Genomic DNA, 129458 nt, shown 5'->3' with positions numbered 1-129458 from the left:
AAGGTAAAGAGCTTGCCCAAAGTCTCACAGAAGATACGTAGCAGAGTCAGGACTGGAACCCAGGTTCTCTGACTCCCAGACCCGTGCTCTTTCCACTAAGCCATGGTGGCTCTCATAAGGCAAACATGTGTGCTGATTACCAAAGTTCTTGCAGGGGTATATGGTGGGGATGTGATTCTATAAAGATGACCTTACATTACTTGGAACAGCCCCTGTTAAAGTCTGTCCTGTGCAGATCGGAACCAAAAGAGGTAGTTTAAAAATAACGGCTATCCACTCCATGCAGACTTGAGTCTAGAAATGCTTAAAATGAGTTGCTTGACCTTGCCTCAAGCTCTGAATAATAAATAGAGGCTTTTTTTTTTTTAACTCCTAGCAAGAGAAAGATGACTATAGGCTGTAAGGCGTTAAGTCATAGAACACAAAACTAGCTAACCAGAGACCTCCCTTCTGGTTCAAAGTCTGCTCCAGACTTCGTGGGTATCAAATGAAGCAATGAGGCATAGTGGAAAGAACAGGGCCTGGTAGCCAGAGGTCCTAGGTTCTAATCCCAGCTCCACCAAATCCCTGCCGGGTGACCTTGGGCTAGTTACTTAACTCCTCTGTGTCTCAGTTCCCTCATATGCAAATAGGGATTCAATACCTGTTCTCCCTCCTTTTTAGACTGTAAGCCTTATGTGGGAAATGATGGTCTTATTTCTATCCCAGCACTTAGTACAGTGCTTGGCACCTAGTAAGCCCTTAACAAATGCCACTATTAAAGTCGCTATCATTCCCAATGGTACTTACTGAGCACCAAACATTTAATACAGCAGGAACAGAAGACGTACTATTAATCACTCCCCTCCAGAAGTTTAAAATCTAATGTGGTAGAGAGAGAAATTGGATATAAAAATGGGAACAGGAGGGTGAATAAGGATATGAGGAAATACTACATATGCATCGGGATGAATGTGCAAATTCAAGTGCTAAGGGTGACAGAGCGACACGGCAGTGATATTATGTATTATTGTTTTACATTTAAGTATTTACTGTGTGTTTTAAGCATTTTTCTAAGCACTGGGGTAGAATCAAAGTACATCGGGTTTTACAGAGTCCCTGTCCCACATGGGGCTCCCGGTCTAAGGAGAAGGGAGAATTAACCAGGTATGGCTTCTTGGAGGAGGTGAGATTGTAAAATGGATTTGAAGAGGAGAGAACTGGGATTGGGCAAATTGGGGGCAGAGGTAGAGGGAGAGGAAAGTAATTCAGCATCTGATCAAGGAGCCTGTGAGCTAAACTGTACTTCTTGCACTTAAGTGAAGGTTTGGGAGTGCTCACTCTTATACCGTCTTCTAGTCAATACACACAGGATGAGCTCTGACATCCTGTCCCATTGAGTGCATGTAGACTGACTAGGACAGTTTGTGCCAAGATTTGATGCCCACTCAAAGTCAAGAATCTGATTCAAATTCAGACATCAGTCTGTGGGTTATGTCCTTTGGGAGGTAAATTTTGAAGAATTTATCAAATGGCTTCTCAGGGGGCAACTGAAAGAGGACATAACAGTTGCTTGGAAGAAAGAGAGACAGTGTACCTGAGGGGCTGTGTGGGAAAAAGAAAAACTAGAAGCTATTTGGCCATTGAAATTGATATCCCCATTCAAAAAGAAACCACAGAAGATATGCTTCTGGGTACCCAATGGTACAAAACCCTGAGGAGACAGAAAATAAATTTAAACTTGAACTACAGGGAAAAAAAACCCTCCAACCAAGATTCCTCAACTGATGAGATTTAAGTGAGGAAAAATTGGAAGGGCGGCATTTTCAATAAACAGATGAAAAACTGTGAGACTCCAAGAGGAAGTGAGAAATCACATTAAGCCAAAGTGGGAAGATTGATGGAGGCATCAAATCCAAGGTCCTAAGAATATGAATGATGGAGGAAGAAGTTAAAAGAGGTCACTGAACATTGGCACTTTGGAACATTGAACATTGGAACATTGGAGAAGCAGCGTGGCTCAGTGGAAAGAGCACGGGCTTTGGAGTCAGGGCTCATGAGTTCGAATCCCAGCTCTGCCACTTGTCAGCTGTGTGACTGTGGGCAAGTCACTTCACTTCTCTGGGCCTCAGTTCCCTCGTCTGTAAAATGGGGATGAAGACTGTGAGCCCCACGTGGGACAACCTGATTCCCCTGTGTCTCCCCCAGCGCTTAGAACAGTGCTCGGCACATAGTAAGCGCTTAACAAATACCAACTTTATTTATTCACTCCTGATTTAAAGTTGTATTGCTTAGGGCTGTTCAAGCTAGTGAAGTCCTTGGACTCTTGCCTATTGTAAACTAAGTTCCAGGTTTTGGAGAGAAGGAGGCTAATGGAGTACTGAGTAATGAGGAAAAAGCCAAGAGATGTCAGAGGCCAAAGCAAATGAGGATGCCGACCCCAAATGTGGCTTAAAAACCCTCGCACTGGAGCAGGCAAGGTACATAAATCATCAAGTGATTTGCTGGCTAAACAGATGCTCTGCCAACACCACATAACCCTGTAAAATCTTATTTTCCTATGGCACCTTTTCCGCAGTCAGCTGTCTTTTCTCTAGGATGAAAGAGGCTGTGATCTGACTTAGCTTCCAGGTTGGCAGCAGCAGGGAATAGTTGATCCTGTCCAGGTGCTTCGGGAAACCTCAAATATGTTTTCACTAGGAGCAGATAATGGCCAGAGCAGTCCTGTGGTTTGGGAAAAGGAATCTGAAGCCTAATGGGTAATATAACTTAGAAGCAGCCATGGCCAAAAGTCATGGTCTCAGTCTGATTTCCTGGGACTCTGGAGGAGAGGTTCTAGATCAGAGCGGATCTTGGGAAACTGCTCCTATCCATAAGAATGCAACCCAGGACAAGATCACCCTCAGCCCAAATGAATGCTGACAATCGGAATCAATTCGGGGGCTGGAGGGAGAAAGACGGTTGGAACTGAGGTCTCACTAAATCAGACCTCAAACTCAGTCCTGAACCTGTGCCCGGTTCTTTGGAATGAGAGAAACCTGCACCCTTTTAGTCTGGTGCAGCAGCAGCAGCACTGGGACCAGTCCAGAACTAAATCAGCTACTGGGGCCGGGCAAACATTGAATTCTAATCCTTTGGTTCACAAGGGGAAAAAAAAGAGGCAGGGGTTTATATCCATGACAAGTTGTGCCGTTTCGAAATGGGAATGAAGAAATGCATGAAATCTTGAAAACTTCTTTCCCATGAGTACTAATTTGAAGGTGATGTGAAGCAGCCAAATGAGGACAACTTGAACATGATTTTTAGAAAAGAAGTCACAGTCAGAGACTTGCTCTTTGGCAATTTGGGTATTTGAATCTCTCTCTCTCTCTCTCTCTCTCTCTATATATATATATATATATATAATACCAAAACCATTATTTCCTAAGCTTATATGGCCAGGTTATTAATACATTTTTGGGTCCCTAGTGAGCACTTATGTTTCCTAAATACTCTGCTCAATATTAGCAGTCATTCTCCTTAGCTTGGAATCTGGGTAGTTCCCAAACTCCCTCTCTTCAGATCCAATGAAGAAGGAAAAAAGTTTTGTGTCTTTTACCCTGGTGGTCCTGGACCCAGAGTCCTAGGCTGGTGATTAGTGTCAGGGTTAATTTCATTGGCAAAACAGAGAAGGGTGTCCAGAGCTGCCAATTCCCCTGCCAAACCTAACTGCAGAAGGCATGCTTCCTTTCCTCTTTTTTTTTCCAGATGGTATTTGTTCAGCACTTACTATGTACCAAGCACTGTTCTAAGCACTGAGGTAGATACAGGTTGGGTACAGTCCCTGTCCCATTTGGGGTTTACAGTCTAAGTCGGAGGGAGGAGGATTTAATCTCCATTTTACAGATGAGGTACCTGAGGCACAGAGAACAAGTGACTTGCCCAAGGTCACAGAGCAGACAAGTGATGGAGCCAGGATTAGAACACAGTTCTTCTGACTCCTAGGTTCATGTTTTTTTCCGGTAGGCCATGCTATTTAACAGAGAGGGCATGGTGTCATGTGGAAGGAGTAGCAGGAGTTGTTACAACACAGAGTAAGACAGGCCCAGAGGCTAAGGATGACTGATAATAACAAGAGGTTGGACAACACCTACCTTCCCCTCTGCTATTATCTTTAATCGTGGAAACAGAAGAACATTAAGACTCACAAGGCATCAGCCATGGTTAGTTCCATTCCTGTCTCTCTTCTGGAAGGGCCAATCCTCTGCATTCCCTCGTCCCCAACAGTATTCATTGAGCACCTCCCGAGGGCAGAAGATGCATGAGCGGTATACAATAAAAGCAGACATTTAGGCAATGAAACTCACTGTGTTCAGAGCACTGTACTAAATGCAGGAAAAGAATGCATGGGAAGGAATTAGGCATAGTCCTTGACCCCCCAAGGGCCTATATAAATAATAGCAGCAGGGAAGCAGCATAGGCCTGGGGGTCAGAGGACTTGGGTTGTAATTCTGCCTCCAATGTTTGGTTGCTGTGTGACATTGGGCAAGTCCCTTCACTTCTCTGTTCCTCAGTTCCCTCATCAGCAAAATGGGGATTTAATATCTGTTCTGTGAGACCTGATTATCTTGTATCTCCCCCAGACCTTTGTATAGTGTTTAATACAAAGTGCTTAAATGTGATTATTATTATTATTACAATAGGAACAAGAGTAAAATCACATATACAATGAATAAAAATAGAAAATAAACATGAATACCTAAACAAATACATGGAATAAATGAACAGATCACTTCCCTCCTAGGGAGGCAAGTCAGTCTGCCTCTTCCAGGTGTTTATACCTCAAGAGTGGGTAACTGGATATCTGCCCCTTTGGGAAGGCTAGGCTGTCAGAGAACATATACAGTAATCCTCAATGCAATACAGCAAGCGAAGGATTACTTTCCTGTATCACAATCTGGTATTAAATAATTTTGCTACCTTATTTTTCTCTTTTTTTTTTTCAAACAAGGGTACTTTTAAATTATATGGTGTCAGCACAAGGTGAGAGATCTTAGAGAGGAATTTTTCCAAAGTAAATTTGGGATATTGTTCCCTAAATCTACATGGAGCAAGGCACATACTATGAGCTCACCTAATGATAGTGGAAATTGAATCATGCAGGCAAAACTAATGTCTTCCTTCCCTGCTTCATATCTGTCAGACCACCAGTTTCCCCATTTTAAAAACCCTACTAAAATAAATCTCCTCCAAGAAGCCTTCCCTGACTAATCTCTCATCTCCCCAACCCGTTTTCCTATCCTTCTGCATCACTTATGCACTTCTTAAGTACTTAGATATTCTCCCCACCTCCCACAGTCCCTAAGCGCATGCCCTTATTCTTGTTTGCCTCCCTTAGCTTTGTTTTTTAATGTCCATCTCCCCTGTTAGATTATAAAATCCTTAAGGGCATGGATCTTGTCTACTTACCCTATTGCACTCTGAGAAGGGTTTAGGCCTGGACTCTGTACACAGCAAGAGTTCAGCAAGTACCACTGATTGATTTTTGGTAATACATATCCAAGGGTGATTTTCGCTAATGTCCCACTGGTCACCAATCCCCAAATTTTTAATCTGGCTCTCCCTCTTCTGCAATCCCTACCATCAGGTTGACAGCTCACCCAGTCGCTCAGAATCACTCACTAGGCCAGAATAAGCATAGCCTAATGAATAGAATAAGGGCCTGGAAGTCAGAAAGCCCTGGGTTCTAATTCCGTCTCCACCGTTTGGCTGCTGTGTGACTTTGAGCAAGTCACTTCACTTCTCTGGGCCTCAGTTACCTCATCTGAAAATGGAGATTATGACTGGGAGCCCTATATGGGACAGAGACTGGGTCCAACCTAAGTATCTGCCCCAGCACTGAGTTCAGTGCCTAGCACCAAGTAAACATTTAAACACCATAAAAAAATCCTCTAGCTGGTGAAAAGTCTTGTTCTAAGGAGTCATTGACAGTTATAATTATTAATTTCCTGTCTCCTCCTGGCTAAAGACCTACTACCTTTTTCTTTCAGAAAATCACTCCCAACCCTATCACCCAGGGATCCTGACAATCAACACATCCAGCCGAGTGTCAGAAAGTAATACAGTATTTGACAAGCAGCATCGGCTGTCGGTCATTTGACAAGCAGCAGCAGCAGCAGCATCTGCAAACCTAGGCAAATCAGGAAGCAAGATAAGAAGCAATCCCAAGCCACTCCTCTAAGTCTTTGCAACCTAAATTAATATTTTACGGATCATGTTAGAGGTGTTGAGAAACTGGCGGACACCGTGAACATTTTAAACCTGGAGCCATGCTCATCTCCCGCCAACTCACACCAAATGGTGACTATGCTGGGGGATATCCTCCCCAGGACATACAGAATTTTGAATTCAAAGGCAGTAGTAACAGTATTCATCTTTTACCAACTGGATGCAATAAAGTAGACAAATTGTTCAGGAAAGTACAACCAAAGAAATTCACTTTCTCCCTTCCAAAAGAGATCTTTCACTCTAACAAGGGGGCCAGTCACAAAAAAATCTTTACAACTAGAGTCATCAAAATAAACACACAAGTACTGAGGATGGATGTAAAAAATACATGGGCCAGAAATGGTCAAGGTTTTGTTCATTTTGGAGTGCTCGGGATTAAACTGGGAAGGTTTGTTGAAAGAGGTGGTATTTTTTGGTGGGGGAGGGGGGTTGAATATGGGGAGAGTTGTGGTTGAATGTAGGAGGTGGAAGAGGACTGGGAAGAGGGAAGGACCCCCCTCTAGATGATAAGTAGTGTTTCCTAGTGGTTAGAGCATGGGCCTGGGAGTCAGAATGACCTGGTTTCTAATCCCAGCTCTGCCACATGTCTGCTGTGTGACCTTGGAAAAGTCACTAACTTATTCATGCCTCAATTACCTTACCTGTAAAATGGGGATTAAGACTGTGAGCCCCATTTGGGACATGGACTTTGTCCAACCAGGTTTGTTTTCAGTACACTAAGCACTTAAATACCATAAAAAGAAAGCTTCCTGTGGGCAGGGATCATGTCTACCAATTCTGCCATACTGTACTCTCCCAAGCACTTAGTAGAGTGCCCTACACATAGTAAGCGCTCAATAAATGTCATAAGTTCCATGTCAGGGGGTTAGCATGACCAAGGGGTAGAAGTTGGGAGAGTTAAATGTAATTTTAGGAGGAAAGAAGTGAGGAAACTGGAGAGCAGCAGGTAGAAAGCCAGCTACGTAAACTAGAAAGAGTAGATGGCAGCTTCGAAGCCAATCATGAGTTCAATCAATCAATCAATTAATCCATCGTATTTATTGAGAATTTACTGCGTTCAGGTCACTGTACTAAATGCTTGGGAAGAGTACAGCACAACAATGTAACAGACACATTCCCTTCCCACAGTGAGCTTACAGTCTAGGAGGGGAGACAGACATTAATATAAATTATGGATATGTACATAAGTGCTGAGGGGCAGGGGTGGTGAAAAAAGGGAGCAAGTCAGGGCGATACAGAAAAGGAGTGGGAAAAGAGGAAATGGGGATTTAGTCAGGGAAGGCCTCTTAGAGATGTGTCTTCAATAAGGCTTTGAAGGTGGGGTGAGTAATTGTCGGTTATGAAAAGTGAGGGTGTTCCAGGCCAGAGGCAGGAAGGGCGATAGGTAGGCGGTGAGATAGGCGAGATCGAGGTACGGTGAATTCGTTGGCATTAGAGGAGCAAAATGTGCAGGCATGGTTAGAGTAGGAGAGTGGCAAGATGAGAAAAAAGGGGGCAAGGTGATTGAGTGCTTTCAAGCCAATGATAAGGAATTTCTGTTTGATGCCAAAGTGGATGGGCAACTGCTAGAGGTTCTGGAGGACTGGGGAAAAGCATGGGCTGAACATTTTTGAAGAAAAATTATCCGGGCAGCAGAGTGGAGTATGGGCTGGAGAAGGGGTATTGATGCCTGTCTACTTGTTTTGTTTTACTGTCCGTCTCTCCCTTTTAGACTGTGAGCCCGTTGTTGGGCAGGGATTGTCTCTGAGGCCGAATTGTACATTCCAAGAGCTTAGTACAGTACTCTGCACACAGAAAGCACTCAATAAATACGATTGAATGAATGAATGAGAGACAGGAGACCAGGAGGTCAGCAAGGAGGCTGATACAATAATCAAGGTGGGGTAGAACAAATGCTTGGATTAACATGATAGGGGTGTGGATGGAGAGGAAAAGATGGATTTTAGTGATGTTGTGAAAGTTAAACTGACAGGATTTAGTGATCGAATATGAGGGCTGAGCAAGAGAGAGGAGTCGAGGATAATACCAAGGTGAAGGGCTTGTGAGACAGGAAAGTCAAGGGGAGGACGAGGGAGAGAGAGCAGGGCTGGAGATGCAGATTTAGGAACCATCCTTGGAAATGGCAATCGAAGCCATGGCAATGAACGAGTTCTCCAAGGGGAGTGACTGTAGATGGAGAAGAGAAAGGGATCCAGAAGTGAACCTTGAGGGACACCCACTGTTAAAGAGTGGGAGAGTTGAAGAAAGAGCAGGAGGCGGGAGGGAATAGAGAGGGAGCAGGGGAGATTTTAGGGAGATCAAGCCTGATAATTTCATATTCTTGTAAAGAAGTAGGTAGCCAGGTCATTAGGGTTACATTACAGTTCTTGTTTGAATCAATCAATTGTATTTCTTGAATGTTTACTATGTGCAGAGCACTGTACTAAGCCCTTGGGAGAGTGCAATACAACAGAATTAGCAGATATGTTCCCCGCTTATAATTAATTTACAGTCAAGAAGGAAGAAGCTATTGCAGGGGGTTTTGAAGATTAGAGGGCTGCTTCAGTAAGATAACCCGAGCAGTACTGGGTACTACCAAGAGGAGGGTAGAAGAGATTGGAGGCAGGAAAACCAGTGAGGAGATTTACCCTAAGAATACTTGCCCTGTCCTTTTCCTGCCAGGTATGTGCTGATGCACTTTCCCTTTCCCTGAACTTACGCATTCCCCTGGAAATTCCTCTGCTCTCCATCAAGCTTAATCAATGCCTAGCCAAACCTCATTTACCTCCAACCTCCGGGGGCCTGAGTCCAGAACTGTGAGTCTAAACTGGAAGAGCTCTGAGTTGCCTGGTCTGATTCCCAGGTGAGTAGCAACTGAGGGAGACAGCTGGTGGGTCATCCTAGGGCCTTAGAACCACAAGGAGGTAGGGGTTTTGGAAGTTTGGTCCGGTCTGGGACCCTTAAGGCCAACCTAGACCTGCCTTGGCATGAACTTGAAACCACCTGTCGCTGTTCCACCCATCCCCAAGCCTCCCAAGGCACTTCAAACAGGATTGACTTCTGGACAAAGACATTCCCTAGGTTCAATCTAATCCTCTGAGGCTTTTGGTCAGACAGTCAGACTCCACAGTCTCACGAGAAGCAGCATGGCCTAGTGGATAGAGCATGGTCCTGGGAGTCAGGTGGTCATGGGTTCTAATCTTCGCTCTGCCACTTGTCTGCTGTGTGAGCCTGGGCAAGTCTCTTCACTTCTCTGTGCCTCAATTACCTCGACTGTAAAATGGGGATTTAGACTGTGAGCCCTACATGGGAGAGGTTCTGTGTCCAACCCGATTTGCTTGCATCCACCCCAGCGCTTAGTACAGTGCCTGACACATCGTAAGTGCTTAAGAATTGCCACAACTAAGAAATAAATAATAAATAATTATGGCACTTGTTAAGCACTTCCTCCTCCCCTCCCCATTCCCCTTACTCCCTCCCTCTGCCTTACCCGCTTCCCCTCCCCACAGCACTGGTGTATATTTGTACGTATTATTTATTACTCTATTTTATTAACGATGGGTATACATCTATAATTCTATTTATCCATTTTGATGGTATCAATGCCTGCCTATTTGTTTTGTTTTGCTGTCTGTCTCCCCCTTTAGGACTGGGAGCCCGCTGTTGGGCAGAGATGGCCTCTGTGGTTAGCTCAGAGAAGCAGTGTGGCTCAGTGGCAAGAGCCCAGGCTTGGGAGTCAGAGGTCAGGGGTTCGGATCCCGGCTCTGCCGTTGCCAGCTGTGTGACTTTGAGCAAGTCACTTCACTTCTCTGTGCCTCAGTTACCTCATCCGGAAAATGGGGATTAAAAACTGTGAGCCCCACAGGGGACAATCTGATCACGTTGTATCCCCCCAGCGCTTAGAACAGTGCTTCGCACATAGTAAGCTCTTAACTAATACCACATTATTATTCCCAGGCTGAGCTCCCCTTTTCCCTCTGCTCCCCTCTACTCCCCCCCTTCACCTCTCCTCTTTTCCCCCCATTTCCATCTGCTCCTCCCCCTCTCCCTTCCCCTCCCCTCAGCACTGTAATCGTCCGCTCAACTGTGTATATTTTCATTACCCTATTTATTTTGTGAATGAGATGTACATCACCTTGATTCTATTTATTTGCTATTGTTTTAATGAGATGTTCATCCCCTTGATTCTATTTATTGCCCCGATTCTATTGTCTCCCCCGATTAATAATAGTGTTGGTATTTAATAATGTTGGTATTTGTTTAGCGCTTAACTATGTGCAGAGCACTGTTCTAAGCGCTGGGGTAGATCCAGGATAATCGGGTTGTCCCACGTGAGGCTCACAGTCTTAATCCCCATTTTACAGATGAGGGAACTGAGGCCCAGAGAAGTTAAGCGACTTGCCCACGGTCACACAGCAGACAAGTGGCAGAGGCGGGATTCGAACCCATGATTAGACTATAAGCCCGTCAAAGGGCAGGGACTGTCTCTATCTGTGGCCGATTTGTCCGTTCCAAGCGCCTAGTACATTGCTCTGCACATAGTAAGCGTTCCATAAATACTATCGAATGAATGAATTGTCCATTCGAAGCGCTTAGCACAGTGCTCTGCACACAGTAAACGCTCAATACCCCGCCCCCGGGAGGAGAAGCCACTCCCCTGGGAGGAGGAGCCCCGCCCTCCGCGGTTTCCATGGAGACGAGTCCAAGCTCCACCGTGACATCGTGGCTTCCAGGCTGGGGAGGCCCCCGGCGCCTGCCGATTTGTGGCTGCCCCCCTCCCTGCACTCTGGTGAGTGATTGTCCACCTCTTTAGTTTGGCTCTCTGTCTCCTCCTTTTAGACTGCGAGCCCGTCCTTGCACGGGGATTTGCCTCCTTGTCCATTCCAAGCGCTTAGTCCAGTGCTCTGCACAGTCAGCACTCACTAAATCCGATTGAATGAATGAATGACTGATGCCGTGAATGCTGGAGAAGCTGGAGTGGCTTGGGAAAGGCGGGGGCAGTGGCCCTCCTGCCTCCCTTAATAATAATGATGGCGTTTGTTAAGCGCTTACTATGGGCCAAGCACTGTTCTAAGCGCTGGGGTAGATGCAAGGTCATCAGGTTGGCCCACAGTCACAGTCTTCATCCCCATTTTCCAGATGAGGTAACTGAGGCCTAGAGAAGTGAAGTGGCTTGCCCAAGTAACGCCGCAGACAAGTGGGGGAGTCCCGAATTAGAACCCAGGTCCTCTGACGGCCAAGTCCGGGCTCTTGCCACTAAGGCACACCGAAGGCTATAGCCTCACTGGCTACTTTCTCAACTTTATCGAGGACTCCACAGGCATGGTGCTGCATAAATGCCGGATGTACCTTTGATGTCTGTCCTCCCCCCCCCCCCCCCCCCCCCCCCCCCCCCCCCCCCCGCCCAGACTCTAAGCCCATTGTGGACAGGGATTGTCTCTCTTTATTGGGGTATTGTACTTTACAAGGGGGTAGGACAGTGCTCTGCATAGAATAAGCACTCAATAAATACGATTGAATTAATGAATGAATGAATAGCTGGTTTGGCCTTTTCTACCTTACTTGCCTGGTCACCCCAGGTTTTGTCCCCGAATAATAATAAAAGTAGTGTTTGTTAAGCTCTTACTGTGTGCCAGGCACTGTACTAAGCGCTGGGGAGGATACAAGCTAATCAAGATGGACACAGTCCCTGTCCCACCTGGGGCTCACAGTCTTAATCCCCATTGTACAGATGAGGGAACTGAAGCACAGAGAAGCCAAGTGACTTGCCCAGCATCACACAGCAGACAAGTGGCAGAGCTGGGATTAGAACCCATGACCTTCTGACTCCCAGGCCCATACTCTATCCACTAGGCCATGCTGCTTCTCCCTGACTCATCACCCTCAGGGCTCAAAATTATACCAGGACCAGAAAATCCCCTTTATGCATAATTCTTCCATGGAGACCCTCAATCAATCAGTTGTATTCATTTAGCACTTACTATATGCAGGGCTCTGTACTAAGCACTTGGGAGAGTACAGTACAACATAATTGTAGACACATTCCTTGCCCAAGGAGCTCACAGTCTAGAGAGAGAGACAGATATTAATATAAATAAATAAATTATAGATTTGCACATAAGTGTTGTGGGGCTGAGGGAGGGGTGAATAAAGGAGCAAATCAGGGTGACAGAATGAAATTGGAAATGAGGAAATGAGGGCTTAGTCATGGAAGACCTCTTGGAGGAAACCCAGTGCTTAGAACAATGCTTGGCACATATTAAGCGCTCAACAAATACCATCATTATTATTGTTATTATTATGTGGCTTCAGCAAAACTTTGAATGTAGGAAGAGTAATTGTCAGATATGAAGAGGGTGGACTTCTTCGAGTTTAGGGAAAATGTGAGCATTTTTGAAGGCAGAAGGGAAAGAAATGGTGTCAAGGAGGAAAGAAGAGTGGTATTTATGAAATTTGTTGAGCACTTACTCTGTGCCAGGCACTGTATAAGCGCTTGGATAGGTACATGGACACAGTCCATGTCCCACCTGGGACTCCCAGTCTTAAGCCCCATTTTACAGAAAGGTAACTGAGGCACCGAGAAGTAACTTGTCCAAGGTCACATAGCAGACAAGTGGTGGAGCCAGGCTTAGTACCCAGCTTCTTCTCATTCCCAGGCCCATGCTCTATCCACTAAACCATCCTGCTTGTTTCTTATTGTTTTAAGAGGTAAAATGGGATGGGGTCAGAGGCACATTTTGAGGTAGACTTTGAAAGCGGGTGGGGGATCTCTGAGAGACGGCACGGAAGGGTGACAGAGGTTGTTGGGGAGGGAGACGATTGGAGAGATTTGGGTAAACTTATGCCTGATAGTTTTAATTTTGACAATAGAATAGTTGTTAAGGCTTTCAGGGGCAGGAGAGAAAAAGTAGTATCCATTTACCTTGAAGGGGACTGGGTTGGGTGAACTGCTCTTTGGAGTAGTTGTACTATTATTCCTACTGGTTATGAACAGGAATTAGCCAACTGGAGAGTGGTGAGATGTGTAAGGCATTCTTTAGATATGCCGAGGGCTTCCCTTTTGCCAAAAGACTTGAAATAAAATGTGTACATTTGAACCTGCAAATGTTCCCATTTCCTTAAAGGTGGAGCAATGCAGCTTCTGTTAAAAAAGAACTCCTCATTACCATTCATTTATTCATTTAATGGTATTTATTGATTGATGACTGTATGCAGAGCACTGTACTAAGCATCTAGGAGAGTACAATACCACAATAGATAGACACATTCCCTGCCCACGATGAGCTTACAATCTAGAGGGGGGCAGACAAAGAGTAATGCTAAAAAATAATAAATTACAAGAAATTGTACATGAGTGCTGTGGGGCTGGGAGGGGGGAAGAACAAAAGGAGCAAGTCAGGGTGTGGAAGAAAAGGAAAGGGAGGCTTAGTCAGTGAAGACCAACTGGAGGAGATGAGGCTTCAATAAGGTTTTGAAGGGGAAGAGAGTAATTGTCTGTCAGATATGAGGGAGGGCTTTCCAGGTCAGAGGCAGGACGTGGGCCAGGGGTTGGCAGCAAGTGAGAAGGTAAGCATCAGAAGAGCGAAGTATGTGGGCTGGGTTGTAGAAGGAGAGAAGTGAGGTGAGGTAGGAGGGAGCAAGGTGATAGAGTGCTTTAAAGCCAATACTGAGGAGTGTTCGTTTGATGCAGAGGTGGATGGGCTACCTCTGGAATCTTTTGAGGAGTGGAATAATGTCCTGAATGTTTTTGTAGAAAAATGATCCTGGCAGCAGAGTGAAGTATGAACTGGAATAGGGAGAGGCAGGAGGCTGGGAGGTCAGCAAGGAGGCTGATACAGTAATCCAGCCGAGATTGGATGAGTGATCATATTAAGGTGGAAGCAATTTGGATGGAGAGGAAAGGTTGGATTTTAGCAGTGTTGTTAAGTAGGACCAACAAGATTTAGTGATGGATTAATATATAGGTTGAATGAGGGAGAAAGGAGTCAAGGAGAACACCAAGGTTACAGGCTTGTGAAGCAGGAAGGATGGTGGTGCCATCTACAATGATGGGAAAGTCAGAGGGAGGACAGGGTTTAGGTGGGAAGATAAGGACCTCTGTTTTGAACTTGTTAAATTTGAGGTGAGGGGAGGACATCCAAGTAAGGATGTCTTGAAGGCAAGAGGAAATGTGAGACTGGAGAGAGGGAGAGATCAGGGCTGGAGATTTAGATTAGGGTATCATCCACATAGAGGTGGTAGTTAAAGCCATGGGAGCAAATGAGTTCTCCAAGGGCAGTGGGTGTAGAGGGAGAATAGAAGGGTACCAAGAACTGACCATTGAGGGACCCGTACAATTAGGGGATGGGAGGGGGAGGAGAAGCCCGTGAAAGAGACTGAGAATGAACGCCAGAGAGATGAGGAGAACCAAGAAAGGACAGAGCCAGTGAAGCCAAGGTTGGATAACTTTTCCAGGAGACGGGGGTAGTCCACAGTGTCAAAAGCAGCTGAGAGGTCGAGGAGGATTAGGATGGAGGCCTTTGGATTTGGCAAGAAGGAGATCATTGGTGACCTTTGGATGGGTGGTTTCTGCGGACTGACGGGGATGGAAGCCACGTCGGAGGGGATCAAGGATAGAATTGGAGGAGAGGAATTTGAGACAGCAGGTGTGGACCACTCACTAAAAGAGTTTGGAGCAAGTTTCCCCCCAACGCCCAATCTCTATAAATAATTACAAGCCCCTCACAAGTATAATGAATCTGTTAAATACAGTGGTACTGTATTTCAAACAAATCATTGGTAGTTTTTGAGCACCTACTAAGTGCTAAGAATTGAACTAAGAGGCACGGTAGAGTTTATCAGTAGCAATACACATGTTCCCTGCCCTCAAGGAATGTACACTCTAATAGGATTGAAAGTCAAAAATGACTTAGAGAAAATGAAAGCCAGAGGAAGAACAAGAATAAAACAGAAAGCAGTACAAGCACATCAAAGTGAAATAGCTGAACAAATAATTCAATGTAAAGATAATTATATAAATAATGAAAGTATACATATATACAAGTAGCAAGTATAGGATTAAAGGACCATAAGTTCCAATGGTGGTGTTGGTCTGACAACTCATTTCTCTTGATTTCATGCAATCATACGTATGGCCTTCCTCTTTCTTCTGAAAAAAATATTCAATTAAAAATATACTTTGATTAGATATTGGACTAAGGGTATTCAGGATAATGGAGATTGTTTAATTAGTAGCTATGTTGCTGATGCAATGTTTGGCACTTTTTGTTGCCTAGTAAAACTCCATTTCAACTATTTGTTGAACCCATTCAAATTGCCTCATACAATCCTTGTGGAAAGATATTATTTGAATTGTTCAGTAATGAGAATAATAATAGTGGTATTTGTATGTGCTTACTATGTGCCAGGCACTGTACTAAGCACGAGGCTAGGTACGAGGTAATCAAGTTAGACACAGACCCTGTCCCACAGGAGGCTCACTCTCTTTTACAGATGAGGTAACTGAGGCCCAGAGAAGTAAAGTGACTTGCCCAGGGTCACACAGCAGACAAGTGGTGAAACTGGGATTGGAACCCAGGTCCTTCTCACTCCCAGGCCTGGGCTCTATTCACTAGGCCATGCTGCTTCTCAGTTGCTTAACAAACTAAATATACTTTAAATCATCCAGGAGACTAAAGGTGATTGGTTCTATAGGAAAGATTTATTCCTTCCTGGTTATATTGGACCTGATCATTCTATAGCCCATTTTCTGTTCATTTCACAAAACCACAAACACATTTGAATCATGGTATTGGCCAAAGAAAGTGCATTTTAATAGCACTATTATTTTCCAGTGTTTTCCTGCAGAACATACTTTCTTTTACAATATTGCCTGTTTAACAAACATTTGTGAGTTTATTATACTTGATTAAAGACTTGTCTCTCCCTTTACAAAGATTAAAATTCAAATGTCCAATGTCACCAATGTATTATTATTTTAGAGAATGAAATTTCCTGGAATTCCTCTGTTATGTATAATAGCAGTAACTGAGGCCTGAGGATTGAAAAAAAAGTTACCACTGATTTCTTGCCATCTCTGTAAATGGTCATAGACTAGTCATTTATTCGTCTGTAGTTCTCAGAGTTTGGGGTAATTAGGGTTTATGTTGTGAGGCTAGTTTTTTTAAAGGGTGCAGATTCTCTTACTCTCCCTTTTCTTTCTCCCCATTAATACCAGCCAACAGTGATATTTCACCTCTTCTCCCATTTTGCACCCAAAGGGTCTTGTCTTATGCCGTTGAGTCGTCTCCGAACCATAGCGACGCTATGGACACACTTCCCCCAGAACTCCCCACCTCCATCTGCAATCGTTCTGGTAGTGTATCCGTAGAGTTTTCTTGGGAAAAATATGGAAGTGGTTTACCATAGCCTCCTTCAGCGCAGTAACCTTGAGTCTCCACCCTTGACTCTTTCCCATGCCGCTGCTGCCCAACACAGGTGAGTTTTGACCTGCAGCAGACTGCCTTCCACCCTCTAGCCATTGCCCACGCTAGGAATGGAATGGAATGGAATGGACAGGCCTCTGCTTGACTCTCCCTCCCGTAGTTGAGCCTGGTAGAATACTGGAAGCTCTCCATGTGCGACACTGAGAGGGGACCAAAAGGGCTTGTTGTTGTCTTATGCTGTCGAGTCTTGTCCAACCCATAGCGCCGCCGTGACCACATCTCTTCCAGAATCGCCTACCTCCACCTGCAATCATTCTGGTAGTGGATCCATAGAGTTTTCTCGGTAAAAATACGGAAGCGGTTTACCGTTGCCTCCTTCCGTGCAGTAAACCTGAGTCTTCTCCCTTGACTCTCTCCCATGCCGCTCTGCCCAACACAGGTGAGTTTTGATTTGTAGCAGATTGCCTTCCACTCGCTAGCCCCTGCCCAAGCCAGGAATAGAATACATATGTCTCTGCTTGACTCTACCTCCCATAGACGAGACTGGTAGAGTACTGGAAACTCTCCAGGTGCGACCCTGAGAGGTGACCTAAAAGGGTACTGAGTAATAATAATGATGGTATTTGTCAAGCGCTTACTATGTGTGAAGCACTGTTCTGAGTGCTGAGGGTTAAATGACTTACCCAAGGTCACATGGCAGGTATGAGGTGGAGTGGGGATTAGAACTCTTGTCCTCTGATTCCCAGGCCCAGACCCTTTCCACTGGGCTATGCTGCTTCCCACTGAGCCACCATCAGAGGAGTGACCAAGGTGCAGGGAGGGAAGGGAAAGAAAGTCCCCGGGAACAAGGGAGGATGAGATGGGGGTGGGGAAGAGATGGACGTGGGGGCTGGGGCGGGGGAGGTGCTGTGAAACGGGAGGAGGGAGGTGACTGAGAGGGATTTACAATGTGGCTTTGACTTATGTGCTGTGTTCAACATCACTCTGGGGTTGGTTCTGGAATGGATTCTAACTAACTACATGTAGGTCTACGGGCAAATGTCCTTCACGATAGAATTATTCACGAGCAGCCAGATTTTCAAAAAACATACAAAGGAACTCCTTATCTTCCCACTCAAACCTCTTTCCAACGTCCCTATCACTGTTGACAACACCACCATCTTCCCTGCCTCACAAGTCTACAACCTTGGCATTATTCTCTACTCATCTCTCTCATTCAACCCCCTCACTCAGTCATTGCCAAACCCTAATAATGTTGGTATTTGTTAAGCGCTTACTATGTGCCGAGCACAGTTCTAAGCGCTGGGGTAGACATAGGGGAATCAGGTTGTCCCACGTGGGGCTCACAATCTTAATCCCCATTTTACAGATGAGGGAACTGAGGCACAGAGAAGTTAAGTGTCTTGCCCACAGTCACACAGCCGACAAGTGGCAGAGCTGGGATTCGAACTCATGAGCCCTGACTCCAAAGCCCATGCTCTTTCCACTGAGCCACGCTGCTTCTCCAACCCTGTGAGTTCTACCTTCACAACATCTCTAGAATCTCCCCCCTTCCTCTCCAGCAGCGTGGCTTAGTGGAAAGAGCCCGGGCTTGGGAGTCAGAGGTCGTGGGTTCTAATCCCGACTCTTCCACTTGTCTGCTGTGTGACCTTTGCCAAGTCACTTAACTTCTCTGGGCCTCAGTTACCTCATCTGTAAAAATGGGGAGTAAAAAATGTGAGCCCCACGTGGGACAATCTGATTACCCTGTATCTACCCCAGCGCTTAGAACAGTGCTCTGCACATATTAAGTGCTTAACAATTACCATAATTCTGTTGCCAAACTTGTCCAATCATTTGTCATCTCTCGCCTCCACTACTGCATCAACCTCCTCCCTGACCTCTCTTGCCTCCATCTTTTCTCCTCTCTGGTTTGTACTTAACTCTGTGGCCTGAAATGTTTTTCTAAAGTATCATTCTGCACACATCTCCCTACGCCACAGAGAGTTTCTATGGTTGTCCATCCATCTCTGCCTTAAACAGAAATTCCTCACTATTGGCTTTAAGACACTCAAAAAGCTCCCTTATTGATTAAGATGCAATCAACAAGAGAAATGGAGAAGTAGCATGGTCTAGTGGATAGAGCGTGGGCCTAGGAGTCAGAATGACCTGGGTTCTAATCCCGGCTCCACAACTTGTCTGCTGTGTGACCTTGGGCAAGTCACTTCATTTTTCTGGGCCTCAGTTACCTCCTCTGTAAAATGGGGAAAAGACTGTGAGCCCCGTGTGAGACAGGGACTGTGTCCAACTTGATTACCTTGTATCTACCTCAACATTTAGTACAGTGCCTGGCACATAGCACTAAACAAATACCACAATTATTATGGACTGTAAGCTCATTATGGGCAGGGAATGTGCCTACTGATTGTTTAATTGCACTGTCCCAAGTGCTAAGTACAGAAGCCCCGTGACTCAGTGAAAAAAGCACGGGCTTGGGAGTCAGGGGTCGTGGGTTCTAATCCCAGATCCATCACTTGTCAGCTGTGTGATGTTGGGCAAATCACTAAACTTCTCTGTGCCTCAGTTACCTCATCTGCAAAATGGGGATTAAGACTCTGAGCCCCATGTGGGATAACCTGTTAACCTTGCATCTCCCCCAGTGCTTAGAACAGTGCTTGGCACTTACTAAGGGCTTAACAAATACCATCATTATTGTTATTATTACAGTGCTCTGTCCACAGTAAGTACTCAATAAGTACAATTGAATGAATTAATACAATTCAATAGAGTTGGTAGACACATTCCCTGCCCATAGACCTACAGTCTGGTGGGAGAGACAGACATTAAGATAAATTTAAAAAAGTAATATGTAACTAATAAATGTGTACATAAGTGCTGTGGGGCTGAGAGTGGGGCAAATATCAAATGCCTGAGGGTCACAGATGGGAGAGGGATCCAAGGAGAAGCCAGGGAAGGCCTCTTGGAGGAGATGTGACCTTAATGGGGCTTTGAAGGTAGGGGAGAGTGGAGGTCTTGTGTATATGGAAGAGGAGGGAATTCTCCAGAGGGAGGACATGGGCAAGGGGTCGGCAGCGAGATAGATGAGATTGGGTCACTGTGAGCAAGCTGGTGCTAGAGAAGCGAAGTGTGCGGGCTGGATGCTACTTTATCCCTCCAGCACTTGCATACATAGTCATATACTCTGTTCTTCCCCTGAATTTAATGTATTTTAATGTCTTTCTCCCCCACGAGACTATAAGTCTTGAGAGCAGGAATCATGTCTACCAACTCTCTTGTACTCTCCCACGTGCTTAGTATAGTTCTATGAACACAATGCTCAAAAAATACCAATGATTGATTGATTGATTGAGTTGTACTATGGAGAATTCTTCTATATAATTGCAATTTACCTCCCTAAGTTGACATTTTATAATTAAAAATGGATAGCTTTTCCATTAAGCATAATACTTGGTATAGTTTTCAATTGTAAGGACTGTGAAATATTTTTCATCATAATTAGGAAAGCAGAGTGTCTCAGAATTAAAAATTCACAGTGGCATCATTTTATATTTCTGAGCCATCCTGCGGAAAATTAATACCTGCCACAGACTTCTTCTTTGGCACCAGAAGTCACCATCAGTATCACCACTCCACCCACTCTCCCACCAGCAAAATTGTCAAAGGAATTTTTGGTTAATCACTATGGAAAAAAAATGAAGACTAAGAGGAATTTTATTAGATTCTTAAAAAGGCATGATACAGATTGTTCTTTTATCTGAAACTCACATTAAAATAAACTCCTGCTGTAATACTCTGCTTTTGCCCAGGCCAGCCCATGACCATGATTGTTTCTTTTGACTCCATACCGTGTTGTGTCCAGAAAGATGCACACTGAGGGAAGAATGTTCCCTAATTTTTCAGTAGCATTCTGATTACAACATAGAATGACAACACACATTAGAGAAGAACTAACTGTTTTGTCAGGTCTTTTCCATTAAAACCAAACAGAAGTTAGGGACAGTTGACGTGCTCAGGAGGTATGGCCTAAATAATCACTGTCTCAACCCTAAATCTCCCTGACTTTGTGGACGTGACTCTTGGGTGTTAAGCAAGATTATTGTAAATATGCTTGGAAAGGATACACATTTTATTTATATTTAGGCACATGCTGTGTATGGTCTCCTTGTTAATGGGATGTTCCTGGGTGATTTTTCATTCTACAAAATAATGCTGGAATAATGAAACAAACTACCATTATCTCCTCCCCTTTCTTCCCCCCCCCCCCCCCTCGACTAGACTGTCAGCTCGTTGTGATCAGGGAATGTCTCTGTTTATTGTTGTACTGTAGTCTCCCAAGTGCTTAGTACGGTGCTCTGCACGCAGTAAGCATGCAACAAATACAATTGAATGAATAACCCAATTACCTTTTGATGAAAACATTACAGGAAAAGCAGAGATCATGAAAGCCTTTTTAAAGAGCCCCGAAAGCATCTTTGTCCTGAGGAACATCACTACCATTGGAAGGCATGAAAACTCAGACCTTATTTTAAGGGTAAGAACAAAAGATCATTATTACTCAGTAATGACTCTAGATTAATTTAGGTGGTAAACCAGGAGCCAGCATCTATGTCTTCTTTGTGTTGTTCAGTCAGCTCTCAACCAGTAATGAACAACAGTGACTTTAATTTCTCAAGCAGCATGGCCTAGTGGATAGAGCATGGGCCTGGGAGTCAGAAGACCTGGGTTCCAATCCTGAGACCTTGGGCAAATCACTTAACTTCTCTGTGCCTCAGTTACCTCATCTGTAAAATGAGGATTAAGACTGTGAGCCCCACTTGGGATGTGGGCTGTATCCAACCTAACTAGCATTCAGTACAGTGCTCTACACACAGCAAGTGCTTAATAAATACAATTGAATGATTGTATCTACCCCAGTCCTTAATACAGTGTGTAGTAAGAACTTAACAAATAACATTAAAAAAATGAAATTCATCTGTTCCTAGTAACAGTGGCTTGTTTTCTGGTTTCTACTGATAGATATAGGAAAATAGGAGAGGAAGAGAGCAATAAAAATATTGGTAAAAGCCTCTTAGAAGAACATTAAGGAGAGGATGGAAATATTTGGAGTCAAAGTTAAAAAAGGAGATAGCATTAAATATCAATGTACCAATTAATGGTATTTACTCAGCATGTACTATGTACAGAACACTGTGCTAAGCACTTGGGAGAATAGAATACAACAAAATTCATAGTAAAAGGAACTTACAGCCTAGATGGGGAGAAAAACATTAAAATAAATTACACATATGTACATAAGTGCTGTGGGCCTGAGGATGGGGTGACTATCAAGTGCTTAAAGGAAAAAAAATTGACTAAATGTATTGAGTAAAGTGGAAAGTCTTTTCCCAGCAGGGTGATAGCTTCGTAGTAAGCAGCTATGAGGCCTAGAGGGTCTTCCTCTAAGCCCAAGCCACTTTTTAATACATAATATTAGTCAAACCTGTGGCTTGTGAAATGGAGACCTAGAAAGTAAGCTCTGAGGCATTCAGATATTAGCAAGCCATTTGGAAATTGTAGTTAATGTGAGAGTCATTAGCATTAGAGTGGTAGTCAGAAGGTGAGACCTATCCTTAGAATCTGAGTAGGTCAGACTGCATTTAAGCCCACAGGTTTTGTTATAAGGAATGAGAAACACTAGTCAGAAGAGAAATATTGACTCAAGATAAATCCATTTCATTCTTGGAAAGGAAACCTGTCACTTTCCTAGTTTCCCTCTGGGATTTATATGATATATTTTCCAAAGGTCCAAAAGGATAGACTATCAAAACATATTTTCCTCTGGACTAAGCTATTTTTCTGAGCTGTAAATAATGCAAGCCAATGAATATAGTCCAAATTGGAAAGCATAAAGATGGCAGGGTTAGGCTACTTTCACCTAGCAAGCTAGGCAAATTCCCAGGATTCCAGGCCCCCAGGGAGAGCTTCCAGGGACAAGGTTTCCATGACGTATGATGTCACCAGGGAGGCTATGCCAACCTTCTCACTGTACCTCGATCTTGTTTATCACACCACCGACCCCTCGCTCACGTCCTGCCTCTGGCCTGGAACTCCCTCCCTCCTCAAATTGAACACACAGTTACTCCCCCTGTTCAAAGCCATATTGAAGGCACATCTCCTCCAATAGGCCTTCCCTGATTAAGCTCCCCTTTCTTCTTCTCCCACTCCCTTCTGCATCGCCCTGACTTGCTCCCTTTGATCATCCCCCCTCCCAGCCCCACTGTGCTTGTGTACATATCTGTAATTTATTTATTTATATTATCTATCTCCCCCTGTAGGCTGTAAACTTGTTTTGGGCAGGAATTGTGTCTGATTTTTGTTATATTGTACTCTCCCAAGCATTTAGTACAGTGCTTTACACCCAATAAACACTCAGTAAATAGGATTGAATGAATGAATGAAGGCAGATCAATGAATGAAGGTTAGAGGCAGATCAGAGATGATGCTGTTCCCCTTTTGGAAAAGAGCAAAAAGCACAGCTAACTTCATCATCCACTGGGCACACAATTGGCAGATCTGAATTCTGCGGCCCAACTCAGCCTGCTCAAATCCAAGCCTGAAGAGAGTAGACAAACACATATCTTTCAGATGCCCGAGCCCATCTTGGCTATGCACAAAAGCAGCATGGCCTATTGGCCAAAGCATGGGCTTGGGAATCAGAGGGCGTGGGTTCTAATTCCAGTCCAGCCACTTATCTGCTGTGTGACCTTGGGCAAGTCACTTAACTTCTCTTTGCCTCAGTGACCTCATCTATAAACTGGGGATTAAGACTGTGAGCCCCACATGGGGCAGGGACTGTGTCCAACCTGTGTACCTTTTATATACCCCAGCACTTAGAACAGTGCTTGACATATAGTAAGCACTATGGTAATAAATACCATAATTATTATCATTATTATTATTATTATTATTTGACTTCCTGGTGGCAGGGGAGGAGTGGGAGGGGAGAACTCTGGAGATTTGAACATGCACAATGTTAACGTCATCATTTTATATTATCTAAAAGTGTTACCACTATCTGTCTCTTAAACCTGCTGAACTATCATATATAGAGTATCATTATTATTGACTCTGGCGATCGATAGTCCTTTATTATGAGGTTTACTTTATAATGAGGAGAGAGCCATTTATGCAAAGTTTTCCCCAGGGGCAAAAATATTGTTAAGATCTGTCTTGCCTCTTTATCTTCTGACATTTGTGCTAGAATTTAGGGTATTTCCATTTGGGTGGGGGAAGGTGGGGGGTCTATCTAATAGTTCAGTAAACTTTAACTGAAAAGTTAGTAGTGCCAGAGTCTTCCAAACTTGCCTCTACCCTGTGCTAACATTCTGCCCTCTGGGGAGGCTTCAGAATCAATTCAGATTTTAGCTGTCGGCTAAAACTGGAGCTGGAAACCTGCAGATCAGGCAAAAACAAAGAACAGAAATTGCAAGAAAATTTATTTTCCATCACCTCTTCTCATTTTGGGTTCAATTTAGCACTGTTCCTCCTGCCTTTCAGCTTTCTGCATCTTTCATTTATGCTACAGTCCTTTAGGTCATGCCATTCCTTCTTTCATAACACTGCTCATTTTCAGTGTTAGTTCTGTAACTTTCAATAGTGCATCATCTTTGGAGTACAAAATACAAGAGCCATCTTGAAGTGACATTAAATGTATTTTAATAAGCATTTTTCCCCCTTTTCCTGTGAATTGCTGGCTAACTCCATTATCCCAGGGCCCCTTGCTTACTAGCAATGTTCCCCATGATGAAGAAGACTATGCTGTGATTTCAAGTCAGTCACTGCTAACTTTGGAGGAGAATGAAGCTTGTTTCACTTGAAAAATAGCCCACATGAAGGACACCAAACTGGAAAGTTTTGTAAGAATCTTCTAAGTTATGCAGGATGCCCGCAGCTGAGAGAATATAGCATCTGGAATGTTAAAATGAAAAGCTAGCACTGTGCTTTTTCAAAGGATAAAGTTTTAATTTACATGACCTTTGGGAAAAAGTGTAATGGGGATATTAGGCTTTATGGGCCTTAGGCAGTGAGTTCAAAAAAGGAATATTACATCTATGGGAAACGAGGGGCATTAGAAGACAAGCTATGACTTTGCAGATAAACTTTTAAAAATGGCCAGGTTTCAGTTCGAATCACATTTCTCATAAGGAAATGATGAAGCCTTGTGTGTCTGAGTTTCTGAAAAGACTGGCACTTCTGCATTCCAAGAAGTCAGTGCTACTAAAAATGTAATCAGGATGTGTGGTGAGGCTGAAGTTCAGCACATTTAATTTCATACTAGTGCCAGACAGGAAAAATATAGTGCTAGTGCTCTGTAGGGTGAGGTTCTTCCATCCTACAGAACTTAAATATCTTCTATCTGAATTGCATCCCAATCAATCAAGCAATCTGTCATATTTATTGAACCCTTCGTGCAGAGAACTGTCCTGAGCTACTGGGAGAGTCCACTATAACAGAGTTGGTAGACTCATTCCCTGCCTACATGAGCCAACAACTTGGCACAAATGGGCACCCCCTGAGGAAATTCCCTCCTCCAATAGGCTGAGCAGAGCAGATTTATTATTGTGCCACTATAGTTACAGAGCTTATAGCTGTCTCTTAATTGACTAATTACAGCACGACGTAGTGGATAGAGGACAGGCCTGGGAGCCAAAAGGAGCTGGGTTCTAATCCCCACTCTGCCACTGGTCTGCTGTGTGACTTTGGGCAAGTCACTTCACTTCTCTGTGCCTCAGTTACCTCATCCATTTGGGAGAGGGACTGCTTCCAACCTGATAAACCTGTATCTATCCCAGCGCTTACAACAGAGCTTGGCACATAGTAAGTGTTTAACAAATACTATTATTATTATTATTATTATATAATTTTAAAATTGGTACCAACTCCTTGTATTTTCCCAAGCAGTTAGTACAGTGCTCTGCACCCATTAAGCATTCAGTAAGTGCCTGATTGACTGATTTGATGACCTTTGAAATTTACAAAGCTCAATGCCTCCCCTTCTTTCACCCCTTGCTTTCAACAGAGGAATTGATGATGCTGGTGGAAGTTGATTACACTAATTCCATCACAACACATCTTTCCAGAATTTCTGTAGCTAGTTTTTTAGATCATCTTCCACTTCAGCTTTTTTCTTATTACTCCAGATTTTCCTTTTAAATATTCTGTCTCCTATGTGACTATGCTACACCCACTCCTCGGCCAACCTCACTCCCAGACTACCATAATGGGAAATATAAACACATAGTAATAATAACAATAATTGTGACATTTGTTAAGCCCTTACCAAGTCCAAACACTGCACTGTGCACTGGGGTTGATCCCTGTCCCACATAAGGCTCATAAGTCTCCATCCCCAATTTTACAGATGAGGGAAATGAGGCACAGAGAAGTAAAGTGACTTGCCCAAGCTTATAAAGCAGGCAAGTGGCAGAGCTGGGATTAGAGCTCAGATCCTTTTTTACTTTGTTGCAACATGTGCATATATTTTGCAAGAGCATATTGAAACTGGAAAAAAAAATCAGTAAATGCTTCATGTTGAGCACTTACTATGTGCAGGGTACTGTACTAAGAATTTGGAAAAGTACAATATGATGGAGCTAGTTGACATCCCTGTCCACAAGGAGCTTGTGAAGATACCATATAGACGGCCATTAATATAAAAGTTTTTAGGATTGGGTTTCATGGGCTTATTTTGTTTTTTAACCTTGAAAAATTGCTGCCCACCCAAAATTCACCATTCCAGATGAAGGTCTGTAAGCTTATCAGGAAATCTGCCATTTGGTGGACATCTAAAACTAGTCCTTTTTAGTTTAATAGCACACAAGGTTGGAGGCATTAAAACCCCTCTGAGGACCCCCTGATGTCCTGGTGATTTTTCATGACCATTTTCAGCTTGGAGGCTGAAGCTAGTCCTTGTTTTGTGAAATGTTTTCTGTTGCCATTTTTCCTTTACTCTTCCAGGAAATTTGAAAGCAAATCTTGGTTTGATCACAGAAATTGACTTGAATCAATTACTCGGAAAGATATTTAATATAGGAGTTTTCCAATTCTATTTGCCTTCTTTCTGCCACATCTAGTAGTCTGTGCTCCGAGCAGTATTTATTACTCATCCCCCCTGGCACCATCTCTAAAAATCAGCTTTACTCCTTTGGGCTGGCTTCCCCTTCAGCACTTATTTCTAAACCTTGTTCCCGATTTTAGTCCCCAGGTATTGATGATCAACATGCTCTCATTGAATTTAACGACTCTGAGGGCAGCATTGTTCTTCAGGATTTCAACTCCCTCACTGGTACATTTGTCAATGACTGTCACATTCAGAATGCCGCAGTCAAGTTGGAACCCGGAGACGTTTTGCGCTTTGGAGCTCGAGGGCCAACCTTTGAGCTGGTGGTCGAAAACTCACCCCAGGTATTGTAATAGCTTCCTTGTTACATTTCCAATCCACTGAATTTTGATTTTCCTCACTTTATAGCTGTTCTGGGTAAATAGTGAAACATCATGCTTCCCCACGCTGTGGATAGAGCACAAGCCTGGGAGTCCGTGGACCTGTGTTCTAATCCCAGCTCTGCCACTTAACTGTTGGGTGACCTTGGGCAAATCATTTCACTTCTCTGTTCCTCAGTTACCTCATCTGTAAAATGGGAATGAAAACTGTTGAGCCCCTGGTATGACAGTAACTGTGTCCAACCCAATCATCTTGTATCTACACCGGCATTTCGTACAGTGCCTGGCACATTGTAAGTGCTTAACAAATATCAAAATTATTATCAAGAAACAACTGGGTTTTATGAACATTTATTTGTTTGAATGAACAAAATTGAATTTATTATGAACTTGACCAAGCATTCGGTGACTAACAATGTAAAGTGGCCCTCTGAGTTAGCATTCCCTTGATTAGATTCTCTTGAAAAAAAGAAAATGTAATGCATTATAGTATTAATAAGTAATCAATCAAGCAATAATATTTATTGAGCTCATACTGAAGGAGAGCTCTGCACTAAACCCTTGGGAGAGTACAATACAATAGAGTTGTAGACCCGTTCCCCACCCTCAGACATTAATATAAATAAATCACAGATACATACATAAGTGCTGTGAGGCTGAGGAGGGGTGAATAAAGGATGCAAATTCAAGTGCAAGGGTGAGGGAGAAGGGAAAATGAGGGTTTAGTCAAGGAAGGCCTCTTGGAGGAGTTGTGTCTTCAATAAGGCTTTGAAAGTTGGGAGAGTGAACATCTGCCAGATAGAAAGTGCTTAACAAATATCATTATTATTATGTATTATTATTATTGATCACGACCATGTCACTGGGGCAAGAGATGGGGGAGGTAGGGGGACAAGGGTTTGAGGAGGAGTTAAACGTCTGGAATAACTGATGAGGGCAATAGGGAATGGGCTGATGCAGTAGTCAAGGCGGGTTATGGAAAGTGCTTGGCTCAACATGGTAGCAGTTTGTATGGAGAAAGGGCAGATTTAGAATTGTCGTGAAGGTAAAACTGACAGAGTTTGGGACCGATTTCCTTTCTAGAGAAATTGTTGTTACGATGAAGAGGAGAATCAACAGATGACAGTGTTAGTAAAACCCTGAAATCAACCCTGGAAATTAAGGTTCATCCTTTTGCACTAAGGGTTCCAATGTCTCCATTTCATTTTTATTTTGAAGATGTAATTTTTTCTGTGTGGGTCAAAGGCACAATAGAAACAAGAGGTTTGATTCGAGGTCGCTTCAGAAGGGTCAGAATGAGAAATCTTTGGCTCCCTCTTCTGAGCATTCACAGGCACTTTTTTGAAGAGTTTATAAAATACCTTAATTAGAGCTATGAACTTTCTTCTCAAGATCCAAATAAAGGAAAAGTTAAAGCTTCAGAGACCCCCAAAATGCCTCATATTTTGGGTTTCTTTTATGTGAGCCTAGAAACTCAACTGGGGAATTCCATGAGTCATATGTTCCCATAGTAGTTGCCCTCCAGGAAGAATTATACCCATATTCGGGAAATTGCGGTCCTGGAATGCCCTCCCTCCTCACCTCTGCCAAACTAATTCTCTTCCCCTCTTCAAAACCCTACTTACAGCTCACCTCCTCCAAGAGGCCTTCCCAGACTGAGCTCCCCTTCTCCCTCTACTCCCTCTACCGCCCCCCTTCACCTCTCCGCAGCTAAACTCTCTTTTCCCCCCATTTTCCTCTGCTCCTCCCCCGCTCCCTTCCCATCCCCTCAGCACTGTACTCGTCTGCTCAACTGTATATATTTTCATTACCCTATTTATTTTGTTAATGAAATGTACATCGCCTTGATTCTATTTATTACTATTGTTCTTGTCTGTCCGTCTCCCCCGATTAGACCGTAAGCCCGTCAAAGGGCAGGGACTGTCTCTGTTACCAATTTTTACATTCCAAGCGCTTAGTACAGTGCTCTGCACATAGTAAGTGCTCAATAAATACTATTGAATGAATGAATGAAACAAATGAAATCAAAGCCCAGTGTAAATTGGCAGCACCATATTGGTCTCTCCAGTGCTGAGTCCAGTGCATATAGACAGCACCATATTGGTCTCTCCAGTGCTAATGCCAATGCAAATAGGCAGAACTATTTTGGTCTCTCCAATGCTAATGCCAGTGCAAATAGGCCACACCATGTTGGTTTCTCCAGTACTAATGCAAATTAAAGTAGGCAGCACTGAATTGGTCTCTCCAGAGCTGAAGCAGCAACAGCACTTTTTGGCAGCCTAGGTCCGAGTTCATACTTGAGGATGCCCCAGTTGGACAAAAGGTGAGAAAAGGGAACGTTTTATCTTTAACGTGTAACATTTGGGAGAGATTGCTACACTCCCACCCTGAGTTAAGATCTCAACATTCCTACAAATATGAAGGAAGATTATTAAATGCATCTATACATCCATCCATCAATCAGTTGTATTTATTGAGTGCCTACAATGTGCAGAGCACTGTACTAAGTGCTTGGGAGAGTACAGTATAACAATATAACCGACATATTCCCTACCCTCAAACAAGCTTGCAGTCTAGAGGGGGAGAGTTTCTGTTTGGTGCTTTTGTTACCAAAGCACTTGACATGTGTTATTTTTACTTTCTCCCCACAACACCCCTGTGAGGTAGGGCTCAAGTATTATTATCCCCAATTTACAGCTGGGGAAACTGAGGCATGGGGAGGTTAAGTGGCTTGCCCAAGGCCATACGGTGGATTAATGACAGAACCGGGACTCGAACCCGGGAACTCTGATATCCAGGGCTGCAACTCTCCCAATATGCCACACTGCCTCCCTAACTGAGTTGTCTGAGATGTGATTTTATGCATTTCTGCCTGATTTTTTAATGATACTTGTTAAGTGCCTACTGAGTGCCAGGCACTATTCTAAGCCCAGGAGTAGATACAACATAATCAGTTTGGACCCAATCCATGACCCACATGGGGCTCACAGTCTTAATCTTCATTTTACAGATGAGGTAACAGGCCCAGAGAAGTGAAATGACTTCCCCAAGATCACACAGCAGACAAGTGGCAGAGTGAGGATTAGAACCCAGGTCCTTCTGACTCCCAGGTCTATGCTCTATCCACTAGAACATGCTACTTCTCTAATTAATAGGATATGTGTTTTTAGGATCAGTGCCAATTCAACTCAATTTCTATTCCACCATATCATTATTAAATTAATAACAGTAATAATAATTGTGGTATTTGTTAAGCACTTCCTATATGTCAAGAAATAAAATTAAGTCACCCAGATTCTGTGACCCACATGGGGGTCACTGGGCAAGGGGGAGGGTGAACTGGTATTTAATCCCCATTTTATAGATGAAGTAGCTGAGTTACAGAGAAGTTAAGTGACTTGTCCAAGATGACACAGCTGGGAAGTAGCAGAGCTGGGATTAGAACTCAAGTTTTCTGATTCCCAGTCCTGTGCTTTATCCACCAGACCACACTGTTTCTTTTAACTTGGGTCAAACCCCTCAAAATTTAATTTTGTCATTTTGTTACATTTTTCACTACTTTAAGAGATCTAAAGTCAATTCCTGAATCGATCTTAATTCAGCCACAGTTGATTCATCACACCATTATTGTGTATTAAATTGACATGTATTTTGGAACTTGGTAGCAGGAAGCAATGTAGTCTAAGGTATAGAGCACAGGCTTGGAAGTCAGAATCTCAACTCTGCCACATTCTGCTGTGTGACCTCGGGCATGTCGCTTAACTTCTCTGTGCCTCAGTTACCTCATCTGTAAAATGGGGATTAAGACTGTGAGCCTCATGTGGGACATGGACTATATCCAACCTGATTAGCTTGTATCTACCCCAGCACTTAAGCACTTAAAACCCCAGCAGTGCCTGGCTCATAGTAAGTGTTTAGCAAACGCTATTTAAAAAAAAAAAAAGATATGGTCATTTTTAAATGTCATACGTATATTTTTTCCCTGGAGGACTTCTTGACTTCCAATTCTGTTAAGACTTTTTCTGTTTTCTTGGATAATTGGCATCTCTAGTTTGATTTGACCCATCACTGATGTTTGTGTTGTCATGATTCTTGCTCCAATATAAAACCTTAACCCTAAAAGCTCGATTTGAAAATTATAAATTTTGGATTCACGTTAGAGGCCGATACCCTATATTAAACCAGGATTCCTTTGCTATGATTACCAACAAACTGTGATATCAAACATTCATTTGGGCACACACATAATTTCACAAATATCAGAAAGAGGTAATATTCCTGGAGAAATGCCTAGCATGCAGGTGGTATTGTTTGCAAATCATAAGATTGAACACTAAAATAAAATCTGAACATTGTTGAAATTTTGACTTGGTTTTTATCCAGTTTATTCCAATGGATAAACTCCTGGGGATTGCTTTGGGTTGCTCTTTTGGGGACTTCTTTTAAATGGATTCCCCACATTTTAAAATACATTTTCCAGGACTGTTTCTCTATATATCTTCACTCCTCCCTCCAAAACAGAACCAGATCAGAAATCCTAACTCTTCCCCATCTTTCTGCCCTTCATCATTGCTGGTCTCCGACTTAAGTCTTGAGCGAAAACATAATATTTGACATCAAATCTAACCAAAGAAATTAGGAGTCAAAGAATTAGGAGAGGCAGTGTGGACTAGTGGAAAGAACCCAAACCTGGGAGTCAGAGGATTTGGGTTTAAACCTGGATCTAAACCTGGCCTAACTTGGAACTAAACCTGGCTCCTGTGTACCCGCTGTGTGACCTTGGGCAAGTCACTTCACTTCTCTGTGCCTCATTTACCTCATCTGTAAAATGGGGATGCAATACCTATTCTCTTTACTTCTAAGACTGTGAGTCCTGTATGGGACTGGGACTTAACAAATCCCATAGTCATTATTGTTATTATTATCCATACTAGCAAATCACCTAGTCTACAGATTAAGATGTAGAGAGGGCATAGTCATATCACCAAGGTTTCTGGATTTTTGCTTTTGGATAAAATAAATTTACAATTGAGTCATTTATATTGAAAAGGGGCCTAAAAAGGCCCCTTAGACACAAAAATTGGAAATATCACTCCTGAAGGAATTTGAATGTCAGTCATATTTTTTGAGCAGCCCCAACTAGAAAAAGGGAAAAGGAGAAAGATTTCACAAAGCATTCTACTCCCCAAATTTGAAAAAAAAAAAACAAAAAAAAACTGGTCCATGGATCTTGAAGTTAATTCCTGTAGTTTTCTATGTCATCAAAAACTCACTAACAGGATTCTCCTGCCCAAACATATTAGAAAATACTGGCTCCTCCCTACAGCATTTGTTTGCTAAATCAGAACAAAAACAATGTCTCTGCTCTTAGAACTGGGAAATAAAGGTAACAATACTTGGCATGCCAGGGCTGCTGCAAAACTTAATTATTGTTTCCTAAAAGCTTTACAGTCTTTCCATGAAAAAAAAAACTGTGAAAGACCAAACATTATTATTAGTGGTGTTGTTGCAGTATTTTTACAAGGCTGTTGGCTGTGAGTATAATTATTTCACTAGCGTGCATAAACTGTGTGTTTCTTCAAAGCAAACAAAGAAATACAGGTTCCAAAATCAGGATATGGCATAATTGTTACACCAATGGTTTTACTGACAACAGTTTCTTCAGCAGCACAGGCATTTCCTTTCTGCAGTGACCAAGGAGTGGAACTCTGCAGTAGAATGTTTACACACTTAATATTAAATTGTGTATGTTTGGAATGCCATTTGGCTTTAAGTATCAGCAGAGCCTCAGAGATAGAAATGAAAGATAGCAGAATGTTTTCCTGCATATTAGCCAAGGGCTGCACAGGATCTAAAATAAAAGAAACCAGATTTATGACATCCCCTTCCCTGTTCAAATAGTTACATTTCAAATTAGAATATCTTGTGTTTACCCCCTTTTCTCTGACTAGGCCTTCAAGACTGTAAGCTCCTTGTCGGCAGGGAATATCATTGTTTATTGTTATGTAGTACTTTCCCAAGTGCTCAATAAATACACAGTAAGTGCTCAATAAAACAATTGAGTGAATGAATGAATGAATTTCTCCTTTTCGACCTCCCTTCTGCAGTCAATGAACTATATTTTTTGAGCATTTACTTTGCACAGAGCACTGTACAAAGCAGTTGGAAGAGTAATAATAATAATAATAATGTTGCTATTTGTTAAGCGCTTACTATGTGCAGAGCACTGTTATAAGCACTGGGGTAGATACAGGGTAATCATGTTGTCCCACGTCAGGCTCACAGTCTCAATCCACATTTTACAGATGAGGTAACTGAGGCACAGGGAAGTGAAGTGACTTGCCCACAGTCACACAGCTGACAAGTGGCAGAGCCGGAATTGGAACCCATGGTCTCTGACTCCCAAACCCATGCTCTTTCCTCTGAGCCACACTGCTTCTCTACAGTATAACAGATACATTCTTTGCCTACAATGAGCTTACAGTCTGCACTACCTAGGGACCTGGATCTGTGTCCCTTAAGCATTTGATATTCACCCCAGCCTTACAGTACTTGTGTCCATATCTTCATACTCTTCCATATCCCCTAACAGTATTTTGTTTTAGTGTTATTGTCCTCATCTAAACTCTGAGCTCCTTGTGGGCAGGAAACAGGATTGTTCTCTCCCAAACACATAGTACAGTGCTCTGCATACAGAAAGCCCTGAATCAAACAATCTATCAGTGGTATTATGTGCTTACTGGGTGCAGAGCACTGTAATGAGCACTTGGGAGAGACAGAGTTGGTAGACACATTCCCTGCCCACAAGGGTTACCATAATAGAAAGAGCCCAGGCTTGGGAGTAAGAGGTCATGGGTTCAAATTCCGGCTCTGCCACTTTTCAACTGTGTGACTCTGGGCAAGTCACTTAACTTCTCAATGCCTCAGTTGCCTCATCTGTAAAATGGGGATTAACCGTGAGCCTCATGTGGGACAACCTGATTACCCTGTATCTACCCCGGCGCTTAGAACAGTGCTCTGTACATAGTAAGCACTTAACAAATGCCCACATTATTATTATTATTAGTTGATTGGTTAATTGATTGATTTTTCCTCCTGCTACTACTATTCCGAGGGCTTTTATATAAAGTGACCAGTTTTTCCTAAATTCAGAGTGGAATAAAGGGTAGGAGTAATGAATCAGCATATGGGGGAGAAGCAGCATGGCCTAGTGGAAAGAGCACAGGCCTGATGACCTGGCTTCTCATCCCAGCTCCACCACTTGTCTGCTGGGTGATCTTGGACAAGTCACTTCAGTTCTCTGTGCCTCAGTTCCCTTATCTGTAAAATGGAGATTCAGTGCCTGTTCTCATTCATTCAATCATATTTATTGAGCACTCTCTGTGTGCAGAGCACTGTGCTAAGCACTTGGAAAGTACAATTCGGCAACGGATAGAGACAATCCCTACCCAACATAGACTGTCAGTCAGTCAGTCAACTGTATTTATTGAGCGCTTACTGTGTGCAGGGCACTTGGGAGAATACAATATAACAATATAACAGATACATTACCTGCCCACAAGGAGCTCACAGTATAGAGGGGAAGACAGACATTAACATAAATAAATATATGTACATAAGTGCTCTGGGACTCGGAGGGGTGATGACTAAAGGGAGCAAGTCAGGGCGACCCAGAAGGCAATAAGAGAAGAGGAAAGGAGGGCTTAGTCAGGGAAGGCCTTTTGGAGGAGATGTGCCTTCAGTTAGGCTTTGAAGAAGGGGGAGAGTAATTGTCTGTCAGATATGAGGACGAAGGGCATTCCAGGCCAGAGGAGAAAGGTGAAGTTTGCATTGTTTAGGACAGCCAACAACGTCATAGTGCTCATGAAGGTTAGGGATCATGTTGAGAAATGAAGCCCAAATAATCCCAAAGTTCTGTTCCACAGTTTCTTCCTCCTTCTCCTTCAAATTCTTGCTAAGTCTATGGTATTTATTGAGCATTTACTTAATACTTAATGCTACTGTATTAAGTACTTGGGCGAGTACACCAATTAGATCCCCCGATTAGACTGTAAGCCCGTCAAAGGGCAGGGACTGTCTCTATCTGTTACCGATTTGTACATTCCAAGCGCTTAGTACAGTGCTCTGCACATAGTAAGCGCTCAATAAATACTATTGAATGAATGAATGAGTACACTCTAATAACATATAAAGTCACTTAATCTCTTCAGTCTTACCCTGCCCACCCTGCAGTGAGGAAGCTAATGAAACATAGAATGTCCAAACAGTGGGTAGTGGGAAGGAGGGTGAGAAGAAACAAAAAGCCTGCCATGCCTGGGTAATCAATTAAATGACTAATCTGAGCCCAAGGATTTGGGGGACTTTTTTGGAGTTTTTTAGTGATATTTGTTAAGTGCTTTCTATGTGCCAGGCACTGTACTAAGCGCTGAGGTAGATACAAGCTAAGCAGGTTGGACCCAATCTATGTCCCACATGGGGCTCACAGTCTTAATCCCCATTTTACAGATGAGGTAACTGAGGCAGAGAGAAGTTAGATGACTTGTCCAAGGTCATACAGCAGAAAAATGGTGGAGCCAAAATTAGAACCCAGGTACTTCTGACTCCCAGGCCTGTGATGTAGCCACTAGGCCATGCTGCTTCTCTAAAGCCATAAACATTTTTAAAAGCTTTAAATTTTTTTAAAAAAAAGTTTTAAAGGCATAAGAAAAATTGACAGATGTGTGCAAAACAATTTACATATCCTTCGGTAGGAAATTCTCTTTAAAGTAGCTTTGAAGTAGAAGCTTTCATGCTTGAAACTGTAGAGATAGATGACAGCTGAGGATAATTTTGTCTGTGGAGTTTCTTTACAAGTGTTTTTCATTCTCTTTTAATATGATTCTCTTGCTGCTGCTGCTCTATAACTAACTTAATTAGGGTCATTGAAAAGTTTCCTTATTTTCAAGCTGAAGCGTCTTTTAAGTTTTAAATTACCTTAATTTTAATGGTAATATTTCATTTTTGATGAAAAAATAGCCTCTTTCATCTGCTAAACCTTATGTGCATATGCCACCTTTCATAGGGAAGACCATCACCACACTTTGGAATGCTTTCTTGCAAACCAGACATCTTTCCTAATAGAAACATAACTGAATTCATAACCTGAATGATCGGGATTCATCTTGCTTACCATTCTGGCAGAGGTAAAGTCAGGTTATTTTAAAGTCCTATGGTTCATGCAGAAGCACCTGAGAAAACATTGACTTGGGTCAACTTGGACTGTAAGAAAAGAATAGAGATTACAGTACTGAAAGAGAAACAAAGTTAAGAAAGGGAAGTCTGACCCTAAAAAGCATATCTAATCCCTTTGATTTGATGACTTTAGGGAACCTAAGTTTGAAAGGCCCTTTTCTCACAAAACTTGATCATGGTTCTACAGTTTCTGATATTAGCAAGATCTAAACTTTACTAGTATACAAAGAATGTGCTTAGTCCACTGACCATCCTGCTCCATCCTAACATATAAAGATCAGCAAAGGCCTTACAAAGGAAAAGCCATGTAGTTGAAAATCCAAAAGGGATTAGGGTGAAGGCATTTGAGTTCCACTGGTCATTCTTATTGACTGTCTCGAGAAGCAGCATGGCTTAGTGGAAAGAGCATGAGCCTGGGAGTCAGAGGACCTCGGTTTTGCCACGTGCCTGCTGTGTCATTTTGGGCAAGTACTTAACTTCTTTGGGCCTCGGTTTGCTCATCTATAAAATAGAGCTTTGGTACCGCTTCTCTCTTCTACTTAGTTTGTGAACCTCATTTGGGACAGGAAACTGTGTCTGACGTGATTATCATGAATATGCCCCAGTCCTTAGTACAGTGCTTGGAGCATAGTAAGTGATGAACAAATACCACAGTTATCATTATCTTGTTCCCAAGCTCTCTGCTATGGGATTTCATAGGGAGTTTGAAGGGTGACTGGGAATAATTTCATCATTCAAAGAAATGCTGCTTTATTATATTTGAAATTTTATTTTTGAGAACTAGCCCAAAGAAATAGATATATGGATGTGTAATTTGGGGGAAACAGCATGGTCTAGTGGAAAGAGCACAGGTCTGGGAGTCAGGGGACATGGGTTCTATTCCCAGCTCTGCCTCATGTGTGCTGTGTGACCCCCAAATCACTTGATTTCTCTGTGCCTCAGTTATCTCATATGTAAAATTGGGATTAAGCCCCGTGTGGGAGAGAGACTGTGTCCAACCTGTATACCTTGTATCTATCCAGCACATAGAACAGTGCTTTGCACATAGTAAGCGCTTAACAAATACCACAATTATTGTTATTAATAATTTTTTATTCTCTTTGAATATTATATTTCTATTAATGAGATCCTTACTAAATGGGTGTTTATGATTTAAAAGACTGATAAATTTTTTTCACATTGCATACATAAAAAGATAATCCTTTTTCATATTAATGTATTTGCCCCAGGCAGCATCTATTATTTTTAACCTCCCTCTTGGTATCCCAATTTTTCTAAAACTTCTGTTCACTTGATCAATCAGTTGCATTTCACAGAGCACTGTACTAAGCACTTGGGAGAGGACCCTGCCCATGACAAGCTTTCAATCTAGAGGGTGAGACAGTCATTAATATAGATAAATTAAATTACAGATTTGAATATAGTGCTGTGGGGCAGGGGAGGGGGTGAATAAAACATGCAAATCCCAGTGCACAGTTGATGCAGATGGGAATGGGAGAAGAGGAAATGAGGACTTGGAGAAGGAGATGTGTTTTTAATAAGGCTCTGAAAGTGGGGAGAGTGAACATCTGTCGGATATGAAGAAGGAAGGCGTTCCGGGCCAGAGGCAGGATGTGGGAGAGGGGTCAGCAGGGAGATAGAAGAGATTGAGGTACAGTGAGTAGGTTGCCAATAGAGGAGCGAGGGTTTGGGTGGTGTTGTAGTAGGAAATCATGGAAGTGCGATAGGAGGGCTGAGGTGATTGAGTGCTTAAAAGCCTATGGTAAAAAGTTTATGTTTGATGCAGAGATGAATGAGCAAGAACTGGAGGTTCTTGAGGAATGAGCAAATGTGGACTGAACAGTTTTGTAGAAAAATGATCCGGGCAGCAGAGTGAACTATGGACTGAAATGGGGAGAGACAGGAGGCAGGGATTCCAGCAAGGAACCTGATGCAGTAATCAAGGAGGGATAGGATAAATACTTGGATTAACATGGTAGCAGTTTGGATGGAGAGGAAAAGGAAGATTTTAGTGATGTTGCGAAGGTTGAACTGACAGGATTTCATTCATTCATTCAGTCATATTTATTGAGTGCTTTTTGTGTGCCTGGAAGAGTATAACACAACAATAAACAGACACATTCCCTGCCCACAATGAGCTTACAGTCTATAGGGAGAGACAGACATTAAGATAAATAAACTTACAGCTATGTACATAAGTGCTGTGGGGCTGGGAGGGAGGGATGAATGAAGGGAGCAAATCAGGGTGATGCAGAAGGGAGAGGGAGAAGACGAAAGGAGGGTTAGTAACCAACAGGTTGAATGAGAGAGTTGAGTCAAGGATAGTGCCAGGGTTGTGGCCTTGTGAGAGAGGGATGATGGTGGTGCTGTCTATATGATGGAAAAGTCAGAGGGAGGGCAAGGTTTGATTGGGAAGATGAAGTGTTCTGTTTTGGACCTGTTAAGTTTGAGGTGTTGGTAGACATGTCCTGAAGGCAAGAGAAAATGTGAGACTGCAGAGAAGGAGAGAGGTCAGAGCTGGAGATTTGGGCATCATCTGCATAGATATGGTAGGTGAAGCCATGGGAGCGAATGAGTTTTCCAAGAGAGTGATTCAGTCAGTAAGTCATTATTTATTGAGTGCTTACTGTGTGCATAACACTCCACTAAGTGCTTGGGAGATTACAAGAGAACAATAAACAGACACATTCCCTGCTCACAGATAGGTAATAGAAGGGGACCCAGACTGAGCCCTGAGGGACTCTGACAGGTGGTAGGAGGCAGAGGAGGAGCCCACAAAGGAGTCTGAGAATGAGAGACCAGGAGGAGAAACAGGAGAGGACAGTCTCACTGAAGCCAAGTTTTGATAATGTTTAGACGAGAAGGTGGTAGTCGACAGTATTGAAAGCTGCTTGAGAGGATGGAATAGAGGCCATTTGATTTAGCAAGAAGGAGATCTTGCAATCCTGGTTGTTTCATGTCATGCTCATCTGACTGTGATTGTTTTCTCTCAAAATTCCTGTTAAACCTCAGTGAGGCAACATCAGTTTATAGATGGCATATTGTGTATAATAAAACGCTGTTAAACTTGGAAACTACACTAAATAATAGGGAAGGAAGTATGTCACAGCTCCTATTAATAATAATTCATTCATTCAATAGTATTTATTGAGCGCTTACTATGTGCAGAGCACTGTACTAAGCGCTTGGGATGAACAAGTCGGCAACAGATAGAGACAGTCCCTGCCGTTTGACGGGCTTACAGTCTAATCGGGGGAGACGGACAGACAAGAACAATGGCACTAAACAGCGTCGAGGGGAAGAACATCTCGTAAAAACCGATGGCAACTAAATAGAATCAAGGCGATGTACAATTCATTAACAAAATAAATAGGGTAATGAAAATATATACAGTTGAGCGGACGAGTACAGTGCTGTGGGGATGGGAAGGGAGAGGTGGAGGAGCAGAGGGAAAAGGGGAAAATGAGGCTTTAGCTGCGGAGAGGTAAAGGGGGGATGGCAGAGGGAGTAGAGGGGGAAGAGGAGCTCAGTCTGGGAAGGCCTCTTGGAGGAGGTGATTTTTAAGTAAGGTTTTGAAGAGGGAAAGAGAATCAGTTTGGCGGAGGTGAGGAGGGAGGGCGTTCCAGGACCGCGGGAGGACGTGACCCAGGGGTCGACGGCGGGATAGGCGAGACCGAGGGACGGCGAGGAGGTGGGCGGCGGAGGAGCGGAGCGTGCGGGGTGGGCGGTAGAAAGAGAGAAGGGAGGAGAGGTAGGAAGGGGCAAGGTGATGGAGAGCCTTGAAGCCTAGAGTGAGGAGTTTTTGTTTGGAGCGGAGGTCGATAGGCAACCACTGGAGTTGTTTAAGAAGGGGAGTGACATGCCCAGATCGTTTCTGCAGGAAGATGAGCCGGGCAGCGGAGTGAAGAATAGACCGGAGCGGGGCGAGAGAGGAGGAAGGGAGGTCAGAGAGAAGGCTGACACAGTAGTCTAGCCGGGATATAACGAGAGCCCGTAATAGTAAGGTAGCCGTTTGGGTGGAGAGGAAAGGGCGGATCTTGGCGATATTGTAGAGGTGAAACCGGCAGGTCTTGGTAACGGATAGGATGTGTGGGGTGAACGAGAGGGACGAGTCAAGGATGACACCGAGATTGCGGGCCTGCGGGACGGGAAGGATGGTCGTGCCATCCACGGTGATGGAGAAGTCTGGGAGCGGACCGGGCTTGGGAGGGAAGATGAGGAGCTCAGTCTTGCTCATGTTGAGTTTTAGGTGGCGGGCCGACATCCAGGTGGAGACGTCCCGGAGGCAGGAGGAGATGCGAGCCTGAAGGGAGGGGGAGAGGACAGGGGCGGAGATGTAGATCTGCGTGTCATCTGCGTAGAGATGGTAGTCAAAGCTGTGAGAGCGGATGAGTTCACCGAGGGAGTGAGTGTAAATGGAGAACAGAAGAGGGCCAAGAACTGACCCTTGAGGAACTCCAACAGTTAAAGGATGGGAGGGGGAGGAGGCTCCAGCGTAGGAGACCGAGAATGATCGGCCAGAGAGGTAAGAGGAGAACCGGGAGAGGACAGAGTCCGTGAAGCCAAGGTGAGATAAGGTATGGAGGAGGAGGGGATGGTCGACAGTGTCAAAGGCAGCAGAGAGGTCAAGGAGGATCAGAATGGAGTAGGAGCCATTGGATTTGGCAAGAAGGAGGTCATGGGTGACCTTAGAGAGAGCAGTCTCGGTAGAGTGGAGGGGACGGAAGCCAGATTGGAGGGGGTCTAGGAGAGAATGGGAGTTAAGGAATTCTAGGCATCGATTGTAGACGACTCGTTCTAAGATTTTGGAAAGGAAGGGTAGTAGGGAGATAGGATGATAACTGGAGGGGGAAGTGGGGTCAAGAGCGGGTTTTTTTAGGATGGGGGAGACGTGGGCATGTTTGAAGGCAGAGGGGAAGGAGCCCTTGGAGATTGAGTGGTTAAAAATAGAAGTTAAGGAAGGGAGGAGGGCAGGGGCGATGGTTTTAAGAAGGTGAGAGGGAATGGGGTCCGAGGCGCAGGTGGAGGGGGTGGCACTTGCGAGGAGGGAGGAGATCTCCTCTGAGGATACTGCAGGGAAGGATGGGAAAGTAGGGGAGGGGGTTGTTGGGGGGGAGGGGAGAGGCGGAGGGGTGACTTTGGGGAGCTCAGACCTGATCGTGTTGATTTTTGTGAGGAAATAGGTGGCCAGATCATTAGGGGTGAGAGATGGGGGAGGGGGAGGAACAGGGGGCCTAAGGAGAGAGTTAAAGGTCCGGAACAATCGGCGGGGGTGACGGGCATGGGTGTCGATGAGGGAGGAGAAGAAGCTTTGCCTGGCGGAGGAGAGGGCAGAGTTAAGGCAGGAAAGGATAAATTTGAAGTGTGTGAGGTCGGCTCGGTGCTTGGACTTTCGCCAGCAGTGCTCAGCAGCTCGAGCATAGGAGCGTAGGAGGCGGACGGAGGAGGTGATCCAGGGCTGTGGGTTAGTGGAGCGAGAGCGGCGGAGGGAAAGGGGGGCGAGAGAGTCGAGATGAGTAGAGAGGGTGGAGTTGAGAGCGGAGACCCGATCGTCGAGAGTGGGAAGAGAGGACAGGGCGGCAAGGTGAGGAGAGATGCTATTGGAAAGACGGATGGGATCGAGAGAGCGGAGGTCTCTGTGGGGCAGTAGCGAAGATTTGCAGGGGGAGGGAGTGTGAGAGATGAGGCAGGTGAGAAGGTTATGGTCAGAGAGAGGGATTTCAGAGTTGGTGAGTGAGGAGATAGTGCAGCAGTAGGAGATGACGAGATCGAGGGTGTGACCGAGTCGGTGAGTGGGCGCGGTATGGTGGAGGAGGAGGTCGGCAGAGTCGAGGAGGGATAGCAGGCGGGCGGCAGAGGAGTCGTCGGGTACATCCGTATGGATGTTGAAGTCTCCAAGGATCAGAGTGGGCAGAGAGAAGGAGAGGAGGAAGGTGAGAAAGGGGTCAAGGTGGTTGAAGAAGTCGGAGGTGGGACCGGGAGGGCGGTAGATGACGGCGACAAGTAACTGGAGTGGGTGGTAGAGGCGAATGATATGGGCTTCGAAGGAGGGGAAGGAGAGGGAGGGGGGAGGAGGGATAGTGCGGAAGCGGCATCGGGGCGAGAGGAGGAAGCCGACGCCTCCTCCCTTACCGGTGAGTCTGGGGGAGTGGGAGAAGGAGAGGCCTCCGCTGGAGAGAGCGGCGGCGGAGACCGTGTCTTCGGGAGAGAGCCACGTTTCCGAAAGGGCGAGGAGGAGGAGAGAGCGGGAGAGGAAAAGGTCATGGATGAAAGGTAGCTTGCCTGTACTAGAGCGGGGGTTCCAGAGGCCACACTTGAAAGTAGCTGTGGGTGCAAGGGGAGGAGGGGGGGAAGGGCGGAGGGAGGGGAGGGTTTGGATGGGAAGGAGGAGGCGGGGCCCTGGACGAGGAGAGGGGGATGAGGGGTGGCGGTGGGACAAGAGGACTGGGATGGGGCATGGGTGGGGAAGAGAGAAGGGGGGAGGGGGTGACGAGGGGGTTTGGTGGGGGGAAGAGTAGGGGGAGGGGGAAGAGGGGTAGCGCTGGTAAAGTGGGGTTCTAGGGCGGGAGAGAGGAGGGGGGGAGGAGACAGAGGAGAGAGCGGGAAAGAGCTGAGCGAGAGAGGGGAAGGGGAAGGGGAAGGGGAGGATAGGAAGGGGCGGGAGGGGGGAGGGGGGGAGGAGGGACATGGCGAGGCCAGAGAGGTGGGTGGCAGCACTGACAACAATAAACAGTAATAAACGAAATCGGTAATATAGCAACATGATACAATATGATACAATACAGTGGTGCTAATATAGCAACATGATACAGTATGATACAATATAGTCGTGTTAATAAAAGGGGTGATGACCAGGGTCGGGGATAATAATGTTGGTATTCGTTAAGTGCTTACTATGTGCCGAGCACTGTTCTAAGTTCTGGGGTAGATACAGGGTAATCAGGTTGTCCCACGTGAGGCTCACAGTCTTAATCCCCATTTTACAGATGAGGGAACTGAGGCACAGAGAAGTGAAGTGACTTGCCCACAGTCACACAGCTGACAAGTGGCAGAGCCTGGATTCGAACCCATGACTCTGACTCCCAAGCCCGTGCTCTTTCCACTGAGCCACGCTGCTTCTTGCTTAAAATGGGTTTTATTATTAAGTGCCATCGAGTCATTTCCAATTGATAGTGACTCCATGGATATACTTTCTCCAGAACGTCCTGTCCTCTGCCATAATCTGCAACCTTTCTAACGGTCCTGTTATCGTTGTTATGGTCTCTATCCATCTAGCTGCTGGCCTGCCGCTTCCAAGTTTCCCTAGCATTAGTGTCATCCTTCCATGTTTTCCTGTACTTTTCCTAGCATTAGTGTCTTCCCCAAGAATTAATCCTCCTGATTAGGTGTCCAAAATTGGCTAATCTAAGTTGAGTCATTTGGCCTTCCAAAGACCACTTTGGCTTAATTTGCTTCAAAATCCATTTACTTGTTTTTCGGGCAGTATTCACAAAAGCCTTCTCCAAAACCACATTTCAAAAGAAGCAATGTTCTTTTTACTGTCCAGCTTTCGGATCCATACATTGTCACTGGAAACATGACAGAAATAACAATTTGCACTTTACTGGCAATAGTTACATCAGCACATTTCACGACTTTCTCTAGGCTCTTCATAGCAAGTCTTTCTTACATTAATCTTTTGCGTATTTCTTGACTACTAGCTCCTTTATTATTGATTGTCATTCCCAGGAGAGAAAAACTGTCAACTACTGTCAACAGTTGTCAATTTCTCTCCATCCACTACAAATGTGAAACTTCAGTTTTCATTATCTTTATTTTCTTGACATTCAAATGCAGGCCCATCTTTTTGCTCTGGTACTTAACTTTTAATAATAAGCCCTTCAGATCTTCTTCACTTTCTTCTAGTAGGGTAGTTTCATCAGCATAACCAATTTTGTTTACATTCCTTCCTCCAATCTTTACTCCCCATTCATCTTCATCCAGACCGACTTCTCTCATTATGTATTCGGTATAAAGGATGAACAGTTAAGTCAATAAGATACATCCTTGTCTTTCACCCTGATTAATGGGAAACCACGCTGTTTCCCCAAATTCTGTTCTTATTGTAGCCTTCCGTTTGGCATATGGATTCCGTATTAATGCAATTAAATGGTCCGGCATGCCCATTGGGCAATTTACATTCCATGTAGGTCTCCATTCGGCACTGCATAACTTTTAGTATGTGAGATCAAGGAAACCATGGTAGTAGTCATTAAAAAAAAACACCTAGATAATATCCTGCATCATTTGTGTTGGTTTTAGTGAACATTTAGCCATAAATCATTAAAGGGGGACAAGCAAGGGTAATGTAAGCCAATCAACAGTGTTCATCGGACACCAACTCTGTGCTGAGCAATTGGGAAGGAACAATAGTGTTAGTAGGCATGAGCCCTGCACTCAGGGAACTAAAGGTCTTGCAGAGGAGACAGATGTTAAAATAATGTAAGGATAGGAGAAAGGGAAAGTGGGAAAGTAGGCTTGGGAAAGTACAATATAACAGAGTTGGCAGACACATTCCCCGCCCTCAAGAAAATTACAATCTAAAGATAGATACATTGAGTGGTTGTTTAGGTAATAGGAAATGTAAATCTATACGTTCAGAAGTGCCAGCTGGTAGTACAAGTGCAAAACACATAGTTGTCCTGGAATTGTTGAGGAGGTAGTTGGGGGAATAATAATAATAATAATAATGTTGGTATTTGTTAAGCGCTTACTATGTGCCGAGCACTGTTCTAAGCGCTGGGGTAGACACAGGGGAATCAGGTTGTCCCACGTGGGGCTCACAGTCTTAATCCCCATTTTACAGATGAGGTAACTGAGGCACAGAGAAGTTAAGTGACTTGCCCACAGTCACACAGCTGACAAGTGGCAGATCTGGGATTCGAACTCATGACCTCTGACTCCAAAGCCCATGCTCTTTCCACTGAGCCACGCTGCTTCAATGTAGCCTGGGGAGATGAGAAATTAATTGGAGGTAGCCTTCTGGAGGAGATGGGATTTTAGAAAGGCTTTGAAGATGGGAGGAGCTGTGATCTGGCAGATTTGAAGGGGAAAGAAGTTCTGGGGAGGAGGCAGGAGGCACAGTATAAACAAGGTGTGGAAGTTGTGGGAGATGAAAGTGAGTCACGATGAGTAAATTGGCTGGAGAGGAACAAAAAGCCTGGGCTGGGATGTAGTGGCAAAGGAGAGGCAGAAAATTAGAAAGGAGAGAATTTACTGAGTGCCTTAAAGCCAAAGATTAGGAGTTTTGCTTGATGCAGAGAGGAATGGGGTTTGGGTTTTTTTTTTCTTTTGAAGTGGAATGTTGTGTGCAAAACATTGTTCTAGAAAAATGATCCAGGCAGCACAACTTTGTAATATTGAGTTATCAATCAGCGGTATTTATTGAGATCATACTTTGTGCAGAACACTGCACTCAGCATTTGGGAGAGTACAAAACAGTTGTAAAACATGAGAACAGTGCTTGGCACATAGTAAGTGCTTTACAAATACCATAATCATCATCCCTGCCCTCAAGGAGCTTACAGTCTAGTGAGAACTTGTTCTTGAAGTAAATCCAACTTGATTTATAGAACACATATTTGTCTACTGGGGCAGATTAGAATGCAAGGAGCATCTAAATGAGAAAGAACTCCGACAGTAATGAAGAGGCTGCAGATTAATGTGGTATTTTCTCTTCGTTTTCAGACTTCACCCCATATTTTTGAGGTTCAACTTTCCTTATTTTACAGGAAGGAAAATAGAGGTGTTTTAAGGTTAGTGAGTTGCCCTAGATGGCATAGGAAGTCAGAGAGCTGGGATTGTCATTTAGCTTCCTGCATCAAAGTTTTGGGTCTGTCACCAAGGAAGAGTAATTATTCATTCATTCGTATTTATTGAGCGCTTACCGTGTGCAGAACACTGTACTAAACTCTTGGGAGAGTATAATACAACAAGACACACTCCCTGCCCACAGTGAGCTTAGTCTAGAGTAAGCTATTATGAAATGCTATAGTCTTGAAATTGAGCAAAATTTTATTTGGAGTCCAAAGCTACAACACTGGATAGTGATGGTTTCTCAGTGGTTAGATGGGATTAGAGATTTTAGGTCATGAAGGGAGAAAATACAGTCCACAGGCCAGATTCAGCTCACCCATCATTCACCCACCCCCAGACTTTAGCAGGAATTACTACTTGCCCCCAGAGGGGAATGGGGGTGGGGAGATGAAGAGCTGCCAGCAGGACTGGAGCCTGTTAAGGGCCATAGTGGGTGAAAATACAGCTACTTTTGCTCTAAAATCCTCTTCCCCCTCCCCACTCTTAAACACAACACTCAGATGAAGGTGGACCAGCAATGAGAAAGAGCTCCCAGGAAGTGGAAGCAACATGGTGTCATGATTAAACCACAGGCCTGGGAATCAGAAGGACCCGGGTTCTAATCCCTGCTCTGTCACTTGTCTGCTGTGTGACCAAATCACCTGACTTCCTCTGTGTCTCTTTCACCTCATTTATCAAAGGGAGATTAAAACTGTAAGCCCCATGTGGGACAGGAACTGTGTCCAACCCAAATTACTTGTATCTGCTCGAGCGTGGTGCCTGGCTCATAGTAAGCACTTAACAAATACCAGAGTTATTATAAATTAAGCACGAGATAGGTTTTGGGCAAAGCCCTCAACCTCTTAGAAAAACTAGTTAAATGGCTCTCAAATCCAAAGCAGCATGGCAGAGTGGATAGAGCACGGGCCTAGCAGTGCTCTAGGGTTCTAATTCCAGCTCCACCACTTGTCTGTTGTGTGACCTTGGTCAAGTCACTTTACTTCTCTGGGCCTCAGTTACCTCAACTGTAAAATGGGGATTGAGTCTCTAAGCCCCACGTGGAACAGGGACTGTGTCCAATCCAATTTGCTTGTATCCACCCCAGTGCTTAGAACAGTGCCTCGCACCTAGTAAGTGCTTAACAAATACAACAATTATTATTATTATTATTGGGAAGGCAGCGTGGCTCAGTGTAAAGAGCCTGGGCTTCGGAGTCAGAGGTCATGAGTTCGACTCCCGGCTCTGCCACTTATCAGCTGTGTGACTTTGGGCAAGTCACTTAACTTCTCTGTGCCTCAGTTACCTCATCTGTAAAATGGGGATTAACTGTGAGCCCCACGTGGGACAACCTGATTCCCCTGTGTCTACCCCAGCGCTTAGAACAGTGCTCGGCACATAGTAAGCGCTTAACAAATACCAACATTATTATTATTATTATTATTATTCCAGCCCTTAGTACAGTTTCTGGCACATAATAAGTGCTTAACAAATACCATTAAAAAGATTTCCCACCCCTAATAATAATAACTGTTATATGTGTTAAATCCTTACCACTTGTCAAGCACTATTCTACAATCAGGGAAGATACAGGTGATCAGGTCAGACACAGGGCTCACAACTTAAGTAGGAGGGAGAGGAAGTATTGAAGCCCCATTTTACAGATGAGGTAACTGAGGCACCAAGAAGTTAAGTGACTTGCCCTAGGTCACCTAATAGGCACATGGTGGAGCCAGGATTAGCACCTAAGTCCTCTGACTCCCGGGCCCATGCTCTTTCCTGTCCAACTGATGAGCTATGTCCCATTTGTTTTGCAATTTGAACCACCCAAGAGCACTCATATCTTTGTTAGTTCAAATCTCAAAACAAATGGAACATAACTCACTCATCTCTTTCTTGTATGACTGATACAGTGAATCACACAAGATTTTCAACCCATATCTCCTCCCTCCACAACAAAAGAAACTCCTCCCCCTTGGCTTTAAAGCACTCAGTCCCCTTGTCCCCTCCTACCTCACCTCACTACTGTCCTACTATAAACCAGCCCACACACTTCGCTCCTCTAATGCTAACTTTCTCACTGAACCTCCATTTCATTTATCCCGCCGCCGACCTCTCACCCACATCCTGCCTCTGGCCTGGAATGACCTCCACCTCATATCCGACAGATAATTACCCTTCTCCCCTTCAAAGCATTATTAAAGGCACATCTCCTCCAAGAGGCCTTCCCTGACTAAGCCCTCTTCCTTTTCTTGAGCTCCCTTCTGCATCACCCTGACTTGCTCTCCTTATTCACCCGGCCCCGTCCCAGCCCCACAGCATTTAGGTACAGATCCTTAATTTATTTTATTTATATTAATGTGTGTCTCCCCCTCTAGACTGTAAGCTCACTGTGGGCAGGGAATGTGTGTTATATTGTACTCTCCTAAGCACTTAATACAGTGCTCTGTGCACAGTAAGTGATTGACTGACTGACTTTCTTCCTCCTGCAGTTTTCCTATCCACCCGTGATCCGAAGAGCCGCCTGGGCAGGCCAGCTCCCGTTCGTATCAGAAGCACTGAAGCCCAGTCTTCCATCCAGTCCTTCCCAGCTTCCTTCCCTCCAAGCTGCTCCATCCCTTGGCCTTCAGCGGAGCTCATCCCAGAGGTCAAATGGAGTCACCACTCCCCACCCCCCAGTGAACAAGAGACCAGCAAGTGCGGGAGTAAGAAGGATGATTTCATTTGTTTCTGATACTTACAACAGGCCTCCTGCTGTTAAACAAGGTATTTGATTGATTTTTCAGTCTCCATTGCAATAAATAATACAGAACCCTCAGTTCTTAACTCGCACAATGAACACATTGGACCTATCATATGAAAGCAGTGCACTTCTAAAGGAGGCTATTTTATTAATTACCTAAGCCTAAATATATCCTCCGCATCTTTTTCAATCGTTACAGTGGAAGGATGGAGAGAGAGAGGGATAGTGAAGAAGAAGAAAAAAATGAAGAAGAAGAAGGAGCCGGATGGAGAAGGGAGGGAAGCAGCATGGCCTAGTGGAAAGAGCATGGGGCTGGGAGTCAGAGAACCTGTGTTCTAATTCCAGCTCTGCCATTTGTTTGCTGTGTGATCTTGGGCAAGTCACTGAAGTTCTCCGTGCTTCAGTTCCCTCATTTATAAAATGGAGATTCAATACCTGTTCTCCCTCCTACTTATACTGTGAGCCTCATGTGGGACAGGGACTGTGTCTGACCTAATTAACTTGTACCAACCCCAGCACTTAGAACAGTGTTTGACACAGAGTACGCTCTTAATAAATGCCCACAAAAAAGGGAGAATAACTCCCAAAGGATGTTCAGATCCAGAGGGCTAAGAACTGGGGGAGAGTGAAAAATCGGGAGTCCTGAAAGGAGAGGAAAAGGGCTAAGCACAATGGAAGTCACCTGATTTCGGGGCAAGCCAAAAGGAGAAAACCCATTCTATGACATCCTCCCTTTCTGTGAGGAAACCGCTAGTGTTGTGGAAGATTCTGGCAGAAGCTGGGCAGTTGTCCCTTCATCCAATCAGACTCCTGTCAGCTCCACTTAAAGGGGAAGTAGGGGGAGCTCGGAAGGTCGGGGAGGGAGATGGTGATATGAAAGTAATCTCTGCTTTTATCTTTTTGAACTCTGTGTTTATATTCTCACACAATTATATGGATTTAGCCCTTTTGAAGTATACTCAAAGGGTTATATGCCCACACTTTGGTAGTTGTTGTTTTTTTGTGGTATTTAAGTGCTTACTATGTATGCACTGTTCCAAGAGCCAGGATAGATAGAAATTCATCCGACCAATCCCTGTCCCTATATAAGTATAAGTATAAGTAGGAGGGAGAAAAGATTTTCAAGCTCCAATTTGCAGTTGAGGAAACTGAGGTACAGGGACATGAAATGACTTGCCCAAGGTCACATCTCAGTCAAGTGGCAGAACTGGGATTAGAACCCTCTGGCTCCCAGGCTTTATCCACTAAGCCACTGTCCTTCCCCAATTCCCTACTTCTATCTTCACAACTATGAAATAGAGCATCTGTTCAGCATTTTGGAATGCAGCTGGGACACTTTTCCCTGTGGCTGGCAGTTGTCCTTCCATCCGTGACTTACTGCATCTGATCGTCACGATTCTTGCAGTCTGAGTGGCTCTTGCCAACTTGGAGTGCTCAGCTATTTCCTTTGGGTGGAATTTCGATGGACTTTATTTCATGAAGCCTGCTCAAGGTTAAACTGGTATAAATGTTCCATCCTTGAGTAATTTTAGATGAATTTCCAATTCAAAGTTCCGCCCTATTTCTATCCACCAGGCTGAAAGAATCTTACTCAATTGTCAAACTGGAGTCAACTAAATTGTTCTTCTTCAAACAATCAGTTGTATTTATTGAATGCTTACTATGTGCAGAGCACTGTAGTTAGAGCTCGGGAGAGTACAATACAACAGAATTAATAGACACCTTTCCTTTCCATGATGAATTAACAGTCTAAAGAGGAGCTTACAGTCTACAGATGAGTTGTTTTGGGACAGGGATAGACAGCAGACCATAAGAGGCCAAGCTACTGGGAGTTGGATTCAAGCTTATTGATGTTCCTCACCTGAAGGTTTATTTAGGGCATCTGAACACTTCGTTCCCCTAATGCTAACTTTCTCACTGGACCTCCATCTCGCTGCTTACCCCTCACCCACTTTTTTCTCTGGCCTGGAATGCCCTCCCACCTCATAGCAGACAAATAATTGCTTTCCCCCACTTCAAAGCCTTATTGAAGCCACATCTCTTCCAAGAAGCCTTTCCTGACTAAGGCTTCCTCCCCTTCTCCCATTCCCTTTTGTGTCACCCTGATCTGTTCCCTTCATTCATCCTCCCTCCCATCCCCACAGCACATATATGTGTATATATAAATATATATGTATATTTTATTTATAAAAACATTTTTCTCCCCCTCTAGACTCTGAGCTCGTTGTAGGCAGGGAATGCTTCTGTTTGTTGTTGTATCATACACTCCCAAGCACTTAGTACAGTACTTTGCACACTGTAAGCACTCAGTAAATACAAATGAATGTATGAATCTGAACATTTGCATTAAACATCCCATTAAACTACTGACAGCAATTCCAATAAAGTGCTGAGGCCTTTCAAAACGTTTCCCTTTTCATGGTTTACTGCAATTGAAAAATCTCTGCTGGCTTTTTCCAACTTATATATTAGCTCCGTTCGCCTGCTTCTCTCAAGATTTCCTCCTAATGGATTCTCCTTCTCAACCAGAGCTTGACTCATTTTCAAACTCTCTCCAAATTCCCACCTCCTCTAGGAAGGCTTGCCTGATTCATTCATGAGACCCCAGTTGCTTTTACCCAACACTCACCCTTAGATCTTTTGTATTTTATTCCAATCCTCAGCACTTACATTGATATGTATATTTTTAATCGTATACTTATATATTTGTGCATTAAATTATTTCTCCAGCCATCCACTTATTTTTATCCTTTCTAAACTGATGGGATTTTTTTCAGTCTGGGCCAATATCCTGAGAAATGAAAAATCATCAATGAATGGAATTCTGGGATACAAATCCCTTAACCAGGATTTTTCACCTCAGGAAAAGGTGAGCTATAGTCATGATAAGGTGTGGGGTCTGTGGATCCAGATTCATCTGTGCTAACAGTAGCTGGGAAAGGCAGATTTCTTAGAATCCAGGCCCTGGGCAGACTGGTGGCCTTGTACCCAAAGGATCAAGGTGTTCATCATAGTGCTCATTTTGGCTGATTCCCTGATATATGATACAGGCTTTGAGGGCAGTCAATTAGTCTTATACCAGCCAAGTGGAAAATTGGGTGGAAAATCAAGAAATCCTTTAAAAAAAACCTGCCACATTTGATTTGTGCTTTTCCATTTACAGTTTAAGATTCATTTTGGATTGTCTCTTCCATCCATTTCTCTGCTGACTTAATCCCCTTTGCTTTTGTTCTTTGGAAGTCTTTTGCTTCTATTCAAAGTGGGGCCACATTGTCCATTTTTGACCACCAGTCCTTTTTCTAATTTTTTTTTTGTAGCATATAATAAGCCCAATTCTTTAAACTCTACAAATGTGGAACACCAATTTAATGAAACACTGGAAATCATCTCCTGCCCCACAAAGTTCCCAAGTAGGATTTTCTTGGGGGAGAAGAAATGCACAGCAATCATATGATTCCCATTGATTTTATATGGGACCAAATTCTTGTCATCATTAGCCATTTGAAGTTTTGGCTCTGGAATATGTTGCCAGGTGAACTGAGCATAAGCAACTGTGAGAAGATCAAGACATCATCCCTAGGTTTTCCAGAACATTTGAAAATATGGAAAAGCTCTTTTAGTTTACAGCACTTAGAGTCTCTTTTACTAGGCAATTCCTATGTGATCTGCCCTCAGGATGAAATCATTCTGAAGCTGGTAAAAGAAATCAGCCGTCTCTCTGGTTTTGAAAGCGAATCCAAGCACAAAGATTCCACTATAACAAATCTGCAGAATGAAATTGCGACACTGAGTCAGAAACTGTCTCAAGCAGCCCCTGGCTGGAACGAAATGGAAATGGCTCAGAAACTACTGTCTCTGGATAGAGACATTGGAGCAAAAGTGGAAGAGATTCAAAGCTTAAAAGAGCAGGTATTGCATAATGGTGATGATGATGGTGATGATGACGAGCATAAAAGAATATTTTTAAAAGAGTAATTTTAAGCACCCTGGTCCAAATCTGGATAATTCAGACAGAAGCTTAATTGCTTTTTTCTGAACAATCTGCTTTTGCTGTGGTTAGGTAGTGTGGTTTGAAATTTTTGCCTAAAGTACTGCATCTTTCTGAAAATGCTTTGTAAATTTCTATCGTACTTCTTATTTACTTAGTACTTCAGGATATGTAAAAAGTATCAATAAACTCTAATCTGGATTTTCCTGTTTTAGCCCCCAAAAGATCACCCTAGCCATTTCTTTCCCTGAGTTTCCAGGCCCAGCCAGAAAGCTTGAAGCAGCAAGATAGACTGAAGGAGGAGAAACATTTTATGCTGTCACCTCTTACAAAAGATCCCTTTACACACACACACACACACACACACACACACACACACACACATTTCTAGAGGGCTTTTCCAGCTTAATTGTTCTCCCAATCAGTCAGTCAATCCTATTTATTGAGCACTTACTGTGTGCAGAGTACCATCACTTCAGCATATTTGCATCACTGAAACACTCACTACTTCTCATTGCACTTTGGTAAAGATCATTTAACTTGTTTATGACTTAAGTACTTCCTCCTACTTGTAAATCATTTTATCTCTATCTCCCCCAATGAATTGTAAGGTCCTGTGGACAGGGATCCTTTCTACTTCTCCTACTGTACTTCCCCAGGCGTGTACAGTGCTCTGCATATAGTAAGTGCTCGATAAATACTACGTATTTATGTACCTGTAATATATTTATTTCTTTGAATGTCTGGCTCCCCCTTTAAACAGTAAGATCGTTGTGGGCTGGGAATGTGTCTATTATATTGTACTCTCCCAAGTGCTTACTACCGTGTTCTGCACATAATGCGTGTCCAATAAATACGATTGACTGACTGATTGATAAACTTTATTGTAGGGCTTGAAGGGATTTTCTGGAGGGAGAAATGGTCTAGGTGGTGGCCCAGGTCCAGAAAGCCCTTTCCTCCTTCCCCTCAAAACTGCCACCAACTACCACCCACTTGGAGGGAAGTGGAGAGTCAGGGCAGTCGTCCAGATCATTTAGACAAAAGGCCTTTGCGTAATGGAGGAAAAGCAGTGTCAGGGTTTAAATTCTCCAACAGGGTTCAACACTGACTGAATTTACTGGATTATTGTTCAGTTCTCCACTTCTCATTGCTTGGTTTGAAACTAAATCGGTTTTTAAATATCAATTAACAACTGTGTTTTTGTCTCAAAGAACTAGACACTTTAAGAAATATTTCATAAAACAGATCAAAGGGCTTAGTACAGTGCTCTGCACACAGTCAGTGCTCAGTAAATACAATTGCATGCATCTGCGTTTGTATTTTAGTTCTCTGCTCACAAAGCAGGTATTTTCCCCCTCTCTTAGTTGCTTAAAATCTCTATTTATAGGACCAACCTGGTTGGTGCTGCAAAATCCATCTACTCTCTCTCTCAGAACTCCCTCCCCCCCCCCACACACACCTCCCTTCCCTTTCTCTCTCTCTAGACTGTAAGCTCCTTGTGGGCAGGGAACATATCTGCAAACTCTGTTAATAGTGTACTCTCCCAAGTGCTCAGTACAGTGCTCTGCACACGGTAAGTATTCAGTAAATTCCATTGATTGATTGATAGTTCTATCCCTCTTCTCCTCTCTTGCTTAAAATTAATTCATTCAATCACTTGTCTGCTGCGTTGCCTTGGGCAAGTTACTTCACTTCTCTGTGTCTCAGTTATCTCATCTGTAAAATGGGGTTTATGACAGTGAGCCTCACAGGGGACAAGGACTGTATCCAATCCGATTTGCTTGTTTACACCCCAAAGCTTAGTGGAGTGCCTGGCACATAGTAGGCGCTTAACAAATGCCACAGTTGTTATTATTATATGGAAATTTGGGGGAATACAGCTGAAGGTGGTAGATCTTGAATTTTCTCTTTTAGAGGATTGGGAAAATGTTTTACAGGGGGGACTCATGGAGCTAAATGAGGGTAAACTACTATTTCCTTCATTAATTGCCACTTGGCCTGGAAGAGTGAGATGGGGCTTTTTTTCTATGTTATATAAGTGCTTACGATGTGCCAGACCCTGTCCTAAGTGCTGGGGTAGGTATAAGATAATCAGGTTCCATGGTCCATGTCCTTCCTGGGACTCACAGTCTTAATCCCCATTTTACAGGTGAGGAAACTGAGGCACAGAGAAGTGAAGTGACTTGCCCAAGTTCACACAACAGATGAGTGGTAGAGCTGGGATTAGAACCCAGGTTCTCTGTCTCCCATTCCAGTGCTCTCTCCACTAGGGCATGTTGCTTCTGAAAATCAGATTTAGAGATAGTAGTCTCCTCAATCACTATCTTTTATTTTTGGCATACTCTCCCAAACGTTTAGCACAGTCCTCTGCGCACAGCGATAAGTTCCTATTATCCTCATCCAAACACTATTAGCTTTGTTCTGCGAAACCAAAAGCCACTGTGATGTTGAGAATCAAAAAGAGTTGTTTTAACAGTGAGAGGACCCCAGCGAGAGCACTATTTGAACATTTTTGAGGCTGAGAGGGTAAAGTCTAATGCCGGATTGAATCCAGTATTAAATACATTTCTTTGGAAGGAGCAGAGGACAAGTAAATTGAGATTTCAGTTTTCATTCTAAAATCTGCATCTGTCTGGAATCAAGAGGGCCAAGGGCTTCCAGAACTCAAAAATGATTTTTCAATAAAACAATATGAAAGCTTAAACCTCGGAAGAGATGCGGCTTGGTTCCCACTGTCTCGTCTTTTGCTGATTTTGTGTGGCCTTCTATAGATCAGTCATCTACAGAGAGGCTCTAGTGAGGTGCTGTGCCACACCCTCTCTGAGCGTGACCTGGAAATTACAAACCTGAAAAATGAGAGCGAGAACTTAAGAAAGAGCAACACCATCACGTCAGGTAAGTTTTCTTCTAAGGGCCGCTGACTGTAAATTCCTAGGAAGGGAATGTGTCTCCCTGCTTCTTCCTCTAGAGATGCCGCCAAGTCATTTCCAAACCACAGCGTTTCCAAGGACCCACCCTCTTCAGAATGTCCCGTCTTCTGTCATAAAGTCATTCTGGTATGTGTATCCGTCGAGTTTTCTTGGTAAAGATACGGAAGTGGTTTACCATTGTTTTTGATCAATGTTTTGATCATTTGATCAACCTCCTTTGGCTCTTTCCCACTCTGCTGCTGCCCAGCAGAGGTGAATCGACTTTGTCTGACGCTTTGGCTTAGACCTTTCTATTTTGGGTAACTTCATACAGCATAGTTCTAAGCTTCATCAGTATACACATACTCTCCTGCCATGATAAGGTGTCGAATCATAGGAGAAATGTGTCTTCCAACTCTTGTTATATTGTACTTAGTAAAGGGCTCTGCACATAGGAAGCACTCAATATATATGATTGATTGATTGATTATATCCTTGGCCCTCCCCAAACCAAACAGTGCTTCTGGAGGACAGAGGTGGGACACAGACCCATTTTGCCTCTGGGCCTTCAGAGAAAACCTAGATGCTTTCAGTCCAGAGACATACCTGCTCAGTCTGGGAGCTCTAGAGTTTTCCCAGCTTTGATGTTGGGAGTCAGGATACCCCAGGGCTCAACTTCAGTGGCACCAGAATTTTGTTTTGAAGGCCGCAGGTTCCCAAGGAACATCTGCTCTTAATCAATTTCAAGGTGGCCATGCTTCGTGGCTAGAGCGAGCCTAGTGATTAGAGAATGGGCCTGGGAGTCAGAAGGACCTGATTTCTAATCCTGTCTCCACACGTGTCTGCTGTGTGACCTTGGGCAAGACATTTAACTTCTCTGTGCCTCCGTTACATCATCTGTAAAATGGGGATGAATGTGAGCCCCATGTGGTACAGCAACTGTGTCCAACCTGACTAACTTGTATCTACCCCAGGTCTTAGAACAGTACCATTATTATTACTATTACAAAAGCTGACCACGTCAATAAAATTAAATAAAGCCAGAGAGTCATAAATGTGAATTTCACCATCATCAGCTGGAATGGGCAAAAGCTGAGTCTTCACTGAAGGCTCAGCTAAAACTGAGATAAAAAACGATCGTTACCTTATGCATTTTTATTCCTGTGGAGCCGAATAAAAATAAAAAAATTTAAAAAAATTTTTATTCCTGTGGGGCCGAATAAAATATAAAAATATAAAAATAAAACAGTCCTTATTAGATGCTGGTTCCTTATTTCAAGCAGATGATAAATCTGAGCCACTAATCTGAATCCAGATACTCCAGAAGCTTAGTGGCCTGCCTAGTAATTGGCAGTCAGTTGTCAAGCATTTAAATTGGTTCAGTGTGAGGTTTGAATGGTCACATGATGAGCAATCTCTACAGGGGTGTAGACCGTGAAAGCTAGGGAAATTGTGAACGGTGAATAGGAGATTGAAAGCCCAGGCATTTGTGTATTCTCCAGAGAATCATACCCCAGGACAGCTGAGATAGATTGTTTAAATGTTCTGTGTCTCTATTTCCTCCCCATAAATAAAAGCTTGTAGGAGTAATAATAATAATGGTATTTGTTAAGCGTTTACTATGTGTCAAGCACTGTTCTGAGCATTGGAGTAAATAAAAGCTGATTAGGTTGGACACAATCGCTGACCCACATGGGGCTCAGAGTCTTAATCTCCATTTTACAGATGAGGGTAACTGAGGCAAAGAGGAGTTAAGTGACTTGCCCAAGGTCACACAGAAGACAGGTGGTAGAGGCATGACTAATAAGAACCAAGGTCCTTCTGACTCCCGGACTGGTGCTCTATCCACTAGGCCATTCTGTGCTCTGATTCAGCTAAGGGTCGAAAGTTCCATGGATTTGCCAAGCATTATTATTGCAGCAGGTGAAAAGTTAAAAAGAACAGTTTACCTTCTCCCAGACTCTTCAACTTCTATCAGTTATTTCTGGTCCCAAGCTCATTGGCAAATATCTATCTGCAAAGCTGATAAATCAGGGGTGTCAGAGACCAGTTGTTAATTGTCGCTAAGGTGCATCCTTTAATGGCTTGAGAGCAATAATTGACTCTAAAATAGGTCTTGAAAATCATTTGGATTTTTTTATGGTATTTCTTAAGCACTTACTCTGTGTCTAGCATTGTTCTAAGCACTGGGGTAGATACACATAAATCAGGACAGATTCAGTCCCAATCCCACACAGAACTTAGAGTCTAAGTAGAAGAGAGAACAGGCATTGAATCCTTATTTTGCAGTTGAGGGAAATGAGACACAGAGATGTTAAGTGACTTGCCCAGTGTCACATGACTGGCAAGTGTTGGAGCCAGTGTTAGAACTCGGGTTCTCTGGCTTCCAGGCCCATGCTTTATCCATTTGGCCACGCTGCCATTTGTTAAGTGCTTATTATGTGCCCAACACTGTACAGGATTAGTACGGTGTTACAATGTTCCCAATGTAGCTAAAATTAGGATAGCTACAATTTTATCATGTCGGACACAGTCCCTGTCCCACATGGGGCTCACAGTCTAAGTAAGAGTTTCTCTGATTGTTTTGGAAAAGTATAATGTATTGTAGTTCCTCTTGAACAAACTGCCCTCATTTGCCGCTGTCATAAATGTCTGTCTGAAAATATCCTTTGTGTCTAGTGAAAATGGAACACCCTCTGAGAAGTGAAGTTTCTGGACACAGGAATGGAAATGTCCAGCAAAATAGAGTTATAAAGAAAGGGCAGAAGTTTAGCTCCAAATAAAAGGAAACATTTGAAATGAAAGGACTTTAAAGAGCTGAAAACTAAAATACTTCTTTATCACTAGGCTAGTCTTACCATTTAGGTCCTCGTGAGTCTTCTAGTCTATGCCCCAGCTCCAGGAGAGTCCATATTATTTCCATCTTGGGCAGATGGGAGTCAATCCCCCTTTTATTTTTTTAATCTCCAAGGAAAGAAATTGCAGTCAGCCTCCCTAACCCATTCATGTGTCTTACAACCATCACTCTTAGGATGTACTTTTTGGGGTCTAATTTCAAACCTTCCTGCAGTAAATTAACTCTAAATTGCCTTCCTTTGTCTCCAGTCAAGAAAGAGGTTGTAGCCTTTGAAATTTGGTTCTAAACTTTGAGAGAGATAGCCAAACAGTGAATTTCTTGCAATCACTAGTAATATTCTTTTGTTTACACACAGAATATATCACAGGTGCACTGTTTTTTAGGGATTATAGGCCTTTTCAGCTACATCTGCATTCATGGGTAAATTTCATCATCAGTGGCATCGTTTTCCAATATGAAAGATAATGAACTAAATTTAGATGATTATCATTATTCCTAGGTGTTTTATGAAAAATAACTATTTCCTTTCATTTTTCAATATTTCTTTCCCCAAGAAAAATATAACAGGTAATTATATTTCTGTAAAGAGTACATTGGACCCTCTCCTACCACATTCCTATTGGTTAGAATTATTATTTTCCTAAATAGAAGAGCAAGTCCATGCCCAAAGGTGTCAGCCAACACCAAGAATAAAATGTGTCTGGGGAGAAAGTGGTTTGGTTTTGATATCAGTCACTCTGCAATGGACCAAACAATTTGGGGATTTGGAGGTTTGACATTACATTTCAGGCTCCTTTGAAGCCATAATTCAGAAAAGACCTTGTAATCTGCTGCTGCTGCTTTTTTCCCTGCAGCTCAGCTTGTTGATGCCTCTCTGATAAATAGAGAGACAAAGAAAGTGAACCTCAAATCCTTCCAGTTTCTAGTTTTCTGCTCTTTGACCTCAGTACCTCTTTTTTCAGCCCTAGTGACCAGTTTGCAAAATGACATTGCAGCAAAGGAGCAGCAGAATCGGCACCTCAAACAGGAAGTGGACAGGCTGGAGAGTGAAAACAGGGAAAAGGATCATCAGCTTGCGGCCATTATCGCCAGAGTGAATATATGCTACCATTTTTTGCTCATTAATGACCCTGTGGGGGTAAAAATTATCCATAGCCTTCCAAATGTTGACACAAATCTTCTAAACAAGGAGTGTTTCCATTTGCTACCGTGAAATCACCGAAGTTGGCCCCCAACTCCCCTTTCTAGGATGAGGGCTGGGTTAAAGCACTATTTTTATTAAATGGTATTTATTAACCACTTCCTATGAGCCAGGCACTGTACTAAGTGCTGGAGTACCTACAAAATAATTGGGTTGGACATAGTCCCTGTTCCATGTGAGGCACACAGTCTTAATCCCCATTTTACAGATGAGGTAACTGAGGCACAGAGAAGTGAAGTGACTTACCCAAGGTCAAACAGCAGACAAGGGGCAGAGCCAGGATTAAAACCCAGGCCCTTCTGACTTGCAGGCCCATGGTGTATCCATTAGGCCAAGCTACTTCTCTATTCTGTCAGTAGTTAGTCAACTTCACCCTGGCTCCACCCTTCCCCTGCAGTTTTCTTACACCCACTTGAGTGGCAGAAGCCTAGATTGAGAAATTTGACAGTTGGCAGATGTGCAAAGTTATAAACAAGTTTTTATTATTATGGTATTTTTCAAGCACTTACTATGTGTCAAGCACTGTACTAAATGCTGGGGTAGATACAAGTTGATCAGGTCCCTATCCCACTTGGGGCTCACAGTCTAAGAGGGAGAACAAATATCAAATCTTCATTTTCAGATGAGGAAACTGGGTCATGGAGAAATGAAGTTGCTTGCCCAAGGTCACACAGCGGACAAGTGGCTGAGTCAGGAGTAAAACACAGATTCCCTGACTAAACTCGTGCTGTTTCCTCTAGGTCATGCTACTCCTCTAGGGTAGGGTTTTGAAAAAAATCCTTCCTCTTGAGTTGATCTTTAACCTCACCCTATTCTATTCAGCTCTGGCATTTTTCACTAGATTGTAAACTCCTGCTGTTAGGGATTTTCTTTTTGGATTGTGCCAAGTACAAATGATGCTTAATAAAGATTTTTCTTCGACATTAATTTCAGTGGTCACCCCACTTAGTAGGTGGGGCTGATCCAGATTTGTAAAGGTGGCTCTTTCTCTTGTTTTACAGCCTAGTTTCCTGAAGAATACTGTAAACTGTATTCCTTGACCTCTTTCTTTGAGTAATTCTAGTTCTGTGTTGGTGAGTCAGGAGATCTGAGCTAGTTGGTGGCTAGAGGCTACTGCACAAAGTGATCTTTGATGCTTCAAGCTCAAGAGCTCTGGTTTTGTGAAACTTGGATTAGTGACAATTATTTCATTTGAGAAGCAGTGAGGTCCAAATAGAAAGAGCTCAGAATTGGGAATCTAATCCCGGCTCTGCCACACACCTGCAATGCAACCTTGGCAAGTGTCTTAATTTCTCTGTGCCTCCGTTTCCTCATCTGTAAAATGGGGCTTAATTCCTTTCCTCCCTTGTGTCTACCCCAGTGCTTAGAACAGTGCTCTGCACATAGTAAGCGCTTAACAAATACCAACATTTCCTCCTTGTCCTTTCTAGTCCCGTAGACTGTAAACTCATTGTGAGCTGGGACTGTGTCTGTTAATTGTTATATTGTAATCTCCCAAGCACTTACTGCTCTGTACAGCACTCAGGAAATAGGAGTGATTGATTGACTGATTGTGAGCCCCATTATTATTATTATTATGATGGTATTTGTTAAGCGCTTACTATGTGCCAAGCACTGTTCTAAGCACTAGGGTAGTTACAAGGTAATCAGGTTGTCCCATGTGGGGCTCACAGTCTTAATCCCCATTTTACAGATGAGGTAACTGAGGCACAGAGAAGTGAAGTGGCTTTCCTAAGGTCACACAGCAGACAAGTGGCATAGCTGGGATTAGAAACCACATCCTCTGACTCCCAAGCTTTTTCTACTAAGTCACACTGCTTCTCGTGTGGGACAGGGACGGGTGGTCAATCTAATTCTACCCCAGTGCTTACTAGTGTTTGGCACCTAAAAGTGCTTAACAAATACCACCATTAATATTATATTATTATTTTATTTTTATTGTTTTTATTGTTGTTATTACTTGGGGGGGGGGGAAGTTGTCCAAAATGAAAAAACAACCCTGGGTGCGTGCTTTTCATCTGATACCTTCCTTCTTTGAACCTGTCCTTCCCAGTGCTCAAGCCTGAAAGCGGAAATTAAGAAAAATAACTTAGAAGCAAAGGAAAAAGAACTAAGAGCTTGTAAAAACGTGAGTTAATTTTCATCATTATTTGCCGTCCATTTGAAACCTTGAAGTGCACATTCAGAATGTCGGTAAAACTAACTGTTAGAAGCCACAGGCTTCACCTGCAACCTTTTTAGATCAGTAATTTTAGAAACCATATCCTTATTTCACCCAAAGAACCCCACCCTTCACACCCACAGAAATATACCCAGGACCAAGCTCACAATTCGTGGTGGGGCAAAGCAGTGGGTCGTGGAGCGGCTGAGAAAAAAATGAGCTCCAGTTCAATAGTATTTATTGAGCGCTTACTATGTGCAGAGCACTGTACTAAGCGCTTGGGATGAACAAGTCGGCAACAGATAGAGACAGTCCCTGCCGTTTGACGGGCTTACAGTCTAATCGGGGGAGACGGACAGACAAGAACAATGGCACTAAACAGCGTCAAGGGGAAGAACATCTCGTAAAAACAATGGCAACTAAATAGAATCAAGGCGATGTACAATTCATTAACAAAATAAATAGGGTAACGAAAATATATACAGTTGAGCGGACGAGTACAGTGCTGTGGGGATGGGAAGGGAGAGGTGGAGGAGCAGAGGGAAAAGGGGAAAATGAGGCTTTAACTGCGGAGAGGTAAAGGGGGGATGGCAGAGGGAGTAGAGGGGGAAGAGGAGCTCAGTCTGGGAAGGCCTCTTGGAGGAGGTGATTTTTAAGTAAGGTTTTGAAGAGGGAAAGAGAATCAGTTTGGCGGAGGTGAGGAGGGAGGGCGTTCCAGGACCGCGGGAGGACGTGACCCAGGGGTCGACGGCGGGATAGGCGAGACCGAGGGACGGCGAGGAGGTGGGCGGCAGAGGAGCGGAGCGTGCGGGGTGGGCAGTAGAAAGAGAGAAGGGAGGAGAGGTAGGAAGGGGCAAGGTGATGGAGAGCCTTGAAGCCTAGAGTGAGGAGTTTTTGTTTGGAGCGGAGGTCGATAGGCAACCACTGGAGTTGTTTAAGAAGGGGAGTGACATGCCCAGATCGTTTCTGCGGGAAGATGAGCCGGGCAGCGGAGTGAAGAATAGACCGGAGCGGGGCGAGAGAGGAGGAAGGGAGGTCAGAGAGAAGGCTGACACAGTAGTCTAGCCGGGATATAACGAGAGCCCGTAATAGTAAGGTAGCCGTTTGGGTGGAGAGGAAAGGGCGGATCTTGGCGATATTGTAGAGGTGAAACCGGCAGGTCTTGGTAACGGATAGGATGTGTGGGGTGAACGAGAGGGACGAGTCAAGGATGACACCGAGATTGCGGGCCTGCGGGACGGGAAGGATGGTCGTGCCATCCACCGGTGATGGAGAAGTCTGGGAGCGGACCGGGCTTGGGAGGGAAGATGAGGAGCTCAGTCTTGCTCATGTTGAGTTTTAGGTGGCGGGCCGACATCCAGGTGGAGACGTCCCGGAGGCAGGAGGAGATGCGAGCCTGAAGGGAGGGGGAGAGGACAGGGGCGGAGATGTAGATCTGCGTGTCATCTGCGTAGAGATGGTAGTCAAAGCCGTGAGAGCGGATGAGTTCACCGAGGGAGTGAGTGTAAATGGAGAACAGAAGAGGGCCAAGAACTGACCCTTGAGGAACTCCAACAGTTAAAGGATGGGAGGGGGAGGAGGCTCCAGCGTAGGAGACCGAGAATGATCGGCCAGAGAGGTAAGGGGAGAACCAGGAGAGGACAGAGTCCATGAAGCCAAGGTGAGATAAGGTATGGAGGAGGAGGGGATGGTCGACAGTGTCAAAGGCAGCAGAGAGGTCAAGGAGGATCAGAATGGAGTAGGAGCCATTGGATTTGGCAAGAAGGAGGTCATGGGTGACCTTAGAGAGAGCAGTCTCGGTAGAGTGGAGGGGACGGAAGCCAGATTGGAGGGGGTCTAGGAGAGAATGGGAGTTAAGGAATTCTAGGCATATCACTTTACACTCTCCAGATGGTAAGCGCCTTTTGGACAGAGCTCATGCCTTCTTCTATTGTACTCTTCCAAACACGTATCAATTTATCAATCAAACGATTGTATTGATTAAATGTCTGCATGCAGCGTACTGTACAAGGTGTCTGAGAGAGTACAGTATTAATCCCGGCTCCGCCACTTAGCTGTGTGACTTTGGGCAAGTCACTTAACTCCTCTGTGTCTCAGTTACTTCATCCATAAAATGGGGATGAAGACTGTGAGCCCCACGTGGGGCAACCTGATTACCGTGTATCTATCCCAGTGCTTAGAACAGTGCTTGGCACATAATAAGCACTTAACAAATACTACCATTATTATTATTAATACAATTAGTAGATAGATTCCTGCTCCCATGGAGTTTAACACCTAGAAGGGGAAGATAGGGGAGATAGGGGAGACAGACACATAGGAGGAATAATAATAATGATAATAGTAATTATAATTAAGGTATTTGTTAAGCATTTACAATATGCCAAGCACTGTACTAAGGGCTGGGGTAGGATCAAGTTATTCGGCCCTTGGGTCACATAGTGCTCACAGTCTAAGTAGAGGGAGATGTATTGAATCCTCATTTTAAAGATGAGGAAACAGAGGCACAGAGAAGTTAAGTGACTTGCCCGAGGTCACACAGCCGACAGGGAGAAGTAATAAAACACAGACCTGGGAGCCAGAGGACCAGAGTTCTAATCCCAGCTCTGCCACTTGCCTTTATGTGACTTCAGGCGAGTCACTCAATTTATCTGTGCCTCAGTTTCCTCAACTGTGAAACAGGGATTCAATACCTACTCCTACTTGGACTATGAGCCCCATGTGGAATGGGGACTTTTTCTAATCCAATTATCTTGTATCTAAGAGCTTCACAAGGGCTTAATACCACTTAAAAAAATAAATCATACTGAAATATGTACAGAAATGCTCCAGGGAGATGTGAGCATCCAAGCGCAGAGGTGACAACTTGTGAAGTTCTAAAGGTGGCTCTTTTGGAGGTGGGGGAGGTGGGAGATTAATCAAAGAAAGCTTCCTGGAGGAGGTGTGATTTCAGAAGAGTTTTGGAGATGGGGAGGGCTGTGATCTGGGGAATGAGATGGGGGAGGAGGTTCCAGGGAGGAAGAAGGAAGCAGGGGTAAGTGGGGGGGGGGGCTCAATATGGTGCTCATTAGCACTTGGTACAGTGCTCTGCACACAGTGAGTGCTCAATAAGTACGATTTAATGAAATACGATTGAATGAGCCGATAGGGGCTCAATCGGTACTAATGACTGGTTGATTGACTGCCGGGCAGTACTCACGGACGTGACAGCGCAGTCTCATAGCGTTCAAAGGCGTGGGAGAGGTCGTGCTTGTTGTTCATGTAGCACTGTGTGCAGAGGTCATAGTCGAAGCACACGGCGCATTTCCAACGCATGCCTCGCAGCCCGTGCTTCTTGCAGCAGTCGCAGATGATGTTGGGATGGCGGATGCCTGTGGGGACACCGAAGCTGGGAGATTGGATGGGGCGGACCCCCCCTCACGGCCCCAGCCTGGGGGGCTGGGGAAAGACTTGGGGGGGGGGGGTCCTCCTGTTCCCTCTCATCCCGCCATCTCCAGAGGGTGGGTCTCTGGGATCACGAACGGCCATACTGTTGGGTGTGGGACCCTCACCCCGGGCGGTGGCAGGGGTTGTGGCTGGCAGACCAAGTAGCCAGGTGGAATCAACAGAGGGCACGGGGCGGAGAGGATCTGCAGGAAATGAGTTCTGAACTCTCACAGCGAGGGGTCCCCGACCGGCCGCTGCCCGACCCAAGCAGACCTCCGACACCCCAGGTTGGCGGTTCTCAAAAGTGCGGCATCCCAGCCCAGAGGGGCAGGACTCCCGGGACCCAAATTCATGGCCTTCCCACCCCCCTGCCTGGCCCTCAGACCCATCGGAATCAGTGCTCTGCACTGACACTGTCCCCGGAGAGCCAGGCTACGCCTCCAGCAGGTTTCCCCCCCACCCTGGTCCAACTGCCCCACCTCAGTTTACCTATCTGGGCATTGTCGTAAAGGAGCAGGTCGAAGGCCCCCTGGAAGCCGGTCCGGTAATTGGTCCGGGTCCCCTGATCCCACTGGACGACGACAGTCCGGTCGGGCGTCGTGGGGCTGCCCTGGCGGCCGATCTCTACCACCGTGCCCACGTTACCTTCCCCGCTGTCCTGGTGGCCCCACTTCCAGTCCAGGCCACGGACCACCCTCACCCCCACCTGCATGCTGGCATAGGGGTCTGCGTCCATGGCGCTGCCCCAGGGTGGCCGGTGGCTCCAGGCCCTGAGGGAGAGAGGGACTGGTGAGGTGCACGGCGGTTGGCTGTCCTGGGCACCTGCGGGCTGCTGCTGCTGCTGATCCTGTTGCCGCTGCTGGTGTCTCTCTAGGCTCCTTGCTTCATTGGCTAACACACTGACTAACCCAAGACACGGGTGCTGCCAGTCGCAGTAATAGGAACGGCAGCAGGAGGAACAGGAGCAGCATCTCTTCTTGTCTGCCCCTGCTCGAGCTCCCCTTAGGGAGCCCAGCAAGATGCCATTGCCTGTCACTGCTTTTGTGCTTGGACTATCTGACTGTAAGCTCACTTTTTATAAGGAATGTGTCTTTTATAGTATAATAATGGTTGCATTTGTTAATAGTAATAATGATGAGAAGCAGCAGAGAAGCACCGTGGCTCAGTGGAAAGAGCCTGGGCTTTGGAGTTAGAGGTCATGGGTTCGAATCCTAGCTCTGCCACTTGTCAGCTGTGTGACTGTGGGCAAGTCACTTAACTTCTCTGTGCCTCAGTTACCTCATCTGTAAAATGGGGATTAACTGTGAGCCTCACGTGGGGACAACCTGATTACCCTGTATCTACCCCAGCGCTTAGAACAGTGCTCTGCACATAGTAAGTGCTTAACAAATACCAACATTACTATGATGGCATTTGTTAAGTGCTTACTATGTGCAAAGCACTGTTAAGTTCTTACTATGTGCCAGGCACTGTTCTAAGCGTTGGGATGGATACTAGCAAATGAGGTTGGATAGAGTTCCTGTCCCACATGGGGCTCACCATCTTCATCCACATTTTACAGATGAAGTAACTGAAGCCAAGTGAAGTGACTTTCTCCAGAGAAGTGGCTGAGCTGGGATTAGAACCCAGTCTTTCTGACTCTCAGGCCTGTCCTCGTCCACTAGGTCATGGTGCTTCTCATTATAGTTTTGTAGTTTACTCTCCCAAGTACTTGGTACAGTGCTCTGTATACAGTAAGTGCTCAGGAAATATAATTGATTAATTACCAGTAAAAGGTCTGCTCTAGATCATTAAAATTATTTTGTCCACTGTTTGTGGTGAACAGAGCATGGGCCTGGGTTTTAATCCCGGCTCTGCCACTTGTCTGCTATGTCACCTTGAGCAAGTCACATAACTTCTCTGTGCCTCAGTTACTTCATCTGAAAAATGGGGATTAAGACTGTAAGCCCCATGTGGGATAGGGACTGTGTCCAAACTGATAAGACCGTATCTAACCCAGTGCTTAGTACAGCGCCTGGCACATAGCACTTAACAAATATCATAAAAAATTAAATTATTTAGTCAACTGTTTGTGGTGTTATCCTGTGAGTACTAAAGAGATTGAAATTATTAGTGTTGCTGTACCTTGACTATATGGATCGTGGCACAAAGTTTCTATGCTTAGCCAGCATATTACCTGTCACGCTCAAAGTACACATAAGCCACACAAATATTTTCTCAAACTGAGCTCGCCTGGCTCTGATTGTCACACCCCAGCAAAATTCATCTATCAATTGATCAATCAATCAATTGGTTTAATTGAACACTTCTATGTGCAGAGCACTGAACTAAGTGTTTGAGAGAGTGCAATGCATCAGAGTTGGTAGACATATTGCCGGCCCCACAACAAACAGTCTGGAGAGGAAGACAAACATTAATGTAAACAAACACAGTACGGATAGGTACATAAATGCTGTAGGGCTGAGGGACGGGAGAATAAAAGGTGGAAATTCAGAGGAAATGAGGGCTTCCCATTCACCAAAGTCAATGCTAGGTTGAATCAAAGTTTACCTGTTTCTTTGAAGTGCTTTTCCTGCCTTAGAAAGGTATTCCTGAATTTGGAATTTAAAAATGCTCCTCTGGTGGTAAAGACTAATGAATCTGTGGATATTTTGCATGATTAACATAGGACTGATATTTACATTCAAAATAAATCACCTGTAATAGTTGTTTCCCTTTTCAACTATAAATCCAGCCCATCCTATATGATAAATATTAAAGACATGCAAAAAATGAAAAAATGAAATGGCTGGACCCAACAGCAATAGTTTTCAACTTAACAAATTCACCGAGACTTGGGTAGAGAAGCAGCATTGCCTAGGGGATAGAGCATGGGCCTGGGAGTCAGAAGGACCTGGGTTCTAATCTCGGCTCAGCCACTTGTCTGCTATGTGACCTTGGGCCAATTGCTTAACTTCTCTGAGCGTCAAGTACCTCATCTGTAAAATGGGGATTAAGACTGTGAGCCCCATGTGGGACATGGACTGTGTTCAACCCGATTTGCTTGTATCTATCTCGTTTCTTAGTACAGTGCCTGACACATAGTAAGCATTTAACAAATACTATTATTTCTATTATTATTATTGGTAAATAGTTACAACTGTCAAACTGCTGTTTCTGCCTTATCGAAACTCCTGCAGCACATCACAGAGATGGAGAGAGAAATGAAAAGACTGAAGGAAGAGGTAGACAAGAGCCAGAGAGAGCAGAAAATGTCCATGAAGAGGCTGGAAGAAAACAATAAGGTTTCCCACTGTCGGCTTTCTCCATGCGGAATGGTTTATGTGCAACGAGCAGTAAGATGTCAGCGAACACTGGCCTAGAGACTGGATCAATTTCTGGCTCTGTCACTGACCCCTTGGTGTTCATTTAACTGCTTCAAATCTTGGGGTCCCTACCTGGAAGATAGAATAACAGTAGTCTCCTACCATAAGATACTAACAACCAGCAGCCATTTTAGTCACAACCAGGGATTCAAGCACTTTTCCTGTTATTGTTTTTCACCCCTTCTTCAGCCCAGTCCTGGAAGATTTCTGACTTATCATCCCTACTTACAAACATTGAAAAAAGCCTTGGATCTGGGCCACGATGTGGTTGCTTTCGAAATTAAACCTCTGGTAAAAGAATAAAAGTAGTAACACTCAAGTGAATTTCTGCCAAGGGGCACCACGTGCTTCATGTATGGAACAGTAGAAAGCCAATCAGTCAATCAGTGGTATTTATCTAGCGCTTATGGTGCAGAGCACAGTACCAAGCACTTGAGAGAGTACTCTGCAACAGAATGGTTAGAGACTTTCTGGGCCCACGGGGAACTTATAGCCTAGAGAGGCACTCACATTGAAAAACAAATTGGGGCAGTTGCGTTTAAAAATAAATTATGGATATGTACAAAAGTGTTCTGGGGCTGAAGATGGGGTGAATATCAAGTGCTTAAAGACTACAGATCCAAGTGCATGGGTGATGCGGAAGCCAGTGATCCAAACTAACTGGGATCAGGTATTTGGGATTGAAGCTATCTCAGATAATTGAAAGTTTGGTAACTGAACATAATTGGTTTTACTCTCTTCATTATTCATTCATTCATTCAATAGTATTTATTGAGCGCTTACTATGTGCAGAGCACTGTACTAAGCGCTTGGAATGAACAAGTCGGCAACAGGTAGAAACAGTCCCTGCCGTTTGACGGACTTACAGTCTAATCGGGGGAGACAGACAGACAAGAACAATGGCAATAAATAGAGTCAAGGGGAAGAACATCTCGTAAAAACAATGGCGACTAAATAGAATCGAGGCGATGTACATTTCATTAACAAAATAAATAGGGTAATGAAAATATATACAGTTGAGCAGACGAGTACAGTGCTGAGGGGATGGGAAGGGAGAGGGGGAGGAGCAGAGGGAAATGGGGGGAAAAGAAGGTTAAGCTGCAGAGAGGTGAAGGGGGGGCGGTAGAGGGAGTAGAGGGAGAAGGGGAGTTCAGTCTGGGAAGGCCTCTTGGAGGAGATGAGTTTTAAGTAGTGTTTTGAAGAGGGGAAGAGAATTAGTTTGGCGGAGGTGAGGAGGGAGGGCATTCCAGCACCGCGGGAGGACGTGGCCCAGGGGTCGACGGCGGGATAGGCGAGACCGAGGGACGGTGAGGAGGTGGGTGGCGGAGGAGTGGAGCGTGCGGGTTGGGCAGTAGAAAGAGAGACGGGAGGAGAGGTAGGAAGGGGCAAGGTGATGGAGAGCCTTGAAGCCTAGAGTGAGGAGTTTTTGTTTGGAGCGGAGGTTGATAGGCAACCACTGGAGGTGTTTAAGAAGGGGAGTGACAGGCCCAGATCGTTTCTGCAGGAAGATGAGCCGGGCAGCGGAGTGAAGAATAGACCGGAGTGGGGCGAGAGAGGAGGAAGGGAGATCGGAGAGAAGGCTGACACAGTAGTCTAGCCGGGATATTACAAGAGCCTGTAGCAGTAATAACAAGAGCCTATAGCAGTAGATGTAAGTCCTATTTTGTTTGGATATCTAAACTAGTCTCAGACCAGATAACTAATCTTTAGATAACTGAGGGTTATTAATAGATTTCTGCCCTATTTTATTCATTCCCACCTCCCCCGCGAATTGTGGTAGCAGATATTACATGTACTCTCAACATTTTTCAGATGGAGAACTGAGACCCGAAGAGGTTTTAAGGGCGGGGGGGCAGGGGGGAGGTCACACCTATATCAGTGATAGAGCCAGGAATAAGTCCCAGGTCTATGACCCTAACCCAAAATGATAAAATAATGTGATAGGACCTTGGCTGTATTTTTCTTTTATCAGACTACTCGTGTTCTGCCACTATGGAGCAATCAGACTTGTCCCTGGGAAGAATAGAATTAATTTTTCCATCTCATTTAGCCTCTCTTTTGTGAAGGCAACATGATACTCCCAGGGAGCTAGCTAACCTACCAGTAGCGCTATACTGCACATTATCATTGTATATTATTAGTATTATTTTTATTGTTATTATATTTTTTGAGTGCTTACTTTGTGCAAAGCGCTGTTGTAAGTACTGGGGTAGATACAAGTTAGTCAGATCAGACAGCCTCTGTCCCACAGTGAGGCTCACAGTCTAAGAACATTTCACTTGCCTGGCTCTCTGTGGTGGTTTTACTGAAAGAGATATAGAAACCAGAACCTTCATCAGTCAGTCAGTGGTATTTATTGAACACTTACTGGGTGCTTAACACTGTACTAGGTATTTTGGACGATTCCCAAATCTTCATCTCAAGCCTGATCTCTCTCCTTCTCTTTAATCTCATATTTCCTACTGACTTCAGGACATTACTTGGGTGTTCTGCCAAACCTCAAAGTTAACATGTCTAACACAGAACTCCTCATATTCCCACATAAACCTTGTCTTCCCCCTAACTTTCCCATCACGGTAGTCAGCACCACCATCTTTCTTGTCTCTCAAGTCAGTAATTTTGGCATTATCCTGGATTCATGTTACTCGTTCAACCCACATATTCAATCTGTCACCAAATCCTGTTAGTTCAACTTTCACAACATCACTAAAATCTCTCATTTCCTCTCCATCCAAAAAGGCTACCACTTATCCTCTCCCGTTTTGATTACTGTGTCAGCCTCCTTGCTGACCTTTCTGCCTCCTGTCTCTCCCCACTTCAGTCCTTACATCACTTTCCTCCCCAATCATTTTTCCTCAAAACTGTTTCATCTAGATTTCCCCACTCCTCAAGAACCTCCAGTGGTTGCTCGTCTACCTCCGCATCAAACAGAAGCTCCTCACCATAGACTTTAGAGTTCTTCATCATCTGGCCCCCTCTTTCCATACCTCCCTGATTTCCTACTACAACCCAGCCCACACACTTGGCTCCTGAAATGCCAACCTACTCACTGTACCTCATTCTCCTCTATCTCCCAATTTCTCGCCCACCTCCTGTCTCTGGCCTGGAACTCCCTCCCTCTTCACATCCCATAGAATTCACTCTTCCTACCTTCAAAGTCTTATTAAAATCACAACTTCAGAAGGCCTTCCCCAACTAAGCTGTCATTTTCTCTTCTCCCACTCCTTTCTGCGTTGCCCATGCACTTAAATTTCCTCCCTTTATTCACCTCTCCCTTAGCTCCACAACACTTATGTACACATCTGTAATTTATTCATTTATATTAATGTCTTTCTCTCCTTTAGACGTCTTAGACTGTGATCCCGTTGTTGGGCAGGGATCGTCTCTATCTGTTGCCGAATTGTACATTCCAAGCACTTAGTACAGTGTTCTGCACAAAGTAAGCACTCAATAAATATGATTGAATGAATAAATAAACAAGTTATGGACAGGAACGTGTACCAACTCTGTTATCTTCTGCTTTCCCAAGTGCTTAATACAGTACTCAGCACATAGTAAGCTCTCAATAAATATGACTGATTGACCGATAGATTGATTGGGAAAATGCGGTACCACAGAGTTGGTTAGATGCAATCCCTGCTCACAAGGTCCTTACAGCCTATAGGGGAAGACAGGCATTAAAATAAACTAAGGATAGGGGAAATAATAGATAAGAATATTTACATGAGTAGACTTAAATATTTACAAAATTTCTATCATTTAAATCGAAACCACTGCTCTTTTACACAGGCCAGTTTGGGAAGACAGTATCATTAAACAATCTAAACTGTAAACAAATGCTTGCAGGAGTGAAAGTCTCCATTAGAGAGCAGCAGCACACCCTCTCTTTTCTCCTTCAGTAGGGAGAGCCATTTTTGCCCTAGGAGGACCGTCTCAACATCACCTATACTTTATTTTATATTCATAAAGTGCTATTTGTCAAGCAAATAGTTCTTAACGCTAGTGTAGCTGCAAGATAATCAGGTTGGACACTGACCCTGGCCCCTACTGGACTCACAGTCTTAGGAGAGAGGGTGTTTTTTTTAATGGCCATTTGACAGCCAAGGAAATGGAGGCTCAGAGAAGTTAAGTGACTTCCCCAAGGTAATTCAGCAAGTAGGGGCAGATCCTGGATTACAGCTCAGGTCCTCTGACTCGCAGGCCTGTGATCTTTCCTCCAGCCCATGCTGCTTCTCAGATACTTCCTGGGATAGGGAGGGAAAAGGCATTTTTATGTAGTTGTTGATTGGCTCCTGTACCCCAGAATTTCAATGATTAGAGAATATAATAATAATAATTATGGCATTTGTTAAGCGCTTACTATGTGCCAAGCACTGTTCTAAGCACCAGAGTAGGTACAAGGTAATCAGATTGTCCCACATGGGGCTCACAGTCTTAATCCCCATTTTACAGATGAGGTAATTGAGGCACAGAGAAGTTAAGTGACTTGCCCATAATCCTACAGCTGACAAGTGGCAGAGCCGGGATTAGAATCCAGGTCCTTCTGATTTCCAGGCCCTGTGCTACATCCACTAGACCATGCTGCTTCTCCAAATCACTGGTCCCCAATGAATGCCAGGCTGAATTCAGGCAGTTAAGCTCTCCCTAACAGTAGTTGGGAAGTTTTCAAAGAAATGAGTCTTGCCTACATTAAGCCAGTCACCTACTTAGTAATTGTGGTATTTGTTAAGTGCTTACTATAAGCTTGGCACTCTACTAAGTTCTGGGGTGGATACAAGCAAATCAGGTTGGACACAGTCCCTGTCCCATCTGGGGCTCATAGTCTCAATCCCCATTTTACAGATGAGGTAACTGAGGCCCAGAGAAGTAAAGTGACTTGCCCAAGGCTCTGCACACAGTAAGCGCTCAATAAATACCGTTGAATGAATGAAAGGCCACACAGCAGACAGGTGGTGGAGGCAGGATTAGAACCCATGACCTCCTGACTCTCAGCCCCGTGTTCTATCCACTACGCCATGCTGCTTTCTTACTTCATATTTGTTGTTAGAAGGAAGGAGGAAACCCCTATCTTCCTGGAGACTAGTAACCTGTAGCTTCCGATAGGGTGGGTTAGAGTAGTATTACAGTAGTATTAAGAGGCCTTCCCCAGTTAAGCCATCATTTCCCCTACTCCCTCTCCCTCTGGATCACCCTCGCACTTGGATTTGCAATCCTAAATCAAACACCCCCACACCACTGCACTTACAAGCTCATCTGTGATATATTTTAGTGTCTGTCCCCCTCTAGACTGTGAGCTCCTTGTGAGCAGGGAACGTGTCTCTCCCAGTCACTTAGTTCAGTACTCTGCCCAACATAAACACTTATTAAATATGATTGACTGATTGATTGATTACAGAAGCGTGATCATTTGAACCACCTTTGCCCTCAGGTTGAGAAAGAGCTTCAGGAAGAATCCAAGAGAAAATCGCTGGAGCTGAAGGAGATGGCATGCAGAGAGCTCCTCATTAAAACAAATTTAGAAGAGGCAACTTCTCAGGTAAACAAATTCTCACCCAGCTGGCTCCTTCTTATTTTTCCACTGTCTTCTACAAGCCAGCTCAAACTCTTCACTCCTCCCATAAATCTTCTAACCGTCCCTCACTAAACTCTCCTATCAGTCAATCAATAAGTTAAGTTTCTTGAGTGTTTACTATATATTGAGCACTGTATTCAGGGCTTGAGAGAGTACAGTACAGCAGAGCTGATAGACATGATTCCCTGCCCACGGGGAGTTAGCAGACTAATGTTTTTAAAATGCCAAATGTGCTTGAAACATTCAGTTCCATTTAAAAAATGCTTCTGGTGAAGAAAAATGAGGCACATAAAAAGGGTATGTGGATTTTTGAGATGCTACCCGGGGAAATGAATGTAAACAAAATATCATATTGAAAAGAGGTTTTCCAGTGTCATTCTAGCTCAAACAAAAGGTCCGGGGTACTTGGAAAGGAAATTTTGCTTATGCCACATTAAGATGAGTGGGAAAAATAATGAAAATGTCAACCTGTTCAGATGAGGTTCACTATTTTCATACAACCACGTAACCCTCTAGCACAAAAATGTCAATGTGTATAATCTTAAGCACAATCATCATCATCGTCATCAATGATATTTACTGAGCAGTGTACTAAGCTCTTGGTAGAGTTCAAAACAACAATGTCCCTGATTTATTGCTCATGCCTTTTCCCTTTGCACTTCCCTCCTCAGATCTGCCATGCCAAATCTCTCTCTCCCTTTTATAACCCTCCTAAAATGCTAACTCTTCCAAGATTCCCTTATTAATCCCCATCCTCCTGTCATGCCACCCCCGCATCAGCTGCCCTTAGCATACATGTTTGTTTTATTGTTTACTTACTTTCATCTTTATTTTTAACTTCACTCTTACTCTTTACCTATTGTATCTTAGCAATTTATTCCCATTTCTCTCCCCCAATAAATGGTAAGCTCCTTTTCTGGGACTGGCTGTTTTATATCTATTTTTTTATGGTATTTGTTAGGCACTTATGTATCAGGCACTGTTCTAAAATGTGGGGTAGTTGCAAAGTGGCTTAGTGGAAAAAACACAATATTGGGAGTCAGAGGACATGGGCTCTAATTCTGCCTCCCCCACTTGTCTGCCGAGTGGTCATGGGCAAACCACTTCACTTCTCTGTGCTTCAGTTACCTCGTCTGTAGAATGGGGATTAAGACTGAGCCTCATGTGAGGCAATCTGATTACCCTGTATCTACTCCAGAGCTTAGAACAGTGCTTGGCACATAGTAAGTGCTTAACAGATACCATTATTATTATTATTATTATTATTATTAATAAAGTAATCAAGTTGGACAGACTTCAGGTCCCACATGGGGCTCACAGTCTTAATCCCCATTTTACAGATGAGGTAACTGAGGCCCAGAGAGGTGAAGTGACATGCCCAAGGTCACACAGCAGGCAAGTGGCAGAGCCGATATTAGAACCCTGGTCCTTCTGACTCCCAGGCCGGTGCTCTATCCCCTAGGCCATGTGGTACAGCACTCTGGAAACAGTGAATACTCAATCAATGCTGCTTATATTAATGTCTGTCTCCCCCTCAAGATTGTAAACTTGTTGTGGGGAGGGAATGTGCCTGTTATATTGTTATACTGTACTCTCTCAAGCGCTTAGTACAGGGCTCTACACACAGTAAACGCTCAATAAATATAATTGACTGACTGACCAACTGGCTCCAGCTGCTGCTGTTTGTGCCAGACCCTCAGCCCTCTGGCTGGCAGGGTGAATTCCCATCATAGCAATTGTTGGAGGGTGAATCTGCTGGAAAGAATAGGATAAAAACGCACAGACAGAATGCAGACAATCATCCTGTGAAGGAGTGTGGCCTAGGGAAAAGAGTCCAGGCCTTGGAGTCAGAGGACCTGGGTTCTAATCCCAGCTCTTCCACTTGTCCGATGTGTGACCTTAGTTATGTCACTTAACTTCTTTGTGCCTCGGTTACCTCAATTGTAAAATGGAAGTTGAGACTGTGAGCATCATATGGTACAAGGACTGTGTCCAAACTGATTAGGTTGTCTCTACCCCAGCTCTAAGCACAACTTCTGGCACATAGTAAATGCATAGCAAATACTATAAAAAAATTGATGAATTAACAAAATAATAATTGAATGGGACTGTCCTCCTTATTGATTTTTCTGGGGTCTGCAGTGAGGAAGCCAGACCCATCCAAATGGTCTCTAATAATTTCTGTTACCCTATGTTTCATTCTTCTGTTCTGCTTCAGCTGGAGCATTTCAGAAGTCAAATTATTGAAGCCATTTATGGGCGAGAAAAGGCAGTTCCAGAAAAGACAGTTCCAAATCAACAGGTGGGTCAAGACTTCAAACAACATGATTCAGCTTTTTGGTTTGGGTATTTGAGATTCGAGCTACAAGTAGCATATGCTCCCGTTTGTGTAGATGGAAAATACTTTCCTCTCTGTTGCTACGCCATCAGTTTTGTTTGGGTTTCATGTAATTTATTTTAAATTTAACCAACTGGGATTTTTTTTAAAGGAAAATCTTCAACAATCTTGTAACGTTTTTATAGAAATCAAAATGGACGGTTCAGTCTTATTTACCCCAGCCTCCCACACATCTATTTTAAATTCCATTATCATTTTTCAAGAGGAGTTGGCTTCGTACAAGATGAGTTTTCTAGCATGTTCATTGTGAAGTGGCTCTGTGGCTGGTGGGTTTGACTGCCACTGGGTTACATTATTATTCCTTCCTGTGCTTGGTCCTTTTTGTCTTGCCAGTTAATAGAGAAGATTAGTCAGGTCATTGAGGACCACGTCAGCTTCCAGCAGAAGAAACAAGCACTGCAGGAGGAAATCCTGTCCAGGAATTTAAAAGAGGAGGAAATCTCTGAGCACATCAAGGAATTGAGGAAATCCTTAGAAGCCTGCCAGGTCACTTGCTATATGTTTTAATTAATTCCAAGTTAGTTTAGCTCTGTTCTTGTTTTCAAAAATCAATTGATTCCAGCATAATTCTAGTTAAAGGAGTACGGTGAGCAACATCAAGACAATCTATTCTATCTGCTTTCTCTTACCTTGTCAGAGGCGCTTGTTTGAGAGTTATAGTATTATATTGTTAAATTGTATTCTCTCAAGCCTTTAGTACAGTGCTCTGCACACAGTAAGCACTCAATAAATATGAATGATTGATTCAGGCGAGAAAATAAAAGCCCTTTAGAAAGCTTAAATTTGTAGATGATTTTGTTTTAATCTCTTAAAGCAATCGATGAGCTCTGACTCTATGCAAGCTTCCCAGTAGTTTCCATTCAAAGGCTGAAGTCTGTTCCTCAATCCAACACAGCAATGGCTATGTTGTTTTATCCTTTAGGCTTTGATCAAAGCATAGGATAAAGGCCCAAAGGCCTCACTGTGCTTTGCAACCACAAAACACATCTGCATCCAAGCTAGCAGCTGGGTCTGCTTTCTCTGGAAGTAATCAAAAATCATTTAGGGACTTGATGAATATGTTAGGCCTGGATCCGTGACACACACTCAGATTGGAGAACAAAGCTCTGCTTTCTTCACGCACTATTTCAAAGGGCACACCAGAGTGCGAAAGTAACCTCTTTAAAATGTAATCTCTGAACAGAATTTTAGGATGAATTTGTGCTGTTGGAATCACAGCTGCTTAAAGAGGGGAGCAATTTTAACAGTACTGAGTCGAAATTTCAGCGTGAGGAAAGATAACTTTCTGAAACATGTATTTTTCCACAACTTCCTGGACCTGCCAATTTTAGCAGTAACACAAGGCTGTATGCTTCCTAGCAGAGGGAAGACTTGTATCTTAATTAATTACATTAATCAATACTTTTCACCATAAAAGTGTTTGATCCAAAATTAATGGGATCTGGCTTCTTTTTCATCTCTTGTTTTTCCAGGCTTGCTTGAAATTGCCTTACTATAGCCTTGATTTAAGAAGGGAGCTTAGCATCCTTCAGGATCTCCGCCTTGACCCCTCCATTCTGTGGATCCAGGAGGCTGTGGTAGAAGTTCTAACCAGCTTGCTCTCATTGGTAGAAGAAATAGAACAGCTCCTGCAGGAGACTGGAATTGAATTATCTAGTTCTGACAAAGGTTTCTGAGATTTATTCTTATGGTATTTTCCCAAATAGCTTCCTAACTTTCCAACTGTTTATTAAATCTCACAGGGCTGGAATATCTTCTGAGGAAAGCTTCCTCGGTGTATTTAAGATTGTCTTCTCCTCCAGTCTCACTCTGCTTCTCAGTCTAGAGGTTGAATTTGGATATTACAGTCATTTGGCTGGAAAGAATCTTGAGAAGAATGATGGAGGGTTTCCTGGACTAGTAGTTAGACTCTGGAAGACCCTGGAACATGGCAGCCAAAGAGTTCAACCAGTCCGTAGGACACCAATGCCCAACCCTATTTCCATTTTATTATTATTATTTCCTAAAGGCTCCACCACTTGTCAGCTGTGTGACTGTGGGCAAGTCACTTAACTTATCTGGGCCTCAGTTACCTCATCTGTAAAATGGGGATTTACTGTGAGCCTCACGTGGGACAACCTGACTACTCTGTATCTACCCCAGCGCTTAGAACAGTCCTCTGCACATAGCAAGCGCTTAACAAATACCAACATTATTATTATTATTATAAAATATTGAGTAGAAAGCATTGCACATAATGAATATTTTTAAATGGGGCTACTTCCACCTGAATGGGGGAGCATCTCCTGACAAGAACTTCCTGCTGATGGGTAGCATGGTGATTGACAGGCACCCTTTTCATTCAATAGTATTTATTTATTTCATTCAATAGTATTTATTGAGCGCTTACTATGTGCAGAGCACTGTACTAAGCGCTTGGAATGAACAAGCAAGTGTTAGGCATTTTCACCATGTCCTGCAAGGCAACTAGAGAAGCTCACCTTGATGGGTGGTCAGAATGCAACTGGTCTGAAAATAATAATAATAATAATAATACTTTTGATATTTGTTAAGCTCTTACTATGTCTAGGCACTGTAGTAATAATAATTATTATGGCATTTGTTAAGCACTTACTATGTGCCGGGCACTGTACTAAGCTCTGGGGTAGATACAAGCACGAGAAGCAGCGTGGCGCAGTGGAAAGAGCACGGGCTTTGGAGTCAGGGCTCATGAGTTCGAATCCCAGCTCTGCCACTCGTCAGCTGTGTGACTGTGGGCAAGTCACTTAACTTCTCTGTGCCTCAGTTCCCTCATCTGTAAAATGGGGATTAAGACTGTGAGCCCCACGTGGGACAACCTGCTTCCCCTGTGTCTACCCCAGCACTTAGAACAGTGCTCTGCACATAGTAAGCACTTAACAAATACCAACATTATTACAAGCAAATCAGCTTGGACATAGTCCCTGACTTACATGGGGCTCACAGTCTCAAATCCCCATTTTACAGATAAAGTAACTGGGTCAAAGTAAAGTAAAGTGACTTGCCCAAGGTTACAGAGGAGGTAAGTGGCAGAGCTGGATTTAGAACCCCTGACCTTCTGACCCCCAGGCCCAAGCTCTATCCATTTCACCATGCTGCCAAGCTCTGGGGTTGGATGCAAGCAAACCAGGATCAACATAGTCCCTGTCCCACATGGGGCTCACAATCATTCATTCAATCATATTTATTGAGCGCTTACTGTGTTCAGAGTACAGGCAACAATAAAAAGTGATATTCCCTGCCCACAACGAGCTTACAGTCTAGAGACAAGCTGACAGTCTCGATCCCCAATCCCCATTTTAAGGATGAGGCAACTGAGGCACAAAAGTGAAGTGACTGGATTGATTAATTGATTGATTGAATATACTTGTGCCAGGCTACTGGCATTCATTAATTAATTCATTCAGTGGTATTTATTGAGCACTTACTATGGGCAGAGCACTGTACTAAGCACGTGGGAAAGTACAATACAACAGTAAACAGTGATGTTCCCTGCCCACAATGAGCTGGCAGTCTAGAGTTGGGTAGACAGACATCAATACAAATAAATAAAGTTATAGATATGTACCTAAGTGCTATGGGGCTGGGAGTGGGGAAGAGCGAAGGGAGCAAGTCAGGGTGACGCAGAAGGGAGTAAGATGAGGAAAAGTGGGGCTTAGACTGGGAAGGCTTCCTGGAGGATATGTACCTTCAATAAGGCTTTAAAGAGGGTGAGAATAATTGTCTGTCATATTTGAGGAGGGAGGATGTTCCAGGCCAGAGACTGGTCATGGGCAAGGGGTCAGCAGTGAGACAGGTGAGATGGAGACATAGTGAGAAGGTTAGCACTAGAAGAGCAAAGTCTGTGGGCTGGGTTGTAGAGGAGAGAAGTAAGGTGAGATAGGAGGAGGCAAGGTGATATAGTACTTCAAAGCCTATGGTGAAGAGTTTTTGTTTGATAAGGAGGTGGATGGGCAACTACTGGTGTTTTTTGACATGTACTGAATGTTTTGGTAGAAAAATGATCCAAGCAGCTGGAGTGAAATATGGACTGGAGTGGGGACAGACAGGAGGTTGGGAGATCAGCAAGGAGGCTGATGCAGTAATTCAGGCAGGATAAGATGGGTGACTATATTAACGTTAGTAGTTTGGTTGGAGAGGAAAGGGCGGATTTTCGCGGAGTCGTGAAGGTGGGACCGACAGGATTTGGTGACAGATTGACTGTTCAGGTTGAATGACAGAGAGGAGTCAAGGATAACAGCAAGGTTATGGGCTTATGAGACAGGAAGGATGATGGTGCCGTCTACAGCAATGGGAAAGTCAGGGGGAGGACAGGGTTTGGGTGGGAAGATAAGGGGCTCTGTTTTGGAAATGTTAAGTTTGTGGTGAGAGGAGGACAGCCAAGAGAGATGTCTTGAAGGCTGGAGAAGATGCAAGACTGGAGAGCGGGAGAGAGATCAGGACTGGAGATGTAGATTTGGGTATCATCTGATGGGTGTTATTATAGGCATTATGATGGGTGTCATAATAATAATAATAATAATGTTGTCATGCACTTTCCACTCTGAACTCAAAGGAGGTCATAGAGCAGCCTGAGTGTCTCTACTAAGATTGCTCTACTGCCCTCTGTGAGCTTGAAAGGTGAGAGACAGAGAGTAAAGAGGCAGCTGCGTGTGTAAGAGAGGTGGACATGTGAATTAATTTTCCCAGACCAAGGGACTGGGGGTGCCATTCTGTCATTGTCTTTACCAAGCACCCCTGAAAAGGAAACCAGCTTTGGGCTTGGTTTCTGTCCCCCAGAAAACTCATCTGGGCAGTAAGCTCGTTGTGGGCAGAGAATGTGTCTGTTTATCGTTATATTGTACTCTCCCAAACACTTAGTGCAATGCTCTGCACACAATAAGTACTCAATAAATATAACTGAATGAAAGAATGAATGGGAGGTTCTCCAAGTTGGCCCTCCCCACACTAACTCTAACAACTGGGACATGCTTTAATAACCAAGATGTTTGTAAAATCCTAATTGTTCCTCCTAAGGGGAGCACAAGCTGCCTCATTCATTCTAAATTAATCATGTATTAAGAGTCTGAGTTTTAGTAGACATAAGGAAAAGTAAAGATGATGAAGCACTTCAGCTCAAGTGGGTATTACTTTTAAGACTCAGAGCAATAAATTCTTTGCCACTAAGTATGGTTGAAGGGTAAGAATCATCTGGTGGTCTGCCTAAAAAGCTTGAAGGTTAGCCAAGCAGTCTCACTGGCTGACTTTTCTTAACTTCCAGTTGATCAAGAAAGAAAGAAATGTTTTTATTTTAGATTTATTTTCTTCCAAAGGCCTAAGTAATCCACATAACTTGAAAATTTGTAAAAAGGTTTTATATTCCTTATTAATTACCTTCTAGCCTCTTCAAGAGGATGGATGGGTAACAAGTGAGATAGATTTTTAAGCTTCAAAAGGGACAGATTCCCTTGTCTCCATCAAGAGGTAGCCAGTCCTATGTCTTTTTATTGCTGTATAGTATTCTCCCAAATGCTTAGTACAGTGCTCTGCTCACAGTAAGTGTTCAGTAAATACGATTAAAAGAGCCTGGATCTGGGAGTCAATCATTCATTCAGTTGTATTTATTAAGCACTTACTGTGTGCAGAGCACTGTACTAAGTGTACAATTCAGCAATAAAAAGTGACATTCCCTACCCCCAACGAGCTCACAGTCTAAAGGAGGGGAAACAGACACCAACACAAATAAATAAAATGACAGATATATACATAAGTGCTGTGGGGCCGGGACGGGGAGGGAGAGCAAAGAGAGCAAGTCAGGGTAATGCAGAAGAGAGTGGGAGATGAGTCAGGAGACTTGAGCTCCTCACTTGTTGATGTGTGACCTAGGGGCAAGTCACTTCACTTTTCTGTACCTCAGTTCCCACATCTGCAAAATGGGGATTAAATACCTATTCTCCTTTCCCCTTAGATTGTGAGCCCCACGTGGGACAGGGACTGTGTCTGATCTGATAATATTGTGTCTACCCCAATGCTTGGCATATAGGGCTTAACATAAATCACAGTTATTAATATTATTATGGACCCTACTGGTTTATAATCAACTATGAGAAATCCATATTTGAATTTTTCATATTATCCTTTAGATACTCTGTTTTCCTCTAACAGGATCAGGATGAATTGCCTGTCTTTAAACATTGTTTGTGTCTGGGACACATAGGGTCTTGAGGAGTTCTGTCAAGACTGGTACAAGACCCTGGGACCAGAGCCTGTGAACATGGTGCAGAGGATAGAGCACGGGCCTGGGAATCAGAAGGTCAAGGGTTCTAATCCAGGCTCCATCACTTGTCTGCCGTGTGACCTTGGGCAAGTCACTTCATTTCTCTTGGCCTCAGTTCCCTCATCTGTAAAATGTGGATTGAGATTGTGAGCTCCATGTGGGACAGGGACCGTGTTCATCCCGATTTTCTTGTATCCAACCCAGTGCATACAGTACAGTATCAAGTACAAGTACAGTGCCTGGCACCTAGTAAGCACTTAACAAATACCACAATTATTATTATTATTAATAATAAACCCAGGCAAGTTCAGACCTGACTCAACCAGACTTCCCTTCCTCTTCCTACCTGCACCTCAGCAAGGGCAAGGGTGGATGAAGTGGACTGGATAGATTTAAATGTCCTTTTATTTTCCTTCCCTAAGTAAGTATACTTAGTACAAAACAGCACTGTACTAAACGTTGAGGAGAATACAACAGAATTGGTAGACGTATTCTACCCGCGATGAGCTCAGAGTCTAGAGGGGAGCTGGATGAACGGGAACCTATCTTCTCATTTCTTCCTTAAGGAATATCTTTGTATATGAAAAATCTTCTGGAGAGTCATCAGAAAATTGTCAGCAAAGCTCAAACACTCCAGGTAACTATGATCTGAGGTCCTTGCATTCTTTTCTATACTAGCAACACTGTTTAGTATTTCTATAACATTTTGTATTTTCAGAGGGGTTCATAATCACTGGTCAATCCTCCCAACCTCCTGTAACAGGGAATGATATTTTCCCATTTTCCAAATGAGAAGCCTGAGAATCAGAGGCTGAGTTACGGATTCAGGCTCCCTCAGCGAGGGAGCAATGAGGCTAGTCATGACGTCTACCTCTGTCAAATGAGAAAATCGTTGAAATAACCTGTAAGGGTTTGTAACACCTACAGTGGAGTATTTGTAAAAAATCTCCCCACTAAATTTGTTTTTAGTCATTAATTTTGCATGTTCACTTTTCACAAACATTTTTTAAAATTGATAAGCATATGACCCTTTTATTGCTTCCCCATCTCCCTCTCCACTATATTTTCATCTCTGTCATTATTCATTCATTCATTCAATCGTATATATTGAGTGCTTGCTATGTGCAGAGCACTGTACTAAGCGTTTGGAATGTACAGTTCGGCAACAGATAGAGACAATCCCTGCCCAAAGACAGGCTCACAGTCTAAATCATTCCCTCCCTCTAGGCAGAGCTAGACCATTTGCAAGAAACTCAGCATTCTCTGCTACAGGAAAAGCTGAATGAGCAAAGTATAGAAAGTGAGAAACAGTTGCAGGCCCAGATGAAGCAGATGTGGGCAGAAAAAGAAGAAGAAAACAAAATGGTAGGGTGGAATACTGATTGTGTGCCTTGATTGTTTTCTGTTTTCCCATCAAATATCCAGAATGGTGTAAAGTTCTATTCAAGTATTTCATCTGCATGCTGTGGTCAATCCAGGAGATGAGTGGTATCAGAGGCCTTTGAGGAATGGTTATAGAAAAAATTGTTAAAAATCTTTAATTCCAACATTAACCTAAGGAATAGTTAAAAGACTGTGGACAAAGTATGGCCTGAGAAGCAGTGTGGCCTAAGGGATAGAGCATGGGCCTGGGAGTCAGAAGGAATCTGAGTTCTAATTCCTGCTCTGCCACTTGTCTGCTGGGTGACCTTGGGGAAGTCACTTCACTTTTCTGTGCCTCAGTTACCTCATCTGTAAAATGGGGATTGGAACACTGAGACCCTCTTGGAACATTAACTGGGTCTAGCCTTGTATCTACCCCAGTGCTTAGTACAGTGCCTTGCATATAGTAAGCGCTCAACGAATACCATTAAAAGAAACTTTCCGTCATGAGAAATGCTTAGGTTTCACAAAGAAACTGGCTTCTTTTCCTGGTTCCTGAATTCTTGGTCAGTCATGCACATTAAAAATTCAAATTCTGGTTTGTTCAGGGCTGGCTTTCCCTCTATGAATGAAAATCCATTTGCACATTCCTTTTAAATCACACAACTCTGGCATATTTATTGAGTAAATAAAAAATGATTTGAATTACATTTTGGACCCAGCTGATTTTGGCCGTGACTAACATTGAAGTTTTTCTCTCTTGTGCAAACTGCTTCCCAAGCTGACAAATGAATTATATTTCTCCCTGTTGCTTTTGTCAGTAACTTCCCTTTTTCAGTGACACTGTTAGACAATTCAACCCAAGTAGTTCAGCAGCAGAGTCTTTCCTTGGCAGACAGTGGTTCAGAATTATTTGAATGAATTTGCTTCATGAGAACAATTAAACTTGCCTTCACTTTCTCTACCCCACAAGATACGTCTCAAATATTCCTCCCTGACTTGTAGAAATTAAGAACCTAAATAATTTCCTCCCTCACTAAAATGTAAATGCTCTTGAGTTGCCTTATTTAATGATAGAAAATTCTGGTTTCTTATGCTTTTGCCATTTTGCTTCTTATTAATGTTTTCTCTGAATGAACTTTATATAAAACATCTGTTTTGGTTTTCAGATTTTGGAGAATAGAATTGCCCAGGAGAAAAGCAAAGCAAAGGAAGCTGTAGAGGAAGAAAAGAAAAAAGTACAAGATCTGGAGAATCATTTAGGAAAACTAGAAAAGGTACCTAGCTCGGAGAAATAAGGTCACTTATAGTAATCATCCTTCTCTATAAAGGTGATTAGAAGAAGAAGCTTTAAACCCCACACATAAAATGGACAGAGAATGGAAGGGTTGGGAAAGCAGCATGGCATAGTGGATAGAGCACCGGCCTGGGAGTCAGAAGGTCATGGGTTGTAATCTTGGCTCTGTCACATGTCTGCTGTGTGACCCTGGGCAAGTCACTTCACTTCTCTGTGCCTCAGTTACCTCATCTGTAAAATGGGGATTGAGATTTTGAGCCCCACATGGGACAGGGACTCTGTCCTACTTGATTTGCTTGTATCCAACCCAGAGTTTAGTACAGTGCCTGGCAAATAGTAAGCACTTAACAAATATCATTATTATTTTAACTATAACAGTGCAAGGGACAGGCCTATGTAGTGGTAGAGGAGATTTTAAGGACCAGGAATCCTAAATCCTAGTTTTGGTTCCTCTAGCAACTCAGGATGTGAGGTATTAGGCTGGGGGAGGAAGGGAGTGACAATTTCTTGCCCATGATTGTGGTAACGCCTGAAAAGTCAACCGCTGTGGGTGATCCATCTGCTTGTCCTTTGATTGGGTTGGGAAGGCCACCCGAGAGTGGGCAAGAGTGGAGAAGTAGTGTGGTCTAGTGGAAAGAGCATGGGCCTGGAAGTCAGAGGGCCTGGAAGTCAGAGGACCTGAATTCTAATCCCAAATCTTCTACTTGCTTCTCTGTGACCTTGGGCAAGTCACTTAACTTCTCTGGCCCTCAGTTTTCTTAAATGTAAAATGGGGATTCTATACCTGTTCTCCCTCCTACTTAGGCTGTGAGCTCCATGGGACAGGAATGGTGTCTGACCTGTTTGACTTGTATCTATCCCAGTGCTTAATATAGTGCTTGGCACCTAGTATATCACAATTAATTATATCACAATTAATATTATTGAGATAGAGGCTCCTCCCCAGCATCCTTCCCTATGCTACCCTGCCTGTTTCCCAACCAGTCCAAAGGCCAGGTGGTCCAAGGTTGGACCGTGTTTATGAAATTAATTGCCAAAGGCGGGGCTCTGTCATGGAGCTGGTAATAAGGATCAACTCCCAACTTCCCTATGAGAGCTATTAACAAAGTGATTGCTCCTGTCATGATGTTGCCTTAAAAATTATGTTATTCCCAGAGATTTTTTTTACACTGGGAAAAGCATTCAAAAACATATTAGATGAAATCAGTATGAGGTTTTCAAAGTAAAAGATTAATGAGAAACACTGAAACTCAGGAAAGCTCTCTTGGCCACCCCAGCTCTTGGGACAATTTCCCACAATTTCTCCATGTTAAAATAAAAATAATAATAATGATATCTGTTAAGGCTTACTATTTGCCACGTACTTTACTAAGCACTGGAGTAGATACAAGATAATTTGGTCAGACACAGTCTGAGTAAGAGGGAGAATAGGTATTGAATCCTCATCTTACAGATGAGGAAATTGAGGCACAAAGCAGTTAAATATCTTGCCCAAGATCATATAGCAGACAAGTGGCAGAGCTGGATCAGAACCCATGTCCTCTAACTCCCAGTCCCATGCTCTTTGCACTAGGCCACGCTGCTTCTCATTGTTCTCAATGATATGCTTCTCTCACCCATCTTTTCTTTTTCCCTCTGGTGCTTCACCTCCTTTCTATCTTTTCCAGGTCTTTTCTTCCCTCTTATTTTTAGTTGCATTCTTTTTTTGAGTCGATCAGTCAATCAATTCTCTTTAATGAGAATGTACTCTGTGCAGAACACTATACTAACCATTTAAGAGAGTATGCTAGAATTAATAGAAATAATCCAAGGATCTTACAATCTAGCAGAGTTCCAGTCATCTGTATATATTTATCTGTTCATATATTTTCTTCCTTTCGATGATTTTTGTTTTTGTAACCTTGTCATCATCCTCCTTTTCTCCTCGCTTCTCTATACCTGTTTTTCTTCCATTGATTCACTCTCTTTTATAATATTAATTGAGCACCCACTGGGTGCAATGTATTAGACTAAACATTTGAGAAGTACAAAACAAGCGACACGTTCCTTTCCCCCAAGGAGCTTTCCCTCTTCCTTACACTCTTTCTCTGGCCATCTTCCTGCCTGACTTTTTTTTTTCTCCCCCTTTTTTTTTCCTCTTTTCTCTTTATTCAGAGAATAAGGATCCTTAGACTGTCTCTCTCCTTGTCCCTTCTATCCTTGCTTTCCTCAACCCATCTACTTGAAGTGGCTTTCTGCTCTATTCTCCAGGAGAAAGCTAGCACAGCCCCAGAACTCCCTGACTTTCAGAAAGCAATGAGAAGAGGGTGACTGAAAAATCAAGCAGCCTGATCTGAATCTTCTCAAACCAGTCTTCCTTGGGGATTCAACCTTCCCTCCTCTATTCTAGTTAGCACTGATGCCCACTCCCAGCCAGGTGGAGCCTAAGTGGGTCAGTGGTTTTAAAAATGAGATGTATGTCTTCTTGTTGCTTTTATTGCCTGATCTAGGAGATGGAGTGTAAAGCACAAGCAGAACAACTGTTAAATTCAAAGTTAAATGAAGTCCTGGCCAAGTTAGAAGCTATTAGAAAGAGTGAAGATAGAGAAAAATATGAGATGATCCTTCAAACAAAACTGAATGCAACTTTGGCAGGTCTAGAAGAAGCCAGGAATTGTCAGGTAAGTCCAATGTCCACCCTCGGGTGGAACTGAGGAGCTAAAGCCTTCTCTTTGGTTCTCAGCAGCAGGCAGTGGGGGTGAAGCATGTGTATTTCAGAGTGAAAGTGAAATTGTACAAGGTTGCTCCCTTTATTCATCCCCTCTCCCCCCAGCCCTACAGCACTTCCGTCTGTATCTGTAATGTATTTATTCATATTAATATCTGCCTCCCCCTCTAAGCTGTAAGCTCACTGTGAGCGGGGTATATGTCTTTTTATTGTTATATTGCACTCACCCAATGGCTTAATACAGTGCTTTGCACACACTAAGTGCTTAGTAAATGTGCTTGAATGAATGAATGAAAAGTTGTGGTATCCTCTTCTTTTGGAGATGTTATAAAAATAAAAACAGCAGTCTTTCTAATATGGTTAATTATAGTCTATCACAGAGGTAGAGGATGAATGGGATGACCCAACAAAGCCCTTCCCAGCACAGTGATTCTATGATTTTCATATCCCCTGCCAGTATGGCCTAGTGGAAAGAGCACTGGCCCATGAGTCAGAGGACCTTGGTTCTAAAACTGGCTCTGCCAATTGCTTGCTATGTGAGCTTGGACAAGGCACTGAACTTTTCTTTGCCTCAGTTTCCTCAACTAGGAAAAAGGGATTAAATCCTACTCCCTCCTACTTAGATTGTGAGCCCCATGTGGTACAGGGTTTGTGTCCAACCTCATAAACTTGTATCTACCCCGGTACTTAGAAAAGTGCTTGACACAAAATCAGGTGCTTCACAGTTACCATAAAACAGAAAAAACAGGCGGGACTTTTGGGTGGCCTTAACTAGTTGCTTTTGTGTTGCTGTAATCACGTTTTCTGAACATCTGTGGAATTAAGTGAGGCATTCCAGGCTGGAGCTCTGATTGTGGGTTGACTGAAGGGAACTCAAGGCCTAGAATTGTGCCCTAGACCCAGGCAAGTATGAAGATGGTGTTCAGGATGAGAGACTTTGCCCTGGTTCTTAGTGCATACATTTCGCCCTGTCGTTTGGTTTCCCAGGCTGCTTTAGAAGAGCAGGTATTGGTTCAACAGCAACAGCTGAGATTGGTCCAGGAGCAGAATGACTTACAGCGGCATCAACTTCAAGAGGAAATAGTGCAATATAAGGAACAAATTAGACAGCACTCACAGACGATTGTGACTTTAGAAGAAGAACTACAAAAAGCAACACAGCAGCGTAAGGAAGAGGAGATTGTGGCTTTGAAAGAAAATATCCCAGGTTGGTAAAGAATAGCTGTTGAAGATGGCTTTATATTGGCAGTAGTTCATTCTTTGGCAGTTGGTACATGTTTTTTGATAAGAATAATAGAGTTCTGTTTTTCTCGCCGGTAAAAGCATTCTCCCAGGGCCCCTAATTTTGTACCTGTTACACAACAGTTTCAGAAGCCTTCTGTGGTTGCAGTGTAAGCAGAGAAATCATCATAATGATTTAGGACATCTTTTACAGAAGCGCAGTGGGCTGAAGAATGACAACTGGTGATGAGTAGTTTGAAGGTTCAGGATAATGGCATGAATCAGAATCATCTTTTCAACCATAAAGACATCAAATGTAGTGAGCTTTGAAAGGCTCCTTTTTGCCTTCAGCTTATTTTGTGAGTTTGATAAATGCACTCTCAACAACCAACTGGGATTTGTTTATTTTTCCTTTTTAAAAGGGTAAAGAGTGAATAATGTGGAGCCGAGGACACTCTCAGAGAACAGTAGGATGGCCTTGACAAGATTTGGGTTACAAGGAATATCAAAGAAATAGCTGAAGGGAGGTGGGAGTTAGTACCCCTGGGGTAAAGCCCTAGTTTTGTCATGGGTTATCTGGGTGGCCACCATAACTAGGGTGAAATAACTCATCTCCTATCATTTCCTTGTATTATAATTAGCAGTGTGAGGCACTATGACTTCTAACAGTCAAAGTAGTTGCTTTTTTCTTTAGTAGCTCAGGTGAAAGTCCAGAAAGATCTTCCAAAATTGTTTCCTCCACAAGATGTTTCTGCTAATGAGAAGGCCTGTTACCACTTGATGTAAGTATCCCAAGGGATCTCTGATTGTCCTTATCAATACAATTATTTTGACGTCTCCTACTGGCAACAGAAAAATACTATCCTAAAAGCCTTTCATTAGACTGTAAGATTGTTGTGGGCAGGGAATGTGTCTATTTATTGTTATAGTGTACTCTTCTAAGTGCTTAGTACAGTTCTTTGCACACAGTGAGCACTTAATAAATGCAACCGAATGAATGAATGAGCAGAGTTTGGGGGAACATGGTCCACACCACCCACATAAGATGAAAGCCCTCTTTTAGGGACACAGCAAGAGTAGAGCCCTGTCCCTCTGGATGACTGTCAAGCAGTAGAGAAAACACTTCCATGAAGTTTAGCCTCCTGTGCAGCCAAAATCAGTTCGAGAGATGCCAAAAGCCCCTGACACACATTTTGGGTGGTCAGCAGATTTGAGCAGCCTGCTTTGGAAAGTGCCAGAATCATTTTGGGAGAGATAATTAGACTAAAATCTGACAGCGATCTGAAGAGCATCCTAAGGATGGCCCTCTTTATTAGTCAGAAGCATGAGACTCAAAAAGGCAGAGATGCATATAAAGTTAAGCAGTTGGCCAAGGAGAAGAGAACACTCTTCTCACTGTGCTACTGTGTTCTTAGACCACTGTAATCTGAATGCTTTCCGTCTCCAGAAATTAAAATTTAAATTGACAGAACGAAAAACTGATTCAATAATCATCTGTAGCACTGCCTTACCTGAGAGCTAATGTCTTTATTCTGAGGGATTTATACATTATGCTTTCCCCTTGCAGGCTTGTTCCCTGTAGAGTTGATAAATGGTCTTCCTATTTTTAGGAAAATAATGCTTATTGGGTCACTTATCTTCTGCTTGTTATGCAAAAAATCTCATTTCTGAATTTCCTGGCTTTCTGGATTGGAAAAAAGTCTCTAATTTCTCTCAACTCCTATTGTTAGTATTATTATTATTATTATTAACAATTGTGGTATCTGTGGTATATAAGTGCTCACTTTGTACCAGGCACTATTCTAAGCACTGGGATGGACAGAAATAAATCGGGCTGGATACAGGTCCTGTCCCCTGTGACAGCCACACTCTATTTCATGGTTCTGAACCACCCTTTCACAAAAAGAGGATTGGGGATTTAGAGAGTTCTAAGGTCACAGAGAATCATTTGGTGGCCCCAAGGCTCCCACGCTTCCCACAGTCTCCTCTTTTTCCTAGCCACTCAGTCTGTTTCCTCAGCACCCTCTCTCTCAACGCTGCATCCTCCTTTTCACGTCATCCCTCAGGGCCTTAGCTCCTGTTTAGTGATTCCTTTACTGGACAAAATAAAGGGAAGGTATTATTACTGCTCTTCCTTCCCAACAGCAGAAGGTGCACCATATTTTTTTGGGAGGGGAGGGCACTTTTTTTGGAAGGGGGTGGGAAAAGGGCTGGGAAAAGAGGAAATTCTGGAGGCACAGATTCCTATGACATCCTTTCCAATAACCAAGTTGGAGTTGCATTAATTATCAGCCTTGTGAATTTCAGAGAAGATATAGTGACAGCCCGGAGAGAAATCCTGTCCCAACAAGATCTCATTCTGCGATTAAGAGAAGACCTAGCAGAAGCCCAAGCCAGAATGTCGGATTTGAGAGGCATGTGCCATTTATTACACAATTTATCACACTGACCCACTTCACTGTTTCTTCTTAGGGCTCAGAGAAAGCCTCCTTGGGTTGGAAATATCCACGAATCCACAGAGATCAGCACAACCAAACTAGGGACATCTGGCTATACTCTCCAACATGGCATCTGCCTTTTATGCTCATCTATAGTAGATTTTCTCCGGAGGGTGGGGGTGCATTGGAAGTTTTCCCTCCAGAGGCATCAGCTTCTTTACACAGCTATATTTGTCTTCAAGGGACATTCTACACCTCTCCTTAGCCCTGAGCAAAGTCCACTGGGTCCTGTTGATTCTGCTTTGAAACCATCAGAGACCTAAATCCTTATATCTAAGTGGATTGTCACCAGATTTCAGATTTGATGATTTTTAGAATGGGTAACTTTTTAAATAAGGGGAGCAGTGAGGCTCAGTGGAAAGAGCATGGGCTGGGAAGTCAGAGGACTTGGGTTCTAATCCCAGTTTGGCCACTTGTCTATTGTGTGACCTTGGGCAAGTTACTTCACTTCTCTGTGCTTCAGTTTCCTCATCTGTAAAGGGGGGGTGTACTACCTGTCCTCCCTCCTACTTAGACTGTGAACCCCATTTGAGAAAGAAACTGAGTCCAACCTGATCATCTCATATCAATCCTAGTGCTCAGTACAGTGCCTGACACATAGTAAGTGATTAACAAGTACCATAAAAATAGTAGAAATAAGATGGACTAATAAATAGTCTCTCTGCTGGCAGGAGGCAATCTAATTTTTCCATTATAACCCTAACTTGTGTCAAACATTCCAAATAATTTGTCTCCTAGGACTTCCGTAACTGAAAACTCAAAATCATTTTATGACTAAATTCTCCAGAGGGGAGTGCATTTATTAGGGGGTTTTTTTGCTTTGTTTTGTTTTGATATGTCATTTATTAAGAGGTTACTATGTGGCAGACACTGTACTGAGTGCTGGTGTAGATACAAGCTAATAAGGTTGGACCCAGTCCAGGTCTTACATGGGGCTCATAGTCTTAAGCCCCATTTTACAGATGAGGAAACCAAGGCACAGAGAAGTGAAGTGACTTGTCCATGGTCACACAGCAGACAAGTGGTAGAGCCGGGATTAGAAACCAAGTCTTTCCGACTCCCAGACCCGTGCTCTATCCACTAGGCCAAGCTGCTTCTTCTAACTAGTTGGTCAGGCCAGATGTGATCCAGTTCCCTAAATGCTCACTGAAACCTCTGAAGAATTTCTGTAATTCAGACCCACTGGCAGAGTCTGAAGTAGAGTCAGATTGAGGTGGGTGAGAGGATTTAAGGAGCAAGAATTCCTTTGCTTTACCCCAGTGCCACTCTCCTTCCTGTCTCCAAAACAAAGCAGTACTCAATCAATCAAGGCAGAGCACTGTCTAAGCACTTGGGAGAGTACAGTATAACAGAGCTGGTAGCCACCTTCCCTACCCAAAAGGAGGTTATAGTCTACAGGGGGCATTAATATAAATAAATCAATTATGAATAGGTACATAAGTGCTGTGGGGCTGAGGGAGGGGTGAAAAAATGGAGCAAATCCAAGAGCAAGAGCAACACAGAAGGGAGTGGGAGAAGAGGAACTGAGGGTTTAGAGAAGGCCACTAAATCGAGTGCCTCTTTTGTGGGGTTTTGACAAGATGCACCCCACCCCTAAACCTGGGTATCTGGACTTCAGCCCCTGATGCCCCTGCATTAATCTGGCCCTGCCAACCGGGTCTGTTTCTTTGAGTCTGGAGTGGTTCGCTGCAACCTCAGCAGAAAGTGTCATTGAGAGTCTCACCCAGGTGCCTCTGTTTTTTTCAGGAGAACTCAATGAGAAGCAAAAGATAGAACTGGAAAGGAACATCAGCCTGGTTCAGCAGCAGAGGCAGGAGCTGCGTACACTAAGGGGGAGGCTTTCGGAGATGGCAAACCTGGCCGAAAAGAAGGACAAAGAGCAGAAAATTTTAACGGAGGAGCTAAGGTAAGGTCATTGTGTTCATTTAGGGGCCCAGCAAAGGCCGCCAGAAATTAAAGTTTAGTCCAATCAAATTAGCTGTGGGTTGGATGATTGCTACTTGGGGAGTGACCCCTCCTTGAATTTTGGCAGTTGACCTAAATCAGATGCAGGAACTTAGATCTGGTATTGGAAAACCGAATTCCAGCTTAGAATGTTGCTCACTGCCCATTTTGGTTGGAGCATGTTACCTGGTGTTTGTCATCTGTCTGATTTCCTTGACTCATGGTCCCTGAAGTGGGTCAGCCCTTATTAGCTACATCCTTTGACCACAGGTGTGCCCAAGAGAAACTGAAAACACAGGATGCAGAACAAGAGAAAAGCAGAAAAACCGAACAGGCCCTGTGTGACGTGTCTGTCCAGACAAACGTTGCCCTAGAGAATGTCTTCACTGCTCTCAAACAGGTGAGGCCCAGTCTGCCTTTGCAACACCCACTAGAAATTCAGGAAACGAACTCAATTTTCTGAGTTATTCCTTGATTAATTATGTCTCCTTTAACAACCGCAAGCTTTTGAATTCTTGGAAAGCACAACAATAAATCAAAAGGAGAGAGCTCTCTTCAGTGAGAAAAGCCTAAAATATGCCATACACTGTGGGCCGAGTGCCTTGTTGCCGGGTGTGTTATTGCGAAGTGGTTTTAATAGATTAACTATGGGATGTGGTTGCACATCAAGACCATGCTTTTCTCTGCAGACATAAATTTGTGGGGGGATGGGTGGTTGTGAGAACAAAAATGGATTTTATGAAAATAAAAAGCAACACCTTTAAATTAGTAGCTTCTAAATTTATTTTGGAAACAAGGCCAAACCCTTTGGCTTGTGTTCTTCCTCTTCTCATTGACGTCTGTGCCTTGCCAAAGAGCAGATCAGGCAGGCTGAAGAAATGACTCTGTTCCAGGTGCTTCTCCCTCTGACAAGGTGACCTCTTCCTAGGCCCACATTCAAAACGGTTGTGTTTGTTTTGTTTATTACTGGTAAAGGAAGAGAAGGTGAGGGATGGAGTGGGTGGGGAGGGATGAAAGCGGAACTGGGAGCAAGGAGCGAGGTGATTCCTCTCCTTTTCCAAACCATCAGAAAGAGTGTGAGAAGGTGAGTCCTCCTCTGAAGAAGCAGCAAGAGGAGGCAGACTAATCTGAGCCAGTTCAGAAGTGATCTCGGGCTGAACCAAAAGGGGCATGAACGCATTTGCTTAACTCTCTAGACTTGTGGGCAAGGAACGTGTCTACCAATTCTGTTATATTGTACTTTCCCATGTATTTAGTACAGTGCTCTGCACACAGTCAAGCACTCAATAAACACCGATTTACGGATTGGTGATGGAGGGTGTTGTAATTTCACATGCAACAGAGAATTGTAGCTTCAACAACCAAGAGAAACTATTATGAACTAATGCACGTGCACAGCACTCCCAGTGATTTTGTACCTTATGAAATCACTTCCTTGGTTTCATAAGTACAAAAGCCTGAAGTCTCCATATTCCCACAGAAAGCACCATGGCCTAGTGGAAAGAACACAGGCCTTGGAGTCAGAGGACTGGAGTTTTCATCCTGGCTCCATCACCTATCTGTGGTGTCATCTTGGGCAAGTCTCTTCACTTCTCTGTGCCTCAGTTACCTCATTTGTGATTAAGACTGTGAACCCCATGTGGGACATGGACTATATCCATTCTGATTATCCCATATCTACCGCAGCCCTTAGTATAGTGCCTGGCACATAGTAAGCACTTAACAAATACCACAAAAAAATTATTAGAGAGAATCAGATAATAGAATCTCTCTCAGTTACAGTTGGGAGCATTCATTTATTCATTCAATTGTTTTTTTTCTGATTGCTTACTGTGTGCAGAGCACTGTACTAAGCGCTTGGGAGAGTACAATGTAACAATAAATGGACACATTCCCTGCCCACAACAAGCTTATTGAATTCCGTCTCAATACTTAGTACAGTGCTGTGAACACAGTAGGTACTTAATACTGTAAGACTCTTTTTATAGGGTCCTAAGTAACCATGTTAAAACTACACAGGACAGTCACAGCTTTGAGCTGGGGTTCCTGGTTCTAACCCAGAGCTAAGAGAGTTTCTTTGTAATTCCAGAAACCATCTGCAGGGCTCAGCGACCTGGGGGCTAAATGTATGGGGTTCAGGCATGAGGAGGTCATTCAGCGCCAGAAAAAGGCCTTGTCTGAGCTGCGATTGCGAGTAAAAGAACTGGAAAAGGTCAACTCCCCAAGTAAGTTCTCTGGATTTCTTTTCTAGTATGCCTTAACAATTATGTGCATTCAGTTGCATCTAGGTAATTATTCTTCTATAAATACTCTGAAAGGGGTTGTTTCTCACTAAGATATTTGGTTCCCATTGTAAGAGCTCCGGGGCAGAATTAGTAACTAGAAATTAAAGCGGCAGCATCTGCTGAATAGGCCCCTGGAACAGGGATCAAGAGACTTAGATTCTGGTCCTCATTACTGACCTGCTGTATGGTCTTGGGCAAGTCACCTAACCACTCTGGGCTTCAGTTATCCTACCTACAATCTGGGGATAATATCTAAATGCTAAAAAGATAAAGTAGAATGGATGTGAAAGATGTGGAGAAGCAGCATAGCCTAGCAGATAGATCATGGGTCTGGGATTCAGAAACACCGCTTTCTAAACCTGGCTCTGCCACTGGGCTGCTGGGTGACCTTGGGCAAAACAGAAGCAGCGTGGCTTAGTGGCAAGATACTGGGCTTGGAAGTCAGAGGTCGTGGGTTCTAATGACGGCTCCACCGCTTGTCAGCTGTGTGACTCTGGGCAAGTCACTTCACTTCTCTGGGACTCAGGTACCTCATCTGTAAAATGAGGATTAAGCCTGTGAGCCCCACGTGGGACAATCTCATGACCTTGTATCTACCCCAGCGCTTAGAACAGTGCTTGGCACATAGTAAGCGCTTAACAAATACCATCATTATTACTTAACTTCCCTGTGCCTCAGTTACCTCATTTGTTAATGGGGATTAGGACTGTGAGTCCCAAGCAGGACATGGACTGTGTCCAACCTAATTAGCTTGTATCTACACCAGTGCTTTATAAAATACATGTCCCACCTTTTAAAAAAGAGATAGAGAGAGAGAGAACTGAGAATGATTTTCAAAATGTTACAAAACAATGGGATAGAAGTTTGGGGATGAAGGTTCCGTGGACCAGAGAATGGGAAGGATTGTCAGTTGTACTTTTGATTTTTGTTGAGAGGGGAATCATTCATTATACACTGCTAAATACTTCTCTTTTTTTCTTCTCCCTTGGACTGTATACTCGTTTAGGGCAGGGGTTGCTTCTATTTAATTTCTATATAATTTCCCAAATCCCTAAAACACTGCTCTGCACAAATCAATCAAATGAATCAATAATATTGACTGAGCACTTTCTCTGTGAAGAGTATTACTAAGGATTTGAGAGAGTATTATAAAATTAATAGACATGATCCCTATCCTGCAGGAGCTTACAATCTAGTAGGAGAGACAGACACTAAAATGTAAAAGTGGGGGAATCAACTGAATTTAAAGATATGTACATAAGGGCTGTAGTGGGCAGGGGAGGGGAGAAGGGTGATTACTTAAGTGCATAAAGGGTGAGAACCAAAGAGCATAGGTGACATAGTAGGGGAGGAAATGTGGTGGAGAAATGAGAGATTAGGCAGGGAAGGCTTCCTGGAGGAGATGTGATTTTTAGTAAGGCTTTACATAGATTTAGAGAGGAGTGGTCTGCCAGATGTGAAGAGAGAAAGAGTTACAAGCAGGAGGGGGGGCACAAGCAAGAGTCCGACTGTGAGAGAGTTAAGAATCAGACACATCGAGTCGGTTGGCATTAAAGGAACAAAGAGGACGGGATGGGTTGTAGTGGGAAAAAGGATTTGCTAAGTAGTTCAAAGACAGCTGATTGAGTGTCTTAAGCCCAATGGTTAGGAGTTTCTGCTTGATGCAGACTGAGTGTCTTAAGGCCGATGGTTAGGAGTTGCTGCTTGATGCAGAGAGGGATGGGTAACCATTAGAGGATTTTGAGGACTGGGGATATATGCACAGTACAGTGTTTTAGAAAAGTGATCTGGGCAGCAGAGTGAAGTATGAACTGGAGAAGGGAAAGGGTGAGGGCAGGGAGGTCAGTGAGGAGGGAGATTAACCAGTCTGGTCATAGTTTGGGTGGAGAGGATGGGGCAGATTCTGGAGATGTGGTGACTTGGAGGATTTGGTGACTGAATATGCAAAGAGGAGGAAAGAGAGAGGGGGATCAAGGATAATGCCTTGGTTGCCGGCTGGGAGAAAAAGAGGATGATGATGTGATTAAGTTGGTGAAGGAGGATGATGATGATGATGGTGGTCCTCAAAGTGGGAAAGTAAATAAATGATGAAAATGTTATAAATGTCAAAATTACCCCACCTCATTCCAGTGTAGAATGAACCATTATGTATATCCATAGATTGGCAGTAGATGTTATAATCAGATTCCACCTGGGTTGGTCATTTTACCTCTTCTCAAAGTATTTAGGGCACAGTGGATAAAGCACAGGCCTGGGAGTCGGAAGGTCATGGGTTCTAATCCCGACTCCGCCACTTGTCCACTGTGTGGCCTTGGGTCAGTAATTTCACTTCTCTGTGCCTCAGTTACTTCATTTGCAAAATGGGGATTAAGACTGTGAGCCCTTTGCAGGACAGGTACTGTGTAATTTGCTTGTATCTACCCCAGCACTTAGTACAGTGCCTGGCACATAGTTAACATTATACAAATCATAATTATTATTCTTATTATTATTATTTATGGATTTTTTCTCCCCTGAGCAGGCAGCTGGCTGAAAAGCAGAACATTTTTCTAAGATACTGCATAACCTCTCTTTTCATTCTGATTGTCTCTTCCATTAGATGTTCATGAGAAGGGGACAGAAACCATTTTAATCCTAAAGAAAGAAATGTTGGAAAACACCTCCCAGAAAACATTCTTGGAAAACGAGTCTGGATTGCCACCTGTTTCAAACACGGAGGCCAGAATGGTAAAAGTGTGCATGTTAAGAGCCTAATAAATGCCATAATTTGCCAATGGCAGCAGCAAATCCTGCTCCCATCATGTGGTAACATGGATCCAAGACATATTTCCTCTCCCTGCCTCTCTCTGCATATGGTGATCCTTCCATGCCTTAATTTCAAGAATGCCCAGGAAAGCAGATCCATGTTTAGGGGCTGGGCCTCTACCCTCAGTAACAGGGCAGGAAGTGGAAGCCTGGAGACCAGGAGAGCCAGTGTTGGACCTTGCAGATATTGGAACCCCCAAATGCCTTGCACCAGGCTTGCAACATAACATGATAATGCTGCACACAAACACATGATTTTGCAGAAGTCCGTAGATTGCCACCCAATTTTAGAACATCTGTCCAAGGCACCTGGACATTCCCAGGTGCTCCAGAGCCCTTGCATTTTCCACCCAGGTACCTCTGAGCAAAGTCATCAATATTGGGTTGTGGAACTCAGAAACAGAAGCTGAGGAGGAAGGAGGTGGGGAACTGAAAATCGAAATACAGTATATCACTGTGTCCTTTGCCATATTTATACCCAACAAGGCGCAGGCCAGCCAAAAGCCAAACAATTGACCACCTTACAAGAGACTCCTCCCCTTCACTAGTATCACAAGGCCCACGGACTTAAATAAACTGTAAAAGCACAGTCTGCTCCAAATCAACAAGTAACTAATTGCCAAATGTAGCCTCAAGAGAGCCAGTGCCTGGGCACTTTCAGTTGGGATTCTTCAGCCACATTTTCCTGCAAAATCAATGAGTGGACCAGAGTAGTCCCATCTTCAATCCAATTTGTTTATCCTATTTAAATTACCCATGGTTGGAGAGGTAAGTGTAGGTATGGGCTTTGAGAATTGTTCTGGGTTTGGCAGTGAGTCATCAGCCAACCCAGAGAAATCGCCCACAAGACTTGGTCTAGCTATGACAGTATTCTTATCTCCTCCAGGGGCAATGGGATGTTGGGAGAGAAAAGGGAGATGGTAGCCGTCCTGGACATCCATCCAGGATTGTCATATGGGACTGGGAAATCAATCAATCAATGATATTTATTGAGTACTTACCTTATGCAGAGCACTGTATTAAGTACTTGGGAGAGTAAAACAGATTTGCTAGCCACATTCGCTGTCCATAAGGAGCTTACAATCTAGAGGGAAATCAAACAGGAGCTGTATTTCAAAACCATTTTTGGAGGCCTGGAGTTTTGTCCATTCCCACAGTTATTCTCATTCTCCTCTCTCTCTTTCCCTCTACCTTCCTCTCCTTCCCTCTCCCTCTCTCTCTCCCTCTTTCTTTCTTTCATTCTCTCACACACAAAACTCTATCCTTGGAAACAGTAAGCACACATTTTACAGCCACACTGGCACTAGCTAAAAAGAATTTGGAGGTCAGGCAACCTTTTCTGGAAACATTTAAGAAAGCACATGCCTTCTGCTAGTGAATTTGGGTAAATGTTTTTGATCACATTTAGATCATCCTCACTGTACAAATATTCCAGCAATCCTTCACCAGGCCTTCTAGAAGGCCTGGTGGTCCAAGGGGAAAGTTCACATGAAAGGAAGTAATGGAAAGATGCTATTAAGCATGTGTAAACACTGCCCTGATATCTGTTTATTGTGAAATAAACTATTTTCTTCTAGTAACTTTGGAATTAAATTTTTTCTTTACAACCAAAGCCAGCATTTGCACTGCTGGAGTGGACCTCAGGCACTTTTTTTTTCCCAGAGGTTTTTATCTAGGATAGAGATTTGGAACAGTATCTTTCAGGTAGTAAATCATTCAAATTCATGGCAGCTGCATAGCATCCATTCCATTCTATGTTTTAACATTTTGACCTTTGTGAATCCCTTTTTTCATTAAAAAAAAGTATTTTTCCAAGACTCAACGTTTGGTTACAGAAACCTGCTTTGAGACGATGAGGTTAAAGATTCCCCCATCAGGGACTGCTGATGAGCTTTGGTTGTGAGATTTCAGGACCCAATCCCTGTGCACAGGAGTTGATTATAGAGCCAGTTGCATGTATGGTGACAATCACACTCTCTCTTCCTCATCAGTGTGTTCCCACTGGGGCACGGGTTGCAACAAGCAAATAAGCAGCAGAGGTGCAGCACAATGTGTAGTCCATCTGCAGTCTTCACTCATAGTAGCCAGCTCCAGGCAGAACTGGGACAAGAGCTGAGATTGCCTGATTTCCCAGAGCAATGCCTTTCCACTCTTTCCACTCCTCAAGAACCTCCACACATTGCCCATTTGTCTCCACGTCAAACATACATTCCTTACCATTGGTTCTAAAGCACTCAATCCAATCATCCCCCCCCCTTCCTGTCTTCCCTCGTTAATTTCCTACTATAACCTAGCCCACATACTTCACTCCTTTAAAGTTAACCTTGATTCTATTTAGTTGCCATTGTTTTTACGAGATGTTCTTCCCCTTGACTCTATTTATTGCCATTGTTCTTGTCTGCCTGTCTCCCCCGATTAGACTGTAAGCCCGTCAAACGGCAGGGACTGTATCTGTTGCCGACTTGTTCATTCCAAGCACTTAGTACAGTGCTCTGCACATAGTAAGCGTTCAATAAATACTATTGAATGAATGAATGAATGAACCTACTTACTGTACCTAGAACCCATGTTTCTTGCCAACAACACCTTGCCTGTGTCCTCCCTCTGGTCTGGAACTCAGTCCCATCTTCAAATCCATACTAATATCACATCTCTTCCAAGAAACACCATGGCCTAGTGGATAGAGCCAGGGCCTGGGAGTCAGAAGGACTCCAACACTTGTCTGCTGTGTGACCTTGCACTTAACTTCTCTGTGCCTCAGTTACCTCATCTGTAAAATGGGGATTAAGTGCATGAGTTCCATGTGGGACAAAGACTGTGTCTAACCTGATTAACATGTATCTACGCCAGGGCTTAGTACGATGCCTGGTACATAGTAAGCACTTAGCAAGTACCATAAAATCCGAAATTTTTCCACCGTATTCACCCTCCCCTCTGCACTGCCGATGCCCTTGGGTGAGTAACCTTTAAGCAGTCTGTTACTCACCCGACACCCAACCCCACTGTACTTTTGTCTATATCCTTGCATTCTGTCCCTTCCCCTACCTACAATATATTTTAATGACTTTCTCCTCCATTTGACCGTAAGTTCCTTGAAGGAAGGAATTATGTCTACCAACTCTATTATATAGTATCTCCTAAGCCCTTAGTACAGTGCTCAATAAATACCATCAGTTCATTAGATAACAGTAGGGCTCCTATCAAATAAATGTCATTAGAACATAGAGCAGTCTTTTTAAAGGAGGACATGATTGCTTGTGGTCCTCAGCTAGACTTCCCGGGATCATGAATTTTAGCATCTTGTATTCCTGGATCTTACAAAACAAATGCAAAAAGTAATTATCATTTATCTTTGTTTCAGCCTCAGATCTCTCTTCCCAACTGTTACATGGCCATTGAGAGAACAGCAAAGCTAGAGACAATGGATGCTTTGGATCTCAGTGAAAGGCTGGTATGTATAGGGAGGGTAGATTAACTTTCCCATTCAGATTGCAGGGAAAATACAAATGTAAGTTGACTTTATGAAACCTCAGATTTTTGAAAGTTCTTCATCAGATTTGATAGTTCCACTAAAATGTTTCTTCTGGAAACATCTAACGTCAGCTTCACTGATACTGTCCTCTCTAGGTTCTCCTTCTATCTCTTGCCTGCTCCTTCTCAGTCTCTTTTGTAGGCTTGTCCTCTGCCTCCCACCCCCTAAATTTGGGGGTTTATTCAAGGTTCAGTTCAGGTCCCTCTTCTATGCTTCTTCTATGCTAACACCTTTGGAGAATTCATTTTCTCCCAATTCTTCAATTACCATCTCTACATGGATGATTCCTAAAATCTATCTCTCCAGCCCTGACTTCTCTCCTCCTCTTCAGTCTCTCATTTCCTCCTGCTTCAGGGTACTTCTACTTGGATGTCCCATTGACACCTCAAACTTAATATATCCAAAACAAAGCTCTTAATTTTCCCATCTAAATCCTGTCCTCCCTCTGACTTTTCCATCACTGTAGATAGCACCACCATCCTCCGTCTCACAAGCCCGTAACCTTAGCATTGTCCTCGGCTCATCTCTCTAATTCGTGGCTCAGTGGAAAGAGTATGGGCTTGGGAGTCAGAGGTCATGGGTTCGAATCCTGGCTCTGCCGCTTGTCAGCTGTGTGACTGTGGGCAAGTCACTTCACTTCTCTGTGCCTCAGTTACCTCATCTGCAAAATGAGAATGAATACTGTGAGCCTCGCATGGGACAATCTGATTACCCTGTGACTACCCCAGCACTTAGAACGGTGTTCTGCGCATAATAAGCGCTTAAATACCAACATTGTTATTATCATTATTATTATTAATTCAACCTGCACATTCAATCTGTTATGAAATTCTGTCAGTTCTACCTTCACAACATCTGTAGAATCTGCTCTTTATTCTCCATCCAAATTGTTACTATGCTGATTCAAGTCTTTCTCATGTCCCATCTTGATTATACCATCAGCCTCCTCACTGACCTCCTTGCCTCCTGTCTCTCTCCACACCAGTCCCTACTTAATTCTGCTGCCCAGATCCTTTTTCTAAAAAAAAAAGTCCTCATCTCCCCACTCCTCAAAAACCTCCAGTGATTGCCCATCCACCTCTGCATCAAAAAGAAACTCCTTATTATTTGCTTTAAAGCACACAGTTAGCTCCCTCTCCCACTTTACCTCACTGATCTATTACACCTCAGCCAATGAACTTCCCTCCTCTAATGCCAATCTACTCAGTCAATCAATCATATTTATTGAGTGCTTACTGTGTGCAGGGCACTGTACTAAGCACTTGGGAAATTACAATATTGATTTTAATCTCTCCCACACTAGATTGTTAGCTCCCTGAGGGCAGGGATCATATCTATCAATTTATAATGCTGCTTAGAACAATTTACAATGCTGTTCATGCAGTAAGCATGTAGTAAATACCATTGATTGCTACCTGCCTCTCCTTCTTTCAAAGAGAGCAACATTTATTGAGTGCTTATGGAGTAATTTCTTGTCCTCATTCTGACCATTTTCACCTTATCCTGGGATAAACAAAGGAAAAATGACACTATTCCTTCCTTTTCTCCTTTGTTATGGAATTCTTGGCATACTTCTTTTGCAGGGTGCTTTGTAGGGTGATTAAAGGAGCTTTCCAGTTTCAGAGTTATCATTTATCAAGGAATTCATTTTGCTATAAGAAATAGAAGCAGCATGGCCTAGTGGAAAGAATATGAGCTGGGAGCCAGGAGACCTGGGTTCTAATCCCAGCTTCATCACTTGCCTACTGTGTGAACTTTGGCACATCAGTTAACTTCTCTGTGTCTCAGTTTCCCTTTAGACTGAGCCCCAAGATGGACAAGGTTGCAGGGAGGAAATGTGTCTACCAACTCTATTATATTGTAAAAAAAAAAATTATGGTATTTGTTAAGCGATTACTATGTGCCAGGCACTGTCCTAAGTGCTGAGGTAGATACAGAATAATTGGGTTGGACAAAGTTCCTGTCCCACATGGGGCTCACAGTCTAAATCCCCCTTTTACAGATGAGGGGACTGAGGCACAGAGAAGTGAAGAGATTTGCCCAAGGTCACGCAGCCGACAAGTGGCAGAGTGGGGATTAGAACCCATGACCTTCTGACTCTCAGGCCCCTGCTCTGTACACTAGGCCATGCTGCTTCTCAAGCACTTAGTACTCTCCCAAGTGCTTAGTATAGCTTTCTGTACACAGTAAGCACTCAATAAATATAAATGATTGATTGACAAAGACTGATCTGCTCATGTTCTGTCTATCCCAGTGGTTCATACAGTACCCGGCCCAGAGTCAGCACTAAACAAATACCATAAGTTTGATTATGGTTGAAAACAGCTAAATAAAGGTTTGCATTATTTTGAGGGAGTGGTAAACAGGTCAATCCTGAAATTGGAGAAATGTTTTCCATGCAGTATCTTGATCTGATGCACACCCTCGGGAGCCTGATGAATATAAAGGAGTTGTCGGGGCCAGTGTCCTTGAAGAATCTGTCCCAGAACCAAAGGGAACAAGTGAGCCACCTTAGACAGAGAGACCTGGAACTGGTGTGTGGGAATGTCAGCCAACTCCAGAGGCGGTTGGAGAGGAAGGAGGAGCTCCTGAGAGAGTATGAGACCGATAACCAACAGCTCAGGTACTGGAAGTTTTTGGGTTTTTTTGTTTTTATGGTATTTAAGCACCTTCTATGTGCACTATACTAAGCTCTGGGGTAGATAGAAGCTAATCAGAGTGGATACAGCCCATGCCCCTTATGGAGCTCACAGTCTTAATTCCCATTTTACAGATGAGGTAACTGAGCCACAGAGAAGTGAAGTGATTTGCCCCACGTAACACAGCAGATACGTGGCAAAGCTGGGGTTAGAACCCAGGTCATCTGACTCCCAGGCCCATGCTCTATCCACTAGGCCGTGGTACTTCTGAGTTATTTTAATTTGCTCCCACTACACCCCTGTGAGGAAGGGTTCAGATATTTTTATCCCCATTTTACAGATGTGGAAATTGAGGCATGGGGAGGGTAAGGGCCTTGCCGAAAGCCACCCACTAGACATGTGGCAGAGGTGGGACTAGAACCCAGGACCTCTGACCTCTGGGGCCGTAGCTCTCCCACTACAACACAGAGCCTCCCCAGAAAGTTGCTAAATAAATAACTCACCAGGAGTTGAGTCCCTGATCCCTTCCTGGATGAAACAATTATAATAATGATGATAATTGTGGTATTTGTAAAGTGTTTACTATTGCTCCAGGCACTGTGGATACAAGCTAATCAGGTTGGACACAGTTCCTGTACCACATGGGGCTCATAGTCTCAATCCCCATCTTACAGATGAGGTAACTGAGGCACAGAGAAGAGAAGTGGCTTGCCCAAGGTCACACAGCAAACAGGTGGCAGAGCTGGGATTAGAACCCATGACCTTCTGACTCCCAGACCTGTGCTCTACCCACTATACCATGCTGTTTCCAGTGACTAAGTGTCTGGGAATCTATAGGGCCTGGAGAGCATTGAAAATCGGAGTCACAGGGAAGCAGATTTTTCTTTCCTCCCAAAATAAAATGGTCATGAATGGAAACTCTGCTATTCTCTTTTAAACATCCAAATATTCATAAGAAAAACTAAGGAGATACCGAGTATCGTACAATTTAACCCCAATTTTTGTGGGATACACCTCAGCTGCTGCTTCTAGGCTATGGTTGTTATCTAAAAGATCAAATATTGAAAGAAACTAAGAGAGAGTTTTAGTCATTGCTGGGGCTCAATCCCCTTCTTCACTGTGAGCCTCCTGAACCATGCCTCGTGCTGAGCACCTCCTAAAGGTTGACAGCCTTTCCTTAAGCTGCATGTTAAGCAACTAAACAAACGCTGAAAGAAACGAGAGAAAAATGACTCAATTTCTTCTCTTTGCACAGGCTGAGTAAAGTTTCTCTGCAGATGTACCAGTCACAGATGAATAAACTGGAAGATAATGTTTACAAAGAGGCTGAAGAAAATGCTTTGCTCAGAGAGGCCCTGGAGAGGACCCAGGACCAGCTAAATCAAGAAAGGAGGATGAGCAGAGCTGTTAAGCAGCAGAAGGTAAGCAGATTTTGTTGGCAATGATTATACTTGATTTAACCGAGCTGAAAAGACAGTCAAGAGAAAGGAAGAAATTTGTCTAAACTTCAGCCAACCAGTCAGCCGTATTTACTGAGCGCTTACTATGTGCAAAGCACTGTACTAAGTGCTTGGGAGAGTGCAATATAACAATAAACAGACACATTCCCTGCCCACACGAGTTTAGAGCTAAAGGCGGCCTGAGTCTTGAAGACTCAAGGTCAATAGAAGACAGAGGACCCACTCGAGGTCAAATTACAAGCCCCTAGCTCTTCCTACCTTCCCTCCTCAGCACTATCGGGACTGTTTTTAAATGGAACTGCTGGCACAAAAGAGGTAAGAATAAATAGAGGAGAGACTGTAGTGGTCCACTGTGCTAGCCAGAGTCATCCCCCAAGGACCTAGGAACGTGCAGTTTGATTAGTAAATGTGAACATCCCCTGCTTCCACAAAATTCATGGTGGTTTCAAGATTCTCCAGGACTACCGTGGGGCTGTGGGTCAGTTTTACATGGCCCCAAAGAACCCGCTTCAGGGGGGTCAGAGCCAGGACAGCTCCCAACTCCAAACACTCTTTCAAACTGGGGCAATCAATCAATGGTATTTCTTGAGGACTTATTATTATTATTAATGATAATAGTATTTGTTAAGTGCTTACTATGTGTCAAGCACCATTCTAAACACTGGGGTAGATACAAGCTAATCAGGCTGGACACAGTCCCTGTCCCTCATGGGACTCCACAGTCTCAATCCCTATTTCACAGATGAGGAGAAAGTGAAGTGATTTGCCCAAGGGCATACAGCAGACAAGTGGCAGATCTGGGTTTAGAACCCCTAAACTTCTGACTCCTAGGCTCATGCTCTATCCACTATGCCATGCTGCTTCTCTGTGCAGAGCACTGTACTCAACTTTTGGGGGAAGTACAGTACAGTAGGGTTGGTAGACGTGATTCCTACCTACAAGGAGTTTACAGTGTAGAGGGAGGGAAACAGACATTAAAATGACATACAGATAAGGGAAATGGCAAATCATATGGATATGGATATAAGAGCGGTAGGGCTTGGGGTGGGGGGAGTATCACAAAACTTAAGAGTTACGGGCCCAGATGCCTAGGTGACACAGGAGGGCAAATAGCTTGGAGGCGATATGATTTTAGTAGAGCTTTGAAGATGTGGAGAGAGGTGGTCTGTCTGATATGAAAGGGAAAGGAGTTCCAGGCCAGAGGGAGGACATGGGCAAGAAGTAGAGACTAGAGACTTCTAAAGTTTCAGTGCACTGCAAAATAACAAGAAACAGACACATTCCCTGCCCACAACGAGTTAGAGCTAAAGCTAGCTTGAGTCTTGAAGACTCAAAAATGTCCTGGTCAGTAGAGGACAGAGGACCCACTCAAGGTCAAATTCCACACCCCTAGCTCTTCATAACAGGAGGATTCCTGGGCTGTTGGGCTCAATTAGGAATCCACTACAAGAAGTCCCTTTGGACATTTAGTATCCCAGTGAGATCCAGCCCCATCCCAGCCCACAACTTCCACCGGGCCTGCTCGGCCCAGAGCCGTTCTCTCCAAGCACCAGGGCTCCTCAGAATCTGCACGGCTGTACTAAAGTACTGCTAGATCCCTGCTGGGTTCAGGGGGCAGGGGAACTTTGGGGGTGACGCAGCTGCCCAATTATGGTAACTGAGCTATATTGTGCTGGGAGCAGAATGATATAAAAGAATATGCTGTCCTATTTCTTCAGGCCTCTCAGCATCGGCTGAAGATCTGAGGTGGGAATACAGAGCGAAATGGCTTGCCACTCCAGAACCTTCCACTCCCTCCACTGCCTTCTACCTTAAAGTGATCCTGGGAAGGGCAGTTTAAGGAGCAGAATTACTGCAACAAAAGCAGCTCCACTCTTTATTCACCCCCCAGCCCAAGCACAAAACCCCAGCCACTGAAGAAAGGCAGGGAGGGTATGCTCTTCAAGGCCTCTGCTTTTTGGGGTTTGGCTCCTCGCAAAGGAGGGAAAGAACGTAGAAAGGGCAGCCTCTTCAAATTGGTAGCCCTGAATGACTAGGCATTCCACTTCCCTGTAAAAGCAGCTCGGCTGCCTCAGTGGTTTTTCCGACTCTACTTCTCCTTCCTGCTCACATTCAGTGCCCTTTTTCCAACTCTACTCCTCCTTCCTGCTCAAATTCAGTGCCCATCTGGTACTCTGCAGAAGCCTGTGCTAGAGAGGTAAGGCAGATGTGGGGTGCAAGACACATGCAGAGTCCCCTTTCCCATGTCTTCCTCCTAGCCTGGAAGTCCTCCTGCTGACCTCTATATATGCCAGACCACCACTCTCTCCATGCAGATGGGCTCCACTCAAGTTTATAGCCCATCATGGGCAGGGACTGTCTCTTTTTCATTCATTCATTCATTCATTCAATAGTATTTATTGAGCGCTTACTATGTGCAGAGCACTGTACTAAGCGCTTGGGATGAACAAGTCGGCAACAGATAGAGACAGTCCCTGCCGTTTGACGGGCTTACAGTCTAATCGGGGGAGACGGACAGACAAGAACAATGGCACTAAACAGCGTCAAGGGGAAGAACATCTCGTAAAAACAATGGCAACTAAATAGAATCAAGGCGATGTACAATTCATTAACAAAATAAATAGGGTAACGAAAATATATACAGTTGAGCGGACGGGTACAGTGCTGTGGGGATGGGAAGGGAGAGGTGGAGGAGCAGAGGGAAAAGGGGAAAATGAGGCTTTAGCTGCGGAGAGGTAAAGGGGGGATGGCAGAGGGAGTAGAGGGGGAAGAGGAGCTCAGTCTGGGAACGCCTCTTGGAGGAGGTGATTTTTAAGTAAGGTTTTGAAGAGGGAAAGAGAATCAGTTTGGCGGAGGTGAGGAGGGAGGGCGTTCCGGGACCGCGGGAGGACGTGACCCAGGGGTCGACGGCGGGATAGGCGAGACCGAGGGATGGCGAGGAGGTGGGCGGCAGAGGAGCGGAGCGTGCAGGGTGGGCGGTAGAAAGAGAGAAGGGAGGAGAGGTAGGAAGGGGCAAGGTGATGGAGAGCCTTGAAGCCTAGAGTGAGGAGTTTTTGTTTGGAGCGGAGGTCGATAGGCTGCAGTATACTTTCCAAGCACTTAGTACAGTGCTCTGCACATAGTAAGAGCTCAATAAATACTATTGAATGAAAGAATGAATAAGCACGTAATAAGCTCCAGTTCATTTCAGTTCCAGAAATCTCAGGGAAGGCCTTGGCCAACACCACTTTGAGTTTCTGTTGTTGTGAATAACATACTATGAACTGTTGTCTCTAAGATGGTCCTTTCCTGGTGCAGATGGCCAGAGCTTGCTTGGACCCATGGGGTCAGAGTAGCAACAGAGAAGTTGGCCTTCAGTTAGGTGAGACTTCCAGGAGTTGCCTTAAGACCACTTGACATCTTAGTTCAAAGCCCACCCCAAACTGCGGGACCCAACCCAGCCCAATCCCACACTCAACAGGGCCTGATGGAGACCCCCATCTTAATTTTAGTAGGGAAACCCAGCCATGTAACCCCACAATCCCAGAGTACTCCAGACCCTTTTCCTTTTCTTCTTTTCTTTTTCTTCCACTCCACTTATTTTGTACCCAGCAGTGAACTAGGTGCTGGGGCAGTACAAGTTAATCAAGTTGGACACAGTCAGTCTCTGCCTCATAATCTAAATTGGAGGGAATAAGTCATTCCCCATTTCACAGATGAGGAAACCAAGGTTCAGAGCAGTAAAATGATTTGCCCAAGATCACACAGTAGGAAAGTGGTAGAGCTGGGATTAGAACCCAGGTTCTCTGACTCCCAGGCCCAAGCCGATCTTTCCACTAGGCCAGGCTGCTTCAGTTGCTGAATTCTGAGGCTCTAACATCTGAAGTGCTGGTGAAGGGTCCCCTTTCCTATGTCTTCCTTCTAGCCTGGAAGTCCCCCTGCTGACCTCTATATATGCCAGACCACCACTCTCTCCATCTTCAAAGCCTTATTAGAGTCAGATCTCCTCCAAGAGACCTTCCCCAATTAAGCCCGCTTTTCCCCAGTTCTCTCCCTGTTCTGTGTCACTTGTGCACTTGGATCTGTGACCTTTGGACATTTGATATCCATCCCACCCCCAACCCCATGGCACTTACATACATACCTTTAAATTATGAATTATTAATTATTTATTTATATTTATGTTTTGTCTCCCCCGCTAGACCGTAAGCTCATTATGGGCAGGGAATGCATCTGCTAATTCTGTTATACTCTCCCAAGCACGTAGTACAGTGCTCTGCACATAGTAAGCATTCAATAAATACGATTGATTGAAATATGACAGAAAACTTAAATAATAAGAGTGCAGCCCTTTAATAGTGTTTTGCCTTTTTTATTCAGTCCTTAGTGAATTATCCCATGGGGTTCCTGTGAGCTGGTTTTCTTGTCCCCCTTTTCCTAGATGAGAAGATGAGGTGAAATGCCTTACCCTGTGGCAGATTCGGAATCAGAATTCACTCCCAGTGCCCCAAACCTAGAGACAGTTTACCCTATTTAAGAGCTTTATCCCCCAAAGGGCCTTACTTGATTTGCAGATTTGTTATCAATTCATTTTTCATGTGATGACAGGAGTTTGTGTGGAAGCATTAACTTCCACTCTTAACACATAACCACAAGGTTAAGTGTTCCTGAGGGAGCAGAGGTAGATAGACTCCGGGGAAGAGAATCTCCTGGATTGTTTGGGCAAACTGTATCAGCATTGTTCTGCCCCTGTTACATGGACACAGGAAATTGGATTCGGTGGATTTGATTACAAAGAGTGAGGCAAAGGAGCCGAAAGATGTTATTTTTCTCTCCATCCCTTACCGTCAGCTCGCTGCTGGATCAGAAATGTAGTTCTCCAATACTGGATTTGATTGCTTTGTTTTTTCTTTTTTTTTCTTCTTCCTAGGTAGAGGGTGGAGTTTAATCAAAGGAGGCTCAAATGCACTTTTGGTTAAGATATTTTCAAGATCACAGAAATTAGCAAACCAGAAAAATGCACATGCTTAAAGAGCAGCTGGATGATGGATAAAGAATATATCCATAACTAAAACCAATGGGATAAGCAGAGTTATATGTTCGAGTTATATACGTAACTCACCCTCTGGTCACAATGCAAGCAGTTCAGGCAAATCTATCAATCATATTTATTGAGCGCTTCCTGGATACTGAAAACTGTACTTAGTACTTAGAAGAGTACAAAAGAACAGAGTTGGTAGACACTTTCCCTGCCCACCAGGAGCTTTTAATCTAGAGGGGAGACACACATTAAAATAAATTATGGCTACACACATAAGCTCTGTGGAGCTGAGGATGGGGTGAATATCAAGTGCTAAAAGGGTACAGATCCAAAGACTAACAGACAATTAAGGGGGAATCAATTAGTGGAATTTATTGGGCATTTACTATGTGCCAAGCACTGTAGTAAGCCCTGGGAGAGTGCAATACTGCAGAATTAGCAGATACATTCCCTGCCCATAACAAGCTGACAGTCTAGAAGGGGAGACAGATATTCCTATGAATAAATAAATAGCATATACTATATAATTTAAAGATATGCACCTCAGTGCTATGGGTTTAGAGGTGGGACGTCTATCCATTGTCCAAAGATTACAGATCCAAGAGTGAGCCGGGGAAAAGAGGGCTTAATCAGGGAAGGCCTCTTGGAGGAGATGTGACCTTAATAATGCTTTGAAGATGGAGAGAGTGGTGGCCTGGCAAAAATGAAGGGAGGAGGAAGTTCCAGGTTAGGAGAAGGATGTAGGAAAGAGGTTGGCGGCGAGATAGACAAGATTGGGGCACAGTGAGTAAGCTGGCGCTAGAGGAGTGGAATGTGCAGGCTGGGCTGTATTGGAGATCAGTGAAGATAAGATGCGGGGAGATGATGGAGTGCTTTAAAGCCGATGGGAAGGAGTTTCTGTTTGATGTGAAGATGGATGGCAGCCAGTGGAGGTTTTTGAGGAGTGAGAAGGCATGGACTAAATGTTTTTGATAAATGATCCATGCAGCAGAGTGAAGTATGGACTGGAATGAGAAGAGAGAGGAAGCTGGGAGATCAGGAAAATAACAAATGTAACCAAGAACTAGCCATGTACACACAGGCACATCATATCACATCACACCATAATGCCATCTCAGCCTCTACTGCCCTGAAGCTGAGTGCTCAGAAATGAAACACAATCAAGCTTCTTAACCCTAAAGAAGCTAGAGGAAAGCTAGAAGGATGGTGCCAGTGGAGAAGCTGCTCAGAGGGTACGGAAGGGAGTGTGGCAGGGAAGGCTTTTGAGAGATCTTGAGGAGATGAAGTATGGAGGAGCTGGCCAGAAAGAAGAAGGAAGCCCAGGTGGTGACACTGTGTTCTGGACTAAAGTAAAGCAAATGAACCAAGAGACACCACCAGTCTTATTAACAATAATAATAATTGTGGTATTTGTTAAGTGTCTCCTATGTGCCAAGCCCTATACTAAGCACTGGGGTAGATACAAGATAATTGGGTCAGGCACAGTCCCTATCCCACATGGGGTTCACAGTCTAAAGGGAAGAGAGAATAGGTATTTCATCCCCATTTTACAGACGAGGAAACTGAGTCAAAGAGAAGCTAAGTGATTTGCCCACGGTCACACAGCAGGCAAGCGGTGGAGCAGAAATTAGGACCCATCGTTGCCTAGTGGAAAGAGCATGGGCTTGGGAGTCTGAAGGAATTGGGTTCTAATCCCAGATCTGCCAATTGCTTGTGGTGTGTGTGACCTTGGGCAAGTCACTTAGTTTCTCCATGCTTCCATTTCTTCAACTGTAAAATGGGGATTCAATAGACAGAGACAGAGACTGTGTCCGACTTAATTAATTTGCACCTACCCCAGCGCTTAGAACAGCGTTTGACACATAGTAAGCACCTAACACATACCATAAAAGAAAAAGTGCTCTGACTCCCAGACTCATGCTCTTTCCACAGGGTTAGAGTTCATCCCCCCTTCACCTGAGTAAGGGGCTGCCATAAGGTCCTGGGAAAAACCCCTTCTAAATGACCCTTCTCCCCAAACTGTCAGTCCTGTGGCCAGAAGGGACCCTGAGCAGCAAAGAGGGCTCGTGACAGCCTGAGGGCAGCCACAAGCCTCTAGCAGAGCACAGCCTACTGGGGCCCAGTGGTTGTTGAAAACCTGGAAACTTGCTCCTATCCTGAGTCCCGTCCCCTTCTCCCCTACTTCACACCTATAGGCAGGGCTGATGGAAAGATATGTTTCTCCACTTAGCACCCAGCTCACATCTGCAGTGCCAAACACAATCCTTTGAGGAGAGGCAGATGTTTCCAAATGCATCCTGGCTGCCAATAATGCTTTTTTTCATTGCACACTTTGGAAACAAGTTGGGCCTCCTTAATTACCCCAGTGGATCTGTAAGTAGGTCCACTCAGCAGCTGCCAAAGCCTCTGAGATCCTGGAAATCTCACAGAAAGGAGCATGGGCAGCAGCAACAGGTGGAAACATTCAAAAATCATTGGGCCACCCAAAATTAAGGTCCATTTCACCCTCTAGGTTAAAACCAGTCTTTTGAAGAGACCGGCTGCTGAAGCAAACGTATGCCCATGAATCAAATATTTGGACTGTTAAAAAACATCCAGAAAGGGAAACATTTCATTTACTGAAACTTTAGCCACTGTAGATATGCCTCTGAGTTTAAGAAAGTCTGAATGTGCTTTTTTTTTCATTTCTTGAGCCACCCCTTTTGTAAAACATACTTCTGGCTTTAGAGCCCCTCATCCAATGTGTAGCAAGAGCCAGCAGTTCTAATACAGAGCCTCTGAAAGCAGCTTTATGGAGGTTGTCCCCTGCCATTGAAGGTAACTGCTTTTCAAGCAGACCCAGTGGCATTCGCTTCCCAGAAGGTCAGCAGCTGCAACACTTTCCAAGCACCCCAAACTAGAGGGAAATCACAGTGCACCTGCAGCTCCTTTATTCCTCTGTGGCGGGGCTTCTGACTCAGCAAATGTTCAAGTCTGAAGGACCTGTTCCTACAGCTCATTGGCCCAACACGGCTTTGAAGCATCCCTCAGCCAAGGGTGCCGGGGCATGGCTCTGTAGAGGCTGCGGGGAGCGAAGTCACAGCAGGGTGGATCATAAATGGATTCGACTAATCTGGTAATCTGCTTCTGAGACCCACAGTCACTCATCCCTGCTTTGAAAGACTTAAAATCCAAAGCAGGAAGCACATGGGAATGAGGAGAAGTGTTTTGTTAGTGGTAGGGGAGAGGAACAAGGAAGTCAGTCGAGTTGGCATTTTTGTATTATTTGGAGTCTTTGTATGGGTGAATAGAGCCTTATGCAGAACCGGGTTGCCCAGGCGTGAGGGGGAGAGAGAGATTACAGGGAATAGGGGAGGCCTTGCCTGGCAAATCCGATTAGTTTCTTGAAGGAGGCAGCAATGGGGGCCAACAGGAAGGGCGGGGAGGAGAAGGGGAGGGATAATCTTCTTTAACTCCCAGGAGTCTTCCAAAAGATGGTCTTTTATAGGACTCAGAATGATGATATTGAGTTTTGAAGACACTGGCATTTACTCCCTTGATATTTCTGTAAAGTGGAAGAGAGCCCAGTCACAGGAGTTGGCAAGGTGTTTTAGGAACTCTTCCTGTCTGACCTCAAGGTCTCGCTGTACCTGTGCAATCTCAAGATTTCTCCAGGAGTGAAGTACTCCCTCTTCACTCTGCCTCTCCACAGCCCACTCCCACCCGCCATCCGAGAACCACTCTCCATTACAGGTGTACAGGAATATCTACTGGAGGCGGAGGCAAGGGAGCGAGTGAGCAGAGAAACTGCTCCTCTTTGCTTCAGGCTTTGTTCCCAGCAGGCAAAGACATGAACACCAGGAGCAGTGGGAGGATGGTAAGAGAGGTGCCAAAGCAGGATCATTTTCTCTACTCACCTGCTCTGGCTTCTACAACTCTGTTGGATGTTGTGCTCTGGTGGTTTTTTTTTTTTTAGTAGGAGCCCAACTAGAAGCAGTCAACAATGACAAGATCATCACCTTGCCAAGTACTTCATAGATAAAATTGAAACCCTTAAGTGTGGCCTCCCTGAAATCTCCCCTGCTCCTCTTCAGTCCCCTTCTCCTCCTGCCCCATCTTTGACTCTCCCATCCTACCCAACATTATCTCAAGAAGAGATTTCCTGACTCCTCTCAAGTTCTTTCCCATCCCTCTTCACCTCCAACCCCATCCCTTCCCACCTTATCAAAACAATAGGCCCCTCCTTTTTTCCCCTCTGTGATCGTCATCTTTCACCACTCATTTTCCAGTGGCTCCTTCCCCCACTGCTTTCAAACCTGCCCCAGTATCCCCTATACTAAAGAAACCCTCCCTTGACCCCATCCACCCTGCAGTTATCACCCCATTCCCCTCCTACCATTTCTTTCCAAACTCCTTGAGCAAGTTGTTTCCACTTGCTTCCTTCACTTCCTCTCCTTCAACTCTCTCCTTGACCTCCTGAAATCTGGCTTCAACCCCCTTCACTCCACAGAAATGGCCCCCTCTAAGGTCACCAGTGACCTACTCCTTGACAAAACCAATGCCCTCTACTCCATCCTAATCCTCCTCGACGTATCTTCTGTCTGCAAAACTATGGACCACCCCCTTATCCTGGAAACATTACCTTGGCTTCATTGACATGATCATCTTCTAGTTCTCCTATCTCTCTAACCAGTCCTTCTAAATCTCTTGCGTTGGCTCCTCCTCTCCCTTCTACCCGCTGACTGTAAAGGCCACTCAAGCTAAGTTTTAGGTCCTCTTCTATTCCCCATCAATACCCACTCCCTTCGAGAACTCATTCTCTCCCACTACTATCTCTATGTGGATAGTTCCCAAATTTATTTCTTCTGACCTCTATCCTTCTCTGCAATCTCACATTTCCTCCTGCCTCAGAACACCTCTGCTTGACACCTCAAACTTAACATGTCCAAAACAGAAATACTCATTTTCCCACCCTATCCGTGTCCTCCCTCACTTTCCCATCACTGTAGGCAGCACCACCATACTCGCAGTCTCACAAACTCATAACCTTGGCCTTATCCTCTATTCATCTTTCTCATTCAAACCACTTATTCAATCTGTCACCAAATCCTGTTAATTCTACCTTAGAGAAGCAGCGTGGCTCAGTGGAAAGAGCTCGGGCTTGGGAGTCAGAGGTTGTGGGTTCTAATCCAGGCTCCACCACTTGTCAGCTTTGTGACTTTGGGCAAGACACTTAACTTCTCTGTGCCTCAGTTACCTCATCTGTAAAATGGGGATTAAGACTGTGAGCCCCACGTGGGACAACCTGATAACCCTGTATCTACCCCAGTGCTTAGGACAATGCTTGGCACATAGTAAGCCCTTAACAAATGCCATCATTGTTATTATTATCACAACATCACTAAAATCCACACTTTCCCATCCATCCTAACTGCTCATCCTGATCCAAGAACTGATCATATCCCGCCTTGACTACTGCATCAATCCTATCGACCTCTTTGCCTCCTGTGTCTCTCCTCTGCAGCCCAAACTTCACTCTGCTACCTGAATCATTTTTCTGAAAAACAGTTCAGTTCTATATCTCCCCACCCCTCAAATACCTCCAGTAGTTACTCATGTACCTCTGCATCAGAATTTCCTTACCATCGGCTTTAAGGAGCTCAGTCGGTTCTTTCCCTCTTACCTAACCTTAACTGGATCTCCTATCACAAGCCACTGTGCACACTTTGTTACTCTAACACCAACTATTCCTGTCTATTTTGCTGCCGACTCCTTGCCTAAATCCTCCATCTGGCCTGGAAACCCTCCTCCCCTCAGAGCCGGTAGGCTACCTCTCTCCCCACCTTCAAAACCCTCCTAAAATCACATCTCCTCTAAGAGGCCTTTCCTGATTAAACCCTCATTTTCCCTATTCCCCTCTGTGTCAACTATGCACTTGGCTGTGGACCCTTAAGCATTTTGATACTCATCCTCATCCCCAAAGTCCTTTTATAAGTATCCTTATGCTCTACTATTTCTCTTGTCTGTAATGTATTTAAATGCCTATCCCCCCCATGCGTAGACTGTAAGGTCCTTGTGGGCAGCAGGGATCATGTCTGCCAACTCTATGGTATTGTCATTCCCCAAGTGTTTGGTAAACGCTCTGCACACACTAAGTGCTCAATAAATACCATTGATTGATTGATCGATCCTGTAATTATTGAGGCAGAGTGGAGAATAAAGACTCTGGAGAAAAGTTGGAGTTGGGGATATGGATGGATGAATCCACAACTAGGTTGCAGGTTTAGGACTGAAATTTTTGGGTGACATCTACACTACCGTTATCAGAGGAAATTTATCCAAAAGTCTCTTCACACTTCCCCCGGTTTGGATTCTATAAGTATATTCGCCCCCAAATGCAGTGCCTCACTTATGTGATTCATAGCTAGACATAAATTCAAAGGGAGGGGAGGAGTGAAGGAAAATTCCCATAAGAGTTCTCGAAAAGCCACAGGAGTGAGATGAGCCATGAGTGGCAGCAGAATTGCACAGATCCTTTAGCCTTTATCCAGAATGTTCAGCTAATTCACACCCAGATGTTAATTCAATGGAAACAACTGGCTAGAGCTGTAAATTTAATCCTGGTTTGATGTAACAAAATGTACTGAATTATAAATGATAATGTAATATTTGTTAAGTGCTTACTATGTGCCAGGCACTGTACTAAGCGCTGGAGTGGATACAAGCAAATCGGGTTGGATACAGTCCCTGTCCTTATGGAGCTCACAGTCTTAATCCCCATGTTACAGATGAGGTAAGTGAGGCACGGAGTATTTAAGTGACTTGCCCAAGTAGTGATGTAACTTAGCAAATCAGGATTCAAGCATTCTTGTGGTGAAAGACTATGATGGTTGGCTGGAAAAAAAATAGACAGTGTGGCCTAGTGGATAGACCTCAGGCCCGGGGGTCGGAAGTACATGAGTTCTAATCCCAGCATCCCAGCTCCTCCACTTGTCTGCTGTGTGACCTTGGGCAAGTCACTTCACTTCTCTGGGCCTCAGTTACATCAAGTAACTGAATTATCCAAGCAGTTGCCAAACTATACAGGTAAATACATCTGGGTAAAGGCGCACATGGAGATTATTGGCTATCGATTCTAACCTCTCCATTATTCATAGCATGAGAACATTTCTTCAAGTTGGGAATAAGAACATAAAATGGCAAGGACCAACTTCAGGACTGTGGATAGAGTCTGGACTTGGGAATCAGAGGATATGTGTTCTAATCCCAGTTCCGCCACTTGTCTGCTACGTGACCTTGCACAGGTCATTTCACTTCTCCATGCCTCAGTTCCCTCATCTGTAAAATGGGGAGTAAGACTGTGAGCTCCATGTGGGAAGGGGACTCTGTCCAACCCGATTACCATGTATCTACCCCAATGCTTTGAGCAGTGCTTGGAACATAGAGAACGCTTAAGAAAAACTGTTATTATCATTATTATTATTATTACTATCTTGGTTGGTCCTTAGCGAGCCCTGTGGTTCCAGAGGGGATGGCAGCTGCCCCATGGGTCCAGGAATACTGCTTGGCTGCCTGCCACACATAGAGATTTTAGCTATATATGTGTACCCTCCCAAAGGGGATGGAAAGTGCCTGAGCAGCTGAGGTTTTTGGCTACAGATCACACCGTAATAAAGGGTTGTGCAGAAGAACAGCAGCTGATGTGATACAGCCTGAAAAGATGAGTGCTCGTAGGGCTGACGGCTCTGCCACATGAGAAGTGGAAACTTCAGACATTTCTGTTCTCTGCCACATTTACCCATATGGCGCCTTTGTACAGCATCGAGATTGATAATTAAGCTTCTTTCTGCTTCCACCCACACCTCTTCCCCCTCCCACTCAAACAAATGGTGAGAAGCAACATGGTCGAGTGGAAAGAGCACGGGCCTAGGAGACAGAGGAATGGGAATGAGAATCACCGTTCTGCCACTAGCCTGCTGTGTGACCATGGGCAAGCCACTTCACTATCATTCCTTCATTCAATTGTATCTGTTGAGCAGATACTGTGTTCTGTGCAGAACACTGTATTAAGCGGCGCTTAGGAGAGTACATTACAACAATAAACAGTCACATTCCCTGCCCACACAGACATCAATATAAATAAATAAAATAAAACTACAGATATATAGGTAAATGTTGTGGGGCTGGGAGAGGGGAAGAGCAAAGGGAGCAAGTCAGGGTGACTCAGAAGGGAGTGGGAGATGAGAAAAAGAGGGGCTTAGTCTGGGAAGGCCTCTTGAAGGCTTTGAGAGGAGAAAGAGTAATTGTCAGATTAGAGGAGGGATGGATGTTCCAGGCCAGAGGCAGGACATGGGCTACGGGTTTGCAGCAAGACAGGCAAGATTGAGACACAGTGAGAAAGTTAGCACTAGAGGAGTGAAGTTTGTGGGCTGGATTGTAGAAGGAAAGAAGTGAGGTGAGGTAGGAGGGGGCAAGGTGGTGGAGTGCTTTCAAGCCAATGGTGAGGAGTTTTTTTTTAATGTGGAGTTGGATGAACAACCCCTGTAGTTTACTGAGGAGCGGGTGATATGTTCTGGATGTTTTACTTCATTGGTAAAATGGGGATTAAGACTATGAGCCCCATGTGGGACATGGGCTATGTCTATTTTGATTATTTTATATCTACCCCAGCACTAAGTACAGGACCTGGCACATAGTAAGCACTTAACAAATATCATTTAAAAAATAGTGTTGTGGGGTTCATATCTCCCCTCTTTAGAAAGAATTCCTTGGATTTTATGTTTTGGTCTCCTTTGGTCACCATTTCAAGCATGGGGTTTGGAAAAGCTTTTTGGAATAACCAGTTCTCTTTCAGAAACTGTGACCTATGGCATCAGTCTTGTAAAGGAATTTGATTTAGGCAGAAAATGGACTCCACATGAAATGCTTGAAAATAGAAATTTCCAGTCTTTCAAGAAAATTCCATGACTTTTTTAGTCCTAAAGATTGTACATTCTAATCTTTGCAGTGGCAAACGCTGGCATAATTGTTGGGGAGAGATCTCTAGCACAGTGAACTGACCTTTCTAAAATTGCACCTAATTTTTAACTCAGGTTCCAACTTTGCCTCTTAAATACAACCGCTGAACTGCATAGCCTGTGACTACTATCTATTTTCTCATGTCAAAAGCTACCAAAGGTTTTTCCAGTACAGTGGACTTAAATCCATGGAAATCACCTCTCATGGCCCTGCAAGTAGATTCCAAATATCATTTGGTCACAAATTATCCCTGATCTGCACTGACCCTGTCCTCCCCCGTCCTTCCTACCACAGCAGACAATACCACTATCCTCCCTATCTCTCAAGCCTGTAACTTTGGCAGTATTTCAACTTATTTCTCTCACTTGATCCACATATTCAATCTGTCACCCAAGCCTGTCAGTTCTACCTTCACAACATTGCAAAAATCCTCCCTTTTCTTTCCATCCAAACTGCTACTATGCTGATCCAGTACTTATCAAATCCCACCTTGACTACTATGTCAGCCTTCTCGCTGAACTCCCTGCCTCCTGTCTCTCCCCACTCCGGTCCCCACTAGGCCATGCTGCTTCTAAATATCATTGTTTGATTAATATGATTATAGGGTCCAGTTTTTTCTGGTGGTGCCAACAGCCACCCTATTTCCTTCTGGCGAACCCCACCTCCTTTTAGCACCCCATGTCACTATGCTCAGAGCACAATCATTAGCCAGTAGCAAGCAGAGTTCTCCCATCAAACAAAATGGAAGATTCCCCACAAATTAAAAGGCAATTAAGTGGGGAGATAATGCAAATTACATTTCTTTTATCCCACTGCCTGATTTTCATTAGGCCTACTGTTTTATTTCTTTCAAACCAGACACACGGGCCTATGCTTATTTTCATTTCTCTTCTCTGAAATTCCAAGTATTTACCTCAGACACCCCTCTCAGGATTACACCAGGAGAGTTTCCTGTACTCTACTCTGGGCTGTAGGAGGGAAAGTCAAGCAGAGGCATTCCCACTCCATTCCTAGCTTTAGCAGTGGCTAGCGAGTGGAAGGCAATCTGCTACAAGGCAAGACTCCCCTGTGCTGGGCAGCAGCAGCAAGGGAGAGAGTTGAGGGCAGAGACTTAAGTTTACTACAAGGAAAGAGGCAATGGTAAACCACTTCTGAATTTTTACCAAGAAAACTCTATGGATACACTGCCAGAATGAGTGAAGTTGGAAGTGGGACATTCTGGAAGAGATGTGTCCGTGGGATGGAGACGACTCGGCAGCATAACACAAGACCTCAGACAGTGTTTATGCAACCCACTGCAATTTTCACTGTTTGAATAACTACACATGAGATGATGGTGTATTTAGAGAGTTCATTCAATTTAAGATGTTTATTCCTTTACCTTTAAAGCTCGGAGTCAAGAAGGCCAACCCAAAGGCAGACCAGAAAGATGAAATGCAGAAGAAAGAAGTATCAAGTAAAAGCCCTACTAATACTGTGTATTCAAAATCCAGTGGCAGGAATTTGTGAGGTGTGTTGTTTTTTTTATTCTATAGGACTTTGAGCTGAATTTGACCTTTGTATGTTAAACTGCTAAATTCTGCAAAATGTCTTTAAAATTACGTCAAACTTGTCTTTCAAAACTTATTTTGTGTATTACATTGTGGAGTTTAAGGAGGCGGGGAAGGGTATGTAGATGTGGCTGTATAAATTCTCAGGTATGTTTATAATGTGTCTAAATGTCTACTGTGGCCTTAAGGATTTGAGAAGGTGAGTTTATTCATTCAATAGTATTTATTGAGTGCTTACTATGTGCAGAGCACTGTACTAAGCACTTCGAATATACAATTCGACAACTGATAAGGACAATCCCTGCCCAATGACGGGCTTTAAGGAATGCTCAAATCATGCCAGAGCCAAGGAGCCCTGGAACCCCTTTTCCAACAGTTCAGAGGAGGTTGGCAGTCAGGCACCCGAATTTCTGTGGGATAGAATATGCAGAACAACATAGCTTAGTGGATAGTGCCCGGGGCTGGGAGTCAGAAGGTCATGGGTTCTAATCCCAGCTCTGCCACTTCTCTGCTGTGTGACTTTGGGTAAGTCACTTCACGTCTCTGGGCCTCAGTTACCTCATCTGTAAATGGGGGTTGAGACTGTGAGCCCCATGTGGGACAAGGACTGTGTATTGAACTCTCCCGTATGCTTAGTACAGTCCTCTGCACACAGTAAACACTCAATAAATACTGTTGATTGATTACACTTAATAAATACTGTTGATTGATTCAGGACCTGGAACCTTTCCAGAGGATTTAAATATTTGACAGTGATGGGCCACCAAGTGAAACAAACAAGTAAGGCAGGCAGGAGTGCAGCACATTTTGGGGTTTTTTTAATGGTATTCATTAATAATAATAATGGTATTTGTTAAGTACTTACTGCTTGCCGGAAAGTGTTCTAAACACTGGGGTAGATATGTTAATCTGTTTGGACATAGTCCATGCCTCACATGGGGCTCACAGTCATAATCCCCATTTTGCAGATGAGGTGCCTCAGGCACAGAGAAGTGAAGTGACTTGCCAAAGGCCACACAGCAGACAAGTGGTGGAGCTAGAATTAGAACGTGAGTCCTTCTGACTCCCAGTCCTATGCTCTATCCACTAGGCCACGCTGCTTCCTGCCAAAGCTTTTTACAGGCAGCAACCATTTTCAGCCTAAGTGGTCATGGCAGAGGGTCCACTATAACATGGCCTTGATCACCCACATTCACCAGCTGTTTTTCAGAGTTCTTGCTCTGCCCATCCTCCAGAGCTCCTGAGGTGATTCTTCAGACTGAAACCTAACCCTAGGTGCTCAGTTTATATGATTGATTGATTGATTCTCCACTGATGGCACAACCCCAGCAGACAGAACTAGAGATAGACCCCACATCTCCTGATTCTCAGAGCCAAGTTTATTCCACTGGATCATTAGCGGGGCTCTGCCTAGTTTCTAGGGTTATGTAATGAAGTGGACTGGAACAGTCACCTATACCCTTACATATAACCAGTCTCCAAGTCTGATTCAATCCCTCCCATCTCACTCCCCCAATTGTCACATCCCTGGATCGTTCTCCCTAGATGAGTTACTGATAGCAGCCCACTTTCTATTTGGTTAATTGCAGCTCTTGAATTCACTCTTCCCAGAATCTTGCAACACTGCTCTGACATTTTGAGTTATTTGAGAAGCCTTTTTCCCCTTGCTGAGGCAGTGGTGGCTAATTTGGGTATGAGGCTTTGCAGATAAAATGCTTTTCTTTTGCAAATTATTGCATTCTGGCACAATCACCCAGATCTATCACTGCTGAAACGGGTCGGTCAAATAGCTAGAAAAATCCATTTTTCAGCCTGTTCCAGAAGGCTTCTCTGCCAGTCTAGGTGGGCTGGCAGGTGGTAGGTGATTATGACTTGATCAGTGGTATTTACTGAGCTCTTACTGTATCACTCAGTCATATTTGTTAAGCACCTACTGTGGGCAGAGCACTGTACTAAACACTTAGGAGAGTAAAACATAATATAACAGAATTGATAGGCACATTCCCTGCCCACAACCAGCTTACTGTAGGCAGAATATTGTACTGAGCACATGTGAGAGTACAGCACATTAGGTCACTCAGTCAGTTGTATTTATTGAGCACTTACTGTGTTCAGAGCACTGTACTAAGCACTTGTCTTATGCTGTCGAGTATTTTCCGACTCATAGCAACGCCATGGATGTATCTCTCCCAGAACGCCCCACCTCCATATGCGATCATTCTGATAGTGAATCCAGAGAGTTTTCTTGGTAAAATTACAGAAGTGGTTTACCACTGCTTCCTTTCATGCAGCAAACTTGCATCCCCACCCTCGACTCTCTCCCTTGGTGCCGCTGCCCAGCAAAGGTGAGTTTTGACTTGTAGCAGATTACCTTCCACTCGCTAGTCACTGCCCAAGCTAGAAATGGAATGGAATGGGCTTGATTCTCCCTCCCATAGTCGAGACTGGTAGAGTAGACCGGTAGAGTCCCCCTGAGCGGGGACTAGGCAATTGGGAGAATTGGGAGAATACAATATAACACTAAACAGTTATATTGTTCCCTGCTCACAGTGAGCTTACAGTCTAGAGGGGTAGAGAGGCATTAAATTACAGATATGGACATAAGTGCTGTGGGGCTGGGAAGGGGGATGAATTACGGGAGCAGATCAGGATGACGCCAAAGACAGTGGGAGAAGAGGAAAGGAAGGCTTAGTCAGGGACGGCCACTTAGAGGAGATGTGCCTTCAATGAAGTTTTGAAGGCGGGGGAGAGTAATTGTCTGTTGGATATGAGGAGGGAGAGTGTTGCAGGCCGGAGACAGTAGGTAAACATCATCCCTGCCCTCGTGGATCTTAAATTCTAGCTAAGAAGTTTTCAATCTAGCAATGAGAAAAAACTGGTTATTTCTTGGCCTGGACATCTTCAAGTGGTTATGATGCTAGGTGAGGTTGAAGATAATAATATTAAATAATAATAATAATAATGTTGGTATTTGTTAAGCACTTACTATGTGCAGAGCACTGTTCTAAACGCTGGGGTAGATACAGGGTAATCAGGTTGTCCCACGTGGGGCTCACAGTCTTATTCCCCATTTTACAGATGAGGGAACTGAGGCACAGAGAAGTTTTGACTTGCCCACAGTCACACAGCTGACAAATGGCAGAGCTGGGATTTGAACCCATGACCTCTGACTCCCAAGCCCGTGCTCTTTCCCCTGAGCCATGCTGCCTTCCCAAGGTTGCACCTGGAGAGTTTCCAGTACTCTACCAGTCTTGACTGTGGGAGGGAGAGTCAAGCAGAGGGCTAGCGAGTGGAAGGCAATCTGCTACAAGTCTAAACTCACCTGTGCTGGACAGCAGCGACACAGGAGAGTTGAGAGCGGAGACTTGGGTTAACTACACAGAAGGAGGCAAGGGTAAACCACGTCTTTTTTACTAAGAAAACTCTATGGATACACTACCAGAATGATTGCAGGTGGAGGTGGGCTGTTCTGGAGAGATGTGTCCATGGTGTCACTCTGAGTCGGAGACAACTCGACGGCATAAGACAAGACAAGAGGTTGAAGAACTGCAGTTTACCAATTTGACCATTTCCATGCAAGATGTGCAGTTTATTTCCATCTGAACCTTGACCCTAGTTGCTTAAAGGCCATGGATGTCTGCTATGTGACCTTGGGCAAGTCACTTAACTGCTCTAGGCCTCAGTTACCTCATCTGTAAAATGGGAATTAAGAGTTTGAGTCCCATGCAGGACTGGGTCTGTCTCCAACCTGATTAACTTGCATCTACCCCAGGGCTTAGAAAAATGCTTGGCACATAGTAAGTGCTTAACAAGTAACTATAATTATTAGTATCCCCCCTCTAGACTGTAAGCTTTTTGTGGGCAGGAAACAGGTCTACCTCCTCCTCTGTATTGTACTGTCTCAAACACTTAGAGCTCTGCATAAAGTAAGCACTCAATAAATATCCCTGATTATGTGCCTCATTATGTTTTTAAATAGTTTTCAATGCCCATATGCCCCATGGGAACTGAGTGCTGTATTTCTGTTCCTGCAACATGTCAGCATTGGTAGTGGTTTTGGTTTCCCAGGATTTCATTATTTTTAGCAGATTTATTGAGTCCCGGGAGGCCTGCAGATAAGTGTGGGCAATAGATCCACTTTCTGGGCGCATGTTCTCTCAACACAGAAGTAGGAAAGTCTTCTTTGTCAATCAATCAGTCAATCTATTGTATTTATTGAGTGCTTACTGTGTGAAGAGCACTGTACTAAGCGCTTGGGAGAGTACACTATAACAATATAACAGACACATTCCCTGTCCACAATTTCACAATCTAGAGGCAGAGACAGACATTAATATCAATAGATAAATTTACAGATATGTACATAAGTGCTGTGGGGCTGGGTCGGGGGAAAGAATAAAGGGAGCAAGTCAGGGTGATGCGGAAAGGAGTGGGAAAAGAGGAAAGGAAGACTTAGGCAGGGAAGGCCTCTTGGAGGAGATGTACCTTCAATAAAACTTGGGAAGAGTGGGAAGAGTAAATGTTTGTCAGATCTGAAGAGGCAAGGCATTCCAGGCCAGAGGCGGGGCATGGGCGAGAGGTTGGTGGCAAGTCAATTGGTCAGTCTGTCAATCGTATTTATTGAGCGTTTACTGTGTGCGGAGCACTGTACTAAGCACTTGGGAGAGTACAATACAACAATATAACAAACACATTCCCTGCCCACAAAGAGCTTACAGTCTAGCGGGGGAGACAGACGTAAATTACAGATATGTACATAAGTGTTGGGGCTGGGAGGGGGTGAATAAAGGGAGCAAGTCAGGGCAACACAGAAGGGAGTTGAAGAAAAGGAAAAGGAAAAAGAAAGACCTTTTGGTGGAGATGTGCCTTCAAAAGGGATTTTAATGGGGGGAAGTGATTGTCAGATATGATGAGGGAGGGCGTTCCAGACCAGAGGCAAAATGTGGACAAAAGGTGGGTGACGAGATAGATGAGGTGGAGGTACAGTGAAAAGGTTGGCGTTAGAAGAGTTGAGTGTGCAGGCTGGTTTTGTAGTAGGAGAACAGCGAGATGAGTAGGAGCGGGCAAGGTGATTGAGTGCTTTAAGGCTGATGGTAAGGAGTTTTTGATAAGGAGTTTCTCCTTTGGTAAGTCTCTCAGTGTGTCAGTAATAATGTTCATGGGCTTTCCTATGTAAATTGTGCTCCTCTATTCTTCCACACCTATCCATCCTGCTCCACTAGCCACAACAGAGAAGCAGCATGGCCTAGTATAATTAATTAATTCATTCATTTAATCGTATTTATTGAGCACTTACTGTGTGCAGAGCACTATACTAAGCACTTGGAATGGACAATTCAGCAACAGATAGAGACAATCCCTGCCCAACAATGGGCTCACAGTCTGCGAATCAGAGGACCTGGGTTCTAATTCTGGCTCTGCCACTTGTCTCCTTTGTGACCTTGGGCAAGTCACTTCACTTCCTGTGGGCCTCAGTTACTTCATCTGTAAAATGGGGATTAAGACTGTGAGCCCCTTGTGGGACAGGGACTGCGTCCAAACTGATTAGTTTGTCTCTACCTCAGCACTTAGAACAGTGCTTGACACATTTTAAGTGCTTAACAAATAAGGTTACTATTATTATTGTTCAAATTGGCAAAGGACCCAACCGATGCTCTCTGGCTTTCTACAGAGGACTCACAGCAGCCCTGCCCCACCTCGAGAGGTCCGAGTGTCCTGACCACATCAAACGGTTCTTAGGGAGTTTCTCTCACTGCCTCCCTGTCTAGGTCAGTCGATACTCCGCACTGGTGGGGGTAGGAGGACATTTGATAGGGTTGTTTTTTAGCAACTTCTGTTAACTTATGTGTTAAGCCCTGAGGCAAAGGCGGGAGGTGTCACGTTCGCAACTTCCTGTGGGATGATAAAGTTGAAGTCTAAGATGGCACCACAGTGATCTAGTTTCACAGAAGACTAGCACTGGAAAGAATCTAAAGAGGTCAACGGGTTCTCTCCTCTTCCTCCACCTGCGCCATATGGTGGATTTGAATTTTTCCTAATTTTCAAGACCTCCAGAGAATGAGGCTTCCCCTCAGCTCCTCCACTAGACTGTAAACTCCTTGAGGACAGGAATTATCTTTACCACCTCAATTCTCCCAACTGCTCTGTATAGGGCTCTGCACACAGTAAGAAGTCAATAATTACAGTTGCTTGATTGATTGATATTCCTTCCACCACCCATTCTGGGGTCTTAAAAGTCCTGTTTTACTGGTTATTTCATGCTGTTCCTGACAACAGCTAGGGCGGGATAGGAGGATAAGTGTACCTGTCATAGAGCAGGAAAAAAAAGCAAGAAATGTAACTCATTATTGCTTTTCTTTTTAAAAAAGCATATTTGTTAAGCACTTACTAAGTACGGGAAAGAGCTGAGCGAGAGAGGGGAAGGGAAAGGGGAGGATAGGAAGGGGCGGGAGGGAGGAGGGGGCAAGGAGGGACATGGTGAGGCCAGAGAGGTGGGTGGCAGCACTGACAACAATAAACAGTAACAAACGAAATCGGTAATATAGCAACATGATACAGTATAATCCCCATTTTACATTTGAGGTTACTGAGGCACAGAGAAGTGAAATGACTTGCCCAGGGTCATATAGCAGACAAGTGGCAGACCTGGGATTAGAACGCAGGTCCTTCTGACTCCCAGATCCGTGCTCACTGGCCCACACTGCTTCATTCATTCATTCATTCAATCGTATTTATTAAGCACTTATGTGTGCAGGACACTATACTAAGCACTTGGGAAAGTACAGTACAGCAATAAACAGTGATATTCCCTGCCCGTAATAAGCTCACAGTCTAGAGGGGGGAAGAAAGACATCAGTATAAATAAATAAAATTACAAATGTATACGTAAGTGCTGTGGGTCTACTTCTCACTGCTTCTATTTTGCTCAAAACTAGTGTTTAGTTTAGTGCCCTAGAGCTTAGAACAGTGCCTTTCCCATAGTATGCACCTAACAAATACCAGAATTATTATTATTATTATTATTTGTTTTGAGTTCTCTGAAGTTGTTAGTTTGGTG

General features: G+C 44.0%; 1 protein-coding gene and 1 non-coding gene across 7 annotated transcripts; one reads left to right on the top strand and one right to left on the bottom strand.

The window, feature by feature from the left end:
- Positions 1–10929: 10929 nt before the first annotated feature.
- FHAD1 (forkhead associated phosphopeptide binding domain 1) lies at positions 10930–122557 on the top strand. 6 transcript variants are annotated; one of them, XM_029066839.2, is made up of 29 exons: positions 10930–11014; positions 21074–21180; positions 26886–27092; positions 48683–48956; positions 51711–51802; positions 52609–52842; positions 55693–55816; positions 59650–59780; positions 61942–62016; positions 68655–68759; positions 74269–74376; positions 76631–76714; positions 77144–77296; positions 78283–78478; positions 83651–83721; positions 84312–84449; positions 85616–85723; positions 88233–88403; positions 89438–89657; positions 90366–90453; positions 91979–92085; positions 93916–94075; positions 94384–94513; positions 96203–96338; positions 98998–99125; positions 102565–102654; positions 105138–105358; positions 106630–106795; positions 122241–122557. In XM_029066839.2, the coding sequence occupies exons 2-29, from the start codon at positions 21088–21090 to the stop codon at positions 122358–122360; spliced, it is 3930 nt and encodes a 1309-aa protein (XP_028922672.1). In that variant the 5' UTR covers positions 10930–11014; positions 21074–21087; the 3' UTR covers positions 122361–122557. The 6 variants fall into 6 exon arrangements, with proteins under 6 accessions (XP_028922672.1, XP_039768000.1, XP_028922673.1 ...); XM_039912066.1 differs by lacking the exon at positions 122241–122557 and adding an exon at positions 111748–111948; XM_029066840.2 differs by lacking the exon at positions 122241–122557 and adding an exon at positions 111744–111948.
- Positions 17099–17236, bottom strand: LOC114812480. The gene has a single exon (XR_003760133.1). It is a non-coding gene; the product is annotated as a small nucleolar RNA SNORA7 (small nucleolar RNA).
- Positions 122558–129458: the final 6901 nt, after the last annotated feature.

This window comes from Ornithorhynchus anatinus, chromosome 5 (assembly GCF_004115215.2).
Source record: "Ornithorhynchus anatinus isolate Pmale09 chromosome 5, mOrnAna1.pri.v4, whole genome shotgun sequence".
Taxonomy (NCBI): Eukaryota; Metazoa; Chordata; class Mammalia; order Monotremata; family Ornithorhynchidae; genus Ornithorhynchus; species Ornithorhynchus anatinus.
The sequence above is the reverse complement of the archived record's forward strand: the minus strand, read 5'-3'. Positions and strand labels throughout refer to the sequence as shown.

Bases quoted from the DNA above. Each gene is read 5' to 3' on its own strand.
- FHAD1 (XM_029066839.2), top strand. From the start codon at position 21,088: ATGAAAGCCTTTTTAAAGAGCCCCGAAAGCATCTTTGTCCTGAGGAAC. The intron at 21,181-26,885 runs GTAAGAACAAAA...TCCCGATTTTAG, and splicing joins ACTCAGACCTTATTTTAAGG to TCCCCAGGTATTGATGATCA. The intron at 94,514-96,202 runs GTGAGGCCCAGT...TTGTAATTCCAG, and splicing joins TCTTCACTGCTCTCAAACAG to AAACCATCTGCAGGGCTCAG.